The following is a 144179-nucleotide window of genomic DNA, read 5'->3' as shown; positions in this document are numbered from 1 at the left end:
GAGGTAAATCTGTGCCCCAACCCCGAAGCCACCCAAACCCAGAGCCCTCTCCTGCACTCCAAGCCTCTCATTCCCAGCCCCACCCCAGAGCCTGCACCCCGAGCCAGAACCCTCACCCCACCTACACCCCAACCCCGGCCTCAACCTGAAGCCCCCTCCCGCAGCCCGAATCCTTTGGCCCCACTCCCCAGCCTGGAGCCCCCTCCTGCACCCGAAAGCCCTCATCCCCAGCCCCACCCCAGAGCCCACACCCCCAGCCCAGATCTCGTACCTGCTCCTACACCCAACCCCCTGCCTCAATCCATAGCCCCCTCCCAAATTCCAAATCCCTCGGCCCCACTCTCCCCAGCCTGGAGCTCCCTCCTGTACCACAACCCCCCCCAGCTCAGTGAAAGTGAGTGGGGGTGTGGAAGAGCGAGTCACTGAGAGAGGGGGAATGTAGTGAGTGAGGGGTGGGGCCTCAGGGAAGGGGCAGGGCTAGGGTGTTCGGTTTTATGGGATTAGAAAGTTGGCAACCCTACATGCATTGTATGGAGACAGTCATGTATCTAAGAAATGGATTCAGTGGGGAACAGTCTATGCACGCATGAAATGCAGTGGAAAGAGACAGGCCCAGATCCATAAAACGAGGTAGGTGCTGAACTGCCAGGCCCGGGGGAACCATCTGGTCGTGACCCCTCTCTTGGAGTTAGGCAGCTGAACCAGAGAACCCCACCCCTATTATAGCTGATGGCCCAGCGGTTTGATTACTCATGAGGGAGGGGGAAAGTCAGGTTCCAATCTTTGCTCCAATGACTAGTTAATTATGGATACACAGGGGAACAGCTCTAACAGCGGCAATTGATGGAGTCCTACCCCTGGACGCCCCCATAAACTGATGGTTTGGGCACTCACCTGGAGCAGGGGAGACCTGGATTCAGTCCCTGCTCCACATCAAGCAGAAAGGGGCCTCAAACCTGGGTCTCCCATTCCCAAGTGTGCGCCATAACTGTTGGGTTATAGGACACACACAAACACATGGAGGCCTGCCCCCAGCTATCTTTTGTGCAGGTTAGGCATGATCAGTGCACACCTATCAGATTGGGCCCCACAGGCGAGATAGGCAGGGGAATGCCTTGCTGGGGTATTCTGTCAGGGAGTAGGTTTAAGCTAGGTTGCCAAGCAGCTCCGCAGTTGCAGGACCTCAGGGGTTTTGCACATGCCTGCTGGCAGAAACGTAAGCCCTTGAGAACTTTACCAGCAGGAATTTAGGCACCTGCAGGGTTAGGCAGCAGCTGAGCAGAAGTTTTGTAAATGAGAGTGGTGCCTACAAAGGTAGTTAGGTGCCTAAATCCCTTTGTGATTCTAGCCCAGAAAGTCTCATCTTCTTCCTCTGTGCCCCCTGGGGCTGAGCTAGCTTTTGCTCCCTCCTTTGAGTCCAGTGCTGAGCGCAGTGTGGCTAGAGCTAAGGATTGGGGACAATGGGATTGCACTGTGGAACAGCAAAAGTCAGCTAATAGAGTTGACTTTAAGCATATTGTGCACAGCACGCTCTGTCTCATTTCATTCTAGGGGCTGCTTGGCAGCCACTCGACTGTCTCCTTGCCCAGAGTCAGGGGAAGAGGAGGTTTAAAGCAGATACTGCAACCTTGCTACTATATTTTTGGCATTCATTGCCCAGTCAAAAAGCAATCCCTGGGGCGGGGGCACATGTTTGTGCGTAATTACTGCTCCAAAATAAAATGGATTGGTCAAGCAAAGACCATGGCTGGCAAGAAGCTCTGCCATGTTGGATCATGCCCCTGATTTTTGAGACCCTATGGAACAAACCTGGCCCTGTCTCTCTCTAAGCCAGATGCTTCCCCTTGGAAGGAAAAAATAAAAATAAAAATCCTGGAGCAGGAATGTTCTTTCCTGATGGTTTTATTTTTGTCTCCAAGGAAGGACTCTCCTGCACCCCAACTTTACTGCACCCGCCCCACTGTGCTGCCATTATCTTCCCAAGCCAAGGAGACTGCAGATGGGATCCACGTTGGAGGCCACCAGCACTGCTTATAGTTCATCCCCTGGGCATGTTGAGAAAGAAGAGGGGCATTCCCTCCCTGCAGGGCCTGTCTGCCAGAATGACCCACCCCTTCTGGCTCTAGGGCCTGATCCTCAGCTGCTTTCCATTGATGTATGCATTGGACTGATACCAATTTACTCCAGGTGATGATCGTGGCCAGCAATGTTTAGTGAGTCAGGTTGATTAGGAGAGAAGACCCAACACTTTTAACTGCACGAGTTCTCAGGTCAATGAGAATCTACTCAGTTTTCTGGAAACCTCTAATTTATGTTGGGGGTGCTCAGAGGTATTCTCATAATCACACTTCTGTTGCAATTATATGAGTATTTGGAGTACATTATTCAGCAACTGGCTGTACAGAGGTCCAGAAAGGGTGTGTTCCATGGAAAACAAACCAGAGAAAGCTGGAACTTGAGCTGTGTGGAAGCCTGGTTTTGTTTGTAGTTAGCAGGTGTTTTCTTTCCTGTTTAAAGAATATCTGTCAATCCATATAGGATTCATGAGATGTGCGAGTATGACATCTGTTCAGCAGCAGAGTCACTCCCATGTTAGAAACACGATATCTATCCTTCCATTGGCTTGAACTCCAACTCAGCACCAAGTATCAGCACTGAGGACTAACCATAGGACCACCAGCCCTGAGGTTCAGGAGGAATTTTTGTCTGGTCTCATCAGTCATGACCTGAACCACCCTATGCCTGACAAACACATCTCCCCAGTTACAACCATAGCTGACAGTTTTGTAGAGCGTTTCATCCTGAAGGGATCTGGAGTGCTGAGCAAATTCCCACCACCGAAACACAGCCTCCAGCATGGCTTTGTGGCTGTTTGGGGAGAAGGAGCAAAGCATGCTGAGCCAGATCCTCAACTGCTGTCATTCGAGAGAGTCAATAGAGCCACACTGATTTACACCAGCAGCGGATATATCCAGTTGCAAGAGAGTTACTCGGAGCTCTTGATGGGAAATATTTTTGAAGAACAACAGGAGTCAGGGCAGATGAAAATATATCAGGTTTTTGATCTGCTGCTGTAATTCCCTCCTGCTGAAGTCCAAGCAGGACACAGGGGTAACACCCCTACCCTCGCAATACAGCTGCCCAGAGGAGCTTCAGAGAGCACAAGTGACTGTATGTCCCATCTGACACAGGACCCATCCAGCAGCATTGTGCTATATAACCCTGTGTGGGCACCTACTCCAAGTGGAAGGATTACCCATTGGTTGGGGCCCTAGCTTAGGACTTGGCACAGCTAGATTCAGGTTCCTGTGCTGCCACCCCAGACTTCCTTGGTAACCTTGGACAAATCTCTGAGCTTCTCCGTACTCCCCGTGCACAACTGGGACAGTGGTACTGTCCTGTCCATCAGGGGCATTGTGAGGTTAAACATACTAACAATTGGGAGGTGCTCACACACTATGGTGATTGGGGCCATAGAAGTACCATAGATAGGCTTGTCCCAGGACCCCGCCTTTCGCTGCTCTTCCCTCCTGCTGGGCAGGTCTGATCTTCCTTGGCTTGTGAGCCATAACAAGGTAACAGGCCAAAGAACCAGCCTGGTTCAAGCCCCATCTCTCAAAAGCCATTTCATTGGCTGCCAAGATTAAATACACAGCTTCCCTGCAGCAACTTCTCTGATTGCAGATTGAGTGGGGTGGGGTCCTGGGGTCCCAATGAACAGGGAATGCCCCAGCTACTGCAGGGTCTCAGAGCCAGCACTACCTGGGTATCAGGGCTATAGACTACCATTGAGCCAGGCTGGCTTGATCCATGGACTCACAGGGAAAGGCATTCAGCTTGAGAGAGCAAAACATCCCTTCTCCCACAAGGGCCAGATGCACTCTGACCTTGCCCATCACTGCTGCAGACCCTGCCGCTGGAGATGGTGCCCAACTGGAGGCACCTGACAGGGCCTGGTTTTCAGGGAGTGGTTGCCTGACCCTTTTCTGACATCACCTTTAAAGTGTCTTGAGTTGGGCCTCTGAAATCCCTAGTCACATTTGATTGGAAGCAGCCCTGGTGTTTGAAACTCCAGTGCAGCCAAGGCCTAAATCTAGGGTTGCCAACCCTCCAGGGTTATCTTGGAGCCTCCAGGAATTAAAGATGAATCTTCAGTTAAAGATTATCATAGAATCATAGAATATCAGGGTTGGAAGGGACCCCAGAAGGTCATCTAGTCCAACCCCCTGCTCGAAGCAGGACCAATTCCCAGTTAAATCATCGCAGCCAGGGCTTTGTCAAGCCTGACCTTAAAAACCTCGAAGGAAGGAGATTCTACCACCTCCCTAGGTAACGCATTCCAGTGTTTCACCACCCTCATAGTGAAAAAGTTTTTCCTAATATCCAATCTAAACCTCCCCCACTGCAACTTGAGACCATTACTCCTCGTTCTGTCATCTGCTACCATTGAGAACAGTCTAGAGCCATCCTCTTTGGAACCCCCTTTCAGGTAGTTGAAAGCAGCTATCAAATCCCCCCTCATTCTTCTCTTCTGCAGACTAAACAATCCCAGCTCCCTCAGCCTCTCCTCATAATCTCCAATTTATCCACATCCTTCTTGTAGTGTGGGGCCCAAAACTGGACACAGTACTCCAGATGAGGCCTCACCAATGTCGAATAGAGGGGAACGATCACGTCCCTCGATCTGCTCGCTATGCCCCTACTTATACATCCCAAAATGCCATTGGCCTTCTTGGCAACAAGGGCACACTGCTGACTCATATCCAGCTTCTCATCCACTGTCACCCCTAGGTCCTTTTCCGCAGAACTGCTGCCTAGCCATTCGGCCCCTAGTCTGTAGCGGTGCATTGGATTCTTCCGTCCTAAGTGCAGGACCCTGCACTTATCCTTATTGAACCTCATCAGATTTCTTTTGGCCCAATCCAAATCCTCCAATTTGTCTAGGTCCTTCTGTATCCTATCCCTCTACCACTCCTCCCAGTTTAGTATCATCTGCAAATTTGCTGAGAGTGCAATCTACACCATCCTCCAGATCATTTATGAAGATATTGAACAAAACAGGCCCCAGGACCAACCCCTGGGGCACTCCACTTGACACCGGCTGCCAACTAGACATGGAGCCATTGATCACTACCCGTTGAGCCCAACAATCTAGCCAGCTTTCTACCCACCTTATAGTGCATTCATCCAGCCCATACTTCCTTAACTTGCTGACAAGAATACTGTGGGAGACCGTGTCAAAAGCTTTGCTAAAATCAAGAAACTTTGCTTTGCTAAAGTCAAGATTATGCCAAGTGATGAACCCTCGAAGAATACATCTAACCCCAGTTGGCAACCTGACCTAAGCCAGCATGTTAGGCTGAGCAGGGGGTGGGGAGGAGGGTTTGAACGGAGATGAACCACTGTGATCTCATGTCAATGCCCTGATTTCCTGGGGGAGTCAGAGTCTTGTCAAATGGAAAGTTACATGAGTGAACAGTTCAATGGACGAGCTCGATTCTGCTGGGGTTTGAACTGACGTACTGCGTAATTACCACTCTGCCAGGTTGTGTTAAAGGAGCAGAACAAGGAGCTCTGAGCAGCAGCAGAACTTTGAGTCCAGATCTGTGTATTACAGGGCCTGTAAAATCCAGCAGGTCTTGGTGCACAGACTCAGTGGCAAAACTGTTCTCACCATTATTGCATGGTCAGATCTCCTCCTGGCAAAGAAAGGTGAAACTCCCTGGGTGACCAGCCTCTGGAGTGCCTGAGCTACAGAGAATAGCAATAATCCTTAGCTCTCTAAGGGCTTTACAAGGGAGGTCAGTATCATCATCCCCATTTTACAGATGGGGAAACTGAGGCACATAGCTGGGCAGTAACTCGCTCAAGGTCACATAGCAGGTCAGTGGCCAAGCCTGGAATACAGCCCAGGTCTCCTGAGTCCAGGTACAGTGCTCTAACCACTAGGCCACTGGGTCTGCTACAGCCGCCCCTTTAGCTCCACTGGCAGGAGCTCATGCTGTGTGTGCTGGAGGTGTTGGGGTCAATTCCCAACGATGACAACTGTTACTAATCAGGGCTGGTCCAGGATTTGAATGACTGTGGCCCTCAGATGCTCAGGACCAGCTTGCTGTGGCCTGGGAACGCTATGTGTATGTGTTATGAGTGAACTACCTGCCTGCTACTCAGTGTGCTCCTAGAAGCAGCACGCCAAGGAGAGACTCTCCTTGCTCTATGTCATGGAGTGGCAACCCAGACGAGTCTCGGAGCTGTTAATGAGCAGAGCTTGCCTGAGGTTGGCTGCTGGATTCTGCTAATTAGGCGATGGGTTAGGGTGAAGGAAACGTATCACAATGCTTCCTGTTTCCCCTTAAATCCACTTGGCTTCTGAAGACAGGTGGGCAGCAAAAGTACCCAGCATGACAGCTGAGCCCAACCTCTGCAAGACAGGAGTAGGTACATAGAGAGGTAAGCCCAGAGGACCATCTACTGCTCTAGAAACCTGGGTAGCACCCCACTTTCCAGCAGGGACCATCATGCTAACCTGGACATCCAGGGCTGGATTAAGGCATTGGCACTACAGCCCCAGCTCCTGGAGTCACGTGATTCCATCTGACTCTCAGATTTCCCTGAAAACAAACAAACCAAGCCCACATTTCAAACTGGTTCAAATTTTTATGATTGCAACAGAAAGCTTGGAAAAAACACTTAGTGTAACCACTGTCATGATGCCTTCCTGTGTCTGCAGAGAGCTTGGAACAAGAGGTCTGAAAGAGATGAACTTCAAGACTTACTACACAGGGCTCCCTGCCAACCTCACTCTTCCTCCCAGCAGAGGGTTATGTGTGTGGCAGAAGACAAGAGTGTAGCAGACCAGCTGGTGATCAGTTTATGTCCTGAAGCATGAAGATTGATTATTTATCTATATTAGAAGAGCATCTCAAGTTCCCAGCCAGCCTCAGAGCCCTGCTGTGCTAGGTGCTTTACAAATGTATAGCAGAGGTGGTCCGTGCCCTGGAAAGATGACAACTTAATGCCCTTGTATATTACAGCCTGGCTAAGTGTCACTGCAGGTGGTATCCTTATTCATATCAATGTATGGTCTTTTTTCTTTTTAAATGTATGCTATTTGCCCCATGCCATCATGCAGCAGTGAGTTCTGCAGGTAATTATTATTTTCAGCTCTCCGCACCTCTTTTTTCACTCCCACCTCCAAAGGCGATTTTCTCATACCCTTTCTAAACACAGCACCAATGTTTTGGAGCAAGCCTGGCTTCCAAGGAACAATATGCTTGAGCTGTGCCTGGCTTTGCCTTTTAATTATTGATTGGCCTCCCTGCATTACATACTAGCAAACGCCACAGTTCCTTGGCAGTTCACACAGTCACAACTCAAAGTATTGAGGGGGATGGGGTGGGAAATCAGAGAAAAACCAGGCTAAAGAGAAGTGCATCTTCGGCGCCAGAGGTAGCTGGGGAACTGGGACTCGGAGCTGGGAGAAAGAGACAAACAAATAACTTGTGACAGTTGGAAAATCCATTGGCTCTTTGGATGGAATTAAACTGACAAGCCAGACTTAGGAGCAGCTTGCTCCCTTGTGGACTACAAAGCAATCGGACTAATTCCTGCTTTCTCATCATATCATCGGAGATTCAGCCTGAAATGCTGACTGAACCCCCCGACCCATCATAAAGCCTCTGCTTTGAATGCTGCTCCTTACAAACAGCATGGTAGCTTTAGACATCGCTAAGTGTAGCAGAGTGCTGACTCACTGGCACAGCACCTCCTGCTGGTCAGTCCTGGAATTAGCTTATCCAGCTCAGTAGTGCTCTCCTTTCAGTGGTATCTCCCTGCCCTTACCTGCCCCTCTGCAGTCCCTTTCTCTTTGCCACATGTAGACTCCACATCCCTCCCATACCACTGTGCCCTGAACCCAGGAAGCCCACCTCACCTTAGTGACCCACTGCCAGTGCTCAGGGGAAAACTGCAGTCTGCAATGGCCGCTCATCATTGGCTAGGGGGTTGGACCTGCTGCCTTTCCCTGCAGCCCCAGTACTTCCTTAGGCCTGCCTGTCAGGTCACCAGGCCTGAGTTCCTCTGCTCTGCTCTGCTCAAGGTACCCTGTGCTCCTGGGCAACCAGGTCCTTTGCACCCCAAGGCTGGAGTGAGACTGACTACTTCACAGCCCTTTTCATACCAGCCCTCCCAGGCCTGGATTGGCTACTACCTGCTCCTCCCTGATTGGCTCCTCAGGGCAGCCTTTTCCCAGAGCTGGTTTTAACCCCTTTCTGACTGGAGCAGGGTGACTGCCCCACTACACTAAAATAAGCTCACAAAAGCTTATGCTCAAATAAATAAATAAATTGGTTAGTCTCCAAGGTGCCACAAGTCCTCCTTTTCTTTTTGCGGATACAGACTAACACGGCTGCTACTCTGAAACCCGCTACAGTAAGGCATTGAGGATGTGTGTGGAAAGGGGGCGCTGCAGAGGCAGGCACAGGGTGTCATCACGGTGCTGGGGGAGGGCACCCAGGCCATGTCCCTTTTAAAAAGGGGCTGAACTTGCTGCTCTCTGACCACCAGCTGGTTCTGTCAAGAGGCAGGGGTGCAGATTGGCCTGTCCTCCTTAGCCAAACCCATATGGGTGTGTCTAGTGCCCTCCAGGGTGGGAGGGTTATCAGCATTTTGCTCTGCAGATGGAAGCACCAGTATCTGGGTTACTTGCTGCATGAGTACACTAGGGGTCACAGAGAGGGCCCCCTCCAGCCTCTCACCACCACTTTGTGCACAGGGCACAAGCCACCAGAAGCCAGGCCTGCCCTTAGTCTCCCTCTGTGTCTCCTCCCAACAGCTTTGGGGCTGTCAAGATTCCTTCCCCACTCTGAACTCTAGGGGATGTGGGGACCTGCATGAAAACCCCCCTAAACTTATTTTTACCAGCTTAGTTTAAAACTTCCCCAAGGTACAAACTATTTTACCTTTTGTCCCTGGACCTTATTGATGCCACCACCAAGCGTCTAACAAAATTAACAGGGAAAGAGCCCACTTGGAAACGTCTTTCCCCCCAAAATCCCCCTAAGCCCTACACCCCCTTTCCTGGGGAAGGCTTGATAAAAATCCTCACCAATTTGCATAGGTGAACACAGACCCAAACCCTTGGATCTTAAGAACAATGAAAAAGCAATCAGGTTCTTAAAAGAAGAATTTTAATTAAAGGAAAAAGTAAAAGAATCACCTCTGTAAAATCAGGATGGTAAATACCTTACAGGGTAATCAGATTCAAAACATAGAGAATCCCTCTAGGCAAAACCTTAAGTTACAAAAAGACACAAAAACAGGAATATCCATTCCATTCAGCACAACTTATCAGCCATTTAAAGAAAACAGAATCTAACGCATATCTAACTAGATTGCTTATTAACTTTTTACAGGAGTTCTGACCTGCATTCCTGCTCTGGTCCCAGCGAAAGCAACACACAGACCGAGAGAACCCTTTGTTCTCCCCGCCCCCAGCTTTGAAAGTATCTTGTCTCCTCATTGGTGATTCTGTTCAGGTGCCAGCGAGGTTATCTTAGCTTTTAACTCCTTTACAGGTGAAAGGGTTTTTCCTCTGGCCAGGAGGGATTTAAAGGTGTTTACCCTTCCCTCTATATTTATGACAGGGGCAAAAGAGGCTGTTTTCTCCATGGGGCTCCTGAATGTTGCCCAGTGGCCACTGCTTGTGTGTGCAGCAATATCAGGCATTGCACAGACACCTGCACACTCAGGCAGAAGGCAGTTCACTGACATGCATGGTCCATGCTGCAAGCAGCCAATGGTACGCATCACCCTCAGTACCCCTTCCTGTGATGGCACACAAATTCCCACGCCGCCCACCTCGTCTGCTACTCATTGGGGAGTGAGGTCACTTTCAGCTGCATGCCTGTGTGTGTTTCCACGTGGAGAGGAGAATCACTGAGCCATTCTCAGCGCTGGTGTGAGGAACCCAGCTACATCCGCTGTTATTCGGGACAAGACAGACAGCAGCTGGATTGTGTCATTCACCAGCTGCTATCCTGACAGGGGGAGGGCAGGTCTGTGACATTCTTCTCAAAGAACTCAGCCCCATAAACCCCGGAGTTAAGCCAAGAGTGAGCTGTGCTAGGGCTTGAACTGTGGTCAGCTCCCTGCCACACCCACTTCACCAGCACCCGCCCTGAGACTCTGCCAGTCTGAGCCGTGCCTTGGCTGTTCTGAGCTCCTGCCACGTCCAGCCTCTCTCACTGGACACTCGTGGAAATGGAGACATTTGCTGCCTCCAAGAAACAGTGCACACCCCGATCAGGTGGTTAGCTGAGGTGTCCCGCCTCACTTTAACATGCAGCACTGCGTAGCTTTGTGATAAAACAACAATCAGTTTAGCAATAATAGCCACAGATTTAAGTAATATCAAGCAAGAACAAGAGTGATAGAAAAGGGTTACAGACAAAACCAAACAAAATCACTTCCTAGTGACTAAAACTTAATTTTAGAAAGTTGCAATCTTTGCCCAAGCTTCTGTCTCACTTACAGCATCTCCAGCCCTCCAGGCGAGAGAACCCAGAGGGGCTGTCTTTCTGTTCCCTAAGTGATGGTAACTAAAGAAGTATAGACCAGTGCACCTTTGAAATGTGTTCTTCTAACCGGTATCCTCCAATTGAGTGTTTCTCCTCTGCTGTATGTCTTTGTTTACCTAAGATGCAAATGGCCTTTCCTTGTCCTTTGCTTGTACTCAAGACCCTGACAGGGAAATCCACACTCCTTTGTATAGAGCAGGCTTGTTTATTATATTATATGACTTATTCAAAAGTAACAAGACTGTTTCCCCCAAATTAATGTGCTTGCGATGCATTCTTGGAAAAAGAAGAAAAGGCTATCAAAAATGTAACCCTTCTGCCAGTTGGAGTGGACAGCAAGAAGGACTGGGTTCAATATCTAAGGGGTTTCTTAAACATAAAAGCATGAGCAAGACATCTGCCCCAGAGTACGCTGGGCAGTATCCTTTACTTCAGGTTCTTGATTCCAAAACCCAAGTTCTTGTTGGGTACCCCCTCCCTTGTTAACACCCCACTGTCAGTTGTTGTGCCTGGTAAGCACAGACCCACAGTGCATAGGTACATCTGCATAAATTTTTCTCCCATCATGAGGGTGCGTGGTGGTGAACACCACCATGCTAGCACCACTTTCAGAGCTCCTACTAGCTACCCCTGGCAGCCAGTCTCGTGATTTTAGCTGTGTGTAGGAAACCCAGTCCTGCCACAAGTGATTTCAGCTCTCAGCAATTTTCAGCTCTGGCCAGAAACACAGTCCTACCAAAATTGATTTCAGCTCTAAGCAGCCAGGGCAAACACACAGTCCTATCACAACTTGTTTTAGCTCTGATTGAGCAATTACAATAACAAAAGAGGGTTCTAACAAAGCCTATTTAGCTCTAGTCATTGAACAGTGGAGAGAAACAGGTAAAACCAGACAAGAAAGGACCCTTGAGAATATGCAGCCTCCTGGCAAGGGCAAGAGCACCAACACCTACCCCCTCTTACTTTCACAAGGTTCTGACAGTTGAGCCCCTGCTTAATGAGGTTCTTTCAACTGAGGGAGACCCCTCCTCATTTGGGACAGGTTACGCAGAGTCCTGCTTTCCTGTATTCCTACAAGGATTACAACACTGGTAACCATATTTCACTACCCCTGCATTCAATACTAAGGTCATTTGTACCCAACACCAGCCAAAGTTGATCACTTTGACAAAGCTGTATCTGATGAATATGTAAACAGAGCAGGCACAAACTGTATTTACATAAACACATCCATAGTCTCTTCCCCTTCCAGCTAGCTGTCAGGGAAGCATTCATTCAGACCCTGCTTACATGTGATAGTGAAACTCCTGTCATGGGAAAAGTCTTTGCAGCCTGTAAGTGGTCGGAGCAGTAGCTGGAGGCTCAGAGATGCCCTACAATTGGGTGCTTACAGCAATCTGCCTGCAGAAGAGTAAATACAAACTACAGCCATCCAGGTAAGTGTGGAAACTCAGTAGGGGCCAGAGCCTCCCAGACCCTGTGACAATCAGGGACCAGACACCCTACACAAAACAAGTGATTTGAATCAATTGTCTGTATGCAATATTTTCATACTATACAAGTGTGGTGAGAAAGGTCTTTTATGAAAGCCAGTGGTACACCTATCATTAATATAATTCTGAGATGTATGTATGGCTGGTGTATAAAAAGTTATATGTGTATGAGCAAAATCTGTTTGGACCAAATGATCTGAGCTGATGGCTATCCACATATTAGAGGAGTGGTGCAAGGGGATGAATATAGACCTGAAGAAATGCCTGCTAGTAGTAGGGATTCCTGAGGCCTTTGAGGAGGGCTTAATTGAAACCACTTTAAGAAAAGCAAGTGACTCCCTGAGCAATTGGATATAGACAGCTGCAGCGACACAGGAGCCATCAGACAGAGCTGTAAACAGGGGCGTTTGAGTGGGAGTTTGCAAGGGGAGTTTGGGGGGAAGACCAAGAGAGCCAGGCAGAGGAACAGACGGCTAGTGAAGGGAGTGTGTGGTGGTCTGGCAGTATTTTGGTGCTCGTTGGGGGTTTGTGTTGCTCTGGGTTGTGGTGTTTTGGTTTGGTTTGTGTTTCCTGGATGAACAGGACTTAGGAGAGAAGGCTATGACAGATACAGAGGCAGCAGTGGTAGTGACTCAAGCAGTGGAAGACACAATGAAGATGACTGGATGTGGAAGCTGTGGCATATACATGATCCCGGAGGGGGTACCTGAAAAGAGTTTCTTCTGCATGAAGCACTGTCTGATAGAGCTGATGGAGGAAAAGATCTGAGGATGGGAGATGGAGGTGGAAACTCCGGTTGAGTTTAGAAGGGGGTTCGAGCAAATGATGTAGCAAAGACATGAGGAAGCTGAAGGGAAAAGCTCAGACTTGCAGATGGAAGCAGGACCAAAGAACTCTGAGGGGAGACTGCTGGGTGAGGAAAGTGGACAGTGGAGGCATGTGACTAAGAGTGTTAGGATATAGATATTCAGGCCTGTGTACAAAGGCCTAGACTTTAAGAATTTAGGTGTATTCTTATCACTTGGCTAGTCATAGAGGTATAAAAGAAAGAATCAAAATCACTGTCTGCCGGTGTAAGGGCCTTCTCTTACTGTTACAGTCTGAGGCCCTGTTCTCAGGCTAAGGCCTTTGGCTAAGCGGCAGAGGCAGCCATAAGCTGGGAAGCGAACGGTCACCTCCTCACATTCCAACCTAGTCACATTGAAATAAGGTGCTATCGGGCTGTTAGGAATACAATCCTGCCCTGATAGTGCCTATCGCCACCAGAGAAAGGGAAGTGCCTAGAAGATATAAAAGGAAACTTAGTTTGATAGCATCCTGTCTGGCAAGAACTCACTTATCAATAGCTGGGAGGTGAAATCCTCACTTCTGTATTGCGTTGTGATTATAGTTCCCACTTTGCCATTGTTTGTCTGTATAATCTCTGTCTGGTTCTGTTATTGTTTCTGTCTGCTGTATAATTAATTTTGCAGGGTGTAAACAAATTAAGGTGGTGGGATATAATTGGTTAAATAATCATGTTACAATATGTTAGGATTGGTTAGTTACATTTCAGTAAAATGATTGGTTAAGGTATAGCTAAGCAGAACTCAAGTTTTACTATATATTCTGCAGTCAATCAGGAAGTGTGTGTGTGTGGGGGAAATGGGAACAGGGAATGGGGGTGGGGAATTGGAATCATGTTTTGCTAAGGGGGGAAATGGGAACAGGGACACAGGTAAGGCTTTGAGGTGTCAGAGCTGGGAAGGGGGACACTAAGGAAGGAAACTGGAATCACGCTTGCTGGAAGTTCACCCCAATAAACATCAAATTGTTTGCACCTTTGGACTTCGGGTATTGTAGCTCTCTGTTCATGTGAGAAGGATCAGGGAAGTAAGTAGGTGAAGGAATAAGCCCTCTAACACCAGGCAGAGGAAACCATGGGCTAGTGAAGGAGAAATAGAGCTCAGGAACAGGTTTGCGGAGTTGGAAAATGAAGAAGGGGCACAGCAGGTGGTCACTGAAGGTGAGAGGGTAAGGAAGAAGAGAAGAGCAGCTAGTACTATAGGAAGAGGGGAAGAGTCAATGGAGATAACAACACCAAATATGAGCCCCAGGAGGATACAGGATGGGTTGCAGAGGATTGCAAGGGACAATAGGAATCGAGAGGACTTGCAGCCAGAGGGAACGGGGATAGACCGGAGAATCGCACCATCACCAGGAAAAGGCAGGTCTACATGATTGGGGACTCCTTACTGAGAAGAATGGACAGGCCTGTAACCAGAGCTGATCCAGAGAATAGAAGGGTGTGCTGTCTGCCGGGTGCTAAGATACAGGATGTGGACCTGAGGTTAAAAAGGATCCTAAAGGGAGCAGGAAAGAATCCCCTAATTATCCTTCATGTGGGAACAAATGATACAGCTAGATTCTTGCTGGAACATATCAGGGAGACTATGCCAGGCTGGGGAAGACACTTAAGGAAATTGAGACTCAGATGATCCTCAGTGGGATTCTGCCTGTTCCTAGAGAAGGGCAACAAAGGTGTGACAAGATTATGATGATCAACAGATGGCTCAGGCAGTGGTGCTATAAGGAGGGCTTTGGGATGTATGGCCACTGGGAAGCATTCATGGACAGAGGACTGTTCTCTCGGGATAGACTTCACCTGAGTAGGGAGGGAAATAGACTTCTATGATGAAGGCTGGCACAAATGATTAAGAGAGCTTTAAACTAGAAATTTGGGGGAGATGGTTGGGAGATGCCCAGGTAATCTCAACACCAGATTTTAACATTGAGAGGGAAGAAAATGAAGTAAGAAAGGATACAGCCATGGGTAGGAGAATGGACATAAGGAGGAAGGGTAGTGTAGATACCAGTCTAATAGGTGATATTGGTGGTAGAATGTCTGTGCTTAATTGCGTAAAGAACGTGAAAGAAGCCAAACAGCAAAATTAAGAAGTTTGTATACTAATGCGAGGAGCCTAGGTAACAAAATGGAGGAACTAGAGCTATTGGTGCAGGAAGTGAAACCAGATATTATAGGAATAAAAGAAACATGGTGGAATAGTAGTCATGACTGGAGTACAGGTATTGAAGGGTATGTGCTGTTTAGGAAAGACAGAAATAAAGGTAAAGGTGGTGGAGTAGCATTGTATATCAATGATGAGGTAGAATATAAAGAAATCAGAAGTGATGGAATGGATAAGACAGAGACTGTCTGGGCAAAAAACACATTGGGCAAGAAAACTACTAGAGCCTCCCCTGGGATAGTGCTTGGGATGTGCTATAGATCGCCGGGATCCAATTTGGATATGGATAGAGACCTCTTTAATGTTTTAAATGAAGTAAATACTAATTGAAATTGTGTGATCATGAGAGACTTTAACTTCCCAGACATAGACTGGAGGATGAGTGCTAGTAATAATAATAGGGCTCATATTTTTCTAGATGTGATAGCTGATGGATTCCTTCACCAAGTAGTTGCTGAACCAACAAGAGGGGAGGCAATTTTAAATTTGGTTTTGGTGAGTAGTGAGGACCTCACAGAAGAAATGGTTGTAGGGGACAACCTTGGTTTGAGTGATCAGGAGCTAATTCAGTTCAAACTAAATGGAAGGATAAACAAAAATAGATCTGTGACTAGGGTTTTTTATTTGAAAAGTGCTAACTTTAAAAAAATTAGGAAATTAGTTAGGGAAGTGGATTGGACTGAAGAACTTGTGGATCTAAAGGCAGAGCAGGCCTGAAATTACTTCAAGTCAAGGTTGCAGAAACTATCAGAAGCCTGCATCCCAAGAAAGGGGGAAAACCTCATAGGCAGGAGTTGTAGACCAAGCTGGATGAGCAAGCATCTCAGAGAGCTGATTAAGAAAAAGCAGAAAGTGTACAGGGAGTGGAAGATGGGAGGGATCAACAAGGAAAGCTACCTCATTGAGGTTAGAACATGTAGGGATAAAGTGAGAAAGACCAAAAGCCATGTAGAGTTGGACCTTGCAAAGGGAATTAAAACCAATAGTAAAAGGTTCTGTAGCCATATAAGTAAGAAGACAACAAAGAAAGAAGAAGTTGGACTACTAAACACTGAGGATGAAGTGGAGGTTAAGGATAATCTAGGCATGGCCCAATATCTAAACAAATACTTTGCCTCAGTCTGTAATGAGGCTAATGAGGATCTTAGGGATAATGGTAGGATGACAAGTGGGAATGAGGATATGGAGATAGATATTACCACATCCGAGGTAGAAGCCAAACTCAAACAGTTTAATGGGACTAAATCGGGGGGCCCCGATAATCTTCATCCAAGAATATTAAAGGAACTGGCACGTGAAATTGCAAGCTCATTAGCAAGAATTTTTAATGAATCTGTAAACTCAGGGGTTGTACCATATGACTGGAGAATTGCTAACATAGTTCCTATTTTTAAGAAAGGGAAAAAAAGTGATCCGGGTAACTACAGGCCTGTTAGTTTGACACCTGTAGTATGCAAGGTCTTGGAAAAAAATTTGAAGGGGAAGGTAGTTAAGGACATTGAGGTCAATGGTAATTGGGACAAAATACAACATGGTTTTACAAAAGGTAGATCGTGCCAAACCAGCCTGATCTCCTTCTTTGAGAAGGTAACAGATTTTTTTAGACAAAGGAAACGCAGTGGATCTAATTTACCTCGATTTCATTAAGGCATTTGATACGGTTCCACATGGAGAATTATTAGCTAAATTGGAAAAGAAGGGGATCAATATGAAAAGTGAAGGGTGGATAAGGAACTGGTTAAAGGGGAGACTACAACGGGTCCTACTGAAATGTGAACTTCTAGGCTGGAAGGAAGTTACTAGTGGAGTTCTTCAGGGACTGGTTTTGGGACCAATCTTATTTTATCTTTTTATTACTGACCTTGGCACAAAAAGTGGGAATGTGCTAATAAAGTTTGCAGATGATACGAAGCTGGGAGATATTGCCAATACAGAGATTATCTGTATATCTGTAATTATCTGGGGTAAAAGTGGGATATCATACAGGAAGATCTGGGTGACCTTTTAAACTAGAGTAATAGTAATAGCATGAAATTTAATAGGGAAAAGTGCAAGCTCATCCATTTAGGGGTTAATAACAAGAGTTTTTTGCTGTAAACTGGGGACGCATCACTTGGAAATATCAGAGGGGGAGAAGGACCTCGGAGTATTGGTTGATCACAGGATGACTATGAGCCGCCAATGTGATATGGACGTGAAAAAAGCTAATGCGGTCTTGGGATGCTCAAACGAGGTATTTCCAGTGGAGATAAGAAGGTGATAGTACCATTATATAAGGCACTGGTGAGACCTCATCTGGAATATTGTGTGCAGTTCTGGTCTCCCATGTTTAAGAAGGATGAATTCGAACAGGTACAGAGAAGGGCTCCTAGGATGATCTGAGGAATGGAAAACGTGTCTTATGAAAGGTTTCAGAGTAGCAGCCGTGTTAGTCTGTATCTGCAAAAAGAAAAGGAGTATTTGTGACACCTTAGCAACTAACAAATTTATTTGAGCATAAGCTTTCGTGAGCTATAGCTCACTTCATCGGATGCTTATGAAAGGAGACTCAAAGAGCTTGGCTTGCTTAGCCTAACCAAAAGAAGGCTGAGGGGAGATATGATTGCTCTCTATAAATATATCAGAGGGATAAATACCAGGGAGGGAGAGGAGTTATTTAAGCTCAGTACCAATGTGGACACAAGAACAAATGGATATAAACTGGCCATCAGGAAGTTTAGACTTGAAATTAGATGAAGGTTTCTAACCATCAGAGGAGTGAAGTTCTGGAATAGTCTTCCATGGGGAGCAGAGGAGGCAAAAGACATATCTGGCTTCAAGACTAAGTTTGATAAGTTTATGGAGGAGATGGTATGATGGGATAGCCTAATTTTGGCAATTAATTGATCTTTGACTACTTGCGGTAAATATGCCTAATGGCCTGTGATGAGACACTAGATAGGGTGGGATCTGAGTTACTACAGAGAATTCTTTTCTGGGTGTCTGGCTGGTGAGTTTTGCCCACATGCTCAGGATTTAGTTAATCACAATATTTGGGGTCGGGAAGGAATTTTCCTCCAGGGCAGATTGGCAGAGGCCCTGGGGCTTTTTTGCCTTCCTCTGCAGCGTGGGGCATGGGTCACTTGCTGGAGGATTCTCTTTAAACCATGAGTTGAGGATTTCAATAGCTCAGACATAGGTCAGGGGTTTGTTACAGGAGTGGGTTGGTGAGATTCTATGGCCTGCGTTGTGCAGGAGGTCAGACTAGATGATCATAATGATCCCTTCTGACCTTAAAGTCTATGAGTCTATAATTGCCAAGTGTGTGGGCGCAGATTTCAAAAGACGGAAAAGGCTTTTGCAGTTTTGTGTCAGCTGCCAGTGGCTGTGGAATCCTTGCAGGTTCCAAGTGAGATAGCAGCATCCAGCGACATATGGAAGATAGTAGTTGCGGGGGGCCAGGCCCCAGTGGCCCCTGCCTCAAATGTAGAATTTTTAAAGAAGATGTCAGCATTCTTGGAAAAAGAAGGAAAGACTATAAAAAATGTAACCCTTCTCCCAGTTGGAGTGGGCAGCAAGAAGGGCCGGGTTCAATATCTAGGGGGGGTTTCTTTTCAACAATATAACCAAAACCATCTCAAGCCCCCACCCAGTAACCTGGGAAAATTTCACTCTGCGGGCACCTCTCAGAGGAATTTTCCCCCTCTCTCAGGTACAGAGTCTGAGGTAGAAAGAGTTTCTTTAATGAAAGTATCCTAGCATTAGTCTGAGAAAACAGCACAAGTGGTATTCATAAACATAAAAGCATGAGCAAGACATCATCCTCAGAGTATGCTGGGCAGTGTCCTTTGCTTCAGGTTCTTGATTCCAAAACCCAAGTCCTTGTCGGGTACCCCCTCCCCCATTTACACCCCACTGTCAGTTGCTGTGCCTGTTCAGCACAGACCCACAGTTCATGGGTACATTTGCATAAATTCTTCTCCTGCTGTGAGGGTGGGTGGTGGTTGAACACTACCATGCTCGAACCACTGTCAGGGCTCCTGCCAGCTGCCCCTGGCAGCCAGTCTCTTAGTGATTTTAGCTCTATGCAGGAACTCCAGTCCTGCCACAAGGGATTTCGGCTCTCAGTGATTTGTCAGCTCTGGGAAGAAACACAATCTTTCCACAACTGGTTTCAGCTCTGATTGAACAATTAAAATAACAAAAGAGGCTTCTAACAAAGCCTATTTAGCTCCAGTCTTTGAATAGTGGGGAGGAACAGGTTAAATCAGTCTAGGAAGGACCCCTCCTCATTTGGGACAGGTTAAGCACAGTCCTGCTTTCCTGTATTCCTACAAGAATTACAACATTGATAACCCCATATTTCACTACCCCTGCATTAAATACTAAGGTCATTTGTACCCAACACCAGCCAAAGTTGATCACTTTGACAAAGCTGTATCTGATGAATATGTAAACAGAGCAGGAGCAAACTGTATTTACATAAACATATCCATAATCTCTTCCCCTTCCAGCTAGCTGTCAGGGAAGCATTCATTCAGACCCTGCTTACAGAGGTATGCCAAGTTTCAGAGTAACAGCCATGTTAGTCTGTATTCGCAAAAAGAAAAGGAGTACTTGTGGCACCTTAGAGACTAACCAATTTATTTGAGCATAAGCTTTCGTGAGCTACAGTTCACTTCATCGGATGAAGTGAGGTATGCCAAGGAGGCTGATGTAGCCCATTTTCCAGCTAAGGGAGAGGCCCCTCCCGGAGCTCTGAGGCCAGTGAGCCAGCTGTATTTGTGACAGTTTGGAGCATGACAGTGTGTCTGTGTCACAAAGGAGACATGCTGATGGGAGGATTCCACTTTTCCTGCTGCTTGGATGAGCTGGCAACCTCCCTGCAAATGACTCGTGTGCACAATCACCCTTCGGGTGCTGCTCCACTTCCATTCCGCCAGCTAAGCCTCCATCCTAGGGGGCAGAGCAGATAAGGGGGGGCTACACCTGTTCCATCAGAGGGCAGGTGTCTTTCTAGGGACTTCTCTGTGCAAATGTAGGGACATATGTCAGGATGCAGATTGCTGCCTTGCTCAACAAGCCTTGGGGAGACGAGTGGAGCTGTAACCCGGCCTCTTCTCCACCCCTGCTCCTGCCACTAGTGTGCCAAGCAGTCACTGCTGTTATGGGAAGGTGTGCGTAAAGTGAAGGCAGGCAGCTTGCTACTCCCTTGTTCCAGCTACTCCTAACCTGACCCCTTGCCCATTTTCGCTAGCCCTGCCCCTCCAGCTGACCCATGGCAGTCACACCCTCTCCTTCCCCCCCCCCCACCACACCCTCTCAGCTGAGCTTTCATGGCCTCACTCCAGGCCCTGGCTCATGGCCTCACGCCATGGCCCTGTTTTGTCTTGCTCTGCTCAGTGCCAGTGGAGTTTATTTCCACAATTAATTATCATTGGCCCTGGAGCAACAGGGGAGAGTGGTGGGTGGGGAGGGATTTTCACTGGGATGTTTTTACTTCTTTAACTGCATTGAGCTCATTAATGATGACAAGAAGGAACAAGAGGAACAAAGGCCAAATGAGAGGTAAAGGAATTTAATTCACTTCTGCGCAAGAGGAGCTAATATAAATAAACTGTAGGGTAAAGGGATTTGTGAGGGTTTGTGAGGGAAATTAACTCTAAAATGGTGATTAGATTTCCCAGAGTAAACTCGCCAATAAACAAGAGAAATGAGACCAATACATATGCCCTGTAGCTGTACAGAGGGGTTCCTTCATCTTAGAACAGGCACCAAGATTATCCTCTAGATGCACTGCTAGGGGGAAGGGAATTCTCCGCAGGCTGCCCCATGGCCACACCTGGGTCAGTAGGTGGTTGGTCTGGGACTGGATAGACTACTGGAGTGGGGCTCCAGAGTCACAGATCTTGTGCAAGTCACTTCATAATAATAAAAATAATCCCTAGCTTTCATCTAGCACTTTTCATCCATAGATCTCAAAGCACTTTACAAAGGCAGTCAGTGTCATTAGCCCCATTTTACAGATGGGGAAACTGAGGCACAGGGAGGCAGTGACTTGCCCAAGGTCACCCAGCAAAGCTGGGGTGGAACTGGGAACTAAACCCAGGTCCCCTGAGTCCCAGTTCATCTACCCTGTGTCTCAGTTCCCAGGGGTACTGTCAGGACAAATCCATGGATAATTGTTAGTTGCTCAGATACTTAGAATCATAGAATCATAGAATATCAGAGTTGGAAGGGACCTCTGGAGGTCATCTAGTCCAACCCCCTGCCCAGAGCAGGACCAATCCCCAACTAAATTATCCCAGCCAGGGCTTTGTCAAGCCTGACCTTAAAAACTTCTAAGTAAGGGGATTCCACCACCTCCCTAGGTAACGCATTCCAGTGTTTCACCACCCTCCTAGTGAAAAAGTTTTTCCTAATATCCAACCTAAATCTCCCCCACTGCAACTTGAGACCATTACTCCTTGTCCTGTCATCTGCTATCACTGAGAATAGTCTAGATCCATCCTCTTTGGATCCACCTTTCAGGTAGTTAAAAGCAGCTATCAAATCTCCCCTCATTCTTCTCTTCCGTAGACTAAACAATCCCAGTTCCCTCAACCTCTCCTCATAAGTCATGTGTTCCAGATCCCTAATCATTTTTGTTGCCTTTCGCTGGACTCTCTCCAATTTTTCCACATGCTTCTTGTAGTGTGGGGCCCAAAACTGAACACAGTACTCCAGATGAGGCCTCACCAATGTCGAATAGAGGGGAACGATCACGTCCCTCCATCTGCTGGCAATGCCCCTACTTATACACCCCAAAATGCCATTGGCCTTCTTGGCAACAAGGGTACACTGTTGACTCATATCCAGCTTCTCATCCACTGTCACCCCTAGGTCCTTCTCTGCAGAACTGCTGCCGAGCCATTCGGTCCCTAGTCTGTAGCGGTGCATTGGAAGCGGTACTTCTGGCCTGAAGGACTCTCTGGTGATGCAGGACATAGAAATACCAAGATCGATACCAGAGCAGCATTCCTCCAAGTACTGCCTTCTTCAGAAATGGGCCACTAACTGGTGCCAAGTCGTTACATTCATTTCAGCTCTGCTAGATCCATTCTGTATTATTCAGGGTGAGGATCTGGCCCATCAATCTGCCTTCCTCTGGAGTCCCTATCCTCCTGCTAACACAGTTCCCCACGCTGCTTGTTCAAACCTCTCCTGTTGACCCAGCTCCTCAGTGGATCATGGAGTGAGCCCATGCTAGGGCCATCAGCAAGTACTGAGCCAGGGGACCTCTCACCCCAAAGCACAGGCCACCAGCTCTTGGGCAAAGTCCAGCCGGTGGAGGCCATAGCAGACTGTGGTCCTAGCAGTAGAGGGAGACACTCTCTAGCCCTGGCCTAGTGCATTGGCTACTCTGATTCAATGTGTACCATGTTTCAGAGTGGTAGCCGTGTTAGTCTGTATCAGCAAAACCAATCATCTAGCATCTGGATCAGAGCCAGCTTGTGAGCGGTTTGTTCCTCACAGCAGACCGTTACTCAGCAAAGTCAGCAGCCCAGTCCTGCCACTGCCTGCACTCCAGGAGCTCTTCAGGGCAGCAGCCCAGCTTTGGCACAATACATCTGAACTCCCCTCCCTGGGACAGCCTCCATTATCAGAGCACCTCACAACCTCTAATGGATTTAGTCCCACTACAGCCCTGCAAGGTAGGGCATGGCTATCATCTTCATTTTACAGATGGGCTAAGCTTGCCCAAGGTCCATGGTAGAGATGGGACTTGAACCTCGGTCTCTCTTCTTCTCGGCCAGGGCCCTCATGACTGGAGAGAGCTCCTGCTCCACTATTTCTGCCACTGTACTGTGGTGCCAGCCCCCAAGGGTACTATAGGGAGGGAGACTTCCCGCAGGGTCACCCATCTTTGGAGAAGACCAGCGACACTGCTGATGGAAAGTAGACCTGAGCCAGAAGTATGGAGAAGGGTACTTCTCTATGGGAAATGCACAAAGTCCCATGCAGTAGTGGTGCCCAGGAGCTTGCATCTCAAGAGGTTCTGGCTCAGCCATAATACCAATAAAACCAGAAGTGCTTTCATCACAGAAATAGAGAAACAGCCTGGGGGGAAGGGAAAGTCCAATGTGAATCTGTTGCACCTTTTTCCTTGTAAATTCCCAAGATCAGGGGAACATTTCAAGCATTTGCTGATATCCTGTTTTGCCCTTGATGATTGTACATGCTGTGCTGTTGTTACCCCTGTGAAGTTCCATTCATCAGCCAGAACTCTTCTTGAATGTGCACATTCGCTAGTATCTGAATGTGCATCCGGCCCCAAAGATTAAATGCTGAGGCAGCTGTCAGGGAAGACCCACTTTTCTGGAGGGTGTTTAGCATGCATGTGGGTCGCAGACACACAAGGGTCTTTCTGCTGCATTCTTCTCTCCTCCCCGGGATCTGAGTGAGCAATGTGATAAACTGTTGGGCCACATTCATCCCTAGCCTAAGTCCCAATTGCCTTGAATGGAGCTGCAGCATGGAGAGATTTTGCCCAGAGTAGGTCTGAATGCCGCAGTTGGAGGAAATCAATGAGCACTCTGCGCTGGGTGGTTTCATTACGCATGCTTCTCTCTGAAACACTGACTATTTAAGAGGGGGAACAAATCCTTTCCAGGGCTGCCGTCAGCCGCAAGGCCTAAAATTTCATCTGCTGCAGACTGTTCTACTCAGACATGTAATGCCAGCTGGCTTTTCAGTCTTTGTTTTCCCCGCCCCACTCCAACACTCTGCTACACTGGGAATTTAAGAACCAAAACAGTAGCCGCTGTTTCTGGAGGAAGAAGCAAACAAGCACCTTCATGGGGTTGCAGTTCACATCTGATTTGATTGCTCACCCAGCACTCCATCTGCTGAGCTGGGAAAGAGAGCTCTGTGTGGCATCTGGAGTTAGACAGCCCTCCCTCAATGGCCTGCACTGGTGTTAAGAAGGGTGGCCCAGTAGTTAGTGTGTTAGCCTGGAACCCAAGTTCAATTCCTGCTCCTTCAAGATTGTCTGTGTGAACATGGGAAAGCGTGTAGGCTTGGCTCCCTAAAAGCATTTAGGCATCTACCTTCTAATGGAATCAATGGGAGTTAGGAGCCTAAATACCTTTGAGGATCTAGGCCTTGGCTGCTCTGTGCCTCAGTTTCACCATCTGTACACTGGGAATAACAGTACTGCCCTGCCTCCACTGGTGTTGGGAAGAAAAATCCATTCAAGATGGTAAATTGCTCAGCTCCTACAGTGATGGGGGCCAAGTCAGTACCCAAGAGGGAGACAGATGGTGCAGAGAGAACAGAGCGGGAATGAGTGCATGTACTAGGTGCTAGGGGACACTACAGGGCGTGTAGGGAAGAAGGAGATGAAGGAGAAAGGGAAGGAGCTCATGGAGTTGTTATGCTTTTGCCAATGATCTTAAATAAAGCATCCAGTGGTACTGCATTCTCCAGCTGCTGGCTCACTGCAGTGCAATAAGAGTTCAGCCAAGCACATGCCCCAGTGCAGCAAAGTGTGGCTCAGCCTCTACTTTGAACAGGGCCAAACTCTGCTTTCTCAGCACTGGTTTGTGACCCTGTCTACTTAAGCAGGTTACCCTGCATGGAGAGGGCACTGAGGAGAGACATATCTGAGTGTAATCTAAGACACAAAAGATTCTGCAGCCACGGTCAAAAAGTAAGCAATACCTCTGCCCTCCCTGGCCATGGCGGGAAGCTCTAGATGCAATGCAGAAAACCTGAGCCAGAGCCTGTAGCTTTGATCCATGATATTTCTTGGCTACTGAATGACCACAACTCCTGGAACTGAGCTCATCCACATCTCCTTTGAAGTAGCATGGCCTAATGGATAGAGCACCGGACTTGAACTCAGGAGATCTGGAGTCTGTTTGCATCTCTGCCACACACCTGTGGATGGCTTTGGGCAAGTCACATCACCTCACTTGCTCTCTGCCTCAGTTTCCCCCTTTGTAAAAGGGAGATAATGGTACTGAGCAGGGCTGGCGAATCATGGATTTTTTTGATTTGCTGGCAATTCCAAACTGTCAGAAACAAGAATAGTTTTCAATTGAACCAAAAATGAAAAATTTCAAAAAAATGTGGTGAATTTAAAAGCAAGGATCAAAAGCAACGTTTTGTTTGACCCCCAATTAAATTATTTGTTTAGACTTTGAGCCTTTAAAAACATTTTTTATTAAAAAATAAGATTAAAGAAAATTTCCAAACTCAAAGTCATTTCAAATTGAAAAATCGAAATATTTCCTCTTGAAATGTCAAATCACAAATTTCCATTTGGTCAGAATTTTTTCAGGGGTTTGGGTTTTTTTGTTTTTTATTTTTTTCAGACTGATTCAATTCAGCAACATTATCACAAATTCATGGACTGTTTCAGGGTCTCTGAATTTGGATTTTTCACTGAAAAAAAAAGTTTCAGTGGAAACATTTCACACGACCTCCTTACTAAAATGCTTTGAGATCTACTGATGAAAAGGGCTAGATAAGAGCTAGGTGCTATTATCGGAAAAAGCAGAACTACCCCCTTGTATCACAACCCAAAGCATGCCATAGCTTGACTGTCTTGTAAAAAACAATCCCTTGTACCGAATGATCTATCACCCAATATCGGAGCAGGTAGAAACTTCTGTAATGAAAGCATTTTTGTTAATAAATGGCCTTTCCTCCCAAATCAGAAAGTTTGAAAGTATGTGTTTTTGTTATTTTTATGAAATTGTGTGGGGTTTTTTGATCAGACAAAACTGTGGTTAGATGTTCGGCTGCATGTGTGTGTTCTCCCTGTGTGCTGCCCTAGCTCTGCACAGACAGCTGGCATAGCAGACCTCAAGCAAACCACTCAATGACCACAAGATCCGTTAAGGTACAAAGGCACCAGGCCAGGTTTATTGTCGACAAAGCATGGTATATAGCACCTGGCAGACTCTCCGAGGATACTAAGACATGAATGCCCAGGACAATAGACACTGCTCAGTGAATGGCGGGACTTTCCATTCCCGCCTCGGCTGGACAAAGATACTCCCTCTGAGATACATCTTTATACCCTGATACAAACAAGTTACATACTGCCTCTGATATACTTAGTTACTGCCCCCTGATGTGGCCAGTTATTACCCATCACCTTGTACATGTTAGTTCCATTAAAACAGCTCTATTCATCACACTGTCATCCTGACTTATCTTTTAGGAGGGGTCAGTGTGTTCCGGTTATCCTTGAGGAATGTTTTTGTATCATCCTTGATATCAGGATGTTCTGGTACCCCTCTTCTGGGATATGTTTGCGTGAGAGCTCTGCGCCTCTAGCACTGCTTAGGAATGTGTATGTGTGTCTGCAATACCCGCCCTGCTCTGGCCCAGTGCTGGGAGCTTGCACGCCGGCAGAGTCAGACATTTGCTCACAGCCTGACTTGTGCTAACTTTGCTTTATACCAGCAAAGCCTGCCCACTGCTTTAGCCCAGGCCTCACACCCGGCCTCTGATACACGGGCTTATGTCTCAGGCTCTCTTCCAACTACAAAACCATTTAGCTCCCCCCTCCCCATATTTATTTCCTTTTGCCTCCCTTTCTCCCCTTGTCCCCCCCCCCTTTGTCAATGGTAAAATGGATTAAAGAGTAAGAATGGAGGGGGGGAGGGCAAAAGGGAGAAAAAGGGAAAAAACATTGAGCTAGCAAACTTTTCAACTCTTCAAACCCTACAGAATTAAAATGACTCAATTTATCATCATAGTAAAATAAAATACTATTTTTTGCCCATTTTTTGTCCAGCTCTGCCCAGTGTCTCCTGTTCAGGCTAGTGGGAAAGTGTGCATAAGGATCCCTCCATCGCCACACCCTGCCACTGCAGTCCTGCTCTATGCGTGCACACAGAACTGACTGTCCTCATGACACCAGTGGCTGACAAGCCTCCTCTGGGGCATGGGCAAAACAAGATAGTTTTGATTACACCTTTCAGGCCACATCCCAAGAATCACAATGGGCACCTGCTCCTGCACAGCCAGAGCCCTCACCTGGGGAGTTTCCCATAGACCCATCCTCTCCAGCAAGGTGCTGTTCCCACTGAGGGGAGGGGAGAGAGGAATTACACAGACACTTAATAATTTAGGCAGGAGATCATGTGCCATGGTGATGGTACCATATAAAAACATAAGCTAGAAGAGAGAACAGAATGAGGAGCGATAAAGGAGAGAAGAGAGGGGAAAGGGGGATGGCTACATCAATTAAGCTGCAAGTTGGACTGGACCAGCAGGACCTCAGCCTCCCTGCCTATCTGGCACCTGGAAATGTAACACACTCCCTTACCCTAGAACTGTTCTTAGTCACTGCAGAGAAGGTCCTGGGGGAAAACACCCAGACATTCTGAACTGTATGGGGTTAGAGCTGACAGGTGTCCCTCTGTCCCTAATGGGCTGATCCCAAAGCTGGGACCTGCATGTCCTCACGTCGAATGGCCAGCAGCAAGGGGCAGTGAACGTAAACGGCAAGGCTTGGTGGTCCGGTACTGGGGCAGATTTTTTCCCCCGTTCAGGCAGCATAAAGGGAGTGAAGACCAGTTCTGCACCCCTAGATAGAGACACCCCTGGCTTGGAGGGTCACTGGCAGGCATAGAGCCAGCATTGCAGGCACACAGCCCTGATAGGTGGGGAGAAGCCCGCTGAGGACAGATAGGTGTGTGAGGCTCTGCAGGGGTGGGCAGGGAAAAGACAAGAGCATGATGTGCTCTGGCAACTCCCAGCTGATGGAAGGTCCTTTAGGGACCTTTCCCAGATGGCACAGGTTGGAACAACCCCTTCGGCTGCCCTCGGGATGTGGGCTGGTCAGAAAGACACATTCCCTGACAGAATCACCTACTGCCCTGCTGAATTTAGCCGAAGCTGGATGCACCAAAGAATCATTAGATCTGGGGCCCTTTGTGGAGCATGGTGAGACCTGCGGAGGAGATGGTCTCTGGTGAAGATGGAAAGGGAGGTCATGTCAAGTGTATGGGAGAGATGTGAAGGAAAGCAAAGAGCCCAGCCTGGAAGAAAGAGCAGCGCAGTGACAGGAGGTGGCCTAGGAGGTGGCATGTGTATGAGACTTCTAGCTACAAGAGATGTTTGTATGAATGTGCACAGGTAGGTTGTTCGTTAATAAGAGTTGCATCTACTGGCATTTATGAATGGGTTTGTAACTTGGTAAGTTCAACTAAGTGGTTCTGAAACACTGCAGAAGGCTTCCTAGTCCAGCTCTGGTGCTGGCAGGATAGGGCTCGGGGAAATCTCTGAAGGGGAAGCATGGAGGGAGAAGGGAAGCCAGCAGGATGGTTGAAGAGGTTTTAGAGGATGTGGCATCTGTGGTTTGGAATCTCCCTGTAGGAAGCGAGGCTGCATAGTTGGGGCTGCTGGAGTCCAGGATGGATCCTTCAGGGCCTCTTGAGAATCATCTGTTTCAACTAGAGCTGGGGAAATTTTTCTGCCCAAACTCTTCTCTGGTTAAAAAAAAAAAAAAAAAAGTGCAGATTCAGCACCAGTGAGACATTTCACATGTTCATGTCAATTTCACCAAAGTGTTTCAAGCGAACAAGAATCTTTCAAAAAAAAAAAAAATCACAATGTTTTGTTCTGACATTTTGCAAATGAATGGTTTCTTTTTTTTTGGTTCTCTTTCAAAATTTCCTTTAATTTTATGAGAAAAACACTTCACAAATGTTTAAAAATGCTCAAAAATCGGAACCAAACACTTTATTGGAAGTTGAGCAGAACAGTTAGTTCAGCCCGAAATGATTTTTTAAAAAACTTTTTGATTCTCCAATAATTTTGAAAAAACTCATTTTGGTGTCAACCTGAAACAATGTGGATTTTCCCTATTGTTTGCCGTTGCCAGCTGTCAGGAATTAGGGTCTGTAGGGGCTGCCTGATTGGCTACACTGCCTGAATGCTCTAACCACTTGGCCCCACCGCCTACAACCCAGTTTCTGACACGAGCAAACCAAAAAATCCTTTTTTCTCCCAGCTCTAGTTTCAACTCGACATCTCCTGCCTGTGCACAGCCGGTGTCCTATTGCGAAGGCTAACATGGAGTGTGGGCCTAGAACAAGTCCTCTGCACAGGGCAGAAATTCACCTTCTGCATACAATTCACACTGGTGTGTCTGCACTCCATTGCAGCTCTGTGGATGTTACCTATCAATCATTCGCCTGTACTCTTTCTGTGTGCCCTACACACAGTAACCCAAGATTCTACAAAGGAATTGCAAAGATGGTAGAAATATTGGATTATATTGGTATTGTATCAGTTTATCTGAGAAACAAAACATGGTCCATTGTAGAGTGAAAGACTCTATGCAATGAATGTACACAAAGGGTCAAGGTTAAGGTTATTCTTTCCATCTTGCCCCTGGTTACTATGACTTTGGCGTTTCTTCCTTGGGAATGCTTTGCCATGAAACCTTCATATTTTTTTAACCTAGGGCCAAAATCTCTGCTAGCACAACTCCACTGAAACCTTACATCAGCAGATAATTTGGCCCATACATGTGTGTGTGTGTGTGTGTATACGTATATGTATATTAGACATTAGGAAAAACTCCCTAACTCTCAGGATGGTTAAGCACTGACACAAATTGCCTGGGGAGATTGTGGAATCTCTGTCATTGGAGATTTTAAAGAGTAGGTTAGACAAACACCTGTCAGGGATGGTCTAGATAATACTTAGTCCTGCTTCAGCACAAGGGTGTTGCCTAATCTTTAGATTATGTATTAATTAGATTGATTACTTAAGGATCCCCAGTTATCACTTTGAGAAATTGCCAGGTTCCTTCCCCAAGATCAGGCCCAGTATTATTCAAATTATTATATCGTTGGGAACCCCCATGGGCACAGTTGCAACACCCACACTATAAGAACTCTTTTATTTTTACAAATATAGTTTATTAATACATTTAGCACAGTCACAAACACTCCAACTCAGTAGGGTAGATAGAGATACTACAGAATGTACCTCTGCACATCCATATACTCACGTCATCCCTTGTAGAACAACCTGAAATGTTAGCCATCATCTTCCTCGTCACCACCACCTTCCCTATCATCACCAGTGGCCATCATTCTGGCACCTCCAAAGGACTACATCTCTCTCTCCTACTGCCCCTAGGCTTGGATGCCACTTTTATTTTATGTTACGCTGATGCCGCTATGTCTTTTTCCTATAGGTTAGTACATCAATGATCTCAACTTATTATCATATACAGCGATTTGTTTCCATGGTCTCTTGTGATTAGGTATTACATTTGTTATTTTTGTCCTAATCCATTATTTCAGTTCTTTCCAAGTTCCAAGTTGTGGTGTACCTGTTAAGTTTAAAAGGGTATGAACTTAGGAAAGCCCCTATGCCAACCTGCTTTAACGCATCCTCTATGTTAAAGGTCACAGCCATACATGGACATTATGCTTTAGCTCATCACCATCTATCTAGGTGAAAGGTCCCAAGCATATTTATACTAACCTTGCCTTAGCTCAACATACAGGATGTGGCCTGCAGGTCTCTTGAATTACAGCCAAAATATACTCCAGTATAGATCTATAAACTTATTATAATAAAACAAATAACCAAACCCATAAGAAAATAAGAAACTTATAAGAAAAGATATATAGTCATGCAAGCAGGCTAGCCTTAGATGTATCTCATGTACCTGTTATGTATGTCAGCTTGTTGCCAGGACACTTGCCTCATGTACCTGTGGTCAGAACTTCCCCTTAAACCCTATTTTCTGCTCCCCAAATACTTGAGGTTTTCCATTGGGCCGTTTATCTGTGCAAAGTTTATCTGTTCAAAGTGCATAGGCCTCAAGCCTTATGCTAACTTGCTGAAGCTAATGTCTTACAGGATACAGGCCTACGGGTTTCTTGCATTACTGTTGAATATAATGCAAAGCAGTAAATGTAATAAAGGCAAGATAGCCCACTGGGCTACAGGAGGCCAGATTAGATGACCCGTCAAGGTCCCTTCTGGTCCTACATTTCTATATTATATATAAATCAATCGTATGGATCCTATTATGTATAGCTATAATGCTAATTATTAAATCTCTGAAGTTGTGTTATATAATATTGCTGCATATCATGCACATTATGTATTATAGCTTTTGTTTAATAGTGAACCATCTTTATACAGCATCACTCAGACTGTGAATGGTGATGGGACATATTGGTCATACTGTATGAAGGATGCTTGTACCCACTCTCTGTGTGGAGGCCTGTATTCTCTAGCACAGAGAATCCAGCATCTTTCAACCACACCTGACACTGCTTGTTGCTGTGGTTTAGCCAGCACGCTGTGGATGGTGCCCAGGGAACAGGCTGCCATGGCTGCTTGGTGGCTGCCACCTCTCGACTGCTATTGTCAAGATGTTACAAGAAAAGGTTCCCTGAGTTATGCAGCCTCACCGTCATATGAACTGCTCAGCAAGTTGGAGCCGCACAGCCCGTCAATAGGAAGTTATGAAGCTCCAGTTTATTATGTAAAGTAATTGCAGTGCAATCCATTTTATTGTAACAACAATTCATCCTCGTTAATTATGTCACAGGAGAGGGTAAAAAAAAAAGAGGCACAGATGTAATGTTTGTTAGGAGGCTAGAAGCTGCAGAGGCAGTAGCTCTTGGTTTATTCAAAAGGTTGTATGATTGCTGGGTTATTGTGGGTTTTTTTCCCATTCTGTGTCCCCAAAGAATTCCTATCTTCTCAGGAAATAAATTCTCCCTGTTGGAGCTACTTACAAAGCACTAGCGTTCTAACTCAGTATTTTATTCAACTTCATTTCCCGCCAAAAGCCATAAGTCATATCTTGGTGGCTTTCAAGTATCCTTAATAGCACTCCACTACATACAGGAGGATCTAGGTTTATACTTAGAATGGGGATGCTGGGTTTCCTTGCCATTCTTTTGAGAGCAAAATAAAGGAACATTATCTTCTGTTTCTATAGAGACTTTCAGACAACTGATCCCTAAATAACCTAAGGGCTCATCTACACAGAGCGGCAATGAACCCTAGAGGGATGTGATTTCTAAAGCACATCGACATGTTGCACACTAACTGGCCTATGCAGTCCATGCTGGTGTGAACTAAAGCTTCCTTCGTGAGCATTAACCCATTGGTGCACTTTAGAAATTATACCCCTTTAGTGCACATTGCTGTACTGTGTAGTTATGCCCTAAGTCAAGTATGCAATGGTACTGTAGCTGAGTTGGTGCCAGGACATTAGAGACCCAAGGTGGGTGAGATGTTCTGAGTTCGTTTCCCAGACCTGAAGAAGAGCTCTGTGTGGCTCCAAAGCTTGTCTGTCTCACCAACAGAAGCTGGTCTAATAAAAAATATCATCTCCCTCCCCTCCCCCGACTTCGTCTCTCTAAGCCAAGTACAAATTATTGACATAGGGCTCACTTCCCAAGAGGAGTGTAGAAGGTGTTTAACAACACACAGCGATGCTTCACAATATTTTAGGACAGGAAATGCAAAAAATAATAATATCCCCTTGAAAACAAAGAGGGAAGTTATATTAGGTGAGTGGGAATAATGCACCTGAGTTAAAATCGGGCCAGGACACCGGAGCTAAAACCATGATAGAAAAATAGTCCAGCGGGATCATGACAAATTCTCACTGTTTCAGTTTTCATCTCAGCCAGAAAATGACACAGCAGTATACCCCAGTAACACCATGCTAGGGTGTCAGCTCCGGACTTTTGAAGCACTTGGTGGAGAGGAAGATTATCAGGAACGGTCAACATGGATTCACCAACAGCAAGTCATGCCTGACCAACCTGATTGCCTTCTAAGATGAGATAACTGCCTCTGTGGATATGGCGAAAGTGGTGGATGTGATATATTTTGACTTTAGCAAAGGTTTTGTTACGGTCTCCCACCGTATTCTCGCCAGCAAGTTAAAGAAGTATGGATTGGATGAATGAACAATAAGGTGGATAGAAAGTTGGCTAGATCATTGGGATCAATGGGTAATGATCAACAACTTGAAGTCTAGTTGGCAGCTGGTATCAAGCGGAGTGCTCTAGGGGTCAGTCCTGCGGCCGGTTTTGTTCAACATCTTCATTAACGATCTGGATGATGGGATGGATTGCACCCTCAGCTAGTTCGCGGATGACACTAAGCTGGGGGGAGAGGTAGATAATCGGGAGGGTAGAGATAGGGTCCAGAGTGACCTAGACAAATTGGAGGATTGGGCCAAAAGAAATCTGATGAGGTTCAACAAGGACAAGTGCAGAGTCCTGCACTTAGGAAGGAAGAATCCCATGCACCGCTACAGGCTGGGGACTGACTGGCTAAGAGGCAGTTCTGCAGAAAAGGACTTGGGGATTACAGTGGACGAGAAGCTGGATATGAGTCAGTAGTGTGCCCTTGTTGCCAAGAAGGCTAACAACATATTGGGCAGTATTAGTAGTAGCATTGCCAGCAGATCAAGTGAAGTGATTATTCCCCTCTATTCTGCACTGGTGAGGCCACATCTGGAGTATTGTGTCCAGTTTTGGGCCCACCCACTACAGAAAGGATGTGGACAAATTGGAGAGAGCCCAGTGGAGGGCAATGGAAATTATTAGGGGACTGGGACATGTGATTTTCTGAGGGAACTGGGCTTATTTAGTCTGCAGAAGAGAAGAATGAGTGGGGATTTGATAGCAGCTTTCAACTACCTGAAGGGGGGTTCCAAATAGGATGGAACTCGGCTGTTCTCAATGGTGGCAGATGACAGAACAAGGAGCAATGGTCTCAAGTTGCAGTGGAGGAGATCTAAGTTGGATATTAGGAAACACTATTTCACTAAGAGGGTGGTGAAGCACTGGAACGGGTTACCTAGGGCAGTTAGGATGATGTAGTTGGGACTGGTCCTGCTTTGAGCAGGGGCTTGGACTAGATAACCTCCTGAGGTCTCTTCCAACCCTAATCTTCTATGATTCTATTGTGATGTTGCACCCCATAATGCTTTATAGAAATATGCTTATAAGTGTAAATATGACATAACTGGAATATGTTTTATGCTAGAGATGCCATGTAACATATATTTGCAAAGGTTATGTTCTTCTGGATGTATTCATCCTATTTGTATGCATGTATCATTTTTATATCTGAAGTTATGAGCATTGGCTGTATGCTTGTATTTAAAGTGTTTGCTGTAGAAAGCACCTAAAGCAGATTTGGTCAACATAGTGTGAAGAGGTTATTCAGATAATTGGGAGTATTTGGTTAACAATGGACCTTGATAGACTCTAATCCACATCTGAGCTTTCCTGGGAATGTCCTGTAGAAAACTGAGTCATGCATGGACATGTGACTTGCCCATGTGACTCCAAAACTCCATTTTGTAGCTGGATTCTACACAGGGGGAGAGAGGGGTTTCCATCCACAAGAGAGAGACTATATATGCCCCTGGGAAAACCCCTCCATTTTGTCTTCAGCTGGCACAAAAGATAGCCTCTCCACCCCCAGGGATACCTGAAAGAAACTGGAACAAAGGATAGTAATTATGGGGGTTTGAGTGATTGCTGGGCCCAGACTAGGAGGAAGTCTAGTCTGTAAAAGAGGCTTATTGGAACATCTCTGAGGGTGAGATTTATCTGCATTTAGTTTTTACTGTATTAGGCTTAGACTTGCGTGCTTTATTTTATTTTGTTTGGTAATTTACTTTGTTCTGATATTACTTGGAACCACTTAAATCCTACTTTTTGTATTTAATAAAATCACTTTTTACTTATTAATTAACCCAGAGTATGTATTAATACCGGGGGGGGAGGAAGGGGGCAAACAGCTGTGCATATCTCTCTATCAGTGTTATAGAGGGCAAACAAGTTATGAGTTTACACTGCATAAGCTTTATACAGGGTAAAATGGATTTATTTGGGGTTTGGGAGTTGGGTATCTGAGTGCTGGAGACAGTAGCACTTCTTAAGCTGATTTCAGTTAAGCCTGCAGCTTGTGGGGGACATGGTTCAGACTTGGATATGTGTTTGCATCAGGCAAGTGTGTCTGGCTCAAACAAGGCTGGGTACTGGATTCTCAAACTGGCAGGGAAAACAGGCTCAGAGGTAGTCTAGGCACATCAGGCGGCAGTCCCAAAGGGGTTTCTGTGATCCAACCCGTCACATCTATGACTTGTTCCGTCCCATAGACAGAGCCAGTAATGTGACCTCCTGCAGTAAATGCTTACTAGAGAAGAAGAAACCCAGATCATCATTGTTATTTGTATTCTAGCAGTGCATAGAGGCCTCAACAAAACCTTCAGCTCTTCTGCAAGGCCAGGGCTTTTAGGGTCCACAGCTCTGGGCAGCTTGCCAGGCAGACTGGCCTGGGGCCCAAGCTCAAGTTCCGCTGCATGGAGAATTTAAATTTTTTTAAATTTTCACTCTGAATCAATCCACAAAAAGCAAAATTTCAAAATCGCGAAATTCTCCAACCAGGACAATGCCTTTCTCTGCCCCAGAGGTTATAATGTCTCATGCTACGTGCTGGGTGCTGAACAGAGACAATGGGGCCCTGATCTCACTTGGCACCTCTAGGGGCTATTGTGATCTCTATTGGAATAAATAATGCCTATTCTGTACTAGGCTTCTCTGATGTAGCAGACAGTTGCAGAGGCCCACCAGCTGTCCCTAGCAGTGCACAATGGCTTGGTTGGTGTTGTTCTCCCTCTAGTGGTTGGTTCAGCAACTACAACAGCCCACTATTACTGCTAACAGAGTTACTCCTCCAGGTCAAGTCGGGAAGCATCCTTGTTCTTCTAGTGCTAATGCCCTTGTGTTTCATCTTTGCTAACAATCCTGGTGTATGCATCTGCCATGCACTGTATGTGGATCACGTCTACATATGTATGCATCTCCTTAAAAAACATCCATTGCTTATGCCCTGCACACAAGCTCCAAATCTACCACCTGCATTAAATCAAAATCAGTATTTTCCAAACCATGCCAAAATGCTATTCCTCAGGGAGGCCGCTGCACATACAACATTTCACCCGCCAGACATCAGCTGCCCTGGGCTCTGCTCAGGCTAGGGGGGTTCTAAGCGGGAAAAGCGTATTGCTTTCACCTTCTGGTAACTCAGAAATAATAGCCAAAAGGAATTTGTTCAACATTGCCACAAACGGTCAACTGCAAGAAAGAACAAAAGATGGAAAAATTCCACTTAGAAGGGTGAATATTTCAGAAATGCATGGTCATGTTAAAACCAGAGTTTGTAGCAATCTTAATTATTCTGTCAAGACAATAGTCAGGGAGGCAGTATGTCCTAGTGGGTAGAGCGCTGACTATGGCTCAGGAGATGGAGGCTCCATTTCTAGCTTAGCCACTGACCTGCTGTGGGCAAGTTGTTTCCTATCTCTGTTCCTCAGTTTCCCCATCTATAAACCTCCTTGGTAAAGTGCTTTGAGGTCTACTGATGAAGAGCGCCAGATAAGAGCTGGAGTTGTTGCTGTTAGTATTCTAATGATTCCAAGTCATTGTTGTAGTTAATATTCTCTACAACACCCAGCACTGATCACCAGTCAGTAATTTGGGGTGTAGAAAAAGTTTCCATTTCTAAATAGTATCTTATATTTTGATAGCACCTTTTGCAGCACATAACTTCACAGCACTTCACAAGCAACTGATGTTTCGTCATTACTCCTTATATACAGTACCGCCTAGTAACCCAGCTGAGCTGAGAGCCCCATTGTAGAAACCCCTGTCCAGACACATAGTAAGGAACAGTCCCTGCCCCAGAGAACATTCAATTTAAATAGACAAAAAGTGGGAGGGAAAACTGAGGGAGGGACTTACCCAAGGTCATCCAGCACCTCAACTGCACACCTCCCAAGTCCCAGGCCCATCCCCTAACTACTAGACCAACATTAGCACATGCAACAAGAGTGACTTCACCCACTGCTGAATGCAGCCACCTCTGGGGTGGAATGTGGTAGCTGTGTAGCTGTGCACAATAGCTGAGGTCAGAATGGGGAGGAGGCACCTTCATCCAGATAAAAGTGGAAGTGTATGGGGTTGGTAGAATGCTTGAGTTTGTTTGGGATAACATACCTGTCCTTGAGAAAGGTGTTTCTGGAATTGGATGTGTAAAGTTCACAAGGACACAGCGGTGCTTGCATTTACATCTCGCCCAGAAGACAGCTTCAGTGTCATGTAGCCCCATGCTGGAGTCTTGGTTCAGAGGGAAGAGCACTACCAGTTGGATTTTCTATTGTGGTCTCCCATGTGTGTTCTGTCCATTCCAGTCCCTGCTTAGCTCACCTTAATCAGGCGTTTCAAGGCTGCAAGACAAATGCTTCTGGCACATTCTTTCCTTGGCCATTGTCCAGCCTCCTTTGCATTAGCTCTCAACAGCAGCCTTTCATTACGGGCCTTTCTGTCTCTCCTCACTAGCTTTCCTTATATAAATCCCACCTGGGTGGGGTAAATGTTAAGTCTAATTGTATTCTTTTGATTATTTTCTTTTCCCATAGACTCACCCTTGTCAGCCTCCCAGCCACAGAACACCAGGTGCTGGTGCATTCTGTAATTGGGCTGGCACAGATCAGATTTTATGCTAGCTTCTGCAGAATTCATTCTGAATTTGAATGGCTGTGCCAGAGAAGGGTCATGTGGAAGCCAGCTGAATGCAGCTAATGCATTGTCTTAAAGCACTCGTGAGAAGGTAAAGGCCCAGCTGCGGTCACTGGGGGCAGGTGGAGAGGGGCAGATTCTCCACTCCATCAGGGCAGCTTTAGTGTCCCAAAGCCACAGATGCAGACAGTGCAAGATTCTTTTGTAGAGTGTGACAAGGGAAGGGTGCTGCCGCCTGTTAAGCATTAGCAGATGCTGGGTGGGTATGCGGCAGCTTGGGGAGAGCAGGGGGTTAGACTAGATGACCTCCTGAGGTTTCTTCCAACCCTGATATTCTATGATTCTATGAGAAGGGAGTGGGAAAGATAGGTGTGAGTGAGAAGGAGATTGATTGCCACTGCTCAGTGTTCTTCAGTTGGTTTGGGATGATAACATGTAACACTGGCTGAGGGGAATGAGAGGGGTGCAGTATACTGGCCTAGGGCATGTGCCAAGGCAGCATTGCCTTCTAGCACCTGGGAGAGGCTGGGTAGCCAAGCAGTAGGGGACAGGAAGAGCATCTCCCAGAAGGGCCCTCAAGAGGTTGATGTTTTTGGAGACTCAGGCCCAGCGGGCTAGTCCCTGCTCCCAGGGGGTGGGGAAGGACTTGTGCCTAGGAGGCGAGGCTCATATGTTGGTGTCTCTCCTTGAACACACACATGCTGCTGGTGGTTTATTTAACTTGCACATGTGGACAGGGGTGTGTAAAGAGCCCGGGATGCCCCCACCGCACAGAGGTCCGTGCCTAGCACCCATCTGGCATTGCCTTCCAGCACAAAAGTGAGCATCACCCGGGGACGACCAATGGCAAGGCCTTCACCTGCATGGCTCCTGCTGGAGGCAGTGCGGTATAGTGGGCAGGGCCCAGAACTACGACCCCCAACGCCCGAGCTCTGTATCTGCCACCAACCAGCTGTGTGACCTCAGCCAAGTCAATTTTCTTCAGGTTCCTCCTGCCCATGCTCTGCCTTGTCTACTGAGATTCTGAGCTCTTCAGGGCAGGGACTGGCACTTGCCTGAGTCTGTCTGATCTGAGGACTTCAGTACCTCAGCCAGAGGTTAGGGGTCTGTTACAGGAGTGGGTGGGCGAGATTCTGTGGCCTGTAAAGGGCATGAGGTCAGACTAGATGATCATGATGGGCCCTTCTGACATTACAATCTATGGGTCTTTGTGCAACATCCAACACAGTGGGGCCCTGCTATGCTATTGTAATTGTCCTAATAAACCCCATCCTAAATGTCTGCTGCTCATTCTCTCTCCTTCCCCTGTCTAGGTATCAATGGAGCATGGTTCCCAGTCATACCTCTCCCTCTGGAGAGATGGGACATCCTTTACAAGGGTTAAAAGGCCTGTGTCTGTCCGGAGTGTAAGATGGTGGATGAAAAAAGGGTGGCTTATGAATCTCTCAGCCGGTGGAATGTTAGTTACGGTGGCTGGGCTGACACCCCTCAACCCCGGCCAGAAATGCACCACAGGTGGCGTTCTTTACAAAGGGACAGTGGTGCAAGAAATGGTAAGGGAGTTTCCGGGGGGCAAGGGGAGTTTATGAATTTTTTTTAAGTTTTGGTGGAAATTTCCTATTTTTCTTGGCTTTTTTCTCCATTTCTCCTGGTGTGTTCCCCTTCCCCCTTCTTTGTAGTTTGCTACTGGAAAAGGGTGGGAGGAAAAATGGAAAGAAAGTGTTTGGGGGGGGCGGGGGGGGGGTAGAACCTGTTGGGTTTTGGTTAAAAAAAATGAATGTTTTCTGGGGAAATGTTCCCTTGGGGAAAAAGGCCTTTTCCCCCTCAAAATCCATTTTTCCAATGACAGCAGTACTGCCTGCCTGTTGTGCCTGCATGCTACAGCCCTCTACTGTATGGAATATGATCTCCTCATCTGTGTGTGATGATGTCACCCTCTTCTGGCTGGGCCCAGAGAAGAGCAGACATAAGCTCTTGTATTAGCTAATGGTCAGAGACTTGCTTAGTGGAACAAATGTTGAAAGATAAAGTAGTTAAGGCCATAGAGGTAAACGGTAATTGGGATAAAATACAACATGGTTTTACAAGGGTCGATTGTGTCAGACCAACCTGACCTCTTTCTCTGAGAGGATAACCGATTTGTTAGACAAAGGAAATGCAGTAGATCTAATCTACCTGGATTTCAGGAGGGTATTTGATACAGTTCCACATGGGAAATTATTAGTTAAATTGGAAAATATGGCAATTAATCTGAGAGCTGAAAGGTGGATAAAGAACTACTTAAAGGGGAGACTACAACAGGTCATGCTGAAAGGTGAATGGTCAGGCTGGAGGGAGGTTACTAGCAGTGTTCCTCAGGGACTGGTCTTGGGACCAATCTCATTTAACATTTTCATTCATGACCTTTGCACAAAGAGTAGGAGTGTGCTAATAAAATTTGCTGATGACATAGAGTTGGGAGGTATTGCCAATATGGAGGAGGATCAGAATATCATCCATAGTGCTCTGTATCTGCCAGTAAACAGAACTGTAAACAGGGGAGTTTGAGTGGGAATTCTGTTGGAGGAGAAGGTATTTGTATTTGGTTTTGTATTTGTATTATTTGTATGTGTAGGGGCTTGTCGAGGCTTTGTGCTGGGAGAGAAGCTGAGCCCTGATTAAGGTCCGGGGCTTCTCTGAGGAGGGTCCTATAAAGGTAGCCAGCCAGTCAGGAAGCGGCACAGACAGCTGCAGTGGCACAGAAGCTAGCAAACAGAGCTGTAAACAGGGGTGTTTCAGTGGGCGTTTGAGTGGGAGTTCGTCTTGTGGTACTTGTTTGGGGTTTGTTTTTGCTGTGCGTGGTGGTGTTTTGGTGTGGTTTGTGTTTCCCAGATTAATAGGATTTAGGTGGGAAGGCAATGACAGATACAGAGATAGCAGTGGGAGTGACCCAAGCAGTGGAAGACACAGTGAAGATGACTGGATGTGGAAGCTGTGGCATGTACATGATCCCGGAGGGGGTACCTGGAAAGAGTTTCATCTGCATGAAGTGCTGCCTGATAGAGCTGATGGAAGAAAAGATCAGAGGATTGGAGATGCAGGTGGAAAGTCTGACTGAGTTTAGAAGGGGGTTCGAGTGGATTATGGAGCAAAGAAATGAGGCGGCTGAAGGGAAAAGCTCAGACTTGCAGATGGAAGCAGGACCAAAGAACTCGGAGGGGAGACTGCTGGGTAAAGAAAATGGACAGTGGAAGCATGTGACTAAAAGAACCAGGCAGAGGAAAAGACGGGCTAGTGAAGGAGAAACAGAGCTCAAGAACAGGTTTGCAGAGTTGGAAAATGAAGAAGGGGCTCAGCAGGTGGTCACTGAAGGTGGAAGGGCAAGGAAGAAAAGAAGAGCGGCTAGTCCTATAGGAAAAGGGGAAGAGGCAATGGAGACTACCAAATATGAGCCCCAGGAGGATACAGGATGGGTTGAAGAGGATTAAAAGGGAGAATAGGAATGGAAAGAACTTGCAGCCAGAGGGGACAGGGGATAGACTGGAGAATAGCACCATCACCAGGAAAAGGCAGGTCTACATGATTGGGGACTCCTTACTGAGAAGAACGGACAGGCCTGTAACCAGAGCTGATCCAGAGAACAGAAGGGTGTGCTCTCTACCAGGTGCTAAGATACGCGATGTGGACCTGAAGTTGAAGAGGATCCTAAAGGGAGCAGGAAAGAATCCCCTAATTATCCTTCATGTGGGAACAAATGATACCGGTAGAGTCTCCCTGGAACATATCAAGGGAGACTATGCCAGGCTGGGGAAGACAGTTAAGGAAATCAAGGCTCAGGTGATCTTCAGTGGAATTCTGCCTGTTCCTAGAGAAGGGCAACAAAGGTGTGACAAGATTATTATGATCAACAGATGGCTCAGGCAGTGGTGCTATAAGGAGGGCTTTGGGATGTATGGCCACTGGGAGGCATTCATGGACAGAGGACAGTTCTCTCGGGATGGACTTCATCTGAGTAGGGAGGGAAATAGACTTCTATGATGAAGGCTGGCACAAATGATTAAGAGAGCTTTAAACTAGAAATTTGGGGGAGATGGTTGGGAATGCCCAGGTAATCTCAACACCAGATTTTAACATTGAGAGGGAAGAAAATGAAGTAAGAAAGGATACAGCCATGGGTAGGAGAATGGACATAAGGAGGAAGGGCAATGTGGATACCAGTCTAATAGGTCAGACTGGCTGTAGAATGTCTGTACCTAACCCAGTAAAGAATGTGAGTGAGGCCAAACAGCAAAAATTAAGATGTTTGTACACCAATGCGAGGAGCCTAGGTAACAAAATGGAAGAACTAGAGCTACTGGTGCAGGAAGTGAAACCAGATATTATAGGGATAACAGAAACATGGTGGAATAGTAGTCATGACTGGAGTACAGGTATTGAAGGGTATGTGCTGTTTAGGAAAGAAAGAAATAAAGGTAAAGGTGGTGGAGTAGCATTGTATATCAATGATGAGGTAGGATATAAAGAAATCAGAAGTGATGGAATGGATAAGACAGAGACTGTCTGGGCAAAAAACACATTGGGGAAGAAAACTACTAGCACCTCCCCGGGATAGTCCTTGGGGTGTGCTATAGACCGCTGGGATCTAATCTGGATATGGATAGAGCCCTCTTTAATGTTTTTAATGAAGTAAATACTAATGAAAACTGCATGATCATGGGAGACTTTAACTTTCCAGACATAGACTGGAGGATGAGTGCTAGTAATAATAATAGGGCTCATATTTTCCTAGATGTGATAGCTGATGGAGTCCTTCATCAAGTAGTTGCTGAACCGACTAGAGGGGATTTCCATTTTAGATTTGGTTTTGATGAGTAGTGAGGACCTCATAGAAGAAATGGTTGTAGGAGACAACCTTGGTTCAAGTGATCATGAGCTAATTCAGTTCAAACTGAACAGAAGGATAAACAAATATAAATCTGTGACTAGGGTTTTTGATTTCAAAACGGCTGACTTTCAAAAAATAAGGAAATTAGTTAGGGAAGTGGATTGGACTGAAGAATTTATGGATCTAAAGGCAGATGAGGCCTGAAATTACTTCAAGTCAAGGTTGCACAAGCTATCGGAAGCCTGCATCCCAAGAAAGGGGAAAAAATTCATAGGCAGGAGTTGTAGACCAAGCTGGATGAGCAAGCATCTCAGAGAGCTGATTAAGAAAAAGCAGAAAGTGTACAGGGAGTGGAAGATGGGAGGGATCAGCAAGGAAAGCTACCTCATTGAGGTCAGAACATGTAGGGATGAAGTGAGAAAGGCTAAAAGTCAAGTAGAGTTGGACCTTGCAAAGGGAATTAAAACCAACAGAAAAAGGTTCTGTAGCCATATAAATAAGAAGAAAACAAAGAAAGAAGAAGTGGGACTGCTAAACACTGAGGATGGAGTGGAGGTTAAGGATAATCTAAGCATGGCACAATATCTAAACAAATACTTTGCCTCAGTCTTTAATGAGGCTAATGAGGATCTTAGGGATAATGGTAGGACGACAAGTGGGAATGAGGATATGGAGGTAGATATTACCATATCTGAGGTAGAAGCGAAACTCGAACAGCTTAATGGGACTAAATCGGGGGGCCCTGATAATCTTCATCCAAGAATATTACAGGAATTGGCACGTGAAATTGCAAGCTCATTAGCAAGAATTTTTAATGAATCTGTAAACTCAGGGGTTGTACCATATGACTGGAGAATTGCTAACATAGTTCCTATTTTTAAGAAAGGGAAAAAATGTGATCCTACAGACCTGTTAGTTTGACATCTGTAGTATGCAAGGTCTTGGAAAAAATTTTGAAGAGTTAAGGACATTGAGGTCAATGGTGAATGGGACAAAATACAACATGGTTTTACAAAAGGTAGATCATGCCAAACCAACCTGATCTCCTTCTTTGAGAAGGTAACAGATTTTTTTAGACAAAGGAAACGCAGTGGATCTAATTTACCTAGATTTCAGTAAGGCGTTTTATATAGTGCCACATGGGGAATTATTAGTTAAATTGCAAAAGATGGGGATCAATATGAAAATTGAAAGGTGGATAAGGAATTGGTTAAAGGGGAGACTAGAGAGGGTCATAGTGAAAGGTGAACTGTCAGGCTGGAGGGAGGTTACCAATGGAGTTCCTCAGGGATCGGTTTTGGGACCAATCTTATTTAATTTTTTTATTACTGACTTCGGCACAAAAAGTGGGAATGTGCTAATAAAGTTTGCAGATGATACAAAGCTGGGAGGTATTGCCAATTTAGAGAAGGACCAGGATATCGTACAGAAGGATCTGGATGACCTTGTAAACTGGAGTAATAATAATAGGATGAAATTTAATAGTGAGAAGTGTAAGGTCATGCATTTAGGGATTAATAACAAGAATTTTAGTTATAAGCTGGGGACGCATCAATTAGAAGCAACGGAGGAGGAGAAGGACCTCATTTGGTTGACCACAGGATGACTATGAGCCGCCAATGTGATATGGCCGTGAAAAAAAGCTAATGCGGTCTTCGGATGCATCAAGCGAGGTATTTCTAGTAGAGATAAGGAGGTGTTCATACCGTTATACAAGGCACTGGTGAGACCTCACCTGGAATACTGTGTGCAGTTCTGGTCTCCCATGTTTAAGAAGGATGAATTCAAACTGGAACAGGTACAGAGAAGGGCTACTAGGATGATCCAAGGAATGGAAAACTTGTCTTATTAAAGGAGACTCAAGGAGCTTGGCTTGTTTAGCCTAACCAAAAGAAGGCTGAGGGGAGATATGATTGCTCTCTATAAATATATCAGAGGGATAAATACCAGAGAGGGAGAGGAATTATTTAAGCTCAGTACCAATGTGGACACAAGAACAAATGGATATAAACTGGCCATCAGGAAGTTTAGACTTGAAATTAGATGAAGGTTTCTAACCATTAGAGGAGTGAAATTCTGGAACAGCCTTCCAAGGGAAGCAGTGGGGGCAAAAAGACCTATCTGGCTTCAAGATTAAACTTGATAAGTTTATGGAGGAGATGGTATGATGGGATAACATGATTTTGGCAATTAATTGATATTTAACTATTCATGGTAAATAGGCCCAATGGCCTGTGATGGGGTGTTAGATGGGATGGGATCTGAGTTATTACAGAGAATTCTTTCCTGTGTATCTGGCTGGTGAATCTAGCCCACATGCTCAGGGTTCAGCAGATCGCCATATTTGGGGTTGGGAAGGAATTTTCCTCCACGGCAGATTGGCAGAGGCCCTGGGGGTTTTTCACCTTCATCTGCAGCATTGGGCACAGGTCACTTGCTGGAGGATTCTCTGCACCTTGAAGTCTTTAAACCATGATTTGAGGACTTCAATAGCTCAGACATAGGTGAGAGGTTTATTGCAGGAGTGGGTGGGTGAGTGAGATTCTGTGGTCTGCATTGTGCAGGAGGTCAGAGTAGATGATCATAATGGTCCCTTCTGAGCTTAATATCTATGAGTCTATCATTCAAGATGATCTGGATGACCTTGAAAACTGGAGTCATAGAAATGGAATGAGATTGAATAGTGTAAAGTCATGCATTTAGGGACTAAATATAAGACTTTTTGCAAAAGCTGGGCCTTACCAGTTGGAAGTGACAGCAGAGGACAAAGACCTGAGTGTATTTGTTGATCATAAGATGGCTATGAGATGCCAATGAATGTAGCCATGGAAAAGGCGAATGCAATCCTAGGATGCATCAGGTAAGGTATTTCCAGTAGAGATAGGGAAATGTTATTGCTATTATACAAGGCACTGGTGAGACCTCATCTGGAATACTGTGTGCAGTTCTGGTATTGCATGTTTAAAAAAGATTAATTCAGACCTGAACAGGGGCAGAGAAGGACCAAGAGGATGATCAGAGGAATGAAAAACCTGCCTTATGAGAGAAGACTCAAAGAATTTGTCTTGTTTAGCCTAACCAAACAAAGGCTGAGGAGAGAGCGGATTGCTCTCTATAAATACATCACAAGGATAAATAACTCCTCTCCATCCCTGGTATTTAAGTTAAGGGCCAACGTTGGCACAAGAACAAATGGATATAAACTGGACATCAACAAGTTTAGGCTTGAAACTACGTGAAGGTTTCTAACCATCAGTGAAACAAAATTCTGGAACAGCCTGCCAAGGGGAGCAGTGGGGGCAAAGAACCTCACTGTCTTCAAGACTGAGCTTGATATGTTATGGAGGGGATGGTATGATGAGATTACCTACAATGGCATATGGCCCATCAGCGACTGCCAGTAGCAAATATCCCCAAATGGTCAGAGATGTCACACTAGATGGGAAGGGTTCTGAGTTACAATGAATTCTTTCCCAGGTATCTCGGTGGACATCTCACCCACCTGATCAGGGTTGAATTGATCACCATATTTGTAGTCTGGAGGGAATTTTACCCCAAGTCAAATTGGCAGAAACCTTGTGGGCTTTTTGTCTTCCTCTGCAGCATGTAGCATGGGTCTCTTGCAGGTTTAAACAAGTGTAAATGGTGGAGTCTCTGTAACTTGAAGTCATTAAGTCATCATATGAGGACTTCAGTAACTAGGAGGTTCTACTCCTATTACAGGAGTATATGTGGGGGGGAGAGGTTGTGTGGCCTGCGATGTGCCAGAGGTCAGACTACATGATCACGATGGTCCCTTCTGACCTTAATGTCTATGAACACCCTCTGCTTTGAGAGAGGTGGCACCTGAAAGCCATCTGGTGGGAAAGCCTCAATATCACAGCATTGCTCCCCCTCCCCTGCACCCCATGGAAGCATCTCTGCTGTAGTGCCATAGCGATCAGAGATAATTTCCCTCTGTGCATGAGTGCGGGAAGGGCTGGAGCCAGGGACTATCTGCTGTACTTCAATCCTACAACTCTGGGGGAGCTACCTAATGGGAACCCTACCACCACCCCTGAAGAGACCATGCTGCTAGGTGGGAACCCTGAGAAAGGATCACAAGACTGTGAGTGGAAGCCTTGTTGGTGCTTAAGTGGGTATCAGCTCCCTGACCCGACCAGTCTGTTAACTCTGCTCAGGGCTGTGCCAGCCCTTACTTTGCCTGACAGGTTAACAATACATGCACTCTAATCCCTGAGCTCCCCTGAAGCCTTCCCCTGAAGAGTTCACCCTGAACCACTGGACACTCATAGAAATAACCAGGTAAGCAGTCCCCAAAGGAACAGTGAACACACCTCTTGTTTGCTTCAGTTGAGGATCAGTTCCAATGCAACATCGCAGCACTGAGATGTATTTATAGTGAAAACAAGCACAGGTTTATCATCAGAGGCTACAAGTTCAGAGCTAAGGCATAAGGACAATAATGGAGACAGAAATGGTTCCATATAAAACCAAGTGTAACATCCTTCCTGGAGACTCAACTTCAGACAAGGTTGTTAGCCTGTTAAAGTTAGGTAGTTTATCTCCCAACAAGGCCAGGGAGCCCCCAGTCATGAAAACAAAAAGCGTGGCACCTTTTGCTTCCTGAGTGAAGGAGCCTTCCATTTAAACCCCTGCCCTGCAAGATTGTCTTTGCACACTGACAGGCTAACCCTCATGGGTGGGTTATTTTTTCCCTGTGTTGTTGTGAAATACCCAGGGCACAATCCAGACTAGTGAGTAGTTGTGTTACCCCTGCCCTCTAACCTGGGATGCCCTTTACATTGTTTTCCTGCTGTAACTTTCAGTCTGGACTGCTCACAAACAGCCTTCAGCATGCAAGTCACTCCCAGCTATGTCTGCATCTGCTGCAGCCAGACAGCTACACTGTGGCTCTCACCAGCCTTAGTTGTACTTCAGGGTGATCCCAACACACCCCCAGTCCTAGATTTGCCCCCAGCAATGTACGTCTTGTACTGCCCAGCCCTCTCCTGGATAATACAAGCTCATATACAGTCCATCATTTTATTAATTGAAATGATACACCCACGTCTGGTTACCCCAAATGGAGTTTCCCAAACGAACACATGGGTTTAGATAAATCAATAAAACAAGTTTATTAACTACAAAGAGAGATTTTAAGTGAGTACAAGTAACAAGGCATAAAAGTCAGAAATAGTTACAAGATAAAATGCAACTAGTGCCTAACTGAACAAACTATGTTAAATTCAAAGCAAAATTTCTCACCGCATGCTCTCAACAGTCTTACTGGGCAAACTCCTTAGGCCAGGACCCCTTCTTCTGATTAATGGCTGTTGCCTTTGTCCTTTCTTGTGCAGTGAATCAGTGGACAGAGATAGGGAGGAGGAGGGAATGCCCCTTCTTTTTATAGTCCTGTCCCCCCTTTGAGAAGCGTTTCCATCTGGGAGCATGGTGACAGGCAGGCTGAGTGGAAGGAAGCTCCATACCATTTCCATGTTAAAATATAGATTTTTGCCCAGTCCCCTCTCCTGCCAAAGAATGGCCCCTTAGCAGGTAAATGGCCCATCAGCCTTGTTTACACATGGCTAAGGCATAGCTTGGGCTTTGTCTCTGAGGAACTAGTTTGGCCTTTCCCCAGACTTCTCTGGCAAACATACTTTTAGTCCTGATCTCAGTTGTATGTTTGTAACATCACACATAACGCTATATTTTGCCATGGTATTATTGATCAGCAAATTCTGACTTTTATAGGACATCTGACAAGGTGTACTTTGTACAAAGTTGACTACAGGAGTGTCTAAGGTGGGGACACGGATGCCACAGAAAACTGACCAAATATGCCTCTGTGTAAGTGTGGGTCCCCTTGGGGTGGCTTACAATGCTTAAGGTACATGGCCGACAGGTGAATCAATGTCCTTTGCCTGACCCAAAGCCCACCTGTCAGCTTTGCCTTGGAAACAGGCTTCAAAATGTCTTCTCTATTCATCTACTTAAATACCCTCCCTGCATACAGCTCACAAAGGTTTGAAGGTCAGGAGGATATAAGCATTTATTAGAGACCTCACATGACATCACCAACAGAGATAAATGATATGAAAGCAGGTCGCTAGAGTAGTGAGTTCGTCAGGCTTGTTAGGAGTTACAGAGCCATGGTCCCTTGGCCAGCTGGCACTAGGCTTGCCAACTTTCTAATCACACAAAACCAAACATCATAGCCCTGCCCCTTCCCTGAGGCCCCGCCCCCACTCACTACATTCCCCCTCTCTTTGTGACTCACTCTCCCCTACCCTCACTCACTTTTACTGGGCTGGGACAGGGACTTGGGGTGTGGGAGGGGATATGGGCTCTGGGGTGGGGTTCCAGGCTTTGGAGTGGGGCTGGGGATGAGGGGTTTGGGATGCAGGAAGGGGCTCCAGGCTCGGGGGTGGGGCTGAGGGATTTGGAGTGTGTGAGGGAGCTGCAGGTTGAGGCAGGGGGTTGGGTTGCAGGAGGGGTGAGGCCAGGGATGAGGGGTTCTGGGTGTGGGAGGGGGCTCTGGGCTGCAGCAGGAGGTTGGGGTGCAGGGCTGTGTGAGGGTTCTGGGCTGGGGGGGTGGGCTCTGGGGTGGGGCAGGGATGAGGGCTTTGGGTGCAGGAGGGGGTTCCAGGTTTGGGGGCTGAGGGCTGGGTCAGGGGGTTCGGGCTCTGGCTTATCTCGCACAGCTCCCGGTTAGCAGCACAGAGGGCGGGGGGCTAAGGCAGGCTGCCTGCTTCTCCTGACACCATGTTGTGCACGTGCCAGAAGCAGCCAGCAGGTCCAGCGCTAGTAGGCGGGGGGTGGGGACAGGGGCAGGAAGCTCCGCGTGCTGTTCTTGCCCACAGGCACCTCCAATGGGAGTGCGGAGCTGGTGCTCAGAGCGGGGACCATGCATGGATCCCCATGGCCCCCCCCCCCCGCCTAGGAGCCGGACCTGCTGGCTGCTTCCGGGGCACAGTGCAATGCCCCGGGCCAGGTAGGGACTACCCTGCCTTAGTGCTGTATCACCACCGACCAGACTTTTAACGGCCTGGTTGGCAGTGCTGACCGGAGCCGCCAGGGTCCCTTTTCGACCATTACTGGGTCTGTAGAAGGCACAGTCCCTTCTACACCTACCCTGTCCTCAGCACGCACACCCCAAGTTAACATCCAAACTCATTCCATTCCAGGGATTTGCTCACTGAAAATCAACAACACAACAAAGACCTCAGCCTAAACTGGCTCCCTAGCTCTCTCCTAGTCCCCAAGCTCTCTCCTAGTCCCATTTGATAGTGAGCAGCATGTCCCGTATTGTCAGTCCCATATGTAAAAAAAAAAAAAAAAAAAAAAGGCATCAGCATCCTACCCCAAAATCAGGTTTAAAAAATAAATCTGATGATTTTTAAGCCAAATACATTTTAGGTTCTACTAAACCTTAGGTTTCAGAGTAGCAGCCATGTTAGTCTGTATCTGCAAAAAGAACAGGAGTACTTGTGGCACCTTAGAGACTAACAAATTTATTTGAGCATAAGCTTTTGTGAGCCACAGCTCACTTCGTCAGACGCATGCAGTGGAAAATACAGTGGGGAGATTTATATACACAGAGAACATGAAACAATGGGTGTTACCATACACACTGTAACGAGAGTGATCAGGTAAGGTGAGGTATTACCAGCAGGAGAGTCGGGGGTGGTGGGAGGGAATCTTTTGTAGTGATAATCAAGGTGGGCCATTTCCAGCAGTTGACAAGAACGTGTGAGGAACAGTGTGTGTGTGTGGGGGGAATGAACATGGGGAAATAGTTTTTAGTTTGTGTAATGACCCATCCACTCCCAGTCTTTATTCAAGCCTAAGTTAATTGTATCCAGTCTGCAAATTAATTCCAATTCAGCAGTCTCTCGTTGGAGTCTGTTTTTGAAGTTTTTTTGTTGAAGAATTGCCACTTTTAGGTCTGTGATCGAGTGACCAAAGAGATTGAAGTGTTCTCCGACTGGTTTTTGAATGTTACCATTCTTGACGTCTGATTTGTGTCCATTTATTCTTTTACGTAGAGACTGTCCAGTTTGGCCAATGTACATGGCAGAGGGGCATTGCTGGCACATGATGGCATATATCACATTGGAAGATGTGCAGGTGAACGAGCCCTGATAGTGTGGCTGATGTGATTAGGCCTATCATAAATATAAAGGGAAGGGTAACCACCTTTAAATCCCTCCTGGCCAGAGGCAAAACCCTTTCACCTGTAAAGGGTTAAGAAGCTAAGATAACCTCGCTGGCACCTGACCAAAATGACCTATGAGGAGACAAGATACTTTCAAAACTGGAGAGGGGAGGGGGGTCAAAGGGTCTGTCTGTCTGTGTAATGCTTTTGCTGGGAACAGATCAGGAATGCAGCACAGAACTCCTGTAAAAAGTTAGTAAGTAATCTAGCTAGAAATGCATTAGATTTCCTTTTGTTTAATGGCTGGTAAAATAGGCTGTGCTGAATAGAATTTATATTCCTGTTTTTATGTCTTTTTGTAACTTAAGGTTTTGCCTAGAGGGATTCTCTGTTTTGAATCTGATTACCCTGTAAGGTATTTACCATCCTGATTTTACAGAGGTGATTCTTTTACTTTTTCTTTAATTAAAATTCTTCTTTTAAGAACCTGATTGTTTTTCATTGTTCTTAAGATCCAAGGGTTTGGGTCTGTACAAATTGGTGAGGATTTTTATCAAGCCTTCCCCAGGAAAGGGGGGTGTAGGGCTTGGGGGGATATTTTGGGGGGAAGACGTCTCCAAGTGAGCTCTTTCCCTGTTCTTTGTTTAACATGCTTGGTGGTGGCAGCATAGGGTTCAAGGACAAGGCATAGTTTGTACCTTGAGGAAGTTTTTAACCTAAGCTGGTAAGAATAAGCTTAGGGGGTCTTTCATGCAAGTCCCCACATCTGTATCCTAGAGTTCAGAGTGGGGAAGGAACCTTGACATGGTGGCAGAGCGGTGGGATCATTTTGAGATTTTTTGGGGATCATTTTGAGATTTTTTTTGAACCAGAAGCACAGCAGGATTTTAAAAGGTTTTGTAAATTCTGTGTCTCTGCCTGGGGGACAGAGCAGCAGGCATAACAAAAGGGATCTTTCTTTTTTGAGTGAAGTTTTCTCTACCTAAAGGCAGGGTAGTTAACCTCCTGCAGGGAAATTCACAAGTTTTTCACAGACCTGAAGAGGTTTTTTGTTTTTTTTTTTAGCTAAGAGCAGCTAGAGGGTTTTTCTGTAGGCTGAGAATAACTATCAGAGAACATATGTATCAGATTACAGCACAGCAAAATTTTAAAAGCCAGGGTTTTTGTTTGTTTGTTTTGTGGTTTTCTTTCTAACTCTCAGGTGTAAAGTTAGTTAAAAACAGAGAGGCTAAGATGACAGAAACCAAGGCACAACACAAACTGGAGTTAACCAGACTGGAGGCAGCAAAAGAGGCAGAAAAAGCCCATGAGACTGCCCACAGGAGAGCTATGGAGGCAAAGGAAAAAGAAATGGAGGCAAAGGAAAAAAGAGTGGAAGCATGCACTGGAGATGGAGAAAGCAAAGGCTCAGCAGAATATACTGGATAACCCTAACAATCCTTACCCAACCATCCACAATGGGAGCGACTATGTCCACAGTATGATGAATCCAGTGATATTGCTGAATATTTTCTCACCTCTGAGAGACTGTGCACACTCCATAAAATTCCTTAAGCTCACGAGGTGACCACATTGGTCGCAAAATTGACTGGACGAGCTTTGGACATATTCAATAAGATGCCTATTGATGAGGCTTCTGACTATAACAAATTCAAGGATTTGGTTTTAAAGCAATTTCAAGTTATACCTGAAACTTACAGAGTAAAATTTAGAGCCCTTAAGAGAGGACCTGGACTAAGTAATGTGGCTTATCTAAACAAGATAAAGGATCTGTTAGATAAATGGGTCAAAGGAAGGGGTGTAACTAGCTTTGAAGGAATGTGTGATTCGATGGCTCAGGAGCAATTCCTGAATATGTCCAAGGAGGAAATAAAACAGTGTTTATGGGATAAGAAAATGGACTCAGCAGAAAGTCTTGCTTCTTATGCTGATCAATACAAGCAGTCCCAGACCACCAGAGAGGCGGGGCAAACTGGAACAAAACGGGTGGAGGGAGGAGAGAGAAACAACCCTGGTCGCAGTTGGAGCGGATACTAGAAGGACACCCTCAGACCACACCCTACTACCGGGGGCAGCCCAAGGCCCCCAACTACACACCAAGGAACACTCCAGACACCTTATAATCCCTCCACACCATTCTCCAGCAACCCACCTCACCCCAGTGACCTGTCAGCTTGACGATGTTTTAAATGTAATGAGCCGGGGCATGTAAAGGCCAACTGCCCCAAGAACCTCAACAGATTACAGTTCATTGCACTGGAATCACACCAGAGGTCCTCAGGCCCAGATACCTCCCAGATACCCTCGGAGCGGAGGGAAACTGTGAGTGTGGGCAGGAAGAAGGTCACACCAGAGCACAAATGTTGGCTATCCATGCTTCCTTAGTGGACCCCAATTTAATCAACCCAGAGATCCAAGTGACAATTCAACCCTTCAAGTCAAACTCTTTTGACTTGCCTACAGCCAAGTTGCCGGTCCAGTACAAGGGCTGGTCAGGAACGTGGACTTTTGCAGTCTATGATGATTATCCCATCCCCATGCTGTTGGGGAAAGACTTGGCCAATCATGTGAAGCTAGCAAAGAGGGTGGGAATGGTCATCCGCAGTCAGGCTAAGCAAGCACACCCAGCTCTGTTCCGGAAACTTCTACCAGAACCCGGTCAGAGGTGATGGAACTGGATCCCATGCCAACGTCTGCAACAGCAGTAGTGGATCCAGTCCCAGAGACCCAGACAGAGCCAGTCCCAGAACCGGAACCGGCAGAACACCGGAACCATTGCCAGCACTGAATCCAGTACTTGCAACCCCAACACCAGAGGGCCCCACCGAACCTGCACCAGCAGCAACAGATAACCCTACACAAGAGGCTCACCCAGAGCCTGAACCCCAATATACTGCACCAGCAGAGAGCGGTTCACAGTCAATGGAAACAGCCCCATCACTTGCATCGCTTCCAAAGGGACCAAGCCTAGGTCCACAATCCAATGAGGAACTGATGTCTTCAGCAACAAGGAAACAGTTCCAGACTGAACAGGAAGCAGATGAAAGCCTCCAGAGAGCTTGGACAGCGGCATGGAGCAACGCACCACCTCTCAGCTCTTCTAATCGATCTAGGTTTATTGTAGAAAGAGGATTTCTGTACAAGGAAACTCTTTCTGGTGGACACCAGGAAGACTGGCATCCTCAGAGACAGTTGGTAGTTCCAACTAAGTACCAGGTAAAGCTATTAAGCTTAATCCACGATCATCCTAGTGGCTATGCTGGGGTGAACAGAACCAAAGACCATTTGGGAATGTCATTCCACTGGGAGGGAATGGGCAAGGATGTTTCTACCTATGTCCGGTCTTGTGAGGTGTGCCAAAGAGTGGGAAGAGTGGGAGGTTTAGGTTGGATATTAGGAAAAACTTTTTCACTAGGAGGGTGGTGAAATACTGGAATGCGTTACCTAGGGAGGTGGTAGAATCTCCTTCCTTAGAAGTTTTTAAGGTCAGGCTTGACAAAGCCCTGGCTGGGATGATTTAATTGCGGATTTGTCCTGCTTTGAGCAGGGGGTTGGACTAGATGACCTCCTGAGGTCCCTTCCAACCCTGATATTCTGTGATTCTATGATAACCCCAAGACCAGGTCAAAGCCTCTCTACAGCCACTCCCCATCATTGAGGTTCCCTTTCAGCGAGTAGCTGTGGATATTCTGGGTCCTTTTCCGAAAAAGACACCCAGAGGAAAGCAGTATCATAGAATCATAGAATCATAGAATATCAGGTTTGGAAGGGACCCCTGAAGGTCATCTAGTCCAACCCCCTGCTCGAAGCAGGACCAATTCCCAGTTAAATCATCCCAGCCAGGGCTTTGTCAAGCCTGACCTTAAAAACTTCCAAGGAAGGAGATTCCACCACCTCCCTAGGCAACGCATTCCAGTGTTTCACCACCCTCTTAGTGAAAAAGTTTTTCCTAATATCCAATCTAAACCTCCCCCACTGCAACTTGAGGCCATTACTCCTCGTTCTGTCATCTGCTACCATTGAGAACAGTCTAGAGCCATCCTCTTTGGAACCCCCTTTCAGGTAGTTGAAAGCAGCTATCAAATCCCCCCTCATTCTTCTCTTCTGCAGGCTAAACAATCCCAGCTCCCTCAGCCTCTCCTCATAAGTCATGTGTTCTAGACCCCTAATCATTTTTGTTGCCCTTCGCTGGACTCTCTCCAATTTATCCACATCCTTCTTGTAGTGTGGGGCCCAAAACTGGACACAGTACTCCAGATGAGGCCTCACCAATGTTGAATAGAGGGGGACGATCACGTCCCTCGATCTGCTCGCTATGCCCCTATGTATACATCCCAAAATGCCATTGGCCTTCTTGGCAACAAGGGCACACTGCTGACTCATATCCAGCTTCTCGTCCACTGTCACCCCTAGGTCCTTTTCCGCAGAACTGCTGCCTAGCCATTCGGTCCCTAGTCTGTAGCGGTGCATTGGATTCTTCCGTCCTAAGTGCAGGACCCTGCACTTATCCTTATTGAACCTCATCAGATTTCTTTTGGCCCAATCCTCCAATTTGTCTAGGTCCTTCTGTATCCTATCCCTCCCCTCCAGCGTATCTACCACTCCTCCCAGTTTAGTATCGTCCGCAAATTTGCTGAGAGTGCAATCCACACCATCCTCCAGATCATTTATGAAGATATTGAACAAAACCGGCCCCAGGACCGACCCCTGGGGCACTCCACTTGACACTGGCTGCCAACTAGACATGGAGCCATTGATCACTACCCGTTGAGCCCGACAATCTAGCCAGCTTTCTACCCACCCTATAGTGCATTCATCCAGCCCATACTTCTTTAACTTGCTGACAAGAATACTGTGGGAGACCGTGTCAAAAGCTTTGCTAAAGTCAAGAAACAATACATCCACTGCTTTCCCTTCATCCACAGAACCAGTAATCTCATGATAAAAGGCGATTAGATTAGTCAGGCATGACCTTCCCTTGGTGAATCCATGCTGGCTGTTCCTGATCACTTTCCTCTCATGCAAGTACTTCAAGATTGATTCTTTGAAGACCTGCTCCATGATTTTTCCAGGGACTGAGGTGAGGCTGACTGGCCTGTAGTTCCCAGGATCCTCCTTCTTCCCTTTTTTAAAGATTGGCACTACATTAGCCTTTTTCCAGTCATCCGGGACTTCCCCGGTTCGCCACGAGTTTTCAAAGATAATGGCCAATGGCTCTGCAATCACAGCCGCCAATTCCTTCAGCACTCTCGGATGCAACTCGTCCGGCCCCATGGACTTGTGCACGTCCAGCTTTTCTAAATAGTCCCTAACCACCTCTATCTCCACAGAGGGCTGGCCATCTCTTCCCCATTTTGTGATGCCCAGCGTAGCAGTCTGGGAGCTGACCTTGTTAGTGAAAACAGAGGCAAAAAAAGCATTGAGTACATTAGCTTTTTCCACATCCTCTGTCACTAGGTTGCCTCCCTCATTCAGTAAGGGTCCCACACTTTCCTTGGCTTTCTTCTTGTTGCCAACATACCTGAAGAAACCCTTCTTGTTACTCTTGACATCTCTCGCTAGCTGCAGCTCCAGGTGCGATTTGGCCCTCCTGATTTCATTCCTACATGCCCGAGCAATATTTTTATACTCTTCCCTGGTCATATGTCCAACCTTCCACTTCTTGTAAGCTTCTTTTTTATGTTTAAGATCCGCTAGGATTTCACCGTTAAGCCAAGTACATACCGACTTTCATGGATTTTGCCACCCGATGGCCAGAAGCAGTAGCTCTAAGCAACACCAGGGCTAAAAGTGTGTGCCAGGCATTAACAGACATTTTTGCCAGGGTAGGTTGGCCCTCCGACATCCTCACAGATGCAGGAACTAATTTCCTGGCAGGAACTATGGAAAGCCTTTGGGAAGCTCATGGGGTGAACCACTTGGTTGCCACCCCTTACCATCATCAAACAAATGGCCTGGTGGAGAAGTTTAATGGAACTTTGTTCCATTAGTTTAATGGAACTTTGGGGGCTTTTTCTCCCCCCCCCCCTTACATTGTAAGGAGAATGGTCACTTTAGATAAGCTATTACCAGCAGGAGAGTGGGTTTGTGGCGGGGGGAGAGAAAACCTGGATTTGTGCTGGAAATGGCCCAACTTGATTATCATACACATTGTAAGGAGAGTGATCACTTTAGATAAGCTATTACCAGCAGGAGAGTGGGGTGCGGGGAGGTATTTTTTCATGCTTTGTGTGTATAAAAAGATCTTCTACACTTTCCACAGTATGCATCCAATGAAGTGAGCTGTAGCTCATGAAAGCTTATGCTCAAATAAATTGGTTAGTCTCTAAGGTGCCACAAGTACTTCTTTTCTTTTTGCGAATACAGACTAACACGGCTGTTACTCTGAAACCTGTCATTCTGGACTTTGTAACCAACTTATAAAACACCCTCCGAACCTCTTTAGCCCTTGCTAAAGAAAACCTATAGGATGCTCAAAAAGAGCAAAAAGCCTTGTATAATAAACATGCCAGAGAGCGATCCTGCAAAGTAGGGGACCAGGTCATGGTCTTAAAGGTGCTTCAGGCCCATAAAATGGAAGTGTTGTGGGAAGGGCCATTCACAGTCCAAGAGCACCTGGGAGCTGTTAATTACCTCAAAGCATTCCCCACCTCCAACCGAAAGCCTAAGGTATACCATATTAATTCTCTAACCCAGGAACCTATCCTTGCAACAAAGCCCGTTGCCAACTGTGTCCACATATCTATTCAAGGGACACCATGATAGGGCCTAATCACATCAGCCACACCATCAGAGGCTCGTTCACCTGCACATCTACCAATGTGATATATGCCATCACGTGCCAGCAATGCCCCTCTGCCATGTATATTGGCCAAACTGGACAGTCTCTACGTAAAAGAATAAATGGACACAAATCAGACATCAAGAATGATAACATTCAAAGACCAGTTGGAGAGCACTTCAATCTCTTTGGTCACTCCATTACAGACCTAAAAGTGGCAATTCTTCAACAAAAAAACTTCAAAAACAGACTCCAATGAGAGACTGCTGAATTGGAATTAATTTGCAAACTGGATACAATTAACTTAGGCTTGATAAAGACTGGGAGTGGATGGGTAATTACACAAAGTAAAACTATTTCCCCATGTTTATTCCACCCCTCCCCCCTCGCTACTGTTCCTCACATGTTCTTGTCAACTGCTGGAAATGGCCCACCTTGATTATCACTACAAAAGGTTCCCTCCCTCCCACCCCCAGCTCTCCTGCTGGTAATAGCTCACCTTATCTGATCACTCTTGTTACGGTGTGTATGGTAACACCCATTGTTTCATGTTCTCTGTGTATATAAAATCTCCCCACTGTATTTTCTGCTGAATGCATCCGATGAAGCGAGCTGTAGCTCACGAAAGCTTATGCTCAGATAAATTTGTTAGTCTCTAAGGTGCCACAAGTACTCCTTTTCTTTTTGCGAAACCTTAGGGTTCAGATTTTCCAGCCTTTTCCCCCCACGACAAGGAGGACTAGAAACTTACTCTGTTTAACAGAAAGCTGAGAGTCCCATGTAATCACATGACTCCAGGAGCTGAAGCTTTAAAAAGCCACATTAAATATTGCCATTACAGCTGGTTAAAACTCAGAATTAATTTAGGGAAAAAATGTTGATTTCTGACATGTTTGACATGACATCAGAATAAAAATGAACATTTTTGAAATTTCCTATAAAATGCAATTTTGGAAAAAATCCATTTTGATAAAAAGCTAAGTGTTATGTTCTTGTTTTGTTTTATAAAATTTTCATTCTAGTTTAGAATATAAACAGACAACAAAACAAATTGGGAAATGAAAGGTCATTTCAAAATGAAAAATCAAAGTGTTCCAATAAAGACCTCAGAGAAATGCTTTGTTTCATTTACCCCACTAAAACTTCACTGAAATTGACGCAGTCCTGCAGGAAGTGTCATTTTAGAGAAAATGGCATTTCCTGACAGCAAAAACATCCCCTCAGAAAAACTGCAGTCAGTGGTAGTTGACTAAACTACCCCGGCACAGTGAGTCAGCAACACTGTGTTTGGCACCTGACACCTGTTCCCAGGCCCAGGTAGAGGCAGGCATATTGCTGACCTGTCTACACAACAATCGGAGATTTTACTGTGGCTTGGATAGACATAGAATCATAGACGATTAGGGATGGAAGAGACCTCAGGAGGTCATGTAGTCGAACTCCCTGCTCAAAGCAGGACCAATCCCCAACTAAATCACCCCAGCCAGGGCTTTGTCAAGCTGGGCCTTAAAAACCTCTAAGGATGGAGATTCCACCACCTCACTAGGTAACCCATTCCAGTGCTTCACCACCCTCCTAGTGAAATAGTGTTTCCTAATATCCAACCTAGAGCTCCCCGACTGCAACTTGAGACCATTACTCCTTGTTCTGTCATTGGCCACTACTAAGAAAAACCAAGCTCCATCCTCTTTGGAACCCCCTTCAGGTAGTTGAAGGCTGTTGTCAAATCCCCCCTCACTCTTTTCTTCTGCAGACTAAACAAGCCCAGTTCCCTCAGCCTCTCCTCGTAAGTCATGTGCCCCAGTCCCCTGATCATTTTCGTTGCCCTCCGCTGGACTCTCTCCAATTTGTCCACATCTTTTGGGGGGTGGGGTGCGCAAAACTGGACATAATACTCCAGATTTGGCCTCACCAGTGCTGAATAGAGGGGAATAATCACTTCCCTCAATCTGCTGGCAATGCTCCTACTAATGCTGCCCAATATGCCGTTGGCCTCAGGACCTCAGGAGGTTATCTAGTCCAAGCCCCTGCTCAAAGCAGGACCAACCCCAACTACATCATCCTAACTGCCCTAGGTAACCCGTTCCAGTGCTTCACCACCCTCTTAGTGAAATAGTGTTTCCTAATATCCAACCTAGGCCTCCTGCACTGCAACTTGAGACCATTGCTACTTGTTCTGTCATCTGCCACCACTGAGAACAGCCGAGTTCCATCCTATTTGGAACCCCCCCTTCAGGTAGTTGAAAGCTGCTATCAAATCCCCACTCATTCTTCTCTTCTGCAGACTAAATAAGCCCAGTTCCCTCAGTAAATCATGTGCCCCAGTCCCCTAATCATTTCTATTGCCCTCCACTGGACTCTCTCCAATTTGTCCACATCCTTTCTGTAGTGGGGGGGCCCAAAACTGGACACAATACTCCAGATGTAGCCTCACCAGTGCAGAATAGAGGGGAATAATCACTTCACTTGATCTGCTGGCAATGCTACTACTAATGCTGCCCAATATGTTGTTAGCCTTCTTGGCAACAAGGGCACACTACTGACTCATATCCAGCTTCTCGTCCACTGTAATCCCCAAGTCCTTTTCTGCAGAACTGCCTCTTAGCCAGTCAGTCCCCAGCCTGTAGCGGTGCATGGGATTCTTCCTTCCTAAGTGCAGGACTCTGCACTTGTCCTTGTTGAACCTCATCAGATTTCTTTTGGCCAAATCCTCCAATTTGTCTAGGTCACTCTGGACCCTATCCCTACCCTCCAGCAAATCTACCTCTCCCCCAGCTTAATGTCATCTGTGAACTTGCTGAGGGTGCAATTAATCCCATCATCCAGATCATCGAAAAAGATGTTGAACAAAACTGGCCCCAGGACCAACCCCTGGGGCTCTCTGTTTGATAACGGCTGCCAACTAGACATACCTGTGCTAGCTTTAATTTAGCAAAAGCAGCTAAAAACAGCAGTGAAGACACGGCAGCATCGGCTGTACAAACCCAGCTGGGACTCAGAGTACATGAATTTGCATTCCTTGCCTGAGCCAGGTCCATGCCACTGCAACCTCACTGCTATTTTTAGCTGTGCTAGCTAAATTAACACTAGCCTGGGTATGCCTCCTGCCGCTGCAATCACCCCTCTGACTGCAGTGTTGACATAGTCTATGTTGCTCCTGTCTTTTGCTCAGTGGGACCCAGTTAGGGCCAGTCAAACAAATGGCAAGTATTTTCCAGGACAACATTTCAAACAAAACAAAAAGAAGAGTTCACTTAGTTTGAAACTGGATTTTTTGGGGTCCCCGCCCCGCAAAAATCGGCAACTTTGTTTTGAATCAAACTGTTGTTTTATTTCAGTTTTAAAACACTAAAAAGGCTGAAGAATGGTATACACCCATCTCACTCAGTACTTGTGTAGAGGCCCTCCAGTCATTAATGCATCTGTCTTCACAATGCCCCAAGAGGCAAGGCAGAGCTAGTATCCCCATTGTACAAGAGGAAACGGAGGCAGAGAGATGAAGGTCCAGAGCCTTAAAAAGCCTACTCACCTTGATTGCAATGAAAGTTAGGTGCTTAAATATCTTTGAGGATCTTATGCGGTTCTTGCCTTGGAATCTCTGTTCTCTATTCTGTATGCTAATGCAGATGCCTTCTTGTCCCATCTTCAATGCAAATGAGGGAACGGGAGTTTCCTTAATCCTGTCATCCTTATCCCAGGGGTTTAGGTGTGTATCCCACTGCCTTTTCATTGCTTTTTGTAAGTCTTTCTTCTGATGCAGATTTGGTTCAAGCAGAGGCTGCGGGGGGCGGGGGGGGGCGGTGTCTTTCATGAGTCAGACAGGCTGGGTACTGCGCCCTGGTTCCACAAGAACACAGCACTGCTAGGTAACATGCCTGGCTTAACTTTAAGTGTCTTGCCATAGCGAACTGTCTCCCCTCTTCCAGTTGAAGGAACATCTGACTCCTGTAGATAATCAGCACAGGCACCCTGCTGGTTGTACAAGGGTCCCTCTGTTGCTGGGAATCACAGACCCCAAGATTTGGGAGCTGGACTTCCTCTGTCCACAGCAAATAAAAGGGTGAGATTCCCATGAGAGGCAATAACAAACACTGACACAGGGAAAGGTTTCCAATCACTCCGTGAGTGTTTTGATGGAAGCTGTGTGTGTTGCAGAAGTGCCATTCATCTCCACAACAATGGGATTGATTAATTAGCCTAGGCGGTAATCTTATGACAATCCAATTTAGCTGCATAGCAGCTGGATAGGCTCAGTGGAGAGCAGCTGCTTTGGGAGAGCTTGCAGGGTGTGGGCCCTTGGCACAGCTAGGCAGGAAGTGGCCATAAAGGGATCTGCACCATTTGAATGTGCAGCCAGAGGGGCGTCATATCCCCTCCACATTCCTGAGCTGGACTTTGGAGCGCCCCAAGCAGGGGCTGCCTACGTTCCAGTGTCCCACTGAACCCAGTGCATCCTGGGACCAGCATCTGGGAGCTGAGTGAGCACCATGTCTCCCTGTGGAGGCTCAGTGCCCTGATGCGGAGAGCTCCCCTGGAACTAGGAGCACAACAGGAGGAGAAAGACCAGCCAAGAGCCAGATCAGCCCGGCCCAGGACCATAGGCTCCGACTCCATGGGTGCTCCGGGACTGGAGCACCCATGGGTTAAAATTAGTGCGTGCTCTGCACCCACCGGCAGCCACGCTCCCTGGCCCACCCCGCCTCACCTCCTCCTCTGCCTCCTCCAGTGAGCGCCCTTCATCCCCGCTCCTCCGCCAACCTCCCAGTGCTTGCCGCCGTCAAACAGCTGTAGCAAGCTCCTTTCTTTGGCAGCACCGTGGGGGTGTGCAATCCAAAAACTTTGGAGACCACTGGTGTAGGGCACCAGGAAATTTGGAGCACCAGTTGCCCCAAATTTCCTGCACCAATTGCCCCAACTTTCCTGGTGCTCTACGCAGCTGCATGCTGCATCCAGCTCCAGCAGCCAACCCGATCCCCCGGATGGCTGAGCCAGCCCCCCGTGGGCTGCGCACAGAAGGGCCCAGGAAAGCTGCCTCCACCCCTGCCCCACCCCTTCCCCTCAGCCCCTGCTCCGCCCCTCCTCTTCCCGCCCCTGCTCCACCCCAGCCCTGTCCCCACTCCACCTCTTCCCCCACAAATCCTGTCCCCTGAGCTATGTGTCCTGGCTGCTCCTGCCTCCCAAAGCCCTTGGGCTCAGCCATCCCCAGCCCCCCGGAGGCCTGGGGCCGGCTCCCCCACAGGGGGCCTGTGTAGGGCACCACAATCTCTAGGGACAGCCCTGGCCAGGCCAGGCACTGGATCTGAAGGGTCACGAAATGTTTGCATTTTTATCTCACCAACTGATTGTGAAATGCTCAGGGAGAGATTGGAGAGGCTACAGAAACAGGAAACCCAATAATCACGGAGGATTTCAACTGTCTCCCATGTCACCTCAGGACGGGATGCAGAGATATTATCGGACAGTCAAGGTGTTACAGGAGCACTCAGGGAAGACAAGGCCATTGCAGAGAAGGTAAATGAATTCTTTGCATCAGTCTTCACTGCAGAGGGAGATTCCCACACTTGAGACATTCTTTTTAGGTGACAAATCTGAAGAACTGAAGGTGTCATTAGATGTGGTTTTAGAACAAATTGATAAACTAAACAGTAATAAGTCACCAGGACCAGATGGGATTCACCCAAGAGTTCTGAAGGAACTCAAAAGTGAAACTGCAGAACTACTAACTGTAGTCTGTAATCTATTGATTAAATCAGCCACTATACCAGATGACTGAAGGATAGCTAATGTAACACCAATTTTTTTTAAAGGCTCAAGAGGTGATCATGGCAATTACAGGCCAGTGAGCCTAACTTCAGTACTGGGCAAATTGATTGATAATTCTGTTTTTTAATATAGTATCAGACACATAGATGAATATGATATGTTGGGGAAGAGCCAACTCAACGTGCAGCAGCAGTCAAAAAAGCTAACAGAATGTTAGGAACCATTAGGAAAGGGATAGATAGTAAAACAGAAAATATTATAATGCCCCTATATAAATCCATGGTACCCACATCTTGAATATCGTGTGCAGTTCTGGTCACCTCAGCTTCAATAAGGTATTAGAATTGTGGGGGAGGGGGGAAGTGCAGAGAAGAGCAACAAAAAATGAATAGGGGTATGGAACAGTTTCCATATGAAGATAGATTAAAAAGACTGGGACTGTTCATCTTAAAGAGGCGACTAAGGCAGGGCATGATAGTGGTATATAAAATCATGAATGATGTGGAGAAAATGAATAGGGAAGTGTTATTTACTGCTTCACATAACGCAAGAATCAGGGGTCACCCAATGAAATTAATAGGCAGACGGTTTAAAACAAACAACGGGAAGTACTTCTTCATACAACACAGTCAACCTATGGAACTCATTGCCAGGGGATGTTGTGAAGGCAAAAAGTGAATTAAATAAATTTGTGGAAGATAAGTTCATCAATGGCTATTAGCCAAGAAGGTCAGGGACCAACTCTATGCTCTGGGTGCCCCTAAACCTCCACTGCCAGAAGCTGGGAGTGGATGACGGGATGGATCACTCAATAAATTGCCCTGTTCTGTTCATTCCCTCTGAAGCACCTGGCAATTGGCCACTGTTGGAAGACAGGATACTGGGCTAGATGGACCACTGGTCTGACCCAGTGTGGCTGTTATTATGTTCTCAACCCTTCATAATTCCTGGGCTATGAGTCTGATGCTAACAGGATTCCCCATGGGCAAATCTCTCCCTGAACTGGGTGCTGCAGCTGGCGCAGCTTCCTGGCTCCACTGTCTTCTCTGATGGTGAAGATCACGGGGTGGAGAGAAGGAGCTCTCGGCCCCTGCTCCTATCTCAATGCCTCTGCCTCCCCCCAACACACACACGCACACGCACACACAGAGCTGACTGCGGATTTCAAGCTGGGATGAGCAGGCAGCAGTTCTGCTGGGCTGATACATTATTTACAAGGGGGCAGGGAAGGAGAAATAGCCCAGATGCTCAGAGGAGATACAGGCACAACCACTGTCCGACCCCTCACCCCCAAACCTTTCCAGTCCTATGTCAGTACATGACTAATGCTGTATGTGCCAGCCCGGTGTGGCCAGGTGGGAGCTCGCATGTTGCCCATGTGGTCCATTAGCACCCCAGCATACACAAAACCCCCACTTGTAGGAGGGTGGACTCACCGCTGACTGGGCATGGTGCAGCAGCTCGTTCCTTTCTAGTGCCCCTTGCCGACGGTCACTCCAGTCCCATGGTAAATCTGCCTCTTCTGATAAAGCAGCCCTCTGGCCAGGTCACACTTTGGTCCCACCCCTTCCAGGCTAACAGAGTCCAACAAACAGCAGTCCCTTTCCTTACACCTGCTCTTTGGCTCTGGGCTCTGAGGTCTTCACACCCTCCTTTCAGGGCTTTACATTGTCCTGATCCCCTTATGTCAGGGGCCTCACACCACCCTGCCCAGTGAGGTGAGGGAGCCCAGGCCTATCCACTACACTGGGGTCCAGTCCAGGGACCCTACAACTAGCAGCCGGAGCTGCTCCATCAGGCTCTTCGCTTCTGCCTCCTTAAACTCCTTCCTCCCCTAGCCTGCCAGCCGGGCTCTCCTACAGCCTCTCTAAGGTCACCCCTCTTTCAGAGCCAGGAATCACAGGGTTCCTCCTGGAATCCCCAGGAAACCCCTGTCTGCCACAGGCTCCAGCTTCCATCCCTCTGAAATTTCCCTTTCTCCATTTCTAGCTGGACACTACCCAGGGCTCCGGCTCTCCCTGGCAGTCCAGAGCCTGCCTTTTTATCAGCACACGTCACTGACTCTGCTCCATCCCAACAGCTGAACTCCACCTGTCCCGACCACTTGCCAGGCTCTCTGTTCAGGCAAATTCTCCAACTGAGCTTCTGCCTTGACCCTACCCAGCGCTCCACACTCTCCTCCCAAGACAAGGACTGCAGCACCCCCTTGCCTCTCCTTTCTCACTGCCACTTTCCTCCTATCCTGGGCTTCCTGCCTTTCCACTAACCATCCAGCTCCTTCCCCAGCTGGGACTCATCTCAAATTGGGCCTGGGCCACTTTCCAGGTACAACAAGGTGTGTAAAGCCTCTCAAACCCACATTATCCCTTCCCTCATCTGCATGGAGCAGCCACCCCATTGCACCATCTCTCAGGGGCTGGCATACTGCGTGGACTGTAGCCTCAGCTGTGCCTCTTGCAGTTTTCCCTTCCAAACTCTTTCTTTCTCTTTGTTTCCTGCCTCTCCCCTCTGCAACCCCTTTTTATCACTGTGTATCCCACAAATCAAAGGAACCAACTTCCAAAATCAAAGGCATTGCTCCCGGGTTTCCACGGGGCAGAGCAGCCTCTGGGGATGTGTGTTTTGCCCTGTCAAGACTCATCAGCCACCCGGTGTGGTGAAGAGAATGCTGAGAGTTCAGGTCACACCTGCTGTATATACCAAAGGAAAAACTGTGAGACTGAAAGGATCCCTGCCTGCAAAGCCAGCTGTGGAGAGGTTTTACAATGTGACTGTGCAACCCACATTGAAACCAGTGAGACTCTTTGTCCCCTTCCGGTGCCTGAACCACACATAGAGATTTATGAGGCCATTACTGCCCCTGACCTAAGGCATCTAGTCCTTTGGCTAAGGAGGCAATACTCCTTGCTGTAGTTCTAGAGGTTGCAGGATCAGGACCTACAGCTGACCCACACAAGGGGGCATTACAATTATTTGGCCAGCTCACAGTGTTGCTGACACCAAAGCTTTTAATTCCTCATCTCTCAAGCTTTGCAACATAAAGGATCACCATGTTAGCTGCTAGGAGCCAGGTGGGTTGCACCAGACTAGCATACAACCTTCCATTTAAAGATCAAATATCCATGAACACAATTAAAGAATCAAAAATAAATCAAAAGCATTGCCCAATATAAATGCCATCTGCTTGGACTTGCCTCTTCCTTGAGAGGCAAATAGAACTTGACTTTAGCTTGAGGTCACCAGCCAGGAAACCTGTGCCTTCTGTAAACCCAATCTTTAAAACTATGATGCAGACACAAAGCAACATATAGAAATCTATGGAATCCCTCTCACCCTTACTCTCCATCTCCTCAGAAAGGGCAAAACTGAATGGGCCATAGAACTTGATTCATCCTCACATTGAGCTGAATCCTGAAGTCTGTTGGGAGGGTGAATTTCACCGTTAGGTCGCAATGAAGCAAAACTTCCATTGAGTCAACAGGAGCTGCTTCTTCTTCTTTTGCCAAAGTGCTTCAGGATGTGGTCCATTCATTGTATGAGAGGCAATGTATACTGGTGGCTTGGGCAGTGGAGGGGAAGCCAAGTGAGATGGGACTTATTTAGACCTAGGCAGAAATTCCTGTTTTGTGAGAAATTCTGACATTTGAAAACGTGTTTTCATTTGGAATCAGAAGGAAAAGTTACCACTTTAAAATGTCTCCCTGAATAGAAATTCTGAAAAAATTAAATTGAGAGACATTGAAATGTTTCATTTCAATAAGGATGAAGCATTTATAACATATCTAAAATAGTAGTATAATATTTTACATTCATTATAATATATTAATATATAAAATCAAAACAAAATGAAACAATAAAGTTGAAACAAATCATTTTACCTGATCATAATGAAGTGTTTTGACTTTATTGGAATGAACCATTTCAAGAATATCAAAACAAAATGAGTGAGTGGAAACAATTCAATACAATGTGTTTCCATCAAAAATATGTAGAAGCCGGCACATTCCCATTATTTCATTTTTGAACAAACTGCATTTTCTGATAGAAAACGTTCTGTGTAAACTTTTTCCAACCAGCTCTAGTTCTGTACTTGTCAAACACACTTGATACCATTTTTTCTTAAGATCACAAGTTTGGTTGATAAAGGCAACTGTGTTGACATAACACACATAGGCTTCTGGAAGGCATTTGATTTTGTTCCGCATGACATCCTAATAAAAATTTAGCACTTTACAAACTCAGTGCAGCCCACGTCAAGGAATTAAAAACTGATTAACTGATATATATCAAAAAGTAACTGGAAATGTGGGGCTTGTCATCCAGTGGGGGGTGTTTCTGCTCCGGTCCTCACTATGCTATTACATGATTCTATATAATTCAATACCTTTATCAGGGATCTGAAAGGAAGTATAACATAATTGCTGGCAAAATGTGCAGAGGACAGAAAAATTGGCATGGTAAATAATGATGGGGAGAGGTCTGTTAGACAGACTGCTCTGGCACGCGTGGTAAAGTTGGTTTATTTGCATAACATGCATTTTAACACAGCCAAATGAAAGGTCATACAGCAGGAACCAAGATTACAGGTCACACTTACAAGATTTGGCGTGGGGGGTACTAAAGTATACTGGAGAGCAGTGACACTGAAAAGGACTTAAGAGGTCATGATAGATAACCTAGTGAAATGCTGTAACTAAGAAGGTGAGTGCGATCTTTGGATGAACCAGCAGGGGAATATCAAGCAGAAAGAAGAATTTCTGTTTATGGCATTGGTGAGACCATTACAGGATGCTATGTCCAGTTCTGGTATCCACACTTCAGAAATGATGTTGAAAGATTGGATTTGAGATCTGGAAAACTTGCTTTACAGTCAGACTCAAGAAACTCAATCTATTTAGGTTTCAGAGTAACAGCCGTGTTAGTCTGTATTCGCAAAAAGAAAAGGAGTACTTGTGGCACCTTGATGAAGTGCATCCGATGAAGTGAGCTGTAGCTCACGACAGCTTATGCTCAAATAAATTGGTTAGTCTCTAAGGTGCCACAAGTACTCCTTTTCTTTCAATCTATTTAGTTAATCCAAGAGAAGTTTAAGAAGTGTCTTGATCGTGGTCTACAGATACCTACAGGGGGTAGAGATTTCTGATACTAACCTGCTCTTAAGCAAAAAAGGTGTAATGAGATCCAGTGACTGGATGCTGAAAATAGACAAATTCAGGCTAGAAGTAAGGGGCACATTTTCAACAGTGATTGTAATTAACCCTTGGAACAAATTCCCTAGGGAAAGTGGTGGAGACTCCATTACTGGAGGTCTTTAAATCACGACAGGATCTTTCTAGAAGAGATGCTGTAGCTCAAGCAGAGGTTATGGACTTGATGCAGGACTGACTGGGTAAGAGGGTCTGGCCTGTGTTATGCAGAAAGTCAGACTAGATGAGCATAATGGTCCCATCTGGCCTTAAAATCTATGACTCTATTCCTAGCTCTGCCACTCACCTACTGACTGAATTTGAGCAAGTCCTTTTCTGTGCCTCTCTATCCACTCAGCTCTTGTCTGTCTTATCTGTTCAGATTACAGGCTCTTTGAGGCATGGGCTGTCTCTTGCTGTGGTTGAATAGTGCCTAACACAGTGGGGTCCTGAATTCAATTGAGACCCCGAGGTGCTACTCTACGACCAACAACAACAATAGCAGGGATGAAATAATCCGAAACCTTGGCTCTAAACAGGTCCAAACTTTAGGTGTGGGCTTAGGGTTCTGAGATTCTGAATCTGGATCCAAAGTTTGCTAGGTTACAGGTAACATGGCTATGAACATGGTACACAGTGTAGACAGAGAGAGCTCAGTTGATGCCAATGTTGCCAACTCTTATGATTTTATCATGAGTCTCTCAATATTTGGTGCTGTACTTAAAACCTCAACTCCTGGATTCTGGGATACCATGAGAATCTCAGCTTTCATTTAAAAAAGGGAAGATTTTAGCTCTCCTGGTTGTTGAGAAAAGTTTGAAAACTGACCCCTAAAGGCAAAAAAAGCAGAAAGTGAATAGAAAGAATCTCATGTGGTTTTTTTTAATCTCATTATTTTTAAGCCGATCTCATGATTTTTTGGGACCTGTGCACTCATTTTTGAATGTTTGAATCCAGCTGTTCTCTTTAGGCCATGGTGAAGCAGATTGGCAGTGCAGTGCATGGGAAGCTGGCACTGATGCGAGCTCGACTCTCGCTGATCTGGTTCATACAGAGAGGACTCCAGTTTCCCAGGCTGCCAAGCCAACCCCTTTCCCTGATAACACATTTATTGAAACATCGTTTTTCTCCAACAAACCAACCAACCTAGCCCAGCAACCTTGCACGCAGCTCCAGGATTTCTTTAGCAAGCCCCAAATCTCTAGCAGCTCCCAAAGGATACCTCAGTGATTTGAACATTGGCTTGCTAAACCCAGGGTTGTGAGCTCAATCCTTGAGGGGGCCATATAGGGATCTGGGGCAAAAACTGGGGCTTGGTCCTGCTTTGAGCAGGAGGTTGGACTAGATGACCTCCTGAGGTCCCTTCCAACCCTGATATTTTATGATCACACCCTTCATTTGGTGACCAATGGGGTACAGCTGGCTGGTATCAGCTGTAGGTACTTATACGCCCAAACTTATATTTACCATCATAGCACTGCTGTCGGGGGAGGGCAGTGTGGTAAACCCCATTGTACAGACGGGAACTGAGGCACAGAGAAGCCAAGTGACTTGCCAAGTGTCACATAGACAATTGGCATAGAGTAGGGAATTGAATCTAGGTCCCCTGAGTACCTCATATCACTGGAGCATCCTTCCTGCCTGGTATGATCCATCCTCTCCTTTTCCCCATGCTTTGATGAGCAGTGAAATGGTTAACAATGCTGACATTTAAAGTCTCATCATTGGCATCTGAGTCAGCACCCACTGAAATTAATGGGGCAGGTCCCACCTCTGAGAGTCATTGTTTTAGGTTCTCTGCAAACTCAGGCAGGCGGATGATATTTCAGACTGTACGTATTGGTGTCAGTGCAAAAAGAAGGAGACTATATGTCCCTTATTATTAAAGTATCTGAGCACCTCTCAAGCTCTGAATGCAATTTTTCCTCACAACAGCCCTTTGGGGTAGGGTTGTGCCATGATCCCCATTGTACAGATGGAAAATCAAGGCATAAACCGTCCAAATTACTTGCCCAAGGAGTCTGTGGTAGAGTAAGGAGCTGAACCAGGTTCTGCAGAGTCCCCCACTAGCCCATCCTTCCTCCACCTCCCATTGTGAGGTCAGTGTGATTCCAGCCCTGGAGAAAGAGGCTAGGGAGTTGTCTCCTCCCAGTGTCCTCAGGCTGGAGGAGCTGCAGGGAAATGCACTGTAGTTCCCCAAGAAGCATCACTGCAGGAAGTTAAACAACAGCCATGAGCAGAGCATGGAGAGGTACTTGTGGAAGTGACAATGAAACTGTAAGACTTTCCTAACCTTTTATCAAAGTGGCTCCCATTTCAGGGAAGGGGAAGTGATAGTGAATTCTGAGCAAAGGAGCCAAATCTTTATGCAGAGACCTTCATTAAGTGGAGCTTAGTTTATTTGCTTTTTAACCCAGTGCAAATCTATTGGGCCAGATTCAGCCCAAGGATGCCAGGTGGCATTCCCACCTTAAATTATTCAGAGGAGTTTCTAGCAGGGAGGGCTGTAGGTCAAGTTGGAGGTGCATTGGTAGAGCTGTTTGGGTGCCCAGGCCTAGAATTGGGTTCGGGCTGCAGTCCAGGATTCATGGGGCTGTAAAGAAACTCACCTCGGAGACGACTATTCCATAATTATCAATGGTAGGCTTGCTTGTTCCTTCCTCCGAAGCATCCATTACTGGCCACCACAGGTAACAGGACCCAGGACTAGGGGGACCTTTGGTCTGATCCAATCTGTTGGTTCCTGTACTAATAATTTCAAGACTCTTTCACTGTCCTGCCAGCTGGAATTGTCCCCCATGCCAAGGGAAAATATAAAATGTGGAAGGCAGTATAAAGCGAGGAAATAACCAAAGATCTGCCTGTAGCGAGGCCAGGAGCAGAAGGGGATGCTGGGAATCTCTGTTTGGAACAAAACCTCAACTCTTGGCACCAGTCTTTCAAAGCTGAACAATTCTAAGTCCATCGAAGCCAGCTTCCTCTGTTCACTGGGGAACTTGTATTGTCCTTGAAATAAAAAAGACTTTTGAAGCTGAAGCAGAGCTGCAGCCTTACGATATTAACATACTTATGTGACTGAGCAGCTCAGTAATACCTGCTGTAAGCAGGCCTTCTCACCACAAGGTGATGAGAGGGACAGAACCAACGTGCTAGGTGACAGGCTAAACTCATTCTCTTAGGGACGCCAGCCAAGGCGCTGACCCCCGACCAGGGCCCCCTGGTTTTCAGCCATCCTTCCTGGGATTGCTGATGTTTTTCAGCCCCAGTGGAGACTGCATGGTCTGGACTCACGCTCTGCTACCGGCTGGCTGGTTTGTCAGGGTAGAATAAAGCTGCTTTGATTCGTGACTCATTTCCCCTGAATTTAGTGGTCCTTTCATGAGCCTCCTCATTTATCAGGCTGTGGAGTCTGAATAGGAGTCCTGTGACTTTCTCATCAAATTCAAAGTCAGCTCCCTGGGACGGAGGCTGTGTGTGTCTGTATAGTGCCTGGCACAATGTGGGTCCAGGACTGGGGTTCCCAGTGCTGCAGTAATACAAAGTGTAAGTAATGCAACTCAGACCAGACCTACTCTGAAAGGTGCAGGGTGGTGTAGAAGAGTGGACTCGCTGCCGATGTGTCCCCTCATGGCTGGACGTGGCATAGCAGCTCTTTCCCCATCTAGTGCCCCCGGCTGACGGTTGCTCCTGTCCCATTGGTGTCCACCTCTTCTGAGAACTCGGCCATCTGGCCAGGGCACGTTTTGTTCCCACCCCTTCTGTGGTACCCCATTCCCAAGCCCACATAAAAGAATACCCAAAGTGCCAGTCACTTTAGCTTCTCTTCTTTAGGATGGCCTACACCCACAGGTCTTCACCCAGGATCGTCAATGTAGACCACTCATAGAAATCTCAGCTCACATATTTCTAGACTCTCTTACCTCCCAGGACTTTACTGAGCCCCATCTCAGGCTCCCCACAACAAGAACCCCATAACTCCCGCCATCTTGGTACTTCTTTGATCTCAGCTCCATACTGAAGCATCTTTCAGGCCTGCTGTAGGGAGAATCACACCTCCTGTTGTCTTCGCCTTTATATTGTCCAAACCCAGGGTTTCCCCTGCCTCTAACAGCTTTCCTAACACCCTCAGCTTCCTGGCCTTCCTTCCTAGGTCCCCTGCCCTCCTTGCTCCAGCACTTCTTGATGGGGCTCAGCAGATACCTGGAAAGTGCTTTCTGGCTCTTATTTCAAAGCATGGCCTCCTAGGTTTCTCTCTGCTTTTAGTTCAAGAGAGAAAATTCCCAGCAACCTTTCTCCTGGCTTTCCTCTGTGGCCTTCCTTCCACTGCCCTCTGCTCCTTCCTTTATGAAGGCCCAGCTCCTCCCCAGCTGGGTTTGATCGCTGTTTATGCCTAATATCCCTCCAGATGCTAGCCAGTAGCCTGATGGGACTCACGCTCCTGAGAACCCAGATTAATCAGTGTGGGGTTGATACACCCCATCATAGGTGGATGTTCACAGGCCATGAGCATTGGCTTCACTCAGGTCTTGTTGTCATCAGTTCTCTCAGCATGGACCATAGCTGATCCCATGGATGTCAGTGCAAGTAGAAGTAGGCCAAGGCTGAGCATGGTTGAAAATCCCACTTGGAATGCACAGATCACTGCGTAGGGGGATGATCTTGCGGTTAAGGCACTGGTCTGCAACTCAGATCTGGGTTCAATTTCTGTCTCTGCAACAGACTTCCTGGGTAACCTTGGGCAAGTCACTTAGCCTTGCTGTGCCTCAGTTCCCCATCTGTACAGTGGATGCTCTCTGAGGCAGAGACTGTCTCTCACAGTGTTTGTACAGTACCTAGCACAAAGGGGCTCCAACCTCACTGGAGTCTCTAAGTTCGACCGTAATACTATTAATAACCATTCTCTGGGGGAAGATTACTCCTGGAAATCTGAAAAAGCGATGGCCGGTATGTCCCCTGGCCATTTTCATATTGACACCAGGCTGGACTGGAAGGCATTGCCATCTGATGGCTGTTCACGGCTCATCTGAAATGAGTCTTAGTTCTGCTCCCACTGTTAAAAAGGGCATTTGTTGGGAAGCTGCTGCAGAGAGGCCAAGCACTGACTGGATCACAGGGACTGAATTCAGCTCTTGTCCTTAGAGTGGGTCCCTTCAGGTCAGCTGAGTGGGGAAGCCTAATTCTACTCACCTGTAGCATTCCATGGAAGCCATTGTGATGCAGTTAGGCCTGTGAGTGAATGCCTGCAGGACCGGACCCTTGCTCTGTGGTGTGTGATGGATCACGGGTGTTCAATGGAGTACATGGTGAGAACACACAAAGTTGAAGTAAAAAACCAAAGGAAGCTAGTGGGGAAGGGGCTTTGCCATCTGAAGTGTCCGCAAATTTGTCTTTAATTGCTAGACTCTCACTTCTCTGCTTAATTAAAAACTTTGCAGGCATCTGGTAAATTATGCCCTTCGTTCCTATCAAAGCAACAGAAGCAATTTCTAACTTTCGGCTACAAACTTATCTCCATCTAACAGGAAATGTATTTTTTAAGCAAAATAGGGTGGCGGGGAGAGAAGTGTTTAATTAAGAAGAGAGACGTGTTAGGCCCAGCTCTGGAGGGCAAAGTGACACTGGGAAGTGCTACTGAGAGCTTCACAATATGCACTTCTCTCCAGCCCCTCAGGCTCAATGGGAATAGCACGCTCATTTAGACTATTATCCTTCCTCGTTAGAACTTTCCATACATTGTCTAATTAACCAAGCCCCCTACATGAAGCAGGTAATGCTTCTCCTCATCCTTATCCCTATGGAAGCACCATGCTTAATGTCAGAGAGAGCCATTCCAGAGACAAATCACAATTCCAGTTGTCTGTGGTGCACATCTTTAATGCTCCATAAACAAAGGAAGATGGAGGCTGGCTGGCATGTCTACAGAGGCAGAGGTTAGGTAGTTCGGGTGAAATTCCATACTTTCAAATGGTTAACTTTAAGAACATCAGAACAACCATAGTGTGTCACCCCAATGGTCCATCTAGTCCGTATCCTGGTGCTTCAGAGGGAATAAACAGAACAGGGCAATTATTGAATGAATTATCCCCTGTCATCCACTCCCAGATTCTGACAGTTGGAGGTTTAGGGGCACCCAGAGCATACAGTTGGTCCCTGACCTTCTTGGCTAATAGCCATTGAGGAACTTATCTTCCACGAATTTATCTAATTCACTTTTTGCCTTCACAACATCCCCTGGCAATGAGTTCCATAGGTTGACTGTGTGTTGTATGAAGAAGTACTTCTCGTTGTTTGTTTTAAACTGTCTGCCTATTAATTTCATTGGGTGACCCCTGATTCTTGTGTTATGTGAAGGGATAAATAACATTTCTCTATTCACTGTCTCTATACCAGTCATGATTTTATAGACCTCTGTCATATCCTCCTCGGTCATGTCTTTTCTAAAATAAACAGTCCCAGTCTTTTTAATCTCTCCTCATCGTTTTTGTTGACCTTGTCTGTACCTTTTCCCATTCTAATATATCTTTTTTGAGACAGAGCAACCAGAAATGCACACGATATTCAAGGTGTGGTTGTACCATGGATTTATACAGTGGCATTATGGTATTTTCCATTTTACTATCTATCCCTTTCCTAATGGTTCCTAACATTCTGTTAGCTTTTTTGACTGCCACTGCACACTGAGCAGATGTTTGCAGAGAACTAGCCACAATGACTCCAAGATTTCTTTCTTGAGTGGTAACAGCTAATTTAGACCCCATCATTTAGTTGGGATTATGTTTTCCAACGTGCATTACTTTTCATTTATCAACATTGAATCTTCTCTATCATTTTGTTACCCAGTCACTCACTTTACTGAGATCTCTTTGTAACTCTTCACAGCCAGCTTTGGACTTAACTGTCTTGAGTAATTTTGCATCATCTGCACTATTTGCCACCTCATTGTTTATCCCTTTTTCCAGATCATTTGTGAATCTGTTGAACAGAACTAGTCCCAGTACAGAATCCTGGAGGACCCACCATCACCCAGTCACCTTGCCATTGTGAAAACTGACTATTTATTGCTATCCTTTGTTTCCTGTCTTTTAATCATTACTGATCCATGAGAGGACCTCCCCTCTTACCCCATGACTGCTTACTTTGCTTAACAGCCTTTCGTGAGGGACCTTTTCAAAGGCTTTCTGAAGGTCCAAGTACACTATATCAGCTGGATTACCCTTGTGCAAATACTTGTTGATGCCCTCAAAGGATTCTAATAGATTGGTGAAGCATGATTTTCCTGTACAAAAGCCATGTTGACTTTTCCTCAGCAGAGCATGTTCATCTATACGTCTGATAATTCTGTTCTTTACTATAGTTACAGCCAATTTGCCCGGTACTGAAGTGAGGCTTATCGGCCTGTAATTGCCAGGATCCACCTCTGGAGCCTTTCAAAAAAAAAGGTGTTACAGTAGCTCCCCTCCAGTCATCTGGTACAGTGACTGATTTAAGCGTTAAGTTAGCAGTTCTGCAATTTCATATCTGAGTTTCTTCAGAACTCTTGGGTGATACCATCTGGGCCTGGTGACTTGTTACTGTTTAGTTTGTTGTCAGTTTGTTACAAAACCTCCTCTACTGATATCTCAATCTGGGGCAGTTCCTCAGATTTGTCACCTAAAAAGAATGGCTCAGGTGTCAGGCTCTCCTCCAGATCCTCTGCAGTGAATACCTACGCAAAGAATTAATTTAACTTCTCCACGATGGCCATGTCTTCCCTGAGTGCTCCTTTAGCACCTCAATCATCTAGTGGCCCCACTCATGGTTTGGGAAACTTCCTGGTGTATTTAAAAATGTTTTTGCTGATACTTTTTGTGTCTTTTTCTAGTTGCTTTTCAAATCATTTTTCGCCTGCCTTATTATTCTTTTACACCTAACTTGCCAGAGTTTATGTTCCTTTCTATTTTCCTCACTAGGATCTGACCTCCAATTTTTAAAGGATGCTTTTTGCCTCTATCTGCCTCTTTTACTCTGCTGTTTAGCCATACTATTTTCTTGGTCCCTTTACTTTTTTATTTGGGGTATACGTTTAATTTGAACCTCTGTTATGGTGTTTTTAAATAGTCTTCATGCAGTTTGCAGACATTTCACCCTTGTGACTATTGGTTGTAAGTTTAACCTGAACACCGAATATATTGGATTTTTATTGGCTCTTCTTTAACTAACTCCAACATTCTTGCCAGAAGTTTTGCCTAGGTATGTATTGTCAACTTTAATGTCACCTTCACAAGTTTGGGAATTTGGGAATTCCTCCCATGTTTGGGAATTTCCTTTGCTTATTTGTTTTTTTAAATGGTCCTAAAGTGGTACTAGAGAGTGAGAGCTAAGGAAGTATTTCCCTCTCCCTGACATCTGCAGGAGTGAAGGCTCACTCTTGCACACCTCCCAAGATCTTCAAGAAGAAGAGCCTCATTCCTGCAGAATTTATGAAGCACACAGGAAAGGGAATCCTTTCTTGAGGATCACATGAGGCCTGCGGAGGGGGAAGAATGGGGCAACAAGGGGCGGCTGCACATCTCCCATAATGCAGACCTCCTGTGGGAGATAAACCATTCTCTTGCTGATCTTAGAAGGTTTGCACTGGAAGAGCTCCACCTCTGGAGGTTTGTGGAGGAGCCCCCAATTTTCACCACTGCAAAATGTAGGAAACCACAGGAGGCTGGTGCAGCCGCATGAGCTAAAAACAGATCATCAGCCATCCAATGTGACTAAAAGGATAATCAGCCCCCAGTGATGCTCTTAGGGATCATCAGGGATCCTTAGTTAGGCTCTTCTGGGTCTGCCAAGGTAAGCAAAGAACAAAAGGAACAGAATGTCTGTGTTGATCTGTTCAATCCAAGCTGTTTCTTGGTGCATCTCTTGTAGACAGACTGTTGCCATAAGCCAAGCTGCAGGGCAGCATGGGGAGATACGGTGTGGTTTGTAATGAACACATTTTTCATGGCCAACTTCCACGACAGACTTCAGATCTACAACACACATCAGCGTTGACTAATACTAGATAAGCACACAGAGACATCAGCAGTCTGAGGTCATTAGAAGCCATTTGAGTCTGCTCTCGTGGTTACTATGATGTCCTCAGAGCTCTCACTGAGCACAGAGCTATGGAAGTCAGCAGAAGGGGAGGTGGAATGCTTGCAAGCAAGAAAAGCTGTTGAAGGACCCTATCCTGTTCCCATTGAAGCCAATAGGGCAAAATTTCCAGTGACCTGCACCTTAGGTCATTACTTATTTGCATTCCAAGGGGGCGTGAAACACTATGAAATCAAAAGAGTGGGGTCGTACATTCACTTTGCACTGTCACAAATGACCAAGCAAGCCACAAGGAAGTGGAAAATCTGGGTTCAGTGGAAGCAAGAGCAGGCCCTAACTAAACACCAGAGTCAACTTTAAAAGGACAAATAATTGCACTTAAAATCAAAATAGCTCATTTTGAAGTCTAAGGCTTAGGGCCTAATGCAGCTCCCATTGAATTCCATGACACAAGATCTAGGAGCTGAGTGGGGACATGTTTAAACCATGTTTATGCCCCATCTACACTACAATCTGGGCCAGGGGTTTAACCACCTTTCACTGACTTCAGCAGGAGTTATGGTTGCTCATTATCTCATAACCTTTCATTAGCTGTGCAAATATGGAGCCCAGACTTGAAAACATTGGCCTTACCGCCTTTATGGCTCAGTAACCATTGCTCAATCTATGTACGTGCTATCATTTTGTGGGCTAGGTCCAGCAAATTTGGCTATGGACAAGCCAGAGTGACAACTGCTGTCTTGGTCACAACTGGAGATCTCTCTGAAAAGCAGGAGCCTCTCCAGGTCCCAGAGCTGGAAGCTGGAACAGAGAGGAACACATTGCATGCCGTGCACTGGATTACATTAGAACTCTGCCCAATGACGCTTGGATGGATAGATGGTACAGGGACCCATAGTTTCTGTGTCTCTGAGTGGCTTAGAATCTCCTCCAAAGCAATGAGCACCATCCAGAAGAGCACCATCCAGAATTGGGCCCTCACTGAGGACTGATGAAGGATTGCCCTGAGGAAGCTAGTTGTTGACTCAGGAATTTGGAAATGATTTTATTTCTCTAGACTGCTAATGACCTATAGAGGGACTGGCAGCAGCCATTGGACCATGAAGAGTCAGGCTTTTTTCTTTTATTTTCTTTTAAGATGTTCCAGTGTGCTCTGGTTGGACAAAGTAGGCTGAGTTTCTGGTACTCTCAGGGCAGCACTACGTGAGCTGAGTTAAGGTAGTTTGGGTGCTGCTGAATTTTCCAACTTTCAAACCATCACATTTCTTGTAAGTTTCATCTTAACTCTGATTTTGCTGCAGTTGGATGGCTGCTTCTTTACTCATCACAATGCTCCTGTAAGAATTTGGACCCTGAGTGTGAGCTATCACCGTTAACAAAGTGTCTTGTCTGGGGCTCAGTACTTGCACTCTCTTTCCCTGCCTCCTTCCTGTCTTTGGGGTGATGAGGAGGCAGGGAGCCTCTCTTTCCCATATCTCATCCCCGGGCAATCTTCTTGCTGTTACACCCAAGCAACCTTCAATGTGATTGCAGAAGGGGCTGCATACGACAGCAGAATTTGCCCTTTTCATATGAAGGGATGGTTTTGTCCAACACAGAAATGCAACCACCTCTGGGGTGAGGCAGGGCAGCTATTGCACACTGGCAGCACTATTAAGGAGAAAAAAGGAAGAATAACTTTTCTAGTTGAAATTGCTGGGGAAATGTAGCTCTTGCAGGCAGAATTTAAATCCCAGTTTCTGAGATTGCAGGGCTAATGGTCCAGCTCATGTCTTGCTGCAAGTTACTCATTGATTTGTTCCTTGGGCCTTTTGCTAATGCTGATCTATCTAGGGGCTTGAACTTTCACTTCCTGAGACTAGCTCTTGCAACTGAGCTGCTATCAACAAACATCTTTTTGTAAAGCTAGCCCTGCATCCTTTGGATTCCAGCTCCAATTAGCACAGACCATACATGCCTGACTCCATGGCAGGTAGCAGTGAGACACCAGCGTTTAGGAACCTATTAGCATCCAGCATATGAATCTCTAGCAGGACTTCTCCAGGGCACTGTTTTATTTCCGTTTTTCCCTTCCATTCCTAGCCAAGTTTCATCTGTTCTGATTAATTTGAGGTCAGATCCCTCCCCTACCACTGTATCCGGTCCTGCCTTTGCACTAACACAGCTAATTTGGGCCGATACAGTCCTGAGTCAACAAGCACTATAGTCAGCTGTGAGACCTGTCCCCTGGGAGCCTCAGACACTGCAGATATCACTGTTGGCCTGAGGTTAATACATTGTGACTCAGTGGTAATGCGAAACACTAGCCACTCTGTGGAGAGCCTCCACCTTCTCTGTCTTAGCACTGGGTGGGAAAAGGTCTTCCCGGCCCATGAAGTTTCCTTTCCTGCATCTGGAGAATTGCAGCCCTTTTGACAGTTTTCATGACAAGCCAATATGTGCCTCTTAGCGTACCTGGCCTATCAGTCCCAAGGCTGGCTGCTACATGGTAATTGCCAGACTGGTTCAGCCTCAAGGTCCATCTGGCCTCATCCTGTCCTGTCCTGTCCTCTCTCTGACCGTGGCTGGCACAAGCCTCTTCAGAGGAAGATCCCCTGCAGCAAGCAGTTAGGGATCAACCTGCTGCCAGGGAAAGTTCCCTCCTTGCCCCACAATAGAAGTTGGTTGTTGCCCCATAGCAGCAGGGCTTAGATTCCTTCCAGAGCTCTTTGTAAAGGGACCGCTGCCAATTTATACAACACCTGCTCCACTGGGGGGAGGGATGTTTAGAGGATGGGAGGGGGCCTAGTCTTGCCCCCCAGCAGTCTCCCATATGGCCATCAGCAGCAGCTTAATTTACAGCACCCTTGCGCTGGGGGTGAGCCCAGGCCTTACAGAGTGGGAGGGTGGCCTTGAGTGCCAAATCACCTTTTCCTGCGTCCCCTTGAGATCTTTGCTGAATACGGCTTGGCTAGGCCCAGGGGGTCTGTCCCTAGGGGCCTTGAGTCCTTATGCTTCAGGAGACAGGCTGATTTCCAGGCAGGGAGAGGCCACTCCCCTTCACAGTGTGGTACTACCTGGTTGGGAACAGTGTGGGAGTTTCCCATCTTCTGAAGCCTCTGGCACTGATCACCATGGAAGCCAGGACACCAGGGGTGAATGCACCTGTCTCTTCTGGTGTCGTATGCCAGCTTTGTGGGCAAGGTAGTGGCTGGCCCACTGCGAGGACAAGGGACCTACTGCTAGCTCTGACTACAGGCGAGCTCCTTCACCTCCAGGGTGGGAGGCCTTTGCTCTTGCAGCTGAAGGCTGAGAGTTCAGGATAAGCTGGTGGCTCATTATTGGCCTACTCATTGGCCAAGTAAGTGGCCTATTGTCAGCATCACCCTGGGCCACGCACACAAGACTCTTGGGTCAGGATCTGGACCTGCACTTTCCCAGTGCTCAGGGATGTTGGGTTCTGGTTGGGTCCACTCTAGATCAGGGTAATGGCTCTGCATCTGGGTAACCATCTGTCCCTGAAGAGAAAGCCAGACTTAGAACTCAAAGCATTTAAATAAGAATTTACTAGACTGCATGGAGACAACTTCAGAAGTCTCCTGATTTCCTATTCTCTCAGAAGAACACAGAGACGTCTGCAGGAGATTAAACAAATGCATTAAGGCGGCGGTGGATGCCAATTGCTGGATGAAAAGCTTATGACGGGTGTTGGAACTTATTTCGCTGGTGTTGGAACAGAGCTAGCATTAGGCTGCAAGATCGCTGATTTGGGTGTGGAATCGGGGCCTGAAAAAGGGCCAACCTTTCCAATCCCTCCCATGCTGCTCGGCTGTGCTAATGTGTGTGTCTGTGTGTGAGCACGCAGCACTTCACAGCCCTCCCAGACTGGCGGTGGGTCATTCCAACAATACCCAGATGCATGTGGAGTGTCCCATGGTTGATCCTTTATTGCCAAATGTAGCAACACCACCAACCTGGTCTGGTTCAGGGCTAGATGCTGCCTCAGTTTCCCTTTCACGGAGTTTATTCCTCCTGCCTGGGTTGGTTGCTGCAGTGACGTGGCCCATTGACCATAAAAGAACTAATCCACCCCTTCTGAGGTATCAAAGTCAAACAAACACCAAATCTCCAGCTGGCCACAGCCTCCCTGCCCTAAGGGTCTCTCTTCAGTCCCTAAAGAGTCTTACAGCCTCTACTCAGTCTCCTCCTGCCCTCTACAAATCACTAACTCACCAGGCTGCTCTCCCACGAGTCCTCCTGCTCCCTGTCTGTCTCTCCACAAGTCTGCATCTCATCTGCAGGCCACAGGACTGCCTGGCATCTGATTTGACTAATTTTCTCCACTTGGGAAGCTAAGATAATAACAACACTCAGCTCTTATAGCAGCTTTCATCCATAGATTGCAAAATGCTGTACCAACCAGCTGGCTAGCCCCATTTTACAGAAGGGGAAATGGCCTACCCAGGAGTCCCGTGGCAGAGCCAGGAATGGAGGACAGGTTTCCTGAGTTTTAATCCAGTGGCTTACCCACTAGGCTATGCTGCTTCCCATCACAGTAACATAATGTATGTCTACAGGGGAGCCCCACTGAGATTGCACAGGCAACCTGAATACTGGCATTTCCTAGCTTTTGCTTGACTTTGCAGCCTTACTCATGTCCTTTTACTGTAGTTTTTCATGAGTAATTAAGTCAGTAATTATGTTGGGCTAGAGCCTTCATGGCCAACAGCCTCTCATGCCAGTACTTGGGTTTCCTCTTCCTTCAGCCTTCTCCTCGGCTTTCATGTGGTTAGCATTAGCGTGAACTGGCTCCAGAGGCTGCTGCTGCAGAATGGGTAACAAAGGGCCATTCATCACTGTCTCATTATGGGCATAAGAGGCTCTGACAACGCACTGCATCAAACCTGAGTTTGCCAATTTAAATCCCAGGCTCGGTGTGAAAACCTCTGTTAATAGAATCAAATGAGCTTTAGTCCAGCAACAAGAAAAAGAAAAAAGAGTTGACAAGTAGCCAACCGGCCCTGGCGCAGGCTCAGCATTGGTGCTGGGCGAGAGAGTTGGCAGGGATGCTGCATTGCTGAAATGTGGGCTTCACGTGTCCCTGGTCTGTAGGGATATACTAGACTGAGCTAGCACAAAGGAGAAGTCTGCAGGTTTGCCTATCAGCCAGTTCTGCCCATGCTCTTCAGGCCTTCCCTGCTATTCCAGCCCTGAGCTCCACACACACACACACCCCCCCTTTCCAATCCTGTTGCACCTACTCCTAGTCCAAACCTGCATCCACTTGCACCTCTGCCAATGTACCCGAGACCTAACCCACAGAACCCTCTGCTGTTCCAGCCCTGCCCCTGAAAGGTTAAGCAATTCACTTCAGTCCTTATCTGATACACCTTAGTCCTGACCTGAAGTGATCCCTGCTATTCCAGCCCTGCTCTTCACTCCACTGTCTTTCCACAACTTTGCCATAATCCAGATGTGTAGATCCCCACTGTGATTCCAGTCCTAAAGCTTCCCACAGCTCCACCAATGCAGCTCACTCTTAAGCCACAGTGGCACTCTCTGCTATTCTAGTCCTGGATCCACCAGCTCTACCAGTTCACCCCCATCCTGACCTGTAGCCTCCCCAACCCTGTTATGCTAGCCCCTGGGCCTCTGCTCAGACTGCCATTTATGCCAGGAGTAGTAGCTATGCTGTGGCATAGCCATATGGAGAAGTATTCATTTGTGATTAAACTGAGCTGACAGAACTCATTTCACATGTAGTCTGAAGCAGATTTTGCAGCCAAGATTTCCACAGAGGGACAAAGGAAGGCATTACTCTGATGCAGTGTACAGTATTTGTATATGCTGGGGATGTGTGATTGTGGAAAACGAGGAGCACATCTTTAATCACCAGAATTGCCCCTTTTGATCATCTGTTGAAACTGTCCCCTCTCTTCACCTTGTCTCCATTCCTCATGACAGGTCTATGCCAGCCAGTGAACATGCAGTGAGCAAGGGACATCTGGGGCAGAACCCATCTGTGGGTGAGTGGGGGGCAAGAAGGTGCACAGAGGATTCAGAATCCTGCACTGACTCCTGGCCCGCGAGGGTTAGCAGATTTTCCTGTAGCAGTGTGTGTGGACAAATTTGGGAGGTCAGGTTTGCATTGCCAATCAATATTCTCCATCAAAACCATTGGCTCAAAGCCAATCAATTAGTCCCCGCTTTAAAATCAGCTGTGAAAAAAGAAATACGATGGGAAATACTCAGCTAATTCTGGGTGCCCAGTTTGAAAGGCCTAGGGCCTGAGTTTTCAGAGGGCACAGCACTGTATAGCACGTTATATGTTCAATGCCCAGCTCTGATTGACTTTGGCTGCAGTTGGGAGCACATCTGCAAATCAGGCCCAGGGATCCCCCAGGTCAGGCACCTAGAAAATGAGGAACACACATTAGTGGCCACCTTTGAAAAGTTTGGTGTAAGTACAATGCTAACAATATCCCAAGGTCAGAGGGCAGGGGGCTCCCTGGCATCTAGCAGTGAGTTTCAGCCAGCTTTGACCAGTGTACCCCAACACATGGGTCTCATGATCTGTATCTGCATGGTCCTATGTCATATATCATTGGAAAACAAATGACAATCCTGGTGATTCATAGGCTTGTGAAATGTATGCATTGACACTGCAAGTGGAGTCATGGACGTTCTCTGACCTTCTGATTTAAAGTCTGTATTGGAAGGAAGTAGAGAACTGGTTTGCCCAGCTCTTGAATACAAAGGCAGCAGGACTGACCAGTGACAATGGGATCGCAATTTACCTATGCGGAAAACAGAGCCACCAAAGCTCACAAGTTAGGTGGGGAGTCAGCAAGACCAGATCACACAGGCCTGTGTCTGGCCAGCCTAGTAATCGGTGTTGCTACCTCCTGAAGTAGGTCTTGAGCTTTGAGAGAGACATTTTCCAAAAGGTTACTGGGCTGTAAAGGGAGAGGCAGAGAACCCCTAAGTTATCCATCACTTGAGGGACTAAAGAGGCCAGAGCTTCTGGGATCGCAGAATGATGGGGCCTTCAGCCAAGAGGGTTGAAGTCTCTGGAAATTGATTATAAGTGACAAACATGCTTAGACAAAGATTATAACTGGCTAAAATTAAGTGTTAGTCTTAGAAGCATATTTAGTTTGTTTGTAACCATTTCTACCCTATATTCCCTCTACTTGGTGTTACTTAGCCAATGACGTTTGTTTAGTAAATGTGTTTGTGACAAGGTGATCCACTCTCTGCTAGGCTGGTGCCTCCTACTGGTCACTCTGGGGACTAGCTCTCCAAGTCCATGCCCCTTCCTGCAGTTGCACACTGTCATGCTGTCTCAGCCCATCTGCCCTGCTCTCGCACCACAAGCTGCTGCTGCTTCTTCATGACTCAGCCCTCTAGCCAGGTCACTGTCTGTGTTTTCCCCTTCCAGGGTATCAATGTCTTTCCTTGCCAGCAGCCCTAGGCAGTCTTCCCAGTCACTGCCACATAGTGCCACCCCCTCAGCAGCTGGCAGGGGAACTCAGTCTACCCTCTACTCCGAGTTCCAGCTCAGGGACCCTCTAGCCAACAGCCAAGGCCTGTTCCCTTCCAGCTCTCACTACCTTTCCCACCTTCCTGGCTCCTGCGTGGTTTGCCAACCCAAACACACCTCCCTTCTCCCAGGGAGTGACTACACAGACTTTCCCAGCTACTCCTTTGGCTTCTAATTTCCTGTCTTTATCATCTCAGCCCAGTTTGTTCCTCCTCAGCTGGTCTCTCTCACTCCGTCAGGGGCTTACTTGGCTACTGGATTCCTCTCATCTGTCACCTATTGGATTAATTAGCCCCCTTCTTAGTTGTCATTAACCCTTTCAGGGCAACTGTGGGGTAAACACCCCATCACAGTGTTTTACTTTTTACTATAAACCAGTCCAGTGCTTTGATCCCCTAGAGTGTGTGTTAACTCCAGTAAGGTGGTTAGCTGCTAGTATACTGTTTCTTTACAGGGACCCACAATTTTATAACTTCTCCAAGTGTCCCGGGAGAGGGCTGAACACTTCAGGGCAGGTATATTTGGGGAAATTTGAGACTGGGAGTGTGTTGGCGTCACTCGTGCATGTGGTAACTGGGTGATAGAGGCTTGAGCGGGGCTGGTATACTGTAGGCAGGATGCTGGGGTAAAAGCACAGAACCAGAATTGCAAAGCATCACAGAGGCTCAGGGAACTGCATGCTTGTCTGCTGGCTGTTGGTGTCCAGCTGCGACCCCAGCAGCAGAGCAGCATTTAAGGCACCCAGGGTTACAGGGTAGATGGTGGCACAACCCCTTACCAGTCTGGATTGCACCCCACAATATGACAGTAAGTGACATGCCCAGCAACACACAAGAAGTTTGTGGAAGAGGCAGAGATAGACTCCAATTCCCCAGGGCAGCTCAGTCTACAAATATGAAGCCCCCTTAACTCTGTTGTGTCTCAGTTCAACATGGCACCTAAGTAGGGACTTAACTTTAAGCACCTATTTAAATCCATCCCTATTTGGCAGACCCGTTAGTCATTCATTTAACTGTGAGCAAGTGCTCAAGTTCTGTTAAGTGCTTTTCTGACTCAGGATGTTAATTTATACACTGAATAATACAGAATTACAAAACCCAAATCTTGGGAGACAGGCCAGTCCTTGCTTACAGACAGCCCTGCAACCTGAAGCAAATACTCACCAACAACCACATACCACACAACAGAACTACTAACCCAGGAACTTATCCTTGCAACAAAGCCCGTTGCCAACTGTGCCCACATATCTATTCAGGGGACACCATCACAGGGCCTAATAACATCAGCCACACAATCAGAGGCTCGTTCACCTGCACATCCACCAATGTGATATATGCCATCATGTGCCAGCAATGCCCCTCTGCCATTTACATTGGTCAAACTGGACAGTCTCTACGTAAAAGAATAAATGGACACAAATCAGATGTCAAGAATTATAACATTCATAAACCAGTCGGAGAACACTTCAATCTCTCTGGTCACGCAATCACAGACGTGAAGGTCGCTATCTTAAAACAAAAAAACTTCAAATCCAGACTCCAGCGAGAAATTCATTTGCAAATTGGATACTATTAATTTAGGCTTAAATAGAGACTGGGACTGGCTAAGTCATTATGCAAGGTAGCCTATTTCCCCTTGTTTTTTCCTACCCCCACCCCCAGATGTTCTGGTTTAACTTGGATTTAAACTTAGAGAGTGGTCAGTTTGGATGAGCTATTACCAGCAGGAGAGTGAGTTTGTGTGTGTATGGGGGTGTGGGGGGGGTGAGAAAACCTGGATTTGTGCTGGAAATGGCCCACCTTGATTATCATGCACATTGTGTAGAGAGTTGTCACTTTGGATGGGCTATCACCAGCAGGAGAGTGAATTTGTGGGGGGGGGTGGAGGGTGAGAAAACCTGGATTTGTGCTGGAAATGGCCCAACTTGATGATCACTTTAGATAAGCTATTACCAGCAGGACAGTGGGGTGGGAGGAGTATTGTTTCATATTCTCTGTGTGTATATAAAGTCTGCTGCAGTTTCCACGGTATGCATCCGATGAAGTGAGCTGTAGCTCACGAAAGCTCATGCTCAAATAAATTGGTTAGTCTCTAAGGTGCCACAAGTACTCCTTTTCTTTTTGCGAATACAGACTAACACGGCTGTTACTCTAAAACCCAAACTTGCTCTTTCCATGCTGTACTAGTACAAGTCCATCGAAGCCAACAATAGTCTTTTCATTGGTTTCATCAGGCTTGGGCTGAATCCACAGAAAGCCACTAGCGTTCCACAGACTCAATAACTGGATGGCTGTGCCATGACCTCTGAACCTGGAACTGTTGTCCTGTGGCCTTTCTTTGCATGACTCCCTGTAGACTGGCAGTTCTTCGAAGCAGGGACCATTGCTTTTTAAGTGGCATGTACATCTACAGCACTCCCCAGTGAGTAGCTTTGCCACAAAGTCCAAGTAAGGGAAGCAAAGGAAACAGATTGTGACTCAGACAAGTAATAGTCTACTTTCCCCCACCACCCAAAGCTAATCTCATACTTTGTGCCGATTGCTTTCCCCACTTCAGTGACCTGTGAGCACAGCAGCACATTGAGGAGATGGAGGTGGAGCAAAGTCTGTCCAAGACCTACACTCCCTTATGCACCACTCCCTGCCCTTTTCACCAGGCAGAGGTAGCAGGGAGGTAGAGGTGGGCCGGCCAGGCTCTACTCCCCTGTGCCTCCCCCAAATCCCCCAATCTTTCTTCCAACTCTCCCCACTGTCTCCCAGTTCACTTCTGCTCCCTCCCACTGCCCCCCATTATGCACCTCATCCCCCACATTCAGAGCAAGCTTCCTCCACCTCTGGAGTTCTGGCACTTCTTTCTTTAGGACTCCAGCACTCAGAGCCATCCCTAGAGGACAGCGAATTGGGGTGACCACTGTGGGCCCCGCATGATTGGATGGCGCCGCATGGGCGGCGGGTCAACTGCTAGCTGGGCGAGGCTGCCCCCAGCCCTGCCCCCAGCCCTGCCCCTTCCACCCAAGGGGGAGTGTGTGCCCCAGAGTGCCGGGACGGTAGCACTGCCACACCCACCCAGCCCCCTGGAGCCCAGCAGAACTGGGGCCCGTGGGGTGGGGTGGAGTATGGGCGGGGCCACACCTGGCTGTTGTTTCAGGAGGCACCGCCTCCCCTACCTGTCCCCAGCGTGGAGGGTCCTGGAAGTGATGTCACTTCCACCCCAGGCTCGTACTCCCCTAGAGATGGGCCAGGCAGCACTGGGCATGCCCAGATAATCCCAGCATCTGGTCCGTGCCCTGTACTGCACAGGAAGGCAAAAAAAAACCCTCAGGTCTCCATCTGACCTGAGGGAAAAATTTTTCCTGACCCCAGGTCTGACACCAGAGCATGTGAGCAAGACCCACCAGCCATGCAGTGCTTTTCCCATGGTCATTTTCCAAGATTGCAGTTCTCTCTATGGTTTACAGGAGCTTGGGTCTGTATGGACCAAGGAGCAAAACACCTCTGCTAGCAGTGGGTGGTCAAAACAGCGATGCTGCTCTGGTCTTCCACCAAACCACTCTCAGCTCTTAAGCCACATTTTAACAATCACATTAACTCATTAATGTGATTAATTGGTTTTGGCAATGTAATTGCAGCTTTGTTTATTGCTCTTCCCTCCTGTTGCCTTTTCATCTTTCCCACTAACAAAGGGAAGAAAGAATACATCTGCAGAGTTTATTTTGTCATTAACTGTCAACTTTCCCTTAATAAATCATCTACAGCGCCACATTAACAAATCTGGGAGTAATTCTATGACCTGCCAAAGCAAAGGAGGAGGTGAAAGGAAAAATACCCAAGGCCTGACATTAATGAATGTACGTTTACAATTAATAGAGAATGATTACAGGTGCTGATGTGAGGGGCTGCGGCTGCAGTCACCAGAAGATTGGTGATCAGGGAAGGAGCTGTGTGTGTTCCCCAGAGTCCTTCAGACAGAGAACAGTGGGAATGGTAGGGGATGGGAGAGCTGAGTAAGTCTGAACACTAAGGGCTTGTCTAGTGGTGGGGCAATGTGCTCTCCAGGGTTGGGAGTTCTAAAGCTCACTAACATGCTGCTCATTAATTAGTGAGTGTAGTCCCTGCTGGTGTGCGTTACAAGTTCAATACATTTCCCTGAAGTGCAGTAGGGAAACAATCCTATGTCAAAGCACACCAGGGGTCTTTCAGTGCACACCAGCAGGGTCTACAGAGACCAATTCACATGCAGCATGTTAGTGCACTTTTGAAATCTTACCGACAGAGAACACATTGCCCCACTGTGTAGGCAAATCCTCATCTATTTACTTTAGCAGCTGAGGGGGTGAAGGGTAACCCACTCCAACACAGTGTGGCTTTCTGTGGCTGGCTAGTGGCCATTAAGGTTTATGAGCACTACTGCCTCCAGGCTGACAGAGCCAGTTATTTAGCAGGACCAGCCCCCAAATAAATCATCCCAGCCAGGGCTTTGTCAAGCCTGACCTTAAAAACTTCAAAGGAAGGAGATTCCATCACCTCCCTAGTTAACCCATTCCAGTGTTTCACCACCCTCCCAGTGAAAAAGTTTTTCCTAATATCCAACCTAAACCTCCCACACTGCAACTTGAGACCATTACTCCTTGTTCTGTCATCTGCTACCACTGAGAACAGTCTAGATTCATCCTCTTTGGAACCCCCTTTCAGGTAGTTGAAAGCAACTATCAAATCCCCCCTCATTCTTCTCTTCTGCAGATTAAATTTACAATCCCAGCTCCCTCAGCTTCTCCTCAAAAGTCATGTGTTCCAGTCCCCTAATAATTTTTGTTGTCCTCCGCTGGACATTTTCCAATTTTTCCACATCCTTCTTGTAATGTGGGGCCTAAAACTAGACACAGTACTCCAGATGAGGCCTCACCAATGTCGAATAGAGGGGAACAATCACGTCCCTCGATCTGCTAGCAGTGCCCCTACTTATACATCCCAAAATGCCATTGGCCTTCTTGGCAACAAGGGCACACTGTTGCTTTCAATATGGCAACATTGAAATATGGCTTCAATTAAATAAAATTTTTTGCAGAAAAGTTTGTTTCAGAATGGTCCTCTTTTTATTTGACATATGAAAAAGTTAGTTTTTCATTGGACTTTTTCTCCCTCTGTAATGGGGCACAGACTCACCCAGTGGTACCTCCTGCTGGCTGTCTGGAAATTAGTTTTTTTTTTTTTTAAACCAGCTCCAGAGCACCCTCTGCCAGTGTCTCACCGTCGCTGGCCCCCCGTGTTCCTCCTGGACCTTGGTGCCCTTTTACTTGGGGTGCTGCCCCTCCAGGCAATACCCCACAGATCTGGGTCTCCCCTCCCCAGGGAAACCCCCCACCCTCTATCCCCACCTTGCTTCAGCCTATGGGCTACTGCCAGGCACCACCTAGCCCCCTTTCACTGGGGCCAACTGCAGTCTGTATAAGCCACTCATCATAGGCAAGGGGGGTTTGGACCTGCTGCCTCCGCCTACCCTTGGGCTGCCCTGTTGCAACCCCAGTACCCTGTCTTAGCCTGTCTGCCAGGCCTGCAGCCTAGGGCTTTTTCAGGCTAGAGCCTCTCAGCTCCTCTAGCCTTCCCCAGCCCTACTTTACCTCAGGTACCTTGGTACACTCCCCAGCAGACAGGCCCATCTCCCTCTACAGCTAGAGGAGACTCTGTGCTCCTGGCCCACTGCCCTTATAAGGGCCAGCTGGGCCCTGATTAAGCCAAGCTGTGGCTTGGTTGGGGCGTGGCCCCCAGCTGAGGCTGCTTCTCCCAATCAGCCCCGCTTTTCCTTCCCTGCCACAGCCCTCTCCCTGGGCTGTTTTAAGCCTTTTAAGGCAGTAGTGGGTGACCACCCTGCTACAGGAAGGAGAGATCAGTATGTTCAGGCTGCCCTGCTAGCTAGAGCTCTCTCCCTTCCTGGGCTGCAGCTGTTTGGAGCTCTTTGCCTCCCTCCCTGGAGGACTGCTGCTGACTGAGACTGGGAGCCACTGCTGTTGCTGCTACTGTGGGGAAGGGGGGCCTTGTTGGCCTGCCCCCCCATCCCCACCCCTCTGGAGGGAGGAGAAGTGGGGACCCCGCCACCATCACCACTGTTGTCATGCCTTCTGCCTGGGTCCTCACCTGGCTGGCTGCTGCTCACTTGCTGCTGCTGCTCCTGAGCTGGCTGCCTTGTTGAGGAGGTGGAAGACTGCTGCAAGGAATTGTGGAGGGGGTTGGCTATTGGACTAAGTGACTTTAACAGCTGTGCTCTTGGGGTGGTGGTAGCCTTTTGCTGCTGTAGGGGGCTGGGGGAGAGGTGTGGAGCCCTCTCGCAGTCCTGCTTCCTCACCCTCCCCCACCCCCGGCCACATCTTCTTTCACCACTACCACCACCCCTTTTTGCCACCACCCCCTCCACCAACCCAGCTGACCATCAACACCTGCTGCTCACCCCTCAAAGGGGCTGCTTGCTTCTTCGCCCACCACCATCTGGGCCTGTTTCCAGCAGCGAGCAAGGACTAGAGTGAGCCCCACAAGCGCTCGTGGGTGCACTCTTGCCCCCCTCCCTCAGTTGTATTGGGGGGGCCCTTCCCATTATCCCCCAGCCCAGTTTTCTCCTCCCTTCTTCCCGTAGCTCCCTGGAAGATTTTTCCCTGGTTATTTACCTGTCCCACCCTGGCCCCATACTAGGTTCCTGGGCTTGTTCGTGTGCCTACCCTGCCCCACCCCTTGCAAGTTTGTTGCTTTGCTTGCCCCGCCCTTCCCCAGGAGTTTGGTTCCCCTCTGCCCTTGTGCTCTACTTGCCCCGCCCTCAGTTGTTTCCTACTCCTGCTGACCCCTGCCCTGCCCAACCCACACTTTGGTGTGCCCACGTCCCCTTTCAGAGTGCTTGTGTCCCCCCCACTTTTTTAAGTTGTTTACCCTGATCACTGCATCTCCCCTGATGCAACCATAGTCCTTCCCTGTCCGAGTGCAGCCGGAGGAGCCGGCGCCCCGCCCTGCGCCCGTGATTGTCCCTCTCTCCTTTGTTGTCCCCGTGTACTTCTGTTGTTAGCACCCTCCTCCCCTGCCTGCAGCCTAGTGGGGAGGAGTGGTTGCTTCTTCCCTTCCCCCGGTGCCCCCTTACAGTTCCCCCCTGCCCATGCTGGTACCCTCCTTCCTGCATACAATCTAGCAGGGAGGAGTGGTTGGCCCTGTCCCACTTTCCCTATTCCCAATACCCTGTTTATAGAATCATAGAATACCAGGGTTGGAAGGGACCTCAGGAGGTCATCTGGTCCAACCCCCTGCTCAAAGCAGGACCAATCCCCAACTAAATCATCCTAGCCAGGGCTTTGTCAAGCCTGACCTTAAAAATATCTAAGAAAAGAGATTCCACCACCTCCCTAGGTAATGCATTCCAGTGTTTCACCACCCTCCTAGTGAAAAAGTTTTTCCTAATATCCAACCTAAACCTCCCCCACTGCAACTTGAGACCATTACTCCTTCTTCTGTCATCAGCTATCACTGAGAACAGTCTAGATCCATCCTCTTTGGAACCCCCCTTCAGGTAGTTGAAAGCAGCTATTGAATCCCCCATCATTCTTCTCTTCCGCAGACTAAACAATCCCAGTTCCCTCAGCCTCTCCTCATAAATCATGTACTCCAGCCCCCTAACCATTTTTGTTGCCCTCCACTGGACTCTTTCCACATCCTTCTTGTAGTGTGGGGCCCAAAACTGGACACAGTACTCCAGGTGAGGCCTCACCAATGTCGAATAGAAGGGAATGATCACGTCCCTCGATCTGCTGGCAATGCCCCTACATATACATCCCAAAATGCCCTTGGCCTTCTTGGCAACAAGGGCACACTGTTGACTCATATACAGCTTCTCATCCACTGTAACCCCTAGGTCCTTTTCTGCAGAACTGCTGCTGAGCCATTCGGTCCCTAGTCTGTAGCAGTGCATGGGATTCTTCCGTCCTAAGTGCAGGACTCTGCACTTGTCCTTGTTGAACCACATCCGATTTCTTTTGTCCCAATCCTCTAATTTGTCTAGGGCCCTCTGTATCCTATCCCTACTCTCCAGCGTATCTACCTCTCCTCCCAGTTGAGTATCATCTGCAAACTTGCTGAGCGTGCAATCCACACCATCCTCCAGATCATTTATGAAGATATTGAACAAAACCGACTCTTGGGGGCACTCCACTTGATACCAGCTGCCAACTAGACATGGAGCCATTGATCACTACCCGTTGAGCCTGACAATCTAGCCAACTTTCTATCCACCTTATAGTCCATTCATCCAGCCCATCCTTCTTTAACTTGCTGGCAAGAATACTGTGGGAGACCATGTCAAAAGCTTTGCTAAAGTCAAGGAACAACACGTCCACTGCTTTCCCCTCATCCACAGAGCCAGTTATCTCGTCATAGAAGGCAACTAGATTAGTCAGGCATGACTTGCCCTTGGTGAATCCATGCTGACTGTTCCTGATCACTTTCCTCTCCTCGAAGTGATTCAGAATTGATTCCTTGAGGACCTGCTCCATGATTTTTTCAGGGACGGAGGTGAGGCTGTCTGGCCTGTAGTTCCCAGGATCATCCTCCTTCCCCTTTTTTAAAGATGGGCACTACATTAGCCTTTTTCCAGTCGTCCGGGACTTCCCCCCATCGCCATGAATTTTCAAAGATAATGGCCAATGGCTCTGCAATCACATCCGCCAACTCCTTTAGCACTCTCGGATGCAGCGCATCCGGCCCCATGGACTTGTGCTCCTCCAGCTTTTCTAAATAGTCCTGAACCACTTCTTTTTCCACAGAGGGCTCGTCACCTCGTCCCCATGCTGTGCTGCCCAGTGCAGCAGTCTGGGAGCTGACCTTGTTCGTGAAGACAGAGGGAAAAAAAGCATTGAGTACATTAGCTTTTTCCACATCCTCTGTCACTAGGTTGCCTCCCTCATTCAGTCAGGGGCCCACACTTTCCTTGACTTTCTTCTTGTTGCTAACATACCTGAAGAAACCCTTCTTGTTACTCTTAACATCTCTTGCTAGCTGCAACTCCAGGTGTGATTTGGCCTTCCTGATCTCACTCCTGCATGCCTGAGCAATATTTTTGTACTCTTCCCTGGTCATTTGTCCAGTCTTCCACTTCTTGTAAGCTTCTTTTTTGTGTTTAAGATCAGCAAGGATTTCACTGTGAAGCCAAGCTGGTCTCCTGCCTTATTTGCTATTCTTTCTACACATCAGGATGGTTTGTCCCTGTAACCTCAATAAGGATTGTTTGCTGGACCCTCCTCCCCTGCCTGCCATCTAGTGGGGAGGAGTAGTTGTCCATTGTCCCACCCCCAATTTAGGGCTTCCTCCTGTCTCTTTCCACTATGGAGGAGGACCCTGCCCCTGGCCCCACCCCTGCTCCAGGTCCTGGCCCCACTGCTCCTATAGTTCCTCCCTTGTCCATCCCAGCAGCTACCCTCTTGGCCACCACCAGTCTAGACTCCGCCACTGCCATAGCTGCCCCTTCCACCAGCAAAAAGGGCCAGGGGAATAAAAAGGGCAAAGGCCCCACCCAGAAAACAAAACCCCCCATTGGTGGGTCTGCCCTCCCTGCCGCGGCCCTGACATTTGCTGTGGCCCCTTCCTCCCCAGCCATTCCCTCCACCAGCTCTGCGGGCGCTCCATCCCTTGCCCCCAGAGCGTACACGCAGGTGGCCACCCCCCCCACATGCTGCCGCGCCATCTGCCCCAACTGCCGCCTCTGGTACCATTCCTGGTGGCCACGGCCCCTTCACCTCGCTGACCAGGAGGCAGTGGATGCCATGCCTCCTGGTGTCTGCCTCGCCCCACGTTGAAACGTACGTGCGGGGGTTGGCGAGGGTGGTAGGGCCCACGGCCATCGTGGCGGCCTCCAAGATGTATGGTAAGGTTGTGTTCTTCCTAGCATCGGAGGCTGCCGCTTAGGAGGCGGTAGAGAAGGGTATGGTGGTGGGGGGCGTGTTCGTTGTCATAGAACCACTAGAGGACTTGGGCGTAGGGGTGGTATTGACCTCCGTCCCGCCCTTCCTGCCCTACGTTGCCCTGTTGCCTGCCCTCTCCACCCTGGGGAAACCCATCTCCATCATCAGCCCTCTCCTGCTGGGCTGCAAGGACCCCACCCTCCACCACGTTCTGTCCTTCCGCCGGCAGGTGCAGATTCAAGTGCCACCGGCAACACGTGACGGGGTGGTGCTCGAGGGGTCCTTCTTAGTGCCCTATGAGTGGGCCCATTACCGGGTCCATTATTTGACAGGGAGGCCCGGTGCTTTCTCTGCCGGGCGATGGGGCATGTCCTGAGGGACTGTCCCCTGGCCTGGCCCGGAAGAGCGTCCGGGACCTCCGAGACCTAGGAGGGCAACGGCCCTGTCACCGCCAACGACCCTGGCAGCCCGGCTGCCACTGCCGCTGCCCCTCCTCCCATGCAGGAGAGGGCGGCAAGACCTTTGTCAGCTGAGGGAGAGGGGCCACCCCAGGGAGAGGTTTCCCTTCCTCCCATTGTCCTGCCCTTTCTGACCAGCCCTCCACGTCCACTTCAGAGGGCTGGGTGCTCTGTGGGGGAAGTGCAGCGCCCGTAAATTGTGGGCTCGATCCCTCCCCCTCCAACGAAGAGGGAGAGGAGGCCCCCCGAAAGATGCTGCGGGGGGCTGACGCTGTTACATTTTCTGCCATGCCCCCAGATGGAGCCTAGCAGAAGACGCCGGCCATGGTAGCCATGGCAGCAGACGGAGATGCCATCTCCTCCCGAGGAGGCCTCTGGTGGAGTTCCCCTGGCCCCTTTGCCATCTGTGCCCCCCGCTGCTGTTCATACCAGGGCTATTACTACCCTGGTTACTGGCGGGGAGGACTCTGGGGCCGTGGGGACTGAATTTACTTCCGTATTTGAGGAGATAGAGGCCCTGGGTCTGACCCCAGTTACCCAGGGGGAGGACGACCCCCCCTGCTAGCGGGCCTCGATGTGGGTGGTGGCTCAGTTCCACTGCCCCCTCCTCCTTCTCCCTGCCCCTCACTCCCAGCTGTAGCCCCCGCTCTGGTCCTTGTTGCACCCCTGGCTCTCCCTATTTGCCCGGCCGAGGATGGTATCTCACCTGAGGCTGCTGAGCCCACAGAGGCAACAGCCGATGCCGAGCAGTCGGGCCCCGGGCCTGTGGGCAGGCCCTCTAGCCCCCGGAGTGGTTGGCTTCCCCTGCGGAGGGGGGCCCCACTGAACGTTCCGTAGTGCCTGACACCGTGCCTGTGGGTGATGCGTTTATCACAGCTCCCGTGCCCGGCGTCAGTGAAGGCCCCTTTGGCCCCTAATCCTGGCCGAGAGAAGCTGCACACTGATAGCCTGGCTGTCGGGGACAGTGAACCAATCAGTGTCCCTGCTCCTGTTCCTACCCTTGCTCCTGGCCCCTTTCCTGCCCTGGTCCCAATATTAGCCCTTGTCCCTGCTCCCACCCCTTCTTCTGTCCTAGTCCCTGGGCCCATCCCCACCCCAATCTTATTTCTGTTCCTAATGAGTCGCTCACCCCCTTCCCCGCCACCTCCCATGCTATTGGCTCCCCCGAGGTTGTCTCGTTTCCTTTGTCTATGGACAATTCTCAGGGGATGGTTTTTGTGTCCCCTCTTCCCAACATCATGGGGGCTGCACTATTAACTCCGCCGCCCCCTCCCATGCTGGGGATGGGGGCGGGCTGCCCGGCACAACCGCGCCAGGGTTCCGCTCCATGCTTGTCCATCTCTGCAGGCCGTGAAGATCTTTTAGGGGCCTCACCGGAGGACGGCAGCAGGTTGGCTGCCGTGTCCCCCTCTGCGCTGAGGGAAGAGCTGCACCATTTCCTACTTGACACCCATGGCTCAAAGGGCAAGGTGCAGCTCGCCCTCCAGCGCTGGGGGGACTTTCACCGCGTCCTCCGGGTCATGAAGGCCCTCTTGGGGGAAGGGAGAGGAACCGGCAGACAGGGCCTTGCGGCCTACTGGCGGGCCCCTAAGTTCTGCGACTCCCTGATGACCTTTGGGGTCGAACATGGGTTGTTGCGGGGCCCGCTGGAGGCCTCACCCTGCCTGTGAGGATTCGTCCCAGCCCTCCCTATGAAGGACACCATCTTTGCTAAGCTGAACACCAGGGGATGTAACGTGGGTCTCTGCAGGAGCCAGGTGCTCTCATTCCTTTGGGGGGGGAGGGGTGTACGTTGTGATCTTCCTGCAGGAGACCCACATGGCTCCAGCCGGCGAGGCTAGCTGGCAGCTGGAGTTGGGGGATGAGGTTTACTTTTGCCACCTCAGCGCCCGTTCGGCTGGGGTGGCCACCCTGTTCTCCCCCGAGCGTTTCTATCGGCAGGTGTCGGCCTTCCTCGGCACTCTGGATCCTCACGAGTGCCTGGTCCTGGGCGGGGACTTTAATGCCACCCTCGAGGACCGGGACTGCTCAGGAGTCGAGACATCCCGCGGGCGTCCTCAGGGAGATCGTGGACCATTGTTCCCTGGTGGACGTATGGTGTGACCACCACCCCGAAGATGTTACCTTTACTTATGTCCGGGTGGAGGAGGTCACACCACTCCCAGTTGAACCATATTTATGTTTTGCGCTTTCATCTGGCACGAGCCCACGCCTCCAGTGTCCAGCCGGTCCCGTTCTTGGATCATCACTTGGTGACCATGACAGTCTCTCTCAGTTCATAGAGGCCAGGGTTGGTCTACTGGCATTTCAATAACAGGTTGCTGGAGGACATGGGCTTCATGGCACCACTTTTTGGCACCCCCAAATCTTGGCACCCTAGGCCCTGTACTCCCTTTTCTCAGCATTTAAATCATCTTTATCCCTTTATGTCAAGGGCCTGACGCCACCCTCCCCCATGGCTGGCAGAAAATCCAGGCCCTCCCTCTACGCTGGGTTCAGTGGAGTGACCCTAGGATGGAGACACCTTGTCGCCATGGGTGGCAGGTTTGTATAATTTTTGGTGGTGCCCAAGTGGATCTGTCCCAGCCATAGGATGGACCGGGGCAACTGCCCGGGGCCCTGCACTTTGTGGGAACACAGGGTCTGGATGGCCTGGGGGGTTAGTGGGGTGCCTAGCACTGACAGCAGCAAGCAACCTTGCTCCACCCTGCCTCTTCGCCCCCTGCCCCCACTCTGCCTCTTCCCCAAAGCCCCCGCCCCTGAACAATGCCGGGAGCCAGCGAAGTGGAGCGGAGTGGGCTGGGGCCAGGTCACACGCTGTGGCCAGTGCCAGGCCCCCCGCTAACTCCCCAGGCCGCCCTGGACCCCATGACCCCCTGAAGCACAAGGCAGGGGTAGGCACCACCATGTTGTGCAATGAACACTTGACAAAATTACCGGACTTAACCCACCTCCCCCAATGTCCGTCACTATTATGACAGGTTTCAGAGTAACAGCCGTGTTAGTCTGTATTCGCAAAAAGAAAAGGAGTACTTGTGGCACCTTAGAGACTAACCAATTTGAGCATGAGCTTTCGTGAGCTACAGCTCACTTCATCAGATACATACCGGGGAAACTGCAGCAGACTTTATATATATACACAGAGAATATGAAACAATACCTCCTCCCACCCCACTGTCCTGCTGGTAATAGCTTATCTAAAGTAATCGTCAGGTTAGGCCATTTCCAGCAAACAAACCTGGATTTGTGCTGGAAATGGCCTAACCTGACGATTACTTTAGATAAGCTATTACCAGCAGGACAGTGGGGTGGGAGGAGGTATTGTTTCATATTCTCTGTGTATATATAAAGTCTGCTGCAGTTTCCACGGTATGTATCTGATGAAGTGAGCTGTAGCTCACGAAAGCTCATGCTCAAATAAATTGGTTAGTCTCTAAGGTGCCACAAGTACTCCTTTTCTTTTTGCGTCACTATTATGTCATTCAATCATTCTACCAATAAAATAGTACGCATTTTGCCACACTGAAAACCCCCAGTAACCTAGCAATTAATAATAATAAATTCAACTCATATAATTAATAGTGTGTACTGTATGAGATTATATGAGAAATGAAAATGAGCTTGCTTTGGGATTTTACAAGGCACTTATATCATTTAAACACATTTAGTACCTTGAGTAATGACAACACTTCTTGCAAATCACATAAATAGGGAACCTATGGTCCCCTTCCCTCACCCCATTGCAAAGGCACAGGGGTTATTGCTGGCTGCCCTAAGGCTGCAGAAAACCCTATGGGCAAAACATATGGAAAGAAGAGGCTCAATTTATACAGAGGGCTGAAGGGGACTCCCACAGTCCATTAATTAACACTTAATAAATACATCAAAATTAAATACGTTACAGAGGTAAGAACCTGTAATGACAGATTTCAGAGTAACAGCCGTGTTAGTCTGTATTCGCAAAAAGAAAAGGAGTACTTGTGGCACCTTAGAGACTAACCAATTTATTTGAGCATGAGCTTTCGTGAGCTACAGCTCACTTCATCAGATGCATACCCGTGGAAACTGCAGCAGACTTTATATATACACAGAGAATATGAAACAATACCTCCTCCCACCCCACTGTCCTGCTGGTAATAGCTCATCTAAAGTAATCATCAGGTTAGGCCATTTCCAGCACAAATCCAGGTTTTCTCACCCTCCACCCCCCCACACAAATTCACTCTCCTGCTGGTGATAGCCCATCCAAAGTGACAACTCTTTACACAATGTGCATGATAATCAAGTTAGGCCATTTCCTGCACAAATCCAGGTTCTCTCACTCCCTCACCCCCCTCCAAAAACCCACCCCCATACACACACAAACTCACTCTCCTGCTGGTAATAGCTCATCCAAACTGACCACTCTCCAAGTTTAAATCCAAGTTAAACCAGAACATCTGGGGGGGGGGGGGTAGGAAAAAACAAGAGGAAATAGGCTACCTTGCATAATGACTTAGCCACTCCCAGTCTCTATTTAAGCCTAAATTAATAGTATCCAATTTGCAAATGAATTCCAATTCAGCAGTTTCTCGCTGGAGTCTGGATTTGAAGTTTTTTTGTTTTAAGATAGCGACCTTCATGTCTGTGATTGCGTGACCAGAGAGATTGAAGTGTTCTCCGACTGGTTTATGAATGTTATAATTCTTGACATCTGATTTGTGTCCATTTATTCTTTTACGTAGAGACTGTCCAGTTTGACCAATGTACATGGCAGAGGGGCATTGCTGGCACATGATGGCATAAATCACATTGGTGGATGTGCAGGTGAACGAGCCTCTGATAGTGTGGCTGATGTTATTAGGCCCTGTGATGGTGTCCCCTGAATAGATATGTGGGCACAATTGGCAACGGGCTTTGTTGCAACGATAAGTTCCTGGGTTAGTGGTTCTGTTGTGTGGTATGTGGTTGTTGGTGAGTATTTGCTTCAGGTTGCGGGGCTGTCTGTAGGCAAGGACTGGCCTGTCTCCCAAGATTTGTGAGAGTGTTGGGTCATCCTTTAGGATAGGTTGTAGATCCTTAATAATGCGTTGGAGGGGTTTTAGTTGGGGGCTGAAGGTGACGGCTAGTGGCGTTCTGTTATTTTCTTTGTTAGGCCTGTCCTGTAGTAGGTAACTTCTGGGAACTCTTCTGGCTCTATCAATCTGTTTCTTTACTTCCGCAGGTGGGTACTGTAGTTGTAAGAAAGCTTGACAGAGATCTTGTAGGTGTTTGTCTCTGTCTGAGGGGTTGGAGCAAATGCGGTTGTATCGCAGAGCTTGGCTGTAGACGATGGATCGTGTGGTGTGGTCAGGGTGAAAGCTGGAGGCATGCAGGTAGGAATAGCGGTCAGTAGGTTTCCGGTATAGGGTGGTGTTTATGTGACCATTGTTTATTAGCACTGTAGTGTCCAGGAACACAACAGAACCACTAACCCAGGAACTTATCGTTGCAACAAAGCCCGTTGCCAATTGTGCCCACATATCTATTCAGGGGACACCATCACAGGGCCTAATAACATCAGCCACACTATCAGAGGCTCGTTCACCTGCACATCCACCAATGTGATTTATGCCATCATGTGCCAGCAATGCCCCTCTGCCATGTACATTGGTCAAACTGGACAGTCTCTACGTAAAAGAATAAATGGACACAAATCAGATGTCAAGAATTATAACATTCATAAACCAGTCGGAGAACACTTCAATCTCTCTGGTCACGCAATCACAGACATGAAGGTCGCTATCTTAAAACAAAAAAACTTCAAATCCAGACTCCAGCGAGAAACTGCTGAATTGGAATTCATTTGCAAATTGGATACTATTAATTTAGGCTTAAATAGAGACTGGGAGTGGCTAAGTCATTATGCAAGGTAGCCTATTTCCTCTTGTTTTTTCCTACCCCCCCCCCCCAGATGTTCTGGTTTAACTTGGATTTAAACTTGGAGAGTGGTCAGTTTGGATGAGCTATTACCAGCAGGAGAGTGAGTTTGTGTGTGTATGGGGGTGGGTTTTTGGAGGGGGGTGAGGGAGTGAGAGAACCTGGATTTGTGCAGGAAATGGCCTAACTTGATTATCATGCACATTGTGTAAAGAGTTGTCACTTTGGATGGGCTATCACCAGCAGGAGAGTGAATTTGTGTGGGGGGGTGGAGGGTGAGAAAACCTGGATTTGTGCTGGAAATGGCCTAACCTGATGATTACTTTAGATGAGCTATTACCAGCAGGACAGTGGGGTGGGAGGAGGTATTGTTTCATATTCTCTGTGTATATATAAAGTCTGCTGCAGTTTCCACGGGTATGCATCTGATGAAGTGAGCTGTAGCTCACGAAAGCTCATGCTCAAATAAATTGGTTAGTCTCTAAGGTGCCACAAGTACTCCTTTTCTTTTTGTAATGACAGACTTTACTTCACGAGAAGCTCCAGAGAAAGAAGACCTAGAGGGAGTAATGGTAGGGACACTCCTAGGGAGATCAAAGGGGGCGACAGAGGGAGCAGACAGAGAACAAGGGTAGAGACAGAGTCACTACAGGGTTGACCCAGTCGTCCGCTTCTCCCCTGTGGGTGGAAACATTGATCACTATCACTATAGGAGGGAACAATAGAATGGAATGCCCGGAAGAATGAATGACTTGAGGACAATTTCCTGAAGGGACCCATACCCTTGCAGAGCTTTTCTAGCTCCAACATTTACATTTCTACACAGGGTGGTCTGGCCCACAGAAATAAAAATCTGCACATCTTCCATGTGTTTTTGGACCAATGGGGAAAAAAACAGGTACAAGTCAAGTGACTTTTAAAATTGGCTATATGAAACCAAGTTAACAAAATAAATGAACTCATGAACAACCAGAAAATATACTTCTCAAGTGAAAAAAACTATAAATGGACTTCTTTGCAAAGATATTGTAAGTTTTCTTACAGGAAATGCCACAAACTGTCTGGAAAGGAAGAGTAGATTGAATTACTTGCCTCAGTGAAATTAAACACCCAGAGAATTGCTGTGTCTGTGTTGATGATGACTGGGACTTGCTCACCTGTGGCTCCCCTTCCCCTTGCTGTGGAGGCATGGCCAGGCAGGTCTGCATCTGCAAGCAGGCACCCTGCCTCAGGTGCAGCTCCCATTGACCGAGCTGGCCAATAGACTGGGAGCCACCCAGCCAGTGGAGGAAAAAAGGGAGATTGTAGGGAGCTTTGGAGCAGGGGAGGGGAGCTGTCTCTGGAGGCACAAAGGGGGGGGGGGACTCTTTGGAGAGGGTGATGGGGCACAGGCACCATTGGGGGGTCTTTCGGGGGGCAGAGGGTTGTGTGGGTCTCTGTGGGGTGGGGGGGGGGGAAGTGATGGACGGAACCAGCCGTAGCCCAGGTCTGCTCTGCAGGGGGGTGTTGCTATAGCCCCCCCAGGAAGCCCCCTCTGTACTGTGTATTTTATGCAGCCCTGGGGTGCCCATCGTTGCTCCTTTCCCCCGCCGCTGGCTCCACCTGTCTGTCCCCACAACCCCCCGGCTGTGCCTGTGTGTCTGACAGCAGACTCCTGGGGCTCTCTCTGCCTGTGGCTCTCTCTCCCTCCCTGCTGTGGAGGCATGTCCAGGCAGCTCTGGCATCGGCCCCTGCAGCTCCCATTGGCCGGGGTTCCCGGCCAGTGAACTGGGAGCCGGGTCAGTGCTGGGGCCTCTCTGCAGCACGCAGTGATTCCGGGGATGGGGGGAAGCTGCTTGTGGGGAGGCAGGAGAGCTGCCCCTGAGGTGAGAGCACCCCATGTTGCTGATCCATGGCGCAGGGCCCCCCCAAAGCATGGGGCCCAAACATTGGTGGAGCTGGGCCCACCTTCATGAATATTGATGGAGTATGGGCACCACGGGCCCATATAACTCACCGCCTATGCTTGTCGCTGCCCCTGGACTCCTTCCTACTGTTAGCCTTTCTTCAGGCCTTTCCATCAGCCCTTTCCTGGGCTCTCTGTAATGAGCAACCCTCCCAGGGCTCCTCCTGAGAGATCAGTTCCTGCCCTTGTGTGTCAGGGCCAACTGCAGGAGCTTGCTCCAATCTTGTGTCTTCCTGGTATCTTCCTCCTATCCTGGGCTTCCTCCTCATGCTGCAGAAACCTCCCTGTTCGCCACAGGTCTTGCCAGGGTGAATAAAAATCAATGATTAAAAAAAATATTTAAATTGGATTTTTTTGATAAAATGCTTTTTAAGGACAAAACCTATATAAAGATACATTATAACTCAAAGATATCGCATCATGGAATAGCGAGTATAAATTCTAATTCTATAGTATGAGACAATATATTCATGTCATGTTTAAGAAAAGTTTTGTAAATGAGTTCTAATAGTTCATGGATTAGGGACCCAATCTTATGGGGTTCCAGGGGCTTTTGTATAGATTATTTAGGTTAATCTTTCTATCTACCCAATGGGACTCAGTGCTCAGTCTAGAAGATACCATCAGAGATACTTAGTTTTGCAGTTCTCAAACTGTGGATTTGTGTCTCCAGCGATAACATGCTTGTTAACAGCAATTTTTTTTTAAAAAATATATAGAGGTAACAAATAACAGACCTCAACCCTATTGTCCCTCTGCAAATTTGTGTACACAGAGTCAATACCTTACTTCTCTCTAAAAGTGAGAAGTTTCAAAAAGTTCAATGAATAGAAGATTGTTGGGGGAGAATAGATCTGGGCATGGGCAAAGAAGTCTGGAGATAAATGTGAGAAGGGAGGGACAGACAGTAGAAATAAAAGTGAAACTATTTGAGCAGCATATTCCAGAAGTCTTGAGATCTTTGAATGTAGCCTTCATTGATTTGAGATCTACTATACATTCTCTCACTAGAAGGGAAAACTTATAATGGCAGCAGGCCGTAAAAGAGACCCAGTTTGCGAATATTTTAATGAAGTTTCTCTACCTGTGGGTAAGACAGGCATGCGTGCAAAATGCAAACAGTGCAACAAAGAAATGCAAGGCCTGGTTTCCTGAATGAAACAACATCATAAGACGTGTTCCTTCTCAGGAGGAAGCTGCGTTGAAGATAATGAAAGGAACATATCTGGCTAACCTAGTGAGGAGGGCTTTAAACTAGGTTCACCGGGGGAAGGAGACCAAAGCCCTGAGGTAAGTGGGAAAGAGGGATACCGGGAGGAAGCACAGGCAGAAATGTCTGTGAGGGGAGGGCTCCTGCCTCATACTGGGAATGAGGGGCGATCAACAGGTTATCTCAAGTGCTTATATACGAATGCACAAAGCCTTGGAAACAAGCAGGGAGAACTGGAGGTCCTGGTGATGTCAAGGAACTATGATGTGATTGGAATCACAGAGACTTGGTGGGATAACTCACATGACTGGAGTACTGTCATGGATGGTTATAAACTGTTCAGGAAGGACAGGCAGGGCAGAAAAGGTGGGGGAGTAGCACTGTATGTAAGGGAGCAGTATGACTGCTCAGAGCTCCGGTACGAAACTGTAGAAAAACCTGAGTGTCTCTGGATTAAGTTTAGAAGTGTGTGCAACAAGAGTGATGTAGTGGTGGGAGTCTGCTATAGACCACCGGACCAGGGGGATGAGGTAGATGAGGCTTTCTTCCGGCAGCTCACGGAAGCTACTAGATCGCATGCCCTGATTCTCATGGGTGACTTTAATTTTCCTGATATCTGCTGGGAAAGCAATACTGCGGTGCATAGACAATCCAGGAAGTTTTTGGAAAGCGTAGGGGACAATTTCCTGGTGCAAGTGCTAGAGGAGCCAACTAGGGGGGGGCGCTTTTCTTGACCTGCTGCTCACAAACCGGGTAGAATTAGTGGGGGAAGCAAAAGTGGATGGGAATCTGGGAGGCAGTGACCATGAGTTGGTTGAGTTCAGGATCCTGACGCAGGGAAGAAAGGTAAGCAGCAGGATACGGACCCTGGACTTCAGGAAAGCAGACTTCGACTCCCTCAGGGAACGGATGGCCAGGATCCCCTGGGGGACTAACTTGAAGGGGAAAGGAGTCCAGGAGAGCTGGCTGTATTTCAAGGAATCCCTGTTGAGGTTACAGGGACAAACCATCCCAATGAGTCGAAAGAATAGTAAATATGGCAGGCGACCAGCTTGGCTTAACGGTGAAATCCTAGCGGATCTTAAACATAAAAAAGAAGCTTACAAGAAGTGGAAGGTTGGACATATGACCAGGGAAGAGTATAAAAATATTGCTCGGGCATGTAGGAATGAAATCAGGAGGGCCAAATCGCACCTGGAGCTGCAGCTAGCGAGAGATGTCAAGAGTAACAAGAAGGGTTTCTTCAGGTATGTTGGCAACAAGAAGAAAGCCAAGGAAAGTGTGGGCCCCTTACTGAATGAGGGAGGCAACCTAGTGACAGAGGATGTGGAAAAAGCTAATGTACTCAATGCTTTTTTTGCCTCTGTTTTCACTAACAAGGTCAGCTCCCAGACTGCTACGCTGGGCATCACAAAATGGGGAAGAGATGGCCAGCCCTCTGTGAAGAAAGAGGTGGTTAGGGACTATTTAGAAAAGCTGGACGTGCACAAGTCCATGGGGCCGGACAAGTTGCATCCGAAAGTGCTGAAGGAATTGGCGGCTGTGATTGCGGAGCCATTGGCCATTATCTTTGAAAACTCGTGGCGAACCGGGGAAGTCCTGGATGACTGGAAAAAGGCTAATGTAGTGCCAATCTTTAAAAAAGGGAAGAAGGAGGATCCTGGGAACTACAGGCCAGTCAGCCTCACCTCAGTCCCTGGAAAAATCATGGAGCAGGTCCTCAAAGAATCAATCTTGAAGTACTTGCATGAGAGGAAAGTGATCAGGAACAGCCAGCATGGATTCACCAAGGGAAGGTCATGCCTGACTAATCTAATCGCCTTTTATCATGAGATTACTGGTTCTGTGGATGAAGGGAAAGCAGTGGATGTATTGTTTCTTGACTTTAGCAAAGCTTTTGACACGGTCTCCCACAGTATTCTTGTCAGCAAGTTAAGGAAGTATGGGCTGGATGAATGCACTATAGGGTGGGTAGAAAGCTGGCTAGATTGTCGGGCTCAACGGGTAGTGATCAATGGCTCCATGTCTAGTTGGCAGCCGGTGTCAAGTGGAGTGCCCCAGGGGTCGGTCCTGGGGCCGGTTTTGTTCAATATCTTCATAAATGATCTGGAGGATGGTGTGGATTGCACTCTCAGCAAATTTGCGGACGATACTAAACTGGGAGGAGTGGTAGATACGCTGGAGGGGAGGGATAGGATACAGAGGACCTAGACAAATTGGAGGATTGGGCCAAAAGAAATCTGATGAGGTTCAATAAGGATAAGTGCAGGGTCCTGCACTTAGGACGGAAGAATCCAATGCACCGCTACAGACTAGGGACCGAATGGCTAGGCAGCAGTTCTGCGGAAAAGGACCTAGGGGTGACAGTGGACGAGAAGCTGGATATGAGTCAGCAGTGTGCCCTTGTTGCCAAGAAGGCCAATGGCATTTTGGGATGTATAAGTAGGGGCATAGCGAGCAGATCGAGGGACGTGATCGTCCCCCTCTATTCGACATTGGTGAGGCCTCATCTGGAGTACTGTGTCCAGTTTTGGGCCCCACACTACAAGAAGGATGTGGATGAATTGGAGAGAGTCCAGCGAAGGGCAACAAAAATGATTAGGGGTCTAGAACACATGACTTATGAGGAGAGGCTGAGGGAGCTGGGATTGTTTAGCCTGCAGAAGAGAAGAATGAGGGGGGATTTGATAGCTGCTTTCAACTACCTGAAAGGGGGTTCCAAAGAGGATGGCTCTAGACTGTTCTCAATGGTAGCAGATGACAGAACGAGGAGTAATGGCCTCAAGTTGCAGTGGGGGAGGTTTAGATTGAATATTAGGAAAAACTTTTTCACTAAGAGGGTGGTGAAACACTGGAATGCGTTGCCTAGGGAGGTGGTGGAATCTCCTTCCTTGGAAGTTTTTAAGGTCAGGCTTGACAAAGCCCTGGCTGGGATGATTTAACTGGGAATTGGTCCTGCTTCAAGCAGGGGGTTGGACTAGATGACCTTCAGGGGTCCCTTCCAACCCTGATATTCTATGATTCTATGATTCTATATCTGAACATGCAGGATCTTCAGGTTGGTAAACTTTTTTATTTCATACTTCTTCCTTAAGGATTGCCTGTCTTCATTCTGGAACATTCTTGAATTCTCATGTTTGAGCAAAAAATATAGTTGTTACTCTATGGTACTATCATTTTAGATGCAGTTGTGATAAAAAATAAGTAGCTGATATAGGCAGATCTTCCTTTTACAATTTCACTTTTAAAGTAGTACTGAGCGTCAGTGAATGCAATGAGTAATACTAAATGAGCAGTATGGTAATAATACTTAAATAACTGCATTGACTTATTTTGTTTATGAGAATCAATCCTCAACGTACAGGATTCTGAAGACTCTCCACCTTCAAGATCACCATCATTTTCTATAGTTTCAGAGTTATCTGCCAATGATAGTGTTTCAGTCACATCATGTATGTTACATAGCCACAGTATATCACCTGTAGCGAAAAAGAAAAAAAATCTCCATCATCCAGAAACAACCACAGATAAGTTTGTGATAAGAACTAGCTGATTAGAAAAAGAGGTAATTGATGAAAAAATTGCCTGGTTTGTTTATGCAATGGACTCTTCCTTTCCATATGATTGAGAACCCACACTTCATTAACATAGTTCAGTCATTAAGACCAGGATACAGTCCACCCAACAGAGCAGATGTCGCAGGCAAATTGCTGGATAAAATGTATGAAAGAGAAATTGAGCAGTGTGCAAAAGGTCTAGAGGGTAAAATTGTTAACCTGAGTCTTGATGGGTGGAGCAATGTCCACAATGATCCTGTTGTGTGTACTTGTGTGACAACAGGAGAAGGGAATGTCTTCCATACAGAAACAATTGATACATCAGGAAATGCACACATAGCAGAATACTTACGAGAAGTCGCAGTAAAAGCTATAACAAACTGAAAAAAAAATGCAAATGTCTAGTACGCAGCTTGGTCACAGACCATGCTGCAAATGTATCCAAGATGAGAAGAAATTATTTAGAAGAGAGTCCCAAGCTAATAACATACGGTTGCAGTGCTCATTTGATGCACCTCCTAGCCAAAGACTTCAGTGTTCCAGAAATAAAGGCTAATATTGTTGAAATGGCAAAATACTTCCGTAACAACCACTTTTCAGCAGCTGCTCTGAAAAAAGTGGGAGGAACCAAGCTAACTCTCCCACAAGACGTGCAATGGATCTCAGGAGTGGACTGTTTTGAGCACTAGATCAAGAACTGGCCTAATCTGATGACAGTTTGTGAACAAAATCGTGAAAAAAAAAAATAGCTGGCACTGTCACAGCCAAAGTTCTCAACACTGGGCTTCAGAGAAATATTGAACACATGCTGAGTGCCCTGAAGCCTATTTCTGTAGCTGTGAACAAAATGCAGGGAAACAGCTGTTTTATTGCTGACACTGTTGAAATTTGGAAGGAACTGAGTGAGATCTTAAAAGAGAAATATGCAATGACAGAGTTAAATTACGAGCATTAAAAAACAAATGGACAAGCACTATCTCCAGCTCATTTTCTTGCAAATATTCTCAATACTCGGTAGCAGGGTCAAACCTTAACTGCTGAAGAAGAGGAGTTGGCTATGAAATGGACATCCAGCAATCATCCCTCCATAATGCCAACTATCATAAACTTCAGAGCTAAGGGTGAACCATTCAAAAAATATATGTTTGCTGATGATGTTTTAAAGAAAGTCATACCACTGAACTGGTGGAAGTCACTTAAGCACTTGGATTCAGAGACTGTTGAAGTGATAATCTCACTTTTAACAGCAGTAGCTTCTGCTGCCGGTGTAGAAAGAATATTTTCTTCCTTTGGACTAATTCATTCCAAATTGAGAAATTGTTGGGGACCTGAAAAAGCAGGAAAGCTTGTTTTTCTTTTCTAGATTATGAACAAGTGAAGGTGAAGATGACTAAGTTAGCTGCAGAAGTGAATATTTTAAGTTTCTCATGTTGACCTGGCTGACATAGTTGATTTAATTTTTGTTTAAAAAAAAAAAATCAACTATTTTAGTTAAAAACAATTTTAACAAAAACAAACCTGATTTTAAAAATCTTGAATGTTTAACTAAATTCAAAAATTCATATGCTTGTTTTGTTAAAATATTATATGTTTGCTGTTGAAGAAAACAATCCAGAATACATATTTTGTTGTTTTAGTTAGATAAAACAATTTAAATGTCTGCCTGGTGATGTTCTCCTCCTAATACAGCATGGCAAGAAAATCCTCCAAATATTAATGATTAACCTGTTGAATTGGAGATAGTTCACCTCCCAATGACTTCATAAATATCTGCTTCAATTACCTTTGGTAAATGAAACAACCAAACAGTCATTCATTATCTGATATAGCTGTAAAACTAATCTGAAAAGTTTTCAAAATAAATCACTTTAAAAATGGATAGTGTGTACCTTCTAAAAATGAAACCTACATCTCTGAGTTGTGAAGAATATGTATTAAACTTATACCAACCAACAAGAATGCACTTTTATTTAGAAATTCATGATTAAATTGAGTCTTACTGACGTGATTTAAATCATGATTTAAATCAAATCCACCCTGGGTTTTGCCACTCTCTGTTACCAAGGAAGTGACTGCAGAGTTCTTCTCTTTCTCCCTGCTGCCCTTCTGCTCCAAACTCCCCTCTTTATAACACCGCCAGCTCCTCCCCAGTAGGGCTTCAGCTTTCATTACTTCTGGCCCACTGTCCAGGTGGGGTTAATGGATCTCATGTCCTCCCTGAGCCTTTCACCCTCTGGGTGAGGGAGAGAGTCCATCACAGAGTTGAAGCTTGGGTAGCAACAAGAAGTCTATTTTAATTTGAACCCTAAGTAGGGATGGCCCAGGAAGTTCGCATTAAATAAGGAATGGCTCAAAACTCCACACAAGTCCAAAGTGAACTGGGAGAAAGCCTCCCCCATCATTTTTCATTTCGACGTGCCCCTGCTCTGTTTGCTCAGGGTTGAAAGCAGAAGGACCAAAATGTTATGAGAAAGTGTTGGATACCTCATGAGAACAGCCTGATTTACAGACAAAGAAGCAGGACAAATTTTTTTGCACTAAAGACATTTTTTGTCATTGAAAATGTCTTTTCTTTTATGCAGAAGTTTTTGCGAAATATTGTCCACATCAGTTTTTTCCACTTTCTGCAAAATTTCACAACATTTTTACCAAAATTTGCAATTGAAATGATTGTTTAAATCACTATCAAAATTGGTGACAAAAACCTGGGTTTCACTGGGAACACACGATTTTTGGTCAATGACAAATCTCAATAAACGTAAATTCCTCTCCCCCCCATGAAACAGAAAATGAGTCAATTTGAGACATGCAACTTCAAAATGTCTATGGTTCTTTACATTTTTCCCATTTTTTTTTAAACCAGTTTTTCTCAGGAGGCTGGTATCCTGCAGATAAACATCCACAATTTGGGGTGCTGATGTGAACCTAGTTGAACCTTATAAACTCCCCTTGGTAATAGACAAACTCATTGATTTCAATAGGACTACTGCTGTGAGTAACTGCTCACCAATGGGAATAAAGAGATCGCAACCTGGCCCTTTAAAGTTTGCCTCTCTGTTACAGTAACTGATTTACCTTAGACAAAGCCTGCAACACAATGAGGAAAAAAGAGAAATGCAATTTACCTACCTAACAATGGCGTTCTGAGGCTTAATTCATTAATATTCTCAGATCACGCTGAGCTCCTCCAGGATGAAAGGTGCTAGAGAGGACATACTATTAATTATGAGGTTTATTTCTGATTACAGAGTTCAGCATTTGCACTTTTCCTTCATCTACACCATTCAACACATACTGTTTTCTGTTTATGTTCCCCTTCTAATACTCTGGATGAAACTACATGGAGATAGCGTCAGCGTTGCATGGTTTAACATTTAAAAGTCACCAAATCTTGAAGTTCAGGTCGCATGTATACCCTTAACTCTACCCTTTGGGACACATGCTGAGATTTTCTTCAAAGCAATCTAAAGGAGTTAACTCAATGGGAACTGGGCACCTGACTTTGAAAATTCCAGCCACAGGTTTTAATGACAGGATCACTTACTATTTTGCTGATAAAATTACATATTATTTATTTATTATTTATAATTTGTAGCACCTGGTCATGGACCAGGATCCCATTGTGCTAGGTGCTATACAAACACAGTAAAAAGATAGTCCTGCTTCAAAGACTTTATAACCTAAATACTATTATACTACAATTTCATTTCATTCTGCCCTACATCCTTAGGCTATGTCTACACTGCAGAGAAAAACTCTTGGCACTGAGGCTCAGAACCTAGGTCAATTGACTCAAGCTTGTCGGGCGATGTAGAGTTCCTGCTCAGGAGGGTGTCTGGGCTCTGAGACCCAGCAGGCTCCCCAGGTTTCAGAGCCCTGGCTCCCACCCCAGTAGGAACATCTACATTGCTATTTTTAGCCTCCCAGTCTGAGCCCCCTGAGCTTGAATCAGTTGACCCAGGCTCTGAGACTCAGTGTTGCAGATTTTTCTTTGCAGTGTAGACATACCAAAGGATATGTAATGCTTGACACATTCCATACAACTCTTGCATACTTACACTGTTTTCCTAGCCTTTCCTTTGCATTCTTCCCCTGTTGTCCTCTTACTGTAATCTGGACCCAGTGGTATTCCCACTCCTACCTTCAGGAAAAGGACTTGCAAGCACAAAAATAAGACTGTCTTGTAGCAAAGCCATATGACCAGATGTTAGAAGAGGTCGGCTCTATTTCTAGCTTTGTGATGGGCTGCGTGACCTTGGACAAATCACCTACATCCAGAAGCTGGTCTCCATTTTTGAACCACAATTTGGATCTGTAGCAGGGGAGCACTCACCTTTTGTGAGCGCCTCCTTGGCTGAGTGTGTGTACTTGCACTTTCTCTCTGGTTGTCCCTACTCCAGGATAGACAGTGCCCCAGGGCTCCCTCCCTGGAGACAATGTCTTCACCCTCTTGGGCTTCCTGGCTACAGCTTTCCAGCTGGGTCACTATAGTTCAGTTCCCCCTCTGGGGTGCCTCAATGTCCAGACCACTTCTCCCAGTGGCTAATAGGGGATGAGGGGGACCTAGGCCCAGGGACCCTGTAGGTAAAGGGACACAGCAGATGGCTGCTATGTCAGATGGCTTCTCAAATTCCCTGGGCTCCTTCCCTAAGGCCCTGCACCATCTTCACCTTACCGCAGGGTCTTGTCCTAATGGAGTCCCAGCAACCAGCTCAGGGCTCCTTCTCTCTCTCCCCAGCTTCTGGCAGTGCTGCCCTGTCTGGGGTTCTGCAACTTTATCTGCCAGCCACACTCCTACAGCTCCAGCAAGGAACTGAACTCCCTCTGGCCCTGCAGCTCTTCTGATACTAGGCTGCTGGGCCCTGATTGGCTGTGTCCCACGCAGCCACTCTAGGCAGTTTGGAGGACCCTCTCCACTGCCCTTTTTGGGGGAGAAGTGTGGCAGGGCCAGGAGGGTCTCAGAGGTTCTGGTATACTCTGTCACCCGGCCACTAGGACATCTGCTTGTAAGAGGAAAAATATACCTGAAGGGCAAGATTCCTCTAGAAGGGCGAGATTCTCCTAGAAGAAATCAGCAGAACAAAAACTAGCAGTCAAGCAAAATTCTTTCATGCATTCCCTGGGAAAAATCCTGGCCCCACTGAAGTCAATGGAGAAACTCCCACTGACTTCATAGAAACCAAGATTTCAGCCTCTGTCTGTTTCCAAAATCTCCATTCAAATTCTTTCCTCTTTATCTTTTCATTTCTCTCCACCTTTGCTGTGCCCTGTATAATTTAACTTTATGGCTGTATTAGCAAACTGAAGAGTCAAAAAACAAAGAGGGAGAATTCAGAAAACATTTTGGAAAAATGTTTCCCTTTTAAAAAAATTTTGAAATCGTGATCTTTCAAAAATTAAAAAAAATACAAAACAAGCAACAACAACAAAAACCCAGCTCAACAGTGAAAAAAACATGCAGTTATTCTGGTAAAACTTCATCAACATTTTTTCCTCAATTTTTTTTAAATTTTCACATGCAATGTTTTGACAATATTTCAAAAAATCAAAACCAACTCACCTAAGAAGCAACTTGCAGAAGAAGCAGTTTGTGTACAAGTTGTACAGCACCTAATGCAGCGGGGTCCCAGTCCATGTTTTGGGCTACTAGGTGCTTCTGCTATTCAACTACATCATAATAATGAGAGACACTAAACCAGGGGTTCTCAAACTTCATTGCACCATGATTCGCTTCTGACAATAAAGTTACTACATAACTCCGGGAGTGGGCAGAGCCCGAACGCTGCCTCCTCAAGTGGAGGTGGAGCTTGGACTTCAGCTTCAGCCCTAGATCCCAGCAAGTCTAATGCTAGCCCTGGCGACCCCATTAAAATGTGCTCGCGACCCGCTCTGGGGTCCCGATCCACAGTTTAGACTGCTGCACTAAACCAAATAAGACCCCGATCCTGCTAACACCTGGGCATGTACTTAACTTCAGTACTGTTAGCTGTCTCACTAAAGTCATTGGAACTATGCATGTACTTAAGTGTTTGCAAGTCTGGAGCCTAAAGTTGCATTGTATTGTTTATTTGTTTGTTTGCTATTTTAGTTTCACCTTCATTTTGCTAGGGAGGGGGAAGATGAGGAGGCTTAATGCACCATCTTCCTTTCCTCATTATCTCCACCCCTCCCCCACTCCATTAAAACACCTAAACAATGAATGACAAATTGAAAAGGATCGGTTTATATTGCAAACTGGATTAATTTAGGGGCACTCTGATTTTTAATAATAGCTCTAATAAGGACAGTACTCCTAGGGTTTTGTCATGCAAAAGCATATCTTCTTAAATTCTACAGACTCAAGTCTAATTTTATGTAAATTTACTGCTGCACTAGGAGCCAGATTGACAGTCATCTTGAAAACTGGAGTCCTATTTATTGTCGGTGAAATTTACCCCTGTGCATAGTGCTCGTGAAAGACCCATCCACCCTCGGGTTAAGCGATCTTAAGTGATGTATATGTATATGCCACTTTAGCTGATGCACCAGGGATTGAGCTGGGGACATCCACAGCTAAAAGCATGAGCTGCTTGAGCTAAAAATGCCCCACCAGGCTGTACCAGACTCAAGCTGGGCATAGAAAAGGACCCCATCCCACACAATTGCAGAAGGAAGGAGTAGAGCTCCGTATGAACACACAAGTGACATAAGCAGTACATTAATAGAATTACAGAATCACCCTCACCCCAGAAGAGTAACCCTAATAAATGAGCATACCCCAAAGTAACGGGCACATCTGGTAACACTGGCATAGTCAAGGCTGTTACTCTGAAACCTATGATATGATTGGAATAACAGAGACTTGGTGGGGTAACTCAGATGACTGGAGCACTGTTATGGATGGGTATAAACCATTCAGGAAGGACAGGAAGGGGAGGAAAGGTGGAGGAGTTGCACTGTATGTAAGGGAGCAGTATGATTGCTCAGAGCTCCAATATGAAACTGGAGAAAAGCCTGTTGAGTGTCTTTGGGTTAAGTTTAGAGGAGAAAGCAACAAGGGTGATGTCATAGTGGGAGTCTGCTATAGACTACCCGACCAGGAGGATTGAGGTAGACAAGGCTTTCTTCAGGCAACTAACAGAACTTTCCAGATCACAAGCCCTGGTTCTCATGGGGGACTTCACTCACCCTGACATCTGCTGGGAGAGCAATGCAGCAGTGCACAGACAACCCAGGAAGTTTTTGGAGAGTGTTGGGGACAACTTCCTAGTGCAAGTGCTGGAGGAAACAACTAGGAGCCCTTTTCCTCTTGACCTGCTGCTCACAAACAGGGAAGAATTGGTAAGGGAAGTAGAAATGGGTGGCAACCTGAGCAGTAGTGATCATGAGATGGTCGAGTTCAGGATCCTGACAAAAGGAAATGACATATTAGGCTTCATTAGTAGGAGCACTGCCAGCAGATTGAGGGAAGTGATTATTCCCCTCTATTTGGCACAGGTGACACCACATGTGAGTATTGCATCCAGTTCCTCCCCCCCCCCCTCCCAAAAGGATGTTGACAAACTGGAGAGAGTCCAGGGGAGGGCAACGAAAATGATTAGGGGGCTGGGGCACATGACTTACTGAGGGAACTGGGCTTATTTAGTCTGCAGAAGAAAAGAGTGAGGGAGGATTTGATAGCAGCCTTCAACTACCTGAAGGGGGGTTCCAAAGAGGATGGAGCTCAGCTGTTCTCAGTGGTGGCAGATGACAGAACAAGAAGCAATGGTCTCAAGTTGCAGTGTGGGAGGTCTAGGTTGGATATTAGGAAACACTATTTCACTAGGAGGGTGGTGAAGCACTGGAATGAGTTACCTAGGAAGGTGGTGGAATCTCCATCCTTAGAGGTTTTTAAGGCCTGGCTTGACAAAGCCCTGCCTGGAATGATTTAGTTGGTGTTGGTCCTGCTTTGAACAGGGGGTTGGACTAGATGACCTCCTGAGGTCTCTTCCAACCCTAATCTTCTATGATTCTATGTCCTATTCCCAGTCTCCTGGGGCCTATTGTCCCTCTCTCTGTTCCTCTTGCGTAGATTTAAAAAGGGCCCTTATTGCACAGGTGGCTAATTAAATGCTGGTTTATTAAAAAAACAAGTTTTGTTTGAGGTTTAACAACTCAGCAAGGTACAACAGCTGCAGCGGCACTAAATAGAAATAATCTCAAATAGTGTCTTCAGCAGAAGGACGTGTTTTAAGGAAGAAACAGCCACATTCCCTTGATCGCTCTGGAGAAGGAGGAGGGTCTTTCTTACCTCCAGCCTGGAGCTGAGAGCCAAGGTCTGTATACACAGAACACCTAAGCCTGGGGCTGTGGGACCTTGGCTTGTGAACTCAGATTTTCCAAGCATCCACACTGCATTGTAACCCTGGGTTGACAATTGCTGGACTCAGGTCTAGCAGTCGTGCTAATGGGTCCATACTGCACTGCGCAGACCTTCTGATTTGGGTCTGTGGCTTGGGCTGTATCCACACTGCAAAATGATGGGGCTTGGACCCTAGTCATAGCATGGCCTGGGCTCTGATCCACCCCCTAGTAACATGCTAGGACTGGCTGCTGAGTCAGACTGATCTGTGTGTGGACAGAAGTGGGGCTTGAGCTCAGACCTGAGTCAGAGAGTCTTAGACACAGAAATGGTTTTCATAGAATCATAGAAAATTAGGGTTGGAAGAGACCTCAGGAGGTCATCTAGTCCCACCCCCTGCTCGGTTTTGATCTAGACAAGTTGGGTGTGTTAGGTTCACAAGGTTCACAAGAACCGTTCTTTGCTTCACACAGAGTTATGCTGGGCAGGGTCTGGTTAATAGGCAGGGGTCTGAGAGATCAGCCCCAGTCCCATGTTTTCCATAGGGTGATCAGATGTCCAGTCCAGAACTCTGGGTCAAAAACGGACCCTGGCAGCTCCGGTTAGTACTGCCAACCGGGCCATTAAAAGTCTGCTCGGCGGTGATGTGCGGCTAAGGCAGGCTCCCTACCTGCCCTGGCTCCACGCTGTGCCCCAGAAGTGGACAGAAGGTCCGGCTCCTGGGCGGGGGATACACACACACACATGGGGCTCCACGTGCTGCCCTCGCCACGAGCACCAGCTCCACACTCCCATTGACTGGGAACCGGGAGAGGAAAGGGAGAAATGATTGCTGGTGTGGAAGAGAGAGGGGAAGGGATTTTAAAGGGGGACTGGGTTAAGAGGGAGAGAGAGGAGTGAAGGAAAGGTTGGACGAGGGGTAGGGGAATGGGAGTCAAGAGGCCAAGGGGTAGATTGAAGAAAAGTGGGGGGGAGGGATTGTGTCCCAGGGCAATATCCTGCATTGGCCATCTTTGGAGAGGTCTGTCCTACTGCAGCTAGAGGTCCAGGCTGAGATTTCCACAGGCAACAAAGGGAGTTGGGAGCAGAAGTCCCATCTCCAAAAGCGACTGAGGCACAGGGGCACCTAACTTCCTTAGGCACATTTTCCCCTGGTGCTGGATTTTCAAAGGCAGCTAAAGGAGGCCAGCATGCACCTCTTGTTGAATTCAATGGGATCTGGGTCCCTAACTCCCTCAGGAAAACCCAACCTGAGCTAAGCAGCTGAGCTAGTCCTTCCTACAGCATGTGCTGAGCCCAGCCGGGGATCTGAGGAGCGACAGATTTTTCTGAAGTGAAGCACTGAACTGCTGGGCTGTTGACATAGCTTGGTGAATATTCCACGTGTCCATGTGCCTTTCAACTTTCCCCCATGGAAGGGGCGTTAGCTCCTAGGCCAAATATAGCTAGCAGATGAAAGCAAACGCAGGAAGCGCTGAGTGAAATCCCACATGCTGTCAGCCAAAGGACTTCACCAAGTGGATAAATACACCCTTTGTCAGTTCTTCACAGCAGGGACTACCTCTCACTAGGTGCATGTGCAGCACCCTGCACACTGGGGCTCTAATCTTAGTCGAAGCCTTGATAAATAATAAATCTGTCAGCTGAGCTGCTCCAGGGATACTTTTTGTCAGTAATCTATTTAAGGTGAAGAGCAGACCGAAATGAAAATCAAAGTCATCGCAGCTCTATGTGCTTAACCCACCTGCCCCCAGCACCAAGCAGGAAGCAGAAAAATAAGTTCTAAGTTTGCTTTATTTGCAATCCACTTTCCTCTCCATGGAATCATCTGGCTCTTAAGGGGCTTCAAAAAAGACATCCTAAGATGTTTTCCCCTCACCAGAGCCATTTAGGGCAAGAGGCCATTGGTTGAGCTGAGTATCGGTGCAATGAGCCAACAGATTCGCAAATCCCTTAGCTGCCCTCTGTGCGCATTTGCACCAGTTTGGAGAAGGAATATATCAGATCTTTGCCTCAAGTATCTGCCTGTATGATGTCAGGTTAGATTCCGAGCTGAATAAGACTTTGAAATTCTCTCTGCACATTGAGAAATACAGGGAAACCATTCATCATAGACATGAGACTTGCCAGAAAAGGAAAAGTCACCTAGTTACAAAGAAGACTTATTAGCCCCCTTCCAGTCTTCAGTAGGTGTATGTTGTTTCCTGCAGCATATTCTGCAATGCCTTGCCCTGTTAACAGGGACACAGGTATTTGTCACACTGGGGATTATTTGATTCTGATTGAAAAGTGCCATGAGATCTTCAGGGGGAATGGGCTATAGGTGGGCAAAGTCTAATCCTTATCTGGCTGGTTGGGTTTGTAGATGGTGAGTGTCAGATTCAACATTCTCCATCAATAGCACACACAGAGGAGGCACACAGCCAACTTTCTTGCGATGTCTGCTTAACTGCTCACTCATATCGCCTCCAGCAAGGAGCTCCCTTGCGATCTCCCACCCCAATATCTCTGTGTTCAGTGCCTCTCCCAGCATACCCTGCTGCCTGCTGAGCCTTAAAGGCACAGGACTCTGTGCTGTAGCTCCAGTACTTGAAGAACAACAAAACAAGAATGATGAAATGTCAGAAAGCAGATGCAGCTGGGCAGGTGGGGAGATAGGTCCCAGTAGAATCATAGAATCATGGAATCATAGAATATCAGGGTTGGAAGGGACCTCAGGAGGTCATCTAGTCCAACCCCCTGCTCAAAAGCAGGACCAATCCCCAATTAAATCATCCCAGGCAGGGCTTTGTCAAGCCTGACCTTAAAAACTTCTAAGGAAGGAGATTCCACCACCTCCCTAGGCAACACATTCCAGTGTTTCACCACCCTCCTAGTGAAAAAGTTTTTCCTAATATCCAACCTGAACCTCCCCCACTGCAACTTGAGACCATTACTCCTTGTCCTGTCATCTTCTACCACTGAATAGTCTAGAACCATCCTCTCTGGAACCACCTCTCAGGTAGTTGAAAGCAGCTATCAAATCCCCCCTCATTCTTCTCTTCTGCAGACTAAACAATCCCAGTTCCCTCAGCCTCTCCTCATAAGTCATGTGTTCCAGACCCCTAATCATTTTTGTTGCCCTTCGCTGGACTCTTTCCAATTTATCCACATCCTTCTTGTAGTGTGGGGCCCAAAACTGGATACAGTACTCCAGATGAGGCCTCACCAATGTCCAATAGAGGGGGACGATCACGTCCCTCGATCTGCTGGCAATGCCCCTACTTATACATCCCAAAATGCCATTGGCCTTCTTGGCAACAAGGGCACACTGCTGACTCATATCCAGCTTCTCGTCCACTGTCACCCCTAGGTCCTTTTCCGCAGAACTGCTGCCCCCTAGCCATTCGGTCCCTAGTCTGTAGCTGTGCATTGGGTTCTTCCGTCCTAAGTGCAGGACCCTGCACTTATCCTTATTGAACCTCATCAGATTTCTTTTGGCCCAATCCTCCAATTTGTCTAGGTCCCTCTGTATCCTGTCCCTGCCCTCCAGCGTATCTACCACTCCTCCCAGTTTAGTATCATCCACAAATTTGCTGAGAGTGCAATCCACACCATCCTCCAGATCATTTATGAAGATATTGAACAAAACCGACCCCAGGACCGACCCCTGGGGCACTCCACTTGACACCGGCTGCCAACTAGACATGGAGCCATTGATCACTATCCGTTGAGCCCAACAATCTAGCCAACTTTCTACCCACCTTATAGTGCATTCATCCAGCCCGTACTTCTTTAACTTGCTGACAAGAATACTGTGGGAGACTGTGTCAAAAGCTTTGCTAAAGTCAAGAAACAATACATCCACTGCTTTCCCTTCATCCACAGAACCAGTAATCTCATTATAGAAGGCGATTAGATTAGTCAGGCATGACCTTCCCTTGGTGAATCCATGCTGACTGTTCCTGATCACTTTCCTCTCATGTAAGTGCTTCAGGATTGATTCTTTGAGGACCTGCTCCATGATTTTTCCGGGGACTGAAGTGAGGCTGACTGGCTTGTAGTTCCCAGGATCCTCCTTCTTCCCTTTTTTAAAGATTGGCACTACATTAGCCTTTTTCCAGTCATCCGGGACTTCCCCCGTTCGCCACGAGTTTTCAAAGATAAACTGAAAGTTTTCAAAAGTACACTAAATGGCTTCTTTTTCCCTGCGCCGAGATGCCGGGAGGAGAAGAACATTAGCCTGCACTAACCTGCTCTGAAAACAAGCTGACCTAGGGCGCTGTGAGGGGGAAATCTCATCCTTTAAATTCAGCCCTTTACAGCCAAAGCCCAGGGCTTGGGTTAGGGTTAGGCTCTCTGTCCAATCCGAGACATCCTCCATACCCTCCAGCCCCACCTGCCACCTCAGCTTTGGTAGAGGTTGCTTCCCTTTCTCCCAGCTCTCCTCCTCTAGGATCAGTGTGATCATCCTGGCAGCACTTCTGCTAGGCACATAACCTGCATATCAAGGGGCCCATGGACTATAACTCAGCTATGAAATTCTGCACTAGTCTGAGATTCGCTGCGGGCCTTGGAGGGGAATTTTATTTTCCTTGACAGAAATTTGGCTTCAAATTCACTTGGCTTTTGCTGGGAATTTTTTGTTTGTTTTTTAAGTTTTGAGGAAAAGTAAAGTCACAGCAACAAGATGGAGTTTGTAGCCACCTGGGCAAGTCTCATGTCCATGAATGATTCAGCTTTTTGCAGGCTGACGCCATTGTTTACATGTTAGTTTGAATGTTCCCAGGAAAGCTCAGATGTGGATTGGCATCTCCCAAAGTCCATTGTCAGTTAAGTGTTTCTTGATTGGGCACTTACTGAGAATAGTCCTTTCTCAAGAAGCTAACCAAATGCTCACTGAGGCTACTTAGAATCAAGCACATTGAGATACAAGTACATAGCCAATATTCATAACTTCAAATACAAAAATGATACACACATACAGACAGCATAATCATAACCAGCAAATTACAACCTTTCTATAGAACCTTACTTGACCTCCTTTGTACAGGATTTGGTGCAACTACAAGACCTTGGTTGACAGTTCATGTCAATAATGTCACAGTAATCATCTAGTCTGACCTCCTGTGTAATAGAGGCCACAGAATTCCCCCAAAATAATTCCCACATCAGATCTTCTAGAAAAACAACCCATCTTTATTTAACAGTTGTCAGTGACAGAGAATCCACCATGACCTTTGGGAAGTTGTTCCAATGGTTAATTGCCCTCACTGTTAAAAATGTACATCTTATTGCCGGTCTGAATTTGTCTAACTTCAGCTTCTAGCCATTGGATCATGTTAGACCTTTGTCTGCTAGACTGAAGAGCCCATTATTAAATACTTGTAGACTGACCAAGTCACCCCTTAAATGTCTCTTTGTTAAGATAAATACATTGAGATCCTTGAGTCTATCACCATAAGGCATGTTTTCTGATCTTTTAATCATTCTTGTGGCTCTTCTCTGAACCCCTCTCCAATGTATCAACATCCTTCTGGAGTTGTTGACACCAGAACTGGGCACAAGATTCCAGCAGCAATCATACCAGTATGTACAGAGATAAAATAACCTCTCTGCTCCTACTCAAGATTCCCTTGTTTATGCATTCAAGGATCACATCAGCCCATTTAGCCATTGCATCACATTGGGGTTCATGTTGAGCTGATTGTCCACCACAATCCTCAAATCTTTTTCAGTCACTGATTCTCAGAATAGAGTTTCCCATTGTGTACATATGGCCTACATGCTTTGACCTTTGATGCATACATTACATTTAGGCACATTAAAATACATAGTTTGCTTCTCATTCCTAGCTTACCAAGTGATTTAGCTCACTCGGTATTAGTGACCTGTCCTCTTTATTTACCACTCCCCCAATGTTTGGGTCATCTGAAAACTTTGTCAGTAAAAATGTTTTGTTTTTTTCCAGGTCACTGATAACAAATGTTAAATAGTGTAAACCCAAACCCCATTCCTTGTGGGACCCCACTAGAAACACACCCAATCAAAGATGATTCCTCATTTACAAAGACATTTTGAGACCTATTTGTGTGCCATGTTAACTTTATGTCATTCTTGTTTTTTTAATCAAAATGTCATGCAGTACCAAGTCACACACCTTACAGAAATCTAAGTGTATAACATGAAGACTATTACCTTTATTAGCCAGCTTGTAATCTCATCACAGAAAGATATCAAGTTAGTTTGGCAGGATATATTTTCCACAAATCCATGTTGATTATCATTAATTGTATTGCCTCCTTTAATGCTTTATTAATAAAGTCTCACATCAGCTGCTCCATTATCCTACCTGGGATTCATGTCAGACTGGCAGGCCTACAATTACCTGGCTCATCCCAACTACCATTTTTAAATACGGGCCCCACATGAGCTTTCTTCCAGCTTCCTGGAACTTCTCCAGTGTTGGAAGACTTGTCATAAATCAGCATTACCAAGGACAGGACCGGATTAACCTTTTGTGGGCCCGGCACCAAACATATTTGTGGGCCTCATGGAGGCAATGGAGCATGGAGCGGAGAGGTCAATCCCCAGAGCGAGGAGCCAGCCAGGGGCAATGGGGCATGGCATGGCAGGCGTGGGCCCGCTCCACCCAGCCCAGTTCAAGGGCACTATTTATAAACTGCAATTGACAGACACAGTGGCCCGCCAGGCCCTGTGCTGCCAGCATGCCCCTTCCCCTCGTGGGCGGTCCCATGCCATGCCACACAGCCCCCCACCCAACACCTTCCTATGGCCAGAGCCCCCCCAGACCCACTCTGCCCAGCACCTCCCTCAGACCACCCCACAAACGCAAAACAGCCTGCACAACACCACCCCTGCCCAGCACCCCCTGCCCACAGCCCCACCACAACTGCCCAGCACCCCACACAGAACCCCCAATCCCTACTGCCCCAACACACACATCTTCCCTGCCCCGTCACAGCCCAGCACCCGCCCAGGTCCCCAAGGGACCCACTCCCCCACGCCCTGCCTCCCGGCCATACTCACCAGCCCTGCTGGGAGGTGACTGTGGCACAATCAGCCAGACCAGGGCCTGCTCCGGCCGGGCTCCCTCAAGAGCTTCCTGCCTGGAGGGGCCCAGACAAGCCCCCCCTTACTGCCCTCCCCACCTGACTGAGACTGTCCAGGCTTCTGCACCAGTCCCAGGCGGCTCAGCTCCAGGGAGACAGGTGGGGCCCCACAGGTGGTGGGAAGCAGAGACTGCCTGGAGCCAGAGGTGCACTGGGGTCTGTCCAGGGGCAGAGAGGAGCAAGGGGGTTGGGCCAGGGGACGGAGAGGAGCCCTCAACCAGCTGGTGGGCAGGCCAAGAGGAGCAAGTGGTGGGTGGGGGAAGCCAGCATGGTCTCAGGGCATGGTGCAAACGGAGCAGGCTGGAGCCCCTTCTGAGCCTGGGCCCGGCTCCATGGAGCCACTGGCACCATTGTAAACCCAGCACTGATCAAGGAGAGTGTTGTCTAGGGGTACCACACAGGGATGGGAGGTGGGATTGCTGGGTTCTAGCCCTCACTCAGCCACTGCATTGCTCTGTGGTTTGGGGAATGGCACTTTGAGAAGTAATATGCTCTAGTGGGTGACAAGGGCAGTCAGGACCAAAAGTCAGAGGAGGATCAAACCTGAGGCCGAGAGTATTTCATAGTCAAGTTCCAGGACATGGTCAATACCAAGGATCAGAGTGTGAGTCAGGTTTCGTGGTCTGAGCCAGGAAGTGAGGTCTGAATCAAGCTGAGATCAAAGTTGGGAGTTCAAGAGCAGGAATGGTCATGATAGCTACAAGAGATGCACACTATTGACCGGATGCTTTCTGGAATGCCCCTTGGGTTTATATAGATCAGGAGCCATGAGGCTGCTGCCTGTCAGACCCTTTGAGGTAGGACGTCCTGTCCTCTATGTCCACAGCAGGTCATGAGTAGTGCAGTGGAAACTGGGTATGGCTGCTGCTGGATGGCAGCATGGAGGGGTTCACAGCTTGGCAGGCTCAGGTTTGAAACCCATTGGCCTTTACAGTAGGGAACTGGTTTGGGGCTTAGATGAACTCTATTCTATCCTCAGCTCTGCACAAGGCACCCCTCTATGCCTTGGTTTCCCCTCCCACTCTTTCACTGTTTCTATTTAGCCTGTAAGCATGATATTCATTTGAAATTGTTAGTGACAAGGTATGCAGCAGAATTCACAGATGCATAAGAATCTGACACAGGCCACAATGTGAACACTTCTGCTGTTACATCTGCAACAACATCCTCCAAAAGTTGGCCACCTCAAAGTGGGGAGCCAATCCAGCTACTTTGTGAATCACTGTTATTGCTTTGTTGTACTCTACAGTGGAGTATGCATGTCCAGTGTGGGAATGATTTCTCCATGCTAAGAAACTAGACCCTGTTCTAAATGACAGCTGTCATGTAATAAGAGGATGGCTAAAGCCAACACCAAAGGATAGCCTGTACTTCCTGGCTGGCACTGCACCACCTGATCTCAGGAGGAAGGTAGCAAGCCAAAGGGAAAGATCACGGCAGATGGAAGACCCAATGAATCTGGTATATGGTCACACAGGAGTAATCAAATGCCTTACATTACAAAAGAGTTTTACAATCAGTGCTGTGCCTGTGGATATGACAGCTGGCAAGGCATGACTGAGGTTACAGAATGAAAGACTAAGCACAGTCGGACGCACTGAAATAGCTCTGGAACCCCAGGAGGACCTTCCTGGAGGGGCTGATACAGACTGGTCAACGTGGCAATGCCTGAACCACCTGCACATGCAAACTGGCAGATCAAAGACTAACATGATCAAATGGGGCTACTGTAATGACACAAATACATGTAAGTGCGGTGAAGTGCAGACCATGGAGCACTTGCTCATTTGCCGACTCCTTGGGGAGACCTGCAGCAGCGATGGAAAGAGCCACTGCTTGTGCACGGTTCTGGAAAAATATCTAGTTGTGATAAGGACAGGAGAAGAAGTCTGTGAGTAGGTGCAGCGACTGTCTCCCACGATATGTGCATACAGCAGCTAGCATCATGGGGTCCTGATCTCAGCTGGGGCCTCTATGTCCTTCCATAACACAAAGAATAAAAAGACAATAATGTTTTGCCTAATAACTCAGCCATATTTCCAGACAAGTCCCCTGATTTTGAGTGCCGAAGCACAACTGAGCACCCAAGCTTACTCAATCTCATTGTAAAACTCAAGTGAAAGGAGATCTTTTCTGCCTTGTCTTTACACCTCTCTGCAGCTGTTATTGATCATATGACTGAATGCTATTTATTCATCCTAGAATGTCTGCTTGTTGTAATTCATGCCATATGCTATCTGCTCTTTTGGAGTAGTTAAGGCCACGGAGTGTTTTGGGAACCAGTTTGCATGAAGGATGCAGTACAGAAGAATGTTGCATCGTAACTTGCCATGTTTCTAGAGACAGATGGTGCAAACATCTACTTTGCAAGGGGTAGTAGTGGTATGTAGTGACTGGAGCAGAGGACTGGGAGGCAGAAATCCTGGTTTCTATTCTCTGTGCTGTCACTGACTTGTTCTATGAGTTGGAGCAAATTGCTTACCTCTCTGCATGGGCTTTCTCTTCCTGGGGGTCAAAAACAGGGTTCTGGGGGGTCATGACCCGCCCTTTTCTTTAAGACAAGGCAGGGAGAGGGATCCCAAAGCTTTCTTCTGTTGTAATGCAGACTTTTCAGAAGCACTGCCCATCTGTAAACCTCTAAGGGCGCAGTTCTGGAACGTCATCAGAGCTTGTGAAAGTCTCTGGCTTTCAGATCCTCCAATGAATGGTGCTGAGGCACACAAAGGATCATCATTACTCTAGAACGAATCCAAATTGCTGGCTAGGGAAAATTCTATCCCTTATCGATAAAAGCACACAGGGGAAGGTTTGATGAGCTCACTGTTCAGTTCACATTTTATATTAAGGTTTGGTTTTTAGACAGCTTCTAAAGGGTTAATGGCTAATATATGTTATAAGCATGTTACAGACAGGAGTAGCACATGTTACAGATGGTTATAAGCACATTAGTAGACGCTTATAACAGTCATCTATAACAATTGATTAGTCAGGCATTAAAACATCTATTACTCCTCTTCAAATGGAAGCTTAAAATAAAGTGTGATTGGGACCCACAAACACATCCAGATCCCTCCACCCATGCTCATGTTGTGTAGCTGATGTTACTCTCCCGCTCTGGGTGGACCCTATGAAGCCATGAGAGCACTGCGTGTAGGCATGCAGAGTATAGGCAGAGCATGTGAATGTGTGTATGCATGTGATGATGTATGCACCAGGGCACGAGCTAACGGAGGACGTGAGAGTGAACGCAGAACAGTCCTGTCATCCCACCACCCCCCTCTCATCGGCTCTCAGCCCTGCAGACCTCTCCTGTAGGTGGTGCTGGATCTGGGAAAGGAGTGGACTCAGCTCCACCTGGCCACAAAACCCTGGACCCAAACCAATCATTGGGGAACTTCAGATCAGGCTCCAGATCTGGCTCCCAACCTTCCCTCTGTGTTTTCATCCTGTCACATGATCTCTGCAGCAGCTCCATTGCTCCAAGTAAACTCTGCAGTGGAAACTAGATTGGCTCAACTCATGTGCCTGGTGGGACTTCCTTTTTTGAAAGCCTGCAGGAAACTAATGAGCTGTGCAATGCTCATAATTCTCCCTCTCACCCCTGGTTTCTCTCTCTCTCCCTCCATGGATGCCGGCTCTTGCTGGGTTCATGGGCAGCCCCGTGGTGACTTCTTCCTGATCTCTTCCTCTCACTCATGGGCACCTGTGGGTGGATCAAACCCCAGGTGCCTCCAGCAGGCTCCCAGGGAGAAGTGAGGATGGATGGAAGGACCCACAGGAGACCTCAAAGTCCCATCCTGCCACGTCCTGAGTGCCTCCAGGTGAAGTACCCACATGAGCAAAATAAACATGTCACCTGCCTGGAGCAATTAGTCTAAGACTCTGTAGGATCCTACCAGTGGAAGGGAGAGGGTCTGTGGTGTGTGCAGGGAGATTTCACAAATGCTGCTGTCAAGCTCTGTGAAGATGTAATTGGGCCTGACAGCAGCATGGCTAATCAGCAGCTTGTTCTCTGTCTAGTCCTGTCATGCTGCTGAATGGACTCGAACGAAGGGCAGCGCTGGAAGCATGTGCGCAATTACAGCCAAGGCTAGAGAAACAAAGGGCCCTGCCAGCTTTTGGGGTGCTAGTCCACCACTTACCGAGACCCTGACATTCTGGGGCAGCCCAGGGGTTGTTGAGGGGCAAAGGAGCTGTGGAAGCTTTCAGCTCCTCCTGAGGCAACAGCTGTGTCTGTGGGGGTCTCTTGGCTCCCCTCCCTCTTCCCTTTGATCTCTCAGTCAGTCATCATTCCAGCTGGTCCATCCTTTCAGTCAGAGCGTTTCCCTGTCTGAAACTGTCAGCACTACCTCTGGCTTAGCCAGTGGGGGCGCAGGCCAGTGTCTTGGGCATTGCCCCCTGCCAACATGGGGAGCTTGGGACCAAAACTTGGATCAGCCTCATGGAGATACACAGAATTAGAGTCTTCAGTGACATAAGGGAGGTTTGCAGGGTGTGAAAAATACCCCCTTGAGAAGCACAGAGGTGCCGGAGCAGCCTTGCCTCAGCTCTGTTCACTCTCCTCATCTAGGGGGCCAAGAAGAACAGGGAGTGGGAGGGTGGGGCAGGCCAGAGTTGAGTCATGGCTGTGGCTGGAGTGGCAGCTCGCCAGGGCCTGGGAAGCAGACTGTAAGTTAGAGCAGCCCCTGAGACATACGGCAAGTATCCTGAGCTCGACAAAACTCAAGTTTTGAGTGAGTATTGGGTGAGTCTGTGAGCAAGTGTTGGAATCCTGAGCGTCATGGCTCGGGTGTGCATGGGCCCTCTTGATGCCAATCTTGGGACTGTGTATCTGGGGAGCCTGGGTGCTGGGCATGTCCGAGGTCAAGCATCAGACAAGTGAGATCTGAGCTGCATGTGGACTAGGTGTGACAGACACAGCAATTTCCTGCTGTATCCTTCGGAGACCTCACTGAATTAAGTTCAAGCCTCTTTGGGGTCTGTTGAATTATATAAAGGTGTCGGTGGTAGGCTGCCGTTGCACCTCAGCTCCAAACATGCACTGCCATGCCCAGGCCTAGTTAAGGAGGGTTATTCTTTTATGACAAGGTTAAATAACAAGCAGAGTGCAGTCTGAAGTCAATACCTGGCCCCCCGGCCTCAGGGCCACTCCTCCCAGGGGTCTCTGACACTCCAGCGCCTGGCAGCTCCCCAGCCTCAGCCAGCTCTGCTCCCCTCTTGGAGCAGCAGCCACAGGGATGCTTCTCTGAGACCCCCCTTGCGCCTGGTACTTACCACAGGAGTTAGCTCCACTTCTCTGTTGCCTTTGTTGCCCAGGGCCCAGCTTGTCTCCATCCTTCCCCCTCAGCTGCCTACTAGTGGCCCTTTAGAGACCCAGGGGAAGCCCAACCCTCTTTAGTTAGCTGGGTTGGGTTCACCTGCTCCAGTCCAGGGGCTCTGGGCTCAGTCCATCCACAGAGACCAGCTCCCCTGTGACCACCAGGGTTGTACGTAACCTCTTGAGGGGGGCGAGGTGACAGAGGTGAGGCCTGAGGGCTCAGAGGACTGTAGTGAACAATGGGCCAGACAAGAATAGACTGTCGGAGCAAAAGCGTGACGTGATTTTCCTGGGGAATATCTAGGGGTGGAGAATGTCAAACCCTCACCTTCAGTTATGCCAAAACCCAGCCTTTTGGAAACTGTGCCCTGAGCAGGGGGCCATTAACTGCTGGGCACTGTTACATGAGGCCAAGATCAAAGGCCCAAGCTGTATAAAGGAAAGACTGAGCTATTCCTGGTGGTTCTGGTTCTGACTCTGAGACAGCTGCAATCACGGGGAAAACCTGGGGGTGGGCAGTGGTGCTGGAACATTTTTCATAGTGAGGGTCCTGAAAGCCAGCTAAGGAAACTGTACAGCAATGGTCCCCAAACTTTTTACCTCATGCCCGCCCTTACCCCTCTCAAAACCTTCCCCACCCACCTGAGCTGGGGTTGGGAGCGGGGCTGTGGCTCCGGGAGCGGGGGACACGAACAACAGTAAGAGAGCCAAGGCTGGGGCCACAACTGGGGGATGGCCATGGGCCCAGTACCACAGGCATGAGGCCAGGAGCAGAGCCGTGGGGATGGGGCCAGCAACCGGGACCCAGCACGCAGGGCCAGGAGTGGAGCCCGGGGCATGGGCTGGGGGTGCTGCAGCACCCCCCTCATTCCTAGTTCCCGCACCTATGGTGGTGGATTTTGAAGGACTGACACCTACCAGAATCCAGTGTTGGAGCTGGGTTGGCCTGTGGTCAGCTTTTTAGCATATGTAGGTTCTTTTATTATTTTTAGTATGTTTCCTCTGCAATGCTTTCACCTTAAGAATAAATATGCTTGCTTAGAAAGAGCTGTGGGATAACTTATAACTGCAGCCATTACACTGTTCATAGACTCTGGAGAGAAAGGAAAGAGCAGACGTTGGCCTGTTTAGGCTGTCTGGCTTGCTGGGGATATCACAGTGTAGGCAGAGAGTTGTGCAACCTGGAAAAACAACCCGCTCAGAAGGAAGAGAGATGCGAATCTCTGCCCAGGAAAGGTGATGACTTAGGAGCTGGGAGCCTACAGTGAGTGCCCTTGCTGAACCACAAGGCGGAAATTCAGGTTCAGTTGCTCTGAACTATGACACTATCAATAGCTGAATTTCAAGCATGCACAGGGCCAGGATTTGGGTGAGCCTAAGGCGAGTTTCAAGCAAGACTGGCCTGACATAACTTTGGGGTGGAAGCATTGGAAATTGTCCAGTGAGACATGTTTTTGAGTTCAAACCCCTTGTAACTCATTGGATTCATCAGTATTTTGCTTTTTAGTGCTGGATTCATTTGAATCCAGGATTGAGAGGATTCCAACCTACACTGAGCAAAAGATTTACATGACACCGCTCAGGCAAGTCCCCATATTCTCAAGCCTCTGCCCTACTGCCCCTCTATAGGTGAGGCCAACAAGAAGTGGGTGAGCTCAGGCCAGATAGGTAAGATTCACACTTACGGTGAGAGCACCGGGGCCTCAATCTCCCCCCTGTCTGCGATGAGTAGAGAGAAGTTGGTTCATTCTGAGTTTGTGGTGTTGAGTGCTCTATGGATGCTAATTAGAATCCCAGCAAAGTTTTCATCCTTACCTGGCAGATAAACCCATGACAGTACCATTTACTGGGCTGGTTTTTCAGAGGACAGTTGAGTTCCTATGTGCTCTGTGTGGATGTAAATAAGTCTCATGGCACGGAGTCAGGGATTGGACTGTTGTCTTTGGCCTAACTGACTCCACAACTGTCAAATGTCCTACCTGTCTGGTTCATGCCCTCCCTCCCAGTGGTGGCTGCATTTCACCAGTGCTGTGTGTCTATAGCTTGCGAAGGGCTTTGGGGTGAAAGGTACTATATGAATGGGGAATGTTATTAAAGCTTTGCATACCGTTCCTGTCTCCACGGTTTAGGAAGGATTGAGAGGAGAACTAGAAAAAATACAGCTGAGATGACACATGAGGAGTGGATTATCAAATACATGAGGAGAGACTACAGGACCGAATGGTATAGAGTCTAAAAAAAGAGACAGCTCAGGGAGACGTGATCAAAGGCTGAACTGGAAAAGCCTTTGAGGTAGCAGTTGACATGAAGGAAGGGAATTATTCACAGTCTCAGAAGATGGCAGGGCAAGGAGCAAGGGCCTAAAGTTAGAGAAGGAAGAGTTGAAGCATCAGGACAAAATCCTAACAGTGCAATTGGGCAATGGAATGGCAGTCCCTAGGGGTGCAAATGGGGCTCTGCCACTGCAGAGAGCCAAGAATGGGCTAGCAAAGGCAACTGGGGACAAAGGCGCATGAGGCTGCCCAGTGCAGTGAGGTGGGATAACTGGCCTCTGCTCACCCTACACTGATTCTGTGAGCGAGGGAACTAGTTCCACTCTGATTTACACTCTTACAATTGTGTAGCTCATTGGGCCAAGTCCTATGTCCTGTTTCAGCTGCTTTCTGCCTCTTTGGCAATGCAAGGCAGCCATAAATGGCTGAGGATTTGCCATGCATACAGGAAATCCTATCTGAAAGGGGGTTCCAAAGAGGGTGGCTCTAGACTGTTCTCAGTGGTACCAGATGACAGAACAAGGAGTAATGGTCTCAAGTTGCAGTGGGGGAGATTTAGGTTGGATATTAGGAAAAACTTTTTCACTAGGAGGGTGGTGAAACACTGGAATGTGTTACCTAGGGAGGTGGTGGAATCTCCTTCCTTAGAAGTTTTTAAGGTCAGGCTTGACAAAGCCCTGGCTGGGATGATTTAATTGGGGATTGGTCCTGCTTTCAGCAGGGGGTTGGACTAGATGACCTCCTGAGGTCCCTTCCAACCCTGATATTCTATGATTCTATGATTCTATGAATCCTCAGAGGGCATAGAACTGCTACAGCAGCTGTACATGGCCGGGGAAAGAGTGTTTGGCCAGAGTTTCCCCAGACCCCAGAATCCTGGAACAACCTTTGCGGGGGGTGGGAATTGGCAAGTGGTATAAATTAGAGCAGCCTTGAGACTGCTCTAATTTATGCAGCGAACTGGCTCTCATATGGCCCCAGAATCAGCAGAGTGCAAAGGTGTCTGAAATCTGGCCTTCAACCTCCCTTTCTTCCTGACTTGTATGATTCCAGATTGGTCGCCACTCAGAATCTGAGCCAATGCCTCTAGTTCCAAAATGCTTTTACATTTGAGTTTATGGTTCGATTTCATTAAAACTTGGTAGAACTGTACATAATTTGTTTGTAATTCAACTAAAGCCCTGTAAACTACTCAGTCAGGTAGACAGACTGCTCCGACTCAGTCTCCCTCAGACATATCAAGTAGAAATGCCAAGAGGATTCTCTGGCACAAAATAATTGTAGTTTTAATTAGTCTTACTTTCTGATGCCATTTTAATTTTGCTTCGGATTTTCCCCATAAGTAAGCAGCTTAACAACAGGGAGGGGGAAGGACTCAGTCCTTCTGAAGCAGCACTGCTGTAAATTTTAACCTATGGGGTCAGTAGCTGTGGTTCTATTGGTGCCTTCAGAAATGCATTTAAAATAGGAGGAGCTGGCAGCAATCACTGTATTTAGATTGTCCGACACTTTCCATTATAAATGTGTTTCTTTGAGATGTTCTCGCACCTCCATTTTTGCAGCAGGCCTTTGATATTCAGTGGGATAAAGGCCCCTCAGCTATGGAAGTGCCTTTTCTTTGGCCCATGAAATTCCATTCAGCTTCTGCTGAGATATAAGCTGTTAAAATGGCTATTTTCCTTCTTATGCGTCCAGAAGGGTTTCTTCAGGTATGTTAGCAACAACAAGAAAGTCAAGGAAAGTGTGAGACCCTGAATGAATGAGGGAGGCAACCTAGTGACAGAGGATGTGGAAAAAGCTAATGTACTCAATACTTTTTTTGCCTCTGTCTTCACGAACAAGGTCAGCTCCCAGACTGCTGCACTGGGCAGCACAGCATGGGGAGGAGGTGATCAGCCCTCTGTGGAGAAAGAAGTGGTTTGGGACTATTTAGAAAAGCTGGAGGAGCATCCAAGAGTGCTAAAGGAGTTGGCAGATGTGATTGCAGAGCCATTTGCCTTTATCTTTGAAAACTCATGGTGATTGGGGAGGTCCCGGACGACTGGAAAAAGGCTAATGTAGTGCCCATCTTTAAAAAAGGGAAGAAGGAGGATCCTGGGAACTACAGGCCAGTCAGCCTCACCTCAGTCCCTGGAAAATCATGGAGCAGGTCCACAAGGAATCAATTCTGAAGCACTTAGAGGAGAGGAAAGTGATCAGGAACAGTCAGCATGGATTCACCAAGGGCAAGTCATGCCTGACTAATCTAATTGCCTTCTATGACGAGATAACTGGCTCTGTGGATGAGGGGAAAGCAGTGGACGTGTTGTTCCTTGACTTTAGCAAAGCTTTTGACATGGTCTCCCACAGTATTCTTGCCAGCAAGTTGAAGAAGTATGGGCTGGATGAATGGACTATAAGGTGGATAGAAAGCTGGCTGGATTGTCAGGCTCAACGGGTAGCGATCAATGGCTCCATGTCTAGTTGGCAGCCGGTATCAAGTGGAGTGCCCCAAGGGTCAGCCCTCGGGCCGGTTTTGTTCAATATCTTCATTAATGATCTGGAGGATGGTATGGATTGCACCCTCAGCAAGTCTGCAGATGACACTCAACTGGGAGGAGAGGTAGATATGCTGGAGGGTAGGGATAGGATACAGAGGGACCTAGACAAATTAGAGGATTGGGCCAAAAGAAATCTGATGAGATTCAACAAGGACAAGTGCAGAGTCCTGGACTTAGGACGGAAGAATCCGATGCACCACTACAGACTAGGGACCGAATGGATAGGCAGCAGTTCTTCAGAAAAGGACCTGGGGTTACAGTGGACGAGAAGCTGGATACGAGTCAACAGTGTGCCATTGTTGCCAAGAAGGCCAATGGCATTTTGGTCTGTATAAGTAGGGGCATTGCCAGCAGATCGAGGGACGTGATCGTTCCCCTCTATTCGGCATTGGTGAGGCCTCATCTGAAGTACTGTGTCCAGTTTTGGGCCCCACACTACAAGAAGGATGTGGAAAAATTGGAAAACGTCCAGCGGAGGGCAACAAAAATTATTAGGGGACTGGAACACATGACTTATGAGGAGAGGCTTAGGGAACTGGGATTGTTTAGTCTGCGGAAGAGAAGAATGAGGGGGATTTGATAGCTGCTTTCAACTACCTGAAAGGGGGTTCTAAAGAGGATGGATCTAGACTGTTCTCAGTGGTAGCTGATGACAGAACAAGGAGTAATGGTCTCAAGTTGCAGTGGGGAAGGTTTAGGTTGGATATTAGGAAAAACTTTTTCACTAGGAGGGTGGTGAAACACTGGAATGCATTACCTAGGGAGGTGGTGGAATCTCCTTCCTTAGAAGTTTTTAAGGTCAGGCTTGACAAAGCCCTGCCTGGGATGATTTATTTGGGGATTGGTCCTGCTTTGAGCAGGGGGTTGGACGAGATGAGCTCCTGAGGTCCCTTCCAACCCTGATATTCTATGATTCTGTCATTCTATGATTTTAAAAAAACACGTGTTCCCCCCATTGGCAAGAAATGTTTGAGCTCTTATAAGCCTTTCAGCCAGAGGGGGTCGATTTTGTCCGAGTTACGTATGTGGGGCCTGATTCAGACACTCTTGCTCATGCTCAGTAGTGTCTTGCCCCAGGAGGAGGCTCACCAGTTTAGCCTGTGGTTCTTCCTGTACGCTGGTCCAGAGAAAGTATTGTGGCTCAGAGAATCTGGCAAGTCATCTTTGTTGGGGCAGATCCTGAGACCAGACGCACATAGGCATTGTCTAGACTGGGATCTAAGAGGTGATGTCAGCCTGTGTCAGCTCATCAAGTGTAGACTAGGTGGCGTAGACTTTAACCCCTGCTAATAGGGGGCAACCAGGAGGAGAGTTGGGGGTCTCAGCCTCCTGCCCTTGGCCATAGGCACTACCACAAATTCCCGGACTCTCTGCTGGGAGGGGAGGAGAGGTCTGGGCCAGTCTCTCTCACCTGGGGCTAGTCCTTGGAGATGGGAAAGAAACAGCGATTGAAGCAGTCAGTGACTAGCATGGCTCCCCTCCTTAGGAAAATTATGGCTGTGCCTGTGCCTGCTAAGCTCATCAAATTAAAGCCCAAGTTCCCTGTATGCTTTAAGAGGACCAGGTTAACACATTTCAAAGACAGCATCACCTCGTCTACACTAGACTTTGAAAGTGTGTTTGCTATCATCACACCTTAAATCCTAGTCTAGACAAGGCCTAAGAAACCAGAGCTCAGGCCCCCCAAATGCCTCTCTACCAACCATTTGAACCCCAAGCAGTTGGGATGGTCCCATTCATAGAATATCAGGGTTGGAAGGGACCTCAGGAGGTCATCTAGTCCAACCCCCTGCTCAAAGCAGGACCAATCCCCAATTTTTGCCCCAGATCCCTAAATGGCCCCCTCAGGGATTGAACTCACAACCCAGGGTTTAGCAGGCCAATGCTCAAACCACTGAGCTATCCCTCCCTCCCATTCCTTGGGCCAGTGCTTGCCTGACCTTTTTGTGCCATTACTTCTATTAGTATTTGCATTCTAATAGCATCTGGTGACCCCCCTACAATGATCTGGACCCTGTTGTGCTGGGTGCTGTACAGACTCACAGTAGCAGACAGTCCCTGCCCCAAAGAATTTGGTCTAATAGACAAAGTGGTGGGGGGGAAGAGAAAGAGAGGTGAAGTGACTTAACTTGCCCAAGGTCACTGGCACAGCCAGGAACAGAACCCAGGTCTCCAGCACTCTATCCCCTAGGCCCTATAGCCTCCCTACTGCAATACTGCTACCCACACCACCTTGCCCTGCTCTAGTGCACACTGCCTGGCATCCCAAGCACTTTACAAGCAGAAGTGAATGCAGCCCCCAACCCAACACCCCTTTAGTGCAGTCAGACAGCTTGGGATAGTCTATACATTTCCTCCTATTGATGCCACAATCCCTCATTCTGGGTTCACAATCTCCATGCCCTAGCATAGATTCTAACCCCCTGCTAATGTGGGGTGGTGGGGTTTGCTGGGTGACCAGATGTGACCAGAAATTCACGGTCTCTCAGCTGATCAGGAATGTTGGGTTTTTGGAAACATGTAGTTCACACTGAGCAGGTGTGGACTGAACACATGCCTGGCACAGTCAGTGCAGCTGGGTGGCAGGCCGGGAAGGTCCGGTGTGGCCAGGGAGGGGAGATATCAGTGGGGAGGTGAAGTGGAGTCTCATGGCACATTGTGGAATCCCGTAAGTCATTTAATTAAGTTTCTGTGTAGGGTGTCTCGGGAGCAGTGGGACCTCAGGAACTGAATGGTTCCTGGATGGCCCCTACCCCAGCACATCTCAGACAGGATTGCTTCCCTCCTAGTCATGCTCTTTGCTGGGTAAAATGAGAATGGGGAAAGAAGAAGGGCACAAGAGTTTTGCTCCTATGTTGGCCTGGGTTAGATTGTCAAACTGGTTAAGGGATTTAACACAACTCTGTTATGGATCAGACCCTTCTAAAGAGGAAGTATGGTCCAGTGATTAGGACTCGCACCTCTGGAGACCCTTGCTCCTTTACTCATTTCCTGTGGAGTGGGTCACTGAGTTGCCCTGTGCCTCAGTTTCCCCATCTGTACAATGGGGACATTAGCCTTGCACTGCCCCAAAGGGAGGTTTGGAGGATAATGACATTCGATATGGTGAGATGCTCAGGTATTGCAGTGATGGGGGCTGTACAAATACCTTAGCTAGACTGCACTGAAAATCTCATCGTCTTTTAATGTCATATGCCAGCCTCAGAACTATCTACAACATATTGCTCTTCTTTTCATAGATTCATAGATTCATAGATATTTAGGTCAGAAGGGACCATTATGATCATCTAGTCTGACCTCCTGCACAACGCAGGCTACAGAATTTCACCCACCACTCCTACAAAAAAAAACCTCACACCTATATCTGTGCTATTGAAGTCCTCAAATTGTAGTTTAAAGACCTCAAGGAGCAGAGAATCCTCCAGCAAGTGACCCGTGCCCCATGCTACAGAGGAAGGCGAAAAACCTCCAGGGCCTCTTCCAATCTGCCCTGGAGGAAAATTCCTTCCCGACCCCAAATATGGCGATCAGCTAAACCCTGAGCATATGGGCAAGATTCATCAGCCAGATACTACAGAAAATTCTTTCCCAGAAAATTCTTTCCCAGGTAACTTGGATCTTACCCCATCTAAAACCCATCACAGGCCATTGGGCCTATTTACCATGAATATTTAATTACCAAAACCATGTTATCCCATCATACCATCTCCTCCATAAACTTATCGAGTTTAATCTTAAAGCAAGATAGATCTTTTGCCCCCACTACTTCCCTCGGAAGGCTATTCCAAAACTTCACTCCTCTGATGGTTAGAAACCTTCGTCTAATTTCTAATCTAAATTTCCTAGTGGCCAGTTTATATCCATTTGTTCTTGTGTCCACATTGGTACTGAGTTTAAATAATTCCTCTCCCTCTCTGGTATTTATCCCTCTGATATATTTATAGAGAGCAATCATATCTCCCCTCAGCCTTCTTTTAGTTAGGCTAAACAAGCCAAGCTCCCTGAGTCTCCTTTCATAAGACAAGTTTTCCATTCCTCGGATCATCCTAGTAGCCCTTCTCTGTACCTGTTCCAGTTTGAATTCATCCTTCTTAAACATGGGAGACCAGAACCATCCCAGCTCTCACCTACCACTTTAAAGAAAAAGAGAGAATTGCTGGGGTTCTGAACGGAACTCAGAGATAACATTGGCCGGTTTTCATGATATTTAGCATGACATTTTCTGACGAGAGGAAATCCTAAAATGCATCATGTTGAGAGAGGATAATTTGTGCTTGGGGAGAAAAATCCCAGATAATTTATTCCATAGATTTCATGCCACATGAAACACCTGGAAAATAGCCATATGGTTTTCCATATGGGTGGTGACTATTTTCCAGAGTACAGAAAGGCAGATTGTTGGAAGAACTCCCTGTTCTGTGATTTGTTGTGTTATTTTTTTAAACCAGAGCGGCATTTACAGTGTAATGTTTCCTAGATGCTGAGTCTTGTTTAGATAATGCTCCGAGCACACCTCTAAGCAGGGAAAGGCAATTAGAAACAGCAATCTGCTCCTTCATCTAGAGCAGGAGTCGGCAACCTTTGGCACACGGCCCATCAGGGTAATCCGCTGGCAGGCTGTGAGACATTTTTGTTTACATTGACCATCCTCAGGCATGCACCCCCTGCAACTCCCAGTGACCACGGGTCACCGTTCCAGGCCAATGGGAGATGCGGGAAGTGGCCCAGGCCTCAGAGACATGCTGGCTGCTGCTTCCCACAGCTCCCATTGGCCGGGAATGGTGAACTGCCACTGGGAGCTGCCGGGAGCTGTGCCTGTGGACAGTCAACGTAAACAAAATGTCTCGTGGCCCACCAGCGGATTACCCTGATGGGCCACGTGCCAAAGGTTGCCGACCCCCGATTTAGAACATGATGCCTCACCTCTGGCATGGGAGCTGCAAAGATCCACTCTGTACTCCAGGATGGAGGAAAAGACATTTTGATTTAAGCAACTGTGCCACTACAGGCTATGCAATTCCTGGGTCTCCTAAGTGAAGCAGCATTGGGCTTAGCTGGTCTGAGGATCGGAGACCTTTAAAGGAAATAGAAGATAAAAGATGATGTTAGTGATTCATTGGCCAACACTGTTCCCTCTGGATCAATAGGTCAGCATTTTGTTAGGGGACAAAGATGTGCTGTCATTCAATTGAAATGCGCTAGTTAAACCCTCCGAACCAAACCACACATGGTCATTAAAGATCTGATGTCACCATCTGCAAGAACATTAGCCCCAGTGTCCTAGGTAAACACCAGCTTTTGTAATGATTGAGGTTTCCTAAACTTCCCCTGCAGCTCCTCAGAGTAAAGGATTCTTCTTCACACACTGCCCTAAGCTGTTGTGTGGTGGATCTGCTGGGTTGCATTTCAGAGGGGCAGATGGGTAATTCATACTTATATCATAAGCAAAGAGCCCTGGGGTCCTACTGGATGAAGGGCTAATGTGATCATGGGGTACATTAATGGGAATCTGGAATAGGAGCAGAGAGGTTATTTTATCTCTGTATTTGGCACTGGTGCAACCACTGCTGGAGTCCTTTGTCCAGTTCAGGTGCCCACAACTCAAGAAGGATGTTGATAAATTGGAGAGGGTTCAGAGAAGAGCTATGAAAATGACTAAAGAATTAGAAAATCTGCCTCAGAGTAACAACCCGAGAAGCTCAGTCTATTTCGCTTAACAAAGAGAAGCTTAAGGAATGACTTGATCCCAGTGTTTACATGGGGAACAAATACTGAATTATGGGTTCTTCTATCTAGCAGAGGAAGGTCTAACACCATCCAATGGTTGGAAGCTGAAGCTAGACAAATTCAGAGTGGAAATAAGATGTAAATTGTAATGGTGTGAGTAATGAACCATTGAAACAACTTACCAAGGGCCATGGTGGAGTCTCCGTCACTGGCAATTTTCAAATCAAGATGGGCTGTTCTTCTAACAGTTCTGCGCTAGGGATTGTTTTGGGGAATTTCTCTGACCTGCGCTATATAAGGAGGTCAGACTAGAGATGATCACAGTGGTCTCTTCTGGATTTGAAATCTATAAATCTATAATAACAATACCTTTCATAGCACTTTTCAGGGGTAGCTCTCAAAGTACTTTGCAGTATGTAATATATGTCATCCTTACAACAGACAGGGCTGTCATCCTCATGTCACAGATGGGGAACTAAGGCACAGAGAGGCTACATGATTTACCCAACATCCTACAGGAAGTCAGGGGCAAAGTGCGTACTTGAACCCAACTCCCCCAAATGCTATAGGAGGGCCCAAACCACCAGGCCAGGCATTCTGAGAGTAGCTGCCTGGGGCTTCTGAGCTTTTGTTGTGAGGGCCAGTGGAATGGATCCCTGAGGCCAGAGCAATGGAGCTCTGTTGATCTACATCTGCTGAGAATTTGGCCATTTAGAAATCTCTTGGAGCAGGAACCTCATCCTTATAGCACCTTGCACAGCTCTGGCACTCTATAAGGCTTGTGCTAGTCACGTGGCCAGTGGAACTTGGCTGCCTCGCAACCAGTGGTCCATGAGCAGCTTGAATAGTGGGTGAGCAGCATGCAGTGCCAAACAAGCAGCTGTTGTGGGTCTGGGGACAGGAATCAAGGAAGATGTACCCCACTGAGGGGAGATTTTCAAAGTTACTGAAGGGATTTGGGGGCCCAATGGGGGCAGGGGTCCAGACCTTCAAAGACATTTAGGTGCTTAACTCTCACTGACAGTGTGAGGCTCTGGGCCTGGGTGTCCAAATCCTCTAGGCAGCATTGATATTTTAGGAGAGGTGATAGAGGGGCTTTCCAGCCTCCCCTACATTCAGATATTTGGGGTCAAATCCCAGGCAGCAACAAATAAATGCCTGGTGAGGAAGGCCCAGTACAAATGTCATCTTTACTCAGCCCTCAAAGGACTGAGGGGCAGCCACACCTCCTTCTCCCACAATCCCTTGGGGCTGGATATCCCATGGCATTGGGTGGAGTGGGAGGGGCAATTTTGCCTCTGGAATTCCTCAAGCCTTGAGCACCAAAGATCTTGTGGCTGCTTCCATTCTTCCTCTTCCCCCTGCACCTTTCTCCAGCATGGGCAGGATTAAGGATCCTTTCTGAGCTGCCTGTTTTTTGTGCCACCCATTTTCCCTGGGCAGAGGGGGGATAAGCCTCTGTAGCCGATCCAACAGGAGAGAATGTTTCTGTTTCTCAAATGTTGCTGCCTTGAGGGGCCTAGGAGCCGCCTCCAGAGCTTCTCCCAAAACAAACCACAGCTCTTCTGCTTCTTTCCCAGCCCCCACTCAGTTATGGAATTAGAAAGGTTGAGAAAATGACCAATTTTCAGCTGATCCACCAGCAGAGGCCAAAATCAATTATTCTGATTACAGAGAGTGCCATGGGGAATAGTAATCAGAGAGTCATGAATACATTACTGCTGCTTTGTTTGCATCCTTTTCTCGCTGCATACCACATCAGGTGGGGATCGCAGCTCAGTCCAATGTACCTCTTTCTGGGCTGGGAGAGGCTGTGTTATAGCCAGGGATTCTTGTCACTTCTGGAGGCCTGGCTTCAATGCTTCCTTGGGCAACAACAAATGTATTGAATTGTGGGGAGTCTCAGTTTAGTTCTTTGAATAATCCATTCAGTAGTATTGCCAAATGGTGGGGGGGCAGTCTGTGTTCCAAGGGGGAAGAGCAGGCTTATAAATCGGAGCAGGGGTTTATTGACACATCTTTGTGAAGGGCCAACAAGTGGAATTACTATGTTGGGAGTACGGTGTGGGGAGGAGATCGGAAGAAAAGGGGAGTTGCACATCAGTAGTCAGAGCAATTGTGCATTAGCAAAGCTGTGTGCAGGATCCGGGGATGAAGCACCAGGGATACTGCAGGATTAAGGTGCACCAGCAGGACTGGAATAGCAGGAGGGCTGCAGCTCAGGGTAAGGTGCATCAGCAGAGCTGTGTGGGGACTATGGATTAGAAACCAAAAGGTGCTATGGGTCAGGACTGAGGTGCTTTGGTAGAGTTGGGAGGTAGGAGGCAAGGATTAGAATATCGGGGGGTTCTGTGGGTCAGGACTGAGGTGCACCAGCAGAGCTCTGTACAGGACCTATGTGAGAAAGCTGGGTCCACCTTTAAAATGAAACTCCCCCAATGACAGTATAACCCCATTCACGCAGCAGGCATGCATATTGATGGTAACTTTAACACATAACAATCACTCGCCCTCTCCATCCTCTCCATCCTTTATTTCCTGTGGAAAACCTCCGTGATGGTGCTTACTAGTGCACAGAAACATACACAAGCACTGAGTGTCATTGTTCTGCACTGCTGCCCTAACAGGAGAGCTGGTCCTAAAGGGAGAAAGTTCCAATATTAGTCTTAGCATCTATACTCTGGTTACTGTGTGCCCTCTACTGGACAGAGTCAGAACTGCTCAACTGTGTGTCATGGGGCCTGCCTTTAGAGTTGACTGGGAATTTTTCAATGAAACTTCTTTTCATTGGAAAATTCTAATTTACTAAACTTAAACTTTTGGTGAAAATGTGTTGGTTTCGACAAAACATTGGTCAGGAAGGTTTCTATAGTCCAGGATGGAATTTCTGCTCAGAACCAGCAAGAGAGTATGTGCCCTAAATAGCCATATCACTCACCCAGGATGGAAGAGATATGTGTTCAAATCCCTGCTCTGCCAGGTTCAGAGCAGAACAGATCAGTTCCCTAATCACCAGGCTACAGATTCAATCGCTCTGTTGTGCTGGCCCAATGAATAACCAATTATTTATACAGAGTGTACCAACTCCAAGAGGCAAACAAACTCAAGATGACCTAATTGCCCAGTGATTAGGGCAATGTGAGTGCCAGGTTCAAGTCCTTGCTATGCTGGATCCTCTCACTGATGTGTAACAATAACAAATTTCAAGCCTGTGAAATGGAGTTAGTGCTTTCTGGCTAGCCCTGCCTCCAAAGCAGAGAGTCCCTTTAGCTGAAGGGCTCTGTGCAGGCTCACAAACAGAAGGGGCAAAGGGGGCAATTGCCCAGGGGCCCAGGTGATTTAAAAGGGCCTGGAGGCCCCCAGCTGCCGCGAGCCCCAGGTCCTTTTAAATTGCCCGGACGGGCTGCAGGGCTCCTAGGTGTGCGCAGGGTGGTACGGGCGGTGGCGAAGGCAGTCGGGCAGGCATGTGGAAGCCCTGGCCATGCCGGAAGAGCATGCCCAGCAGCACATCCAGCAGCTCACTGGGCACCAGCCAACACGGGTGTAGCACCACCCAAATGTCAGGCAGATCGCATCCTCGGCTTGTGCATGCATGCACCAGCCGCCACAGGTGGTCCAGCTCCGCGCCCATGTGGCAACACCACGCCAGGCCTGGTGTCCCATTGACTATTCTGCTCTGGGGCCCAGAATTACCATTGGCAGGCCTGGCTCTGTGCTTTTGGAGCAGGAGGATCTGAGTTTCATCTGTATTGCAGCAGTCTGAAGCTCTGTGTGGCTGAGGCTTGCACCAGAGGGACAGCCACAATACCCCAGTAGGCGTAGACTGGCTGTAATGTCTCACTGGTGAGCTAGCACGTTTTGTTCTGGAAGATGTTTTCCTGCTTTTGTTTACTATGAACACCACCCCATAGCACTGAAATGCAGCCACCCCTTGGGTAGGGCATTCTTCTTTGCTTCTTACACTCAGCTGCTATGGTGCTGTAGGTAATGTGTACCCAGAGCAACAAACAGGCAGCCTTCAACGCCTCCTTTTCTGTGATCCTCATTCTTATCCAGCAAGACACTGCTGCCAGTTAGTTACTGCATAAAAGCAGCATGTGTGATACCGAAGAGGCAGTGGAGAGGGAATACTGGTGCTGGGCAGGTGCCTGTAGCCTGAGGTAATGAGTGCCCTCTGCTTTTGCTGTCGCGTGCACTACATTCTCAGGATCAGACCCACGGACTTTCCCCTGGCCACTGGCTGTTTGGCAGCACTCCTGCATTTCTAAAGAGGTCAGTTTGCTTTTAAACATGTCATTGTACATCCATGTTTCCTCAGGCCTTGAGGCATTGAGAAAAGCCCCCTGCCAGTGGGGCTGGGAGGAGGTTTTTCATTGTAGCAGCCCCAGACACTTGAGGACATTTGAGGACACAGAGCTGAGGAGTAGAGTGGAGGCGGGGAGAGCCTGTCTGCAGTGTGTTTATAGACTCAAGCCTTGCCAAAGGAAGCTAACAGGAAGCTGTCAATTAGCCTCTGTGCCTTGATTTGTGTGGTAAATCAGCTCCTCCAAAGGAACATTAAGGAACTCTGCTATATTTTGTTTTCCAAAGTCTGTCTATCCACCTGGCCGTCCAGCAGCAGTATTTTGCTATCTAGGGATACAGATTTATTTATTTTAGAGCCAGAAGGGACCACTTTTATCATCTAGTCTGACCTCCTGCGTGACACAGGCTAGAGAGTTCCACCCAGTAATTTCTACAATAAGCCCATAATTTACGGTTGAGCTAAGTATATCTTTTAGAGAGACACCCAGGCTTGATTTAAAAACTAGGTAAGGTAGGTCTCTCTGTCTATCAGAATTGTATCTAAGAACACCCAGAACTCTTTGATTTTTGAAAATGAACACATTTTAAAAGTCAAATAGAGTT

The sequence above is a fragment of the Eretmochelys imbricata genome, chromosome 10, assembly GCF_965152235.1.
Source record: "Eretmochelys imbricata isolate rEreImb1 chromosome 10, rEreImb1.hap1, whole genome shotgun sequence".
NCBI lineage: Eukaryota > Metazoa > Chordata > Testudines > Cheloniidae > Eretmochelys > Eretmochelys imbricata.
The sequence above is the reverse complement of the archived record's forward strand: the minus strand, read 5'-3'. Positions refer to the sequence as shown.